The 144,179-nt window shown below is 43.3% G+C and overlaps 1 protein-coding gene and 1 pseudogene across 2 annotated transcripts; one reads left to right on the top strand and one right to left on the bottom strand.

Annotated features, from left to right (window-relative positions):
- The first annotated feature begins 26,942 nt into the window (after positions 1-26,942).
- On the top strand, positions 26,943-93,821 carry wnt5a (wingless-type MMTV integration site family, member 5a). Of its 2 annotated transcripts, none has more exons than XM_052108325.1 (5): positions 26,943-27,212; positions 52,212-52,342; positions 56,549-56,796; positions 77,715-78,007; positions 90,634-93,821. In XM_052108325.1, exons 2-5 carry the CDS (start codon positions 52,218-52,220, stop codon positions 91,090-91,092), a joined length of 1,125 nt encoding a protein of 374 aa, XP_051964285.1. In that variant the 5' UTR covers positions 26,943-27,212; positions 52,212-52,217; the 3' UTR covers positions 91,093-93,821. The 2 variants fall into 2 exon arrangements, with proteins under 2 accessions (XP_051964285.1, XP_051964286.1); XM_052108326.1 differs by having other exon boundaries at positions 26,993-27,036.
- LOC127631250 (zinc finger BED domain-containing protein 4-like) lies at positions 40,450-42,276 on the bottom strand (annotated as a pseudogene).
- Positions 93,822-144,179: the final 50,358 nt, after the last annotated feature.

The raw sequence follows: 144,179 nt of genomic DNA, 5'->3' as shown, positions 1-144,179 counted from the left end.
CAACCTATGCAAATGTACAGTAGGGCCATGAATAACAGAAGTTACTTTCAACGTTACATCATAGCCGGAATGGCGTTGGGCAGTCAGGTGTTGAGTCGAAATATAATCATAATGTCATAATGGCTCCTACCTGATGAGAAACATGTACAATGAGAGGATGTGACAAAACAACCTTTTCAGCATCCTGTATCATGATTGCTGTGGCAGCCACTGCACGCAAACATAGCCACTGAATAAAGGGTCTTGGATAAATAAGCTATTGGATGGAAAGTGCCCCCATGCTCTTGGGCCAGGATTGCTACGGCTGTGCCACCACTTTCGTACACGTATAGATGAAAGTCTTGTGTGTAACAGGGTAGGCCAAGGGCAGGCGGCCTTAAGAGTGATGATTACGAATGTTTGAATGCTTGATTCATCTCACTTGTCCATGTAATATCTTCTTTGTCACCCAGCGTAGCTTCTCGCAGGATTTTGTCATACATGGAGCAATTAGGCACCCACAGGCAGCAGTAATTGACCAGTCCCAGGAAGCTTTGCATTTGCTTCCATGTGGATGGATGCTTAAATGTAGCGATGGCTTTGATCCTGTCCGCAGACAGACGAACTTGGCCTTGTGACAGTTCATGTCCAAGGTAATTGACTTTTCTCTGCACCCATTGAAGTTTGTCTTTAGATGCCTTGAAACCAGCCTCAGCCAGAACATTGCAAACAATCTTTGAGGCAGCAGCACACATGTCCTCAGAGGCACCAGTGACCAGAATGTCATCAGCATATTGGAGCAGGCAGGTGTCTGGAGGGATTTTGACATTTTTCAGTGTATTGTGTACTACAGCGGAGAAAACAGCCGGAGAATCTCTGAACCCTTGTGGGAGACGCGTCCAACTGTACTGACAATTCTGAAAACAAAATGCAAACAGTGGCTGAGTTTCACGATCAACAGGAATACTGAAAAATGCGGAGCTTAAATCAATAACAGAATCAAATTTATGTTCTGAAGGAATAGAATTAATTATAGCCTGAACTTCTGGTACAATAGGAGCAAGTGGTTTGATCAAATCATTAATGTTTCTCAGGTCTTGCGTTAAATGCCAAGTACCATTAGCTTTCTTAATTGGATTGATTGGTGTATTATAAGGTGAATGAGTTCGAACCAGAATGCCTTTTTCCAAAAATCGAGCAATCAGAGGTTTGATTCCCTCCTCTTTTTCCTTTGAAAGCGGGTATTGTTTCTGAAACACAGACCTAGTAGTTATCAAATTTGCCCAGTAGGGCTGGATATCTATTAACCCTACGTCATCCTTGTGTTCCACCCACAATTGAGGGTTGACTCACGAAATTTCCGGTAGCGGCACATTTGCAGACGAATCTTCAACAAGAGCACTTCCTGTGTCGGTTGTAATGGAAAAAACTGAAGGAAACAGAAGTGTCAAAGAGTTAGAATCAAAATTCAATTTCATACCAAGTTTATGCATCAAGTCTCTACCTAACAGGCAGAATGGAGAATTCGGTATGATTGCAAAAGCATGCATTGTAAACAATGTCAGTACATCCTTAGAAGTAATTGGTAAGGCGGGCGTCAATTCGCATTTCACAGGAACATTATTAATCCCTACAGAACTAATTTTCTTTCCCGTGATGGAGCCTGAGTACACATCGGAAGATAACGAGGACACCGAAGCGCCGCTATCGATTAAAAACATGTATGGTTTATGGTCCACATTTAATTCAAGGAATGGCAAAACATTTGATTTATTTGGATATTGCATCGAAAGTAGTGAAAACTCAGACTCTTTGCTCTCGCACCATCAGGCGTGGTTCCATTCAGTTGGATATCTCCCTGAATCTGTTACTCTCTGTCTCTGGTTAGAAGAAAACGAAGGAGGGTTTTTGTTCTCATAGCCATTAAAGCGCTTACGCATCTGGTTTCTATTAGGCTGCTGCTCAGCTATTTGTCTGCAAAACTTTGCAACTTGTCCAGAGCGGCCACAACAGTAACATTTAACAGGCTTTGTTTTGTGAAGGAACGGACGTTTCTGAGCCGCAGCATCAACCTGTAACATTATCAGAGTTTTCCCTTTGGAGGAAGCAAAGGCTCCAGCAGAGGAAAGCTCACGTAAATGCTTGCCAAGGTCATCAATCGATATCGTTAAAAAATTATCCCAGTACTTTTTCATCATTTCCCAAGTTTTATAGGATTGTTTCATATAATCGAGGTCTCATTCTGGATCACCCCAATTTCCAAAAATCATGTCTTTCACTGCAGACATGTCTCTATCTTTAAAGGAACCTTCACGCGGAAACGGATCCAGCTGTGTTTTGTCATCTGACCAGCCAGCTAAATTTGATAGATAAGGTTCCGTAAAAAAGGCTTGATTATTTCTTTCCATAAAATCTTTCAGAGATTCATTAAATAAAGGTGGATTTATTTTATTTCCCATTTTTGAAGCCACACAAAAATGTTGTCCTCTAAATCAGAATAAACAAAATTCAAATAATCAAATAGAAAACAAAGAAGAAAAATTCTGCAGTGTCAATTGTTAGTAAAGCATTTTTAGTCAAGGAAGCAAAGAAGGAATAAGAATAGAGAAAGAGGGAAAAAAAAATCAAAATAAACTGTGCATTGATTCACTCACAAACCCCCCAAAAAAACGACGGAGATTTTTAATGAAATATATTGCAACAATCCTTCTTACAAAAGTAAGGATATCACACAACGAAGAAAATTGATCACGTTTTCTTACGTTCGTCCCGTAGTTTATCAAAAACTTACGAGGTCACTCACAACAACAAAAGAGGAAGCTCATGTCTCTTTTTGTGTTCTTCCCGCATCTCATTAGAAACACGAGGATAATCCTCCCGCATTTATCAAAAATACGAGGAGACCGTACACCCCCCAACGACAATAAACTTGATCATGTCCTTTATCGCTCTTCCCGCATTAATTAAAACACGAGGAGTCACCAATCCCTGGTGACCTATACGGCCCTACAATAACCCAATACGGCACTATCATAACATTATAATCATATACTTTAAAATTATTTCTCAGCAAACAGTAAGAATCAACCCCTCATTAAAAGGAAAAATGAGATTCTTACCGTTTGGAGAAATCCGGAACGAAGCCCCCAATTGTTAGAAATAAAAGTCTTCTACACCACAGAATTGCCTTTTCTCTCCGTCTTTTATTGAGTTGTGAATTAATCAATACAAAGCATTGAATCCAACATTGGGGAGCGAACAAAATATGCAGCTCAGCTCTTCTTATGTGTGGCATGCAAAGATATACTGCAATAGTGAAGGGGAGTTCACAGCTCTAACCAATAAGAGCATACATTACCTCATATAGATATCACAAATAACAATTCCATATGGCAAAAGTTCCTTGTGAGCCTTCGGACCTATATGGCAAAGACTCCTTGGTCCGTGAGAGCCTTTCGGACCTTTTGCCATTCACATAATACAATGTACACACAACACAATGTATACACAGAGAAAGAGAGGAGGGGGCTCTTACAACTCCATGCTAATATGAAACAGATGTTTGATAAAGCATACACAGAATATCTCTCATGGACAGAGCTGAGCTATAGACACAACATTTCTTACACTCTTTTAGAGAGAATTACTCTTTTAGCGAAAATCACTCTTTATAAAACACTCTTTTAGTATTTCGCTGTCGAAGCACCCAGGGGCAAACTGCACTGCTGTAGATCCAACAGCATTAATCGCTTAGAGGTAGAGGAACAGGTGTGTGACTCGCAGCTCAGTGCATATACGACCATCGGCTCCGAAGAAGATTTCTGAATGAACTAGACGTATTTCCCCGCCTTTATACCCATATGTCCGGGGGTGGGGTATGCAAATACTGTCTGCCAATTTCTCGTTGGCCTTTTTTCATAGATCAGAGGCATATTTGGCACTCAAGAGAGATCCCTAGTGTCGCTTCTTCGACACAACGTCGAAGTGAGCGACAGACGGGGAACTGCATTTTTGCAATTGGCTACCATAAATAATTAGCATTTTGTACAAACCTTTCACTCTGTAGGCATGCTAGTATAGCCTGGTTCAATTCCTCATCATCAGAATACATGACAGACAGTGCAGCCATTACTGAAAGGCAGTTATCATAGTTTGCTTATTGGTGTTAGAGGTAGAGGGTAATGCAGAACAATATATGTCCCTTTTCATGTAATTGTTACTTTGCACGGTGCTTGACGACAAGGCCGCTTGATGGTCTCGGAAGAAGGGTGACGTTTTTGTTGAAAGTATCGTGATAATTGTTTTGGACCTACAAGACAAAGCAGACATTATATTTTATATTTGTTCATCCTTAATTGCATTTTGAGCAATCCATAAAACATGGCAAAATGTTTCAAGAATCTTACCACAGCTCTTTTAAAAAAGTTGGCTCATTAATTTCATCATGCAAACATTGCAAATGACAGAGAGTACATCAAACCATTTGATACATTTAAATGAACAATCGAGAACAGAACTAGAAAACAGAAAAGGCTGTCCTATAACAAAGTACAACAGCACTTTTTTTTTTTACTTATAATTAGGTACTGTCAATATCTTAAGATGGTTGCTAATGCTACTGTCACGTAGGGCTGAACAATGTGACAATGGTCTATAGTTGTAGTCTACGTTGCATTAAACATATGTTCTGACAATATTTTGACCCCGCTACTGCTTTATGCTCTTCACTTTACCTGCTTGAGCTAGCGTTAACATTAGCTCATAGCCGACACGACACCGGTGTGGACACACACATTTTTGCCCCTTTTATCTGTTTCTATCTGCGGATATCTATGAACGTCTCATCCATATGTTTGTGTAGTATTAGCATGCTATACACTAACAGTGTGTTAGCTGTTACGTCTTTCAGAGCACACAAACCCTGTAAATACCTGTCACCTGCCAAGCCAGCATAGTGCTGATAAACAGAAACACCGCGGCTACATCTTATTTTTATACAGTCTGAAGACTATACATATTTTTTCCAAAGTAAGTTAAGTTCCAAACCGTCATTTAAGTTTCTATGTACATTGTTCTCACCTTTTCCTTGACCGGGAGCTCCTGTTGCCAAAGTGTTGCTGAGTCTGAAAACGCAAAGGATGCCGCAATCCTCCAGCTTGGCGTTGTAGAACCGCTTGTCCTGCTGAAGCGACTCGGGAGTTGCCAAGTCTGAAAAGTTCTCTCATCTCACTTTCCGCCGTGCTGTGAGTAACGTTAGGTACAGATTAGCCTGTCCCCCGCCGCTCAAGGGAAGAGGACAGGATGTGACAGTTTCAGGGGATGATAAAATATTATTTTGTAACACCCCGATGGCTTGCTACAGTTTTCGCGTCTCATCTCCATGCTGATCGTGACCTGAACATGACCCAGTACAAGCTTCTCAACCAGTCACAGCACGATAAATGTCCTGCCTTCCGTTTCCACTATACTCCTTCCGTTTCCACTATACTCTGTCTCACACATGCATACATTCTTCTCTTACATACATATATTTTCTTCTTACATCCATACATTATATATAAAATTAAATGTATATATTGACTGCATTTGCATGAGAGGAAAAGAATGAATGTGTGAGTGAAAATATATGTATGTGAAAGGAGAATATACAGTATGTATGTGAGAGTGAAAATATATGTATGTGAAAGGAGAATGTAGTGTATATATATATATATATATATATATATATATATATATATATATATATATATATGTGTGTGTGTGTGTGTGTGTCAGGTTTGGGAGGGTTTCTTTTGAAATGTATTCCATTACAGAATACATGATGTAAAATGTAATTTGTAACATATTTCGTTAGATTAATCAAGATCAGTAATGTATTCTAAATACTTTGGATTACATCTTCAGCACTTGTAGATTTTGTAACTTGTTTTGACTGTAAAAAATCTGCCAGTATTTTAAGACAAAAATACATTCACATGTTAAAAATACATTCTCAGAAATACCAAAATATCTTATGCAGTATTGTTTCTAAAACAAGATCAATCTAATTGATTGATAATTTTTGATAACAAAAATTATTATCAAGAATAAGATTTTTGCCCTAATATCAAAGTTCTTACTAGAAAAAAGTAATTATGATCTAACATGAATTTTTGTAATAAAAAAATACGATATTGCCTGGTAACTTATGCATGTAAAATAGCTAGAAAAAGCTGGCTCAAGACTTAACTCGAGTCCTGATTACCCAACCTCGGACTTTACATATATAGATCTTAAGTGAATCTAGAGAATAGATGGAGATGAGGTAGAGGTGGGATGTCAGGAAGCAGGAAAGCAGTGGTTTATAAAATTAACATGCTCCTCCCGAACCTCTATTAATGAACTCCATTTCAGTAGTTAATATGTTAATGTAATCTTGTGTTGAAGCAGTAAACATATTTGGCTTGCGGTCCATATACCGGAGGGCTCGGAGCTCGAGACTCGACTCGAGTCCTGATTACCCCCAAAAAAGCATTAAGATGAAAGAACAGTACTATGACTTTTGCAGTAAGTATTTAGGACAGCAAGCCAGCAACAATTCTATTTGGAAAATTGGCTTGGCAGATGGTTCTGAATTGCTCCCCCCCCACCCAAATCTGTATAGAGGGAGTGCTTTATGCGTTTGTTTGAAGATGCTTTCTTGTACGATGGCTGGTATAGAGGGCTACGCTACGATTCGAACGAGAGACCACCACTCATCGTAGAAGTGGATGGGCTCACGGTATGTGAACAGGGAAGGTGAAAATGAGAGTTGGCTCATGCTGTGTTCGAAAGGGAGTGCTCACACTGCGATTAAAATGGGAGATTGTTCTAAGAGAGAGAGGTTTAGCTCACAGCATTTGAATGGGTAAGCCCAGCATGCATTATATATAGAGAGAGAGAGCTCACAACATTCGAACTGGTGAGCCCAGCAAGCAATTGAACGGGGCTTGTTTGCAGATGTAGCCTCACTCAATAGACTACCGACTATCGAGTAGAGCACAAAAGACTTCATTACATTTATTAACACCTGTAAGGAAAGCAAAGTTTATTTTGCACTTCCCTCTAGGGGGAGAAAATGGTTAGTTAGGAAAATGTGAATTTAATACATTTATATACGTCTGTAATGGAAGTAAAAGGTTAGTTAAGGAAAATGTGTCAATTGCATGCATGTGCAGTTTGAGGGAAGCAAAAGTTTAGTTAAGAATACAACTTTTTTAAGTTTGTCATGGCAGGGCACTGCTGCGGCAGTATCAAAATGTGAAAGGGGGGATGCTGTGGCATAATTGAGAGGATGCGGGCAATGCTGCAGTGGTATCGAGCATAGGCGGGTGTTGCAACACATTATTTGGTGGGGCACTGTGGTTGCAGTATCGAATGGCACACCTTATTGTGTGCCAGGCTTATTTCGAGCATGAGCAAAGGAAATGCCAAGAAAATTTCACTTCCTTAAATAAAATGTGGCTCCTCGGTAGGTAATGGTGAAGTCTTGGAAAGACACCTAGATATAGAAAGTGAGAGGTAAACCTGCATAAAATCCAGTGACAGGAATTTAAATGGGCTCTTGCAGAGACCTGCTGGAAGTAATATTGGTGAAACACCTATGGAAGGAGGAATTTCAGGCGTTGCTGTAGAAAAGACAAAATAATCATATTTAGGTGAAACTTAAACTAGGAAGATATTTCACAACCCTGTGAAATAAGAAATAATCTGTGAAAAGTTGAGAAAATAAATATTAGTAACATTTAGAAAAAGAAATGTGCTGGGGAATACAGTACATCTTAATAAACAGCATAAAATGATCAGAGAAATAAGTGCTTTGGCTCTGTACTGCATACAGATATGCATGAACTTGCAATCATCATTGAAGGATTCATTTGAGGCCATTTGCTACTTAGGAGTATAAATGTCACCTGAGGTACAATATATATCTTGCATAGGAAATGCAACGCATAGCAATAGGTGTGAATTATCTAGGAATGTGTTGAGTACAGCATGCAAATATGCAGGAGAAATGGACTTGCAACCATTATTGAAGGATACACTTGTGGTAATTCGCTCCTTAGGAGTATGACTGGCCCCTGCTGTATAATATACGTCAATAATGCTGAGACACGTTGCAGGATGTCTATGAATGAGTTGGGAAGCGGTGCTTAATCTGCCTCTTGTGGAGCCGAATTTGGCTCGTGTTTGTTCGGACAGAGGCCGTGTATAACTGCGGCGTGCTGTGGAATAGTCGGATTGTGTGCTACGCAGCAGCAAGCTTGTGTTAAAATGTCTATGTTGATTTGAAAATAATTTGTCATTAGATTATCGGTCGATTGAAAGGAGGTCTGTGTTGCATGATGCCCATGTGTTCAGAATGAAATAAATTACTCTCTGAAGGGCACTTTGGAGGGAGAAACGATCGTGATATTCATGTTAAAAGATGATAAACAATTGCTGGATAGAGCATGCCCTAAACAAGCTCCGGCAAATTAATAAGGCTGACAGGCATCACCTGTGATGACACGTGGTAGTCATCAATACTTCTAAAAACAATGAGCTACTATGGCAGCTTCTGTTGAATAATGAGACTGTTTTGATGGAAGAGCTGTTCTGATGGAGCAGAATACTTATCAGGGAAGTTGCATTCTATGATCCGTCTGCCTAGGTCTGTTTGTGGGAAATGGGCGGGGCCAAATGCCGGAAAGACTCATGTCAGAAGAGTTGTCACAGGAAGCAGGTAAGCAGTGGCTTATATATTCCTGCTCATTGGCTGTGGTTTGTCAGATAAAAATTAACATGCTCCTCCCGAACCTCTGTTAATTAACTCCTTGCATTGGGAAAAGCACAAAATAAAAATATACAAATAAAAGATGCGGATTGCTCGGCTGTCTCCTTCAGATCCGTTATTGTTCGATTGAACACAGAGTAATCTCAACTCGTCCAGGCAAGATGGAGATTGTATGGACACAGTTTCAAGTAGTACATTACTTCCTTGTGCAACAAGGCTACACCTGAGAGCAGCGATGAGATTTCGGATGCTGGCATCTCAGGTTTTGTTGTGTTGCTCAATAAAGCCAAACTTTTGACATCTGGAACCCCTGTCTTCGAGAGTTTTCTTACTGAGAGGGAAAGAGCAAGGTGGAGGGTGGGGCCGGGTCATGATTCCACACACCCAGCCCCTAATCAGGCTAATCAAGTTTCAGAGAGGGATAAAGACCAACTGGGAGCTGCAGTGTGACAGAGAGAAATTTACGGACAGCTGTCCAACACCTTTGTGTATGTTTGTCTTTTTGTTTAAGTTTCTTATTAAAATATTATTTATATTGTCAAGCCAGTTCTCGCCTGCTCCTTTCCATTAACCCCTTTACACTGGTGCCGAAATCCGGGAAGGAGGAGGGATGTGCCGTAGTAGATTCCTAGCCACTACCATCCACCCCAACGGAACAGCCACGTCCATCTGCTGGAGGACGGAGAAGCCCGGCCGCCTGGAAGCGGAGGAATATCCGCTGTCCGCTTGGGGACAAGGGGCTCCCAACCAACTGCCCCTTATGTCCACCAAAAACGCCGCGAGGCATTCCGTCCACCAGGGGCTGGAGGTCAGCCTCAATCCGTCTGGGGAAGCGCAGCTGTCGTCCATTAGAGGGTGGAGGAGTGGCCAAGGACCAAGCTACAGCATATCGGAGAACCGGCGTGTAAGTGTTTTCCCTGGCCTGAGAGAACGAGGGAGGAATGTGTCAGGGCGGAGGGCAGGACTGGGTTGTGATTTCGGTTCTCACTTTTTCCCATTAACCACTTTACAGAGACTTAAATATAAATTGTTTATTTTAGCATACTTCAATGCAGTGGTAATTTAGTATTCAATTAACACTCTACATCATGAATCTGGTTTAATAGAAAAATAAAATATTCAGAAATTATATATTCTAAAAGCTTATTTTAATGTTGGTCGCAAAGTGGACCCGTTTACTTATTTTATTCTGAAAACATTGCATACAGGTGTGAGGGACATCAGCATTTTACAAACAACACAAAGAACAAACTTATGCCTCTCACTTTGTTTTGCTCGCATGTCCACTTTGTGTGCAAGTGATGCGAAGATCTGTTGGGATTTTACTAAAGTTCATCACTGAAATGGTTTGCTCACAGACTTGGCACTAAACAGAACACACAGCCTCACGAATGGACACGGAGTGGCTGCATCACACATTTCTTTTATCGTAATATTGCACTATTGAGCGCTAAGTATTTTATCATATTTTTTTCAAAGAGGAGAAAGCACACGCTCAAAGGCATGGTTGCCAGATTGCATAAATTAAGAATGGCATAAGATTCAATATTTCCTATTTGTGCTTGTATAAATCTCTTAATATGCTCAGGGTTGCCTGATAATAGACGCAACCCCCAAATCAAAGTTTGTGAATGCAGGATAGGTTCCAAAGCCAGATAAATGAAAGATCTATTAAAAAAGAAATTCTTAAAAAAAAAATAAATAAACACCTTTAAAAGCAAATATTTGATATTTGAGAGCACAGGTAAATTATTATAGACACCTATGAATTATTTTACTGCTTATGAAAAGTAAATGTTAAAGATGCAGTCATTTTTTTCCCTCAGTAACTGTTTAGGTTGCACTGACCAATATGATAGTGGTCTTGGACTTACTAACACCTATTTTTAAAAGGTATTACAAGAGGCTGTGTGTTACAGTGACATTACCATGGGTAAATACAAATTTTAGGCACAACGCTGAGCTTATTGCTTTTATAACACATCAGCAGTATGATAAGACACTAATGTCTAGTTAGATTTTTTAATAATGATCAGAAAAAAATATTCTTCTGCTCATTGTTTCCCTTCACTTTTCATATAGAGGACCCCCATCACTACACATTTTGTATGTCCCTTATTTGACATTATCCCATGAGGCCACAGGAGAGGATCTCACATTGTAGGTCACATGATAATACCAACATTGTGGCTGCAGAATGTCCATATTGCATTTATACTTCACACATTCATTCTATATAGAACACATTTGCCCAATAATAGAGGAATTACCAGGATAAAGCAAGTAAATCACTTCATTTAAAAAAAAATAGAAAAGATTATTAGAATATTGATATGACTTATATGTTCATCAAGTGAACAAGACATTAAACTATTTTTTATATTACATAAATTAATATTCACTACAATTTTAATGAAGGAAAACAATGTATTTAAAAATCTGTGAGGATTTGGTTTGCATTATGTATAATAATGTTCTTGCATAACTTTTTTTGTTAGTTTGCAGAGGATTACCTAACCACAGGAACAGCTCTCAATGTCCAGATGAATCAAAATGATGTGGAAATGTCCAGAAATTGTATAACATGCATATTAATTGAGCATGGCGGTAAGTTTATTTGCAATTAAATTCACTATCACCTTTTAAAGTCATTGCTGAAGACTGGTATGATGGTCTGTAGAAGTCGTTTTTATATTTGTCATCAGCACATACAGTACTTGGCATTGATAATGTTGCTTTATTATCAAGGTTCCATAACCAAGCACAATGTACTGATAACGTGAATCATATTGATAAAGTATTTTTGGTAAATACCCAACTCTTTATCCCACAAGGTGACGTTAATGCCCTCTGCACAGCCTGTAACAAAATAAACCCATAAAATGACATCTCTGACACTGTAAAAAAGAAATCATGTTGTTTTTTAAAAAAAAGAAAGAAAAAAAGGCAGCTGTGGTTGCCAGAATAACTATGTAAAAAAATACAGACAGAAATGTAAACAACTTTACAGCGCAACCTGTAAATTCAACCTGTAAAATGACAACACTGGCAATGTAAAAGAAAAACGTCATAAACTTGATAATAACCTTCTGAAACTGTAAAAATCTGCTTTTTACTTTATAAGGCAGGGGTCAGCAACCTTTTTGACACGGAGTGCCATTTTTGGTCAATAGAATTTTCACAGAGCATCTTGTAAAAGTGCCTTAATGAAAGAAAACCTGTCCTTTTGAACAAATGGCCAAGTGGGCCAAACTTTTGGAGGGCCAAACTAACTGTCCCGGCCATCAGAGAGGCAAAGCGTACACATGCCCAGAGAATCCATAGTCACTTCCAGGACAGAGGCGACACATGGCGCATGTGGCAGGGCATCCAGACCATCACCAACTACAGGAAAACATCAGTTGCCTGAGACAAAGATGCCTCCCTTCCAGATGCGCTGAATGACTTCTATGCTCGGTTTGAGGCACAGAACGACATGGTGGCGAGAAAGACCACCCCTCCTCCCAATGACCAGTTGCTGTGTTTTACCATGGCTGATGTGAGGAAAACTCTACCTAGAGTCAACCCATGGAAGGCAGCTGGACCAGACAACATTCCTGGCAGAGTGCTCAGAGGATGTGCAGACCAGCTGGCAGATGTTCTTACTAACATCTTTAACATCTCTCTGAGCAGCGCCGTAATTCCAATGTGCTTCAAGGCCACCACCATCGTCCCCATGTCGAAGAAGTGTTCAGTGTCCTGCCTCAATGACTACCGTTCCGTCACATTCACACCCATCATCATGAATGCTTCAATAGGCTCATCATGAGGCACATTAAGACCCAGCTGCCCCCCTCACTCGACCCATTGCGACATTCGCATATCGTCCCAACCGTTCTCCATCTGGCCCTCACCTACCTGCATAAAAAGGACTCCTATGTTCGAATGCTGTTCATAGACTTCAGCTCAGCATTCAACACAATTATTCCTTAGCACCTGGATCCTGGACTTCCTGACTGGGAGACCTCAGTCGGTCCGGATCGGGAACAGCATCTCCACCGCCATCACACTGAGCACTGGAGCCCCCCAGGGCTGTGTGCTTAGTCCACTGCTGTTCACTCTGCTGACTCACGACTGTGCAGCGATGCACAGCTCAAACCACATCATCAAGTTTGCCGATGACACGACCATGGTGGGTCTCATCAGCAAGCACGATGAGTCAGCATACAGAGAGGAGATGCAGTGGCTAACGGACTGGTGCAGAGCCAACAACCTGTCTCTGAATGTGGACAAAACAAAAGAGAATATCCTCTGAATATTGATGGCTCCTCTGTGGAGATTGTCAAAATCACCAAATTCTTGGTGTTCACCTGGCAGAGAAACTCACCTGGTCCCTTAACACCAGCTCCATTACCAAGAAAGCCCAGCAATATCTCAACTTTCTTCGAAGGCTGAGAAAAGCACATATCCCACCCCCCATCCTCACCACATTCTATAGAGGGACTATTGAGAGCATCCTGAGCAAGTGCATCACTGCCTGGTGTGGGACTTGCACCGTTTCGGACCGCGAAGCCCTGCAGAGGATAGTGAGAACAGCTGAGAAGATAATCGGGGTGTCTCTTCCCTCCATCTAAGACATTTACACCAAACGCTGACCCCTCACACAAACTCTTCAACTTCCTGCCATCTGCAAAGTATTCGGGCCCTCACCGCCAGACTGTGTAACAGCTTCTTCCCCAAGCCATCAGATTCCTCAATACTCAGAGACTGTAATGACACACACACACACCTGTACACTATCCAACTTTTGCACATGTCCAGAGTTGCACTTAATTCATTGTCACTTTATACCTGGCTGCTACCTCAGTAACTGCTATGTCCATAGAACATTATTTCATAGTATGTTATGTTTACATTCAGCATTTTTAGAAAGTGTCATCTTTTTGCACTACTGAGATTATAAATGTGTGCTGGTCTTTATGTAGGAATGTGTAGGTCTTATTTTGTCTGTGTAGACTCATGTGGTTCTGTGTTTGTCCTATTTTGTTTTATGTAGCACCATGGTCCTGGAAGAACGTTGTTTCATTTCTCTTTGTACTAACTGTATATGGTTGAACTACAATAAAAACCACTTGACTTGACTTGACTTTTGAAGGGCAGTACTACATAAAAAACAATCTCTTATAAGCAATTTGTATACATTCTGAAAGGGATGTGGAAACTCCATTGACTCCAATGGAACGTTTTTTTTTACAGCAATGGCAGCTCGTGGAGCCTCTCAATAGTTCCCGGAAGTAGCAGCAAACACATGCTGCGCCGTAGAGATGAAGCAGAACAAACTGTTTGCGACGCACTTTTAAAAGGCGAGACGTTTAAAGAATAATATTATCTTATTCTGTATATTATCAGTACATCTAAATAAAAATAACTTGTAAATTAAAACCTTATAGTTGAGTATTACTCATTAAATTAGGAGATAAGGGATGTTATCGGATAACTAACAGATTAGGCAAGGATTGGAGATGGATAAAGTTAGTAACGAACACCCTATTAATTGTAAAATCTTTGCAAATACCTGTAACGAGAATGAGGCAGCGAAGGCAGACGAGGAGGTGCGGATCCAAATGCAGTTAACTTTTATTGAATGATAAAATAAACAAAAATAAACACAAAGGAAAAACCCACGATGGGGAAACAGGAAACTTAAACACTGATGATCAAATAAACAAATAAACACAAAGGAAAAACCCACAATGGGGAAACAGGAAACTTAAACACAGAGAACTCGGGTAGGGAAAACACACCAGGCTAACAACACTCAACGATCGACAAGGACTGAACAAACAGACAGGGTTAAATACATGCACAAGGGGAAAAGGGACCAATAACCAAACAGAACTCAAACAAGGTAACCAGGTGATGAACAGAAACCAAAGGGCAAACTAATGAGACAGGTGAAAACAATGACCAGTGAACACGAGGGAAAACAAGACTGTGGAGCTACAAAAGGGACAAAAGTGAAAACTAAGGAGTACAAAAGTGACAAAAATGGTAAACAAAAGGCAACAGTGGAACAAGACAGGGTATACATAACAGAGCCCCCCCTCAAAGGATCGGCTTCCAGAGGATCCTAAAAAACAAAGACAAAAGACAAAAAACCCACAAAGAACAAAATGAAGGCACCGGGGCAGACAGGCAGACCAGGGGGGCACAAGAACAAGGAGGCAGTCCAAGGGGCACAGAGGGCAATTAGGCAGTCTCTGGGGGTGTGTGCTGGGAACCAGGTCGGGTGGCCTGGGGAGCTTCCACCGGGTAGGGGCAGGTTTAGGTGGACTGGGAGATGGCCGCAGAGCAGGGGCCGGTTCAGGGGGCCTGGGAGGTGGCCACAGGACAGAGGTCGGTCCAGATGGCCTGGGAGCTGGCCAATTGGCAAGGACAGGGACTGGGTCAGGGGGCCTGGGAGGAGGCCACCGGACAGGGACCGGGTCAGGAGGCCTGGGAGGAGGCCACTGGACAGGGACTGGGTCAGGGAGCCTGGGAAGAGGCCATAGTACTGGGACCGGGTCAGGAGGCCCGGAAGGCGGCCACAGGAGGGGAACAGGGTCAGGAGGCCTGGAAGGAGGCCACAGGACAGGGACTGGGTCAGGAGGCCCGGGAGGAGGCCACAGGACAGGGGCCGGGTCAGGAGGCCTGGGAGGAGGCCACAGGACAGGGACCGGGCCAGGGGGCCTGGGAGCTGGCCTCAGGGCAAGGACAGGTTCAGGAGGCTTGGGGCCTGGCTGCAGGGCAAGGACAGGTGCAGGAGGTCTGGGAGCTGACCTCAGGGCAAGGACGGGGTCAGGTGGCCTGGAAGCCGACCACAGGGCAAGGATAGGTTCAGGAGGCCTGGCTGGGAGAGGCGGAGCCGGGAAGGAACTAGGAGGCGTCGGAGGCGAGGCTGAGGGAGGCTTCAGAGGCGGAGCCGGGAGTGGCTCTTGCGGCGGGGCCATGGGAGGTGGAGCCATAGGAGGCTCGGGTGGCGGAGCCGTAGGAGGCTCGGGAGGCGGAGCCGTAGGAGGCTCAGGAGGCGGAGCCGCAGGAGGCTCGGGAGGCGGAGCCGAGGTAGGCGGCGCCATTGGAGGCTTTAGGAGCGGAGACCTGGAAGGCTCTGGAGTCTCTGGGGCAGAGCCGTAGGGGGCTCTGGAGGTGGAGCCATAGGAGGCTCGGGAGGCAGAGCCGTAGAAGGCTCGGGAGGCAGAGCCGTGGGCGGTTCTGGAGGCGGAGCCGTAGGGGGCTTAAGAGGCTCTGGAGGTGGAGCCATAGGAGGCTCTGGAGGCAGAGCCGAGGGAGGCTCGAGGAGAAGAGCCGCAGGAGGCTGAGCTGAAGGAGGCTCGGGAGGCGGGGCCGAGGGAGGTGGCGCCGTAAGAGGCTGAGGAGGCGGAGACCTGGAATTCTCTGGAGGCGGGGCCGAAGGGGGTGGTGCCGTAGGAGGTTTCAGAGGCGGAGCCCTAGAAGGCTCTGGGGTCTCTGGGAACAGAGCCGTGGGAGGCTCGGGGGGCGGAGCCCGGGAAGGCTCGAGAGGCGGAGCCCTGGGTGGCTCGAGAGACTGGAGGGGTGGAGCCCTAGAAGGCTCGAGAGGCTTGAGGGGCAGAGCCCTGGAAGGCTTGAGAGGCGGAGCCCTGTAAGGCTCGAGAGGGTTGAGGGGCGGAGCCCTGGAAGGCTCGAGAGGCTTGAGAGGCGGAGTCCTGGAAGGCTCTGGAGGCTTGAGAGGCAGAGCCCTAGAAGACTCAGGAGGAGGAGCCCTGGAAGACTCGAGAGACTTGAGAGACTTGGGAGGCGGAGCCCTGGAAGGCTCGAGAGGCTTGAGAGGCGGAGCCCTGGAAGGCTCGGGAGGAGGAGCCCTGGAAGGCTCGAGAGGAGGAGCCCTGGAAGGCTCGAGACTTGAGAGGAGGAGCCCTGGAAGGCTCGGAAGGCGGAGCTCTGGAAAGCTCGGGAAACTCGGAAGGCGGAGCTCTGGAAAGCTCGGGAAACTCGGAAGGTGGAGCTCTGGAAAGCTCGGGAAACTCGGGAGGCGGAGCTCTGGAAAGCTCGGGAAACTCGGGAGGCGGAGCTCTGGAAAGCTCGGAAGGCTCGGAAGGCAGAGTACCAGGAAGCTCGGAAGGCGGAGCTCTGGAAAGCTCGGAAGGCAGAGTACTAGGAAGCTCGGAAGGCGCTGACTCTTGGACGGGCGCGACCACTGGCGCTGGCCTTTGGACGGTCATGGCTACTGGCGCTGGCTCTTGGACGGTCATGGCTTCTGGCGCTGGCTCTCGGACGATCGTGGCTACTGGCGCTGGCTCTCGGACGGTCATGGCTACTGGCGCTGGCTCGGGGACGGTCGAGGCTACAGGCGCTGGCTCAGGGATGGTCGAGGCTACAGGCGCTGGCTCAGGGACGGTCGAGGCTACAGGCGCTGGCTCAGGGACGGTCGAGGCTACAGGCGCTGGCTCACTGACTTCTGAGGCGACAGGCACTGGCTCACTGACCTCTGAGGCAACAGGCACTGGCTCACTGACCTCTGAGGTGACAGGCTCTGGCTGGGTTACCGTGGTATGCGCCGGCTTGGGTTCGCTGGGCGCTGAGGGCAGAGCCAAGGGGGGTTTAGGGCACGGGGCTGCGGCTGGCGGAGGCTGGAGAGCAGAGACCTTTCCCCTTCTCCTCTTCCTTCGGGCTGATACGACTGGCGAAGCTGGGACGCTGTTCCTGGTCAGCGTGGCTTCAGGCTCGCTCACCGTGACAGTCGTGGGCGCTGGCTCACTCACCGTGACATGCGTGGGCGCTGGCTCGCTCACAGTGACAGGCGTGGGCGCTGGCTCGCAGACCGGGGCAGGAGTGACAGGGAGCGGTGAGCTGCACGCTAGTAGGGTCTTCTCCAGGTAGTCGCGGAGAGTGCAGCCGGGCCTTGCCTGTGGCACCTGCTCCCTCAGCGAGGGGTTTAAGCTGTTCTGAAAAAAAAACACCAATGCTGAGTCCGGGAAATCCGTAAAGCTCGCCAGGAGGAGAAAGTAGAGAGCGTGGTCTACTAAAGGACGGTTTTCTTGCTGCAAGTTGAGCAGCTGGCATTTGGCCCGTATAGCTGCTGGATCCATGTGTGGTCGATCGTTCTGTAACGAGAATGAGGCAGCGAAGGCAGACGAGGAGGTGCGGATCCAAATGCAGTTAACTTTTATTGAATGATAAAATAAACAAAAATAAACACAAAGGAAAAACCCACGATGGGGAAACAGGAAACTTAAACACTGATGATCAAATAAACAAATAAACACAAAGGAAAAACCCACAATGGGGAAACAGGAACTTAAACACAGAGAATTCGGGCAGGGAAAACATACCGGGCTAACAACACTCAACGATCGACAAGGACTGAACAAACAGACAGGGTTAAATACATGCACAAGGGGAAAAGGGACCAATAACCAAACAGAACTCAAACAAGGTAACCAGGTGATGAACAGAAACCAAAGGGCAAACTAATGAGACAGGTGAAAACAATGACCAGTGAACACGAGGGAAAACAAGACTGTGGAGCTACAAAAGGGACAAAAGTGAAAACTAAGGAGTACAAAAGTGACAAAAATGGTAAACAAAAGGGCAACAGTGGAACAAGACAGGGTATACATAACAATACCTCACACATTTTTTTGTTGTTGTAATTTTTATTTATATTTAGATTACTCCTGCTGACTTGAGCCAACCATTTTTTTCTCCTCTCCATGTCAGTGGGGAAGCCATACATTCGCACACCTTTCTCTGAGCGATTGGAGCATCCCCATGCAGCACAGCAAACCATGGTGAAGACTATGCAACGACAACATGAAAGAAAGGACACATACAAAATGCTTGGCATGCTATTTAATTTATTAGAAATGTATTCATGAATTGCTGTAAATAGTTATTGCATTTATTTGAATAAAAATACAAAAAAGTAATATCGTAATATATTATTAAAATTTAAAATAACTGTTTTCTATTTTAATGTATTTTAAAATGTAATTTACTCCTGTGATGCCAAGCTGAATTTTCAGCCTCATTACTTTTGAACGGCAGTTTATATACTGAGTATGCTTAAGTTGTTTTAAAGCTGAATATATTGTGTATATTAATAAGTATTGTAAGAATTATACATTAGATATATAATATTTATAATACATAAATAATTATATTACTATATATAGAATTGTAAGAATTGTAAACAATAAGCTTCATTTCACTAAATTTTACATTTACGTAACTGCTGCTAATAGTTAATAGTTCATTGACCCATTGTGCGGTGCGAGCTGGAAATCACCTGTCACCAGCCTGTCCCTGTACTATCTGAAAAGTCATAAATATGACATTAGTTACCATGAGATTAGTGAAAACAATGAACATGAGGTAACATAAAAAGGCAACAGAAACCCTAGCCTGAAATAAGTTGAGGCAAATAACGGTAAGCGAACACTAATCCTCAAATATTAGCTGATTTGATTTTTAGAAAACAACATCGCTGTAACAACATACTCATGCTACATACATATGTCGGTGTGTTACATAAATATATAAAATAAATGCATTTATTGACTACTAATTACCAGAAATCGCAGTTCTATCACTCTACTCTAACAGTTTGGAATGACCGTAAGGCACTTCCTGGAACTATCTGAAGTCTACATGAATCACGTGACGATCAAGCATTTAGAACTTCCGTTGTCGCAACTCTCTCTCTATATGGCTCTGGTCTATCCTATCCATATGATGTCATATTGCATGTGTAATTATTAAATGAATTCACAAAAATTCACAACATTGTAACCAAAAATTCAAAATACCCAGGCAAAATACCCAGAACCCCCACATCTGAACATATAAGTGCTTGTACTACATAAAAAGTGGAGTGTAGCTGTCTAAATGTGACATTGTCTGATTTACCTCCGTGCTCGAGGGGAAATTAACATTACAGAAAAATACTCGCTTATATATTCACATGCTGCATGAAGAAATGGATCAGCTTCTTTCAGCTCGTTGTTGAAAACACATTTTTTATTGGTGCATTTCTACTTGTGCTGACTGACAGGATGACAAAGAGTGCGTGCCAAGCGTATGACATCATTGCCATGGTATCCAGATACATTTCAGCAGATTTGCAGAAAGACTAGAATGAAAGTATCGTCAAAACAATGTGCAACACTTCAAAATTTCTTCTCTTCTCTGCAAACGATCCCAAAGACAATATTGAAAAGGAAAATGAGTACATCAAATGTATGTAGAAAAAAATCACTGAGACCAGCTGAAACCAGGACATAATTACAATGTTTAGAGAATTGTCGGGACACCGGGACACACCTCTTCAAAACGGGATGTCTGGTCACCCTACTTAAACGCAATGAGAAAACAAACACGCAATGAGAAAACAATCCCTCATACAACATTTAATGCCATGACCTTATGAATTAAAGACTTGTTGCTCCGATTTAAGAACTTTTTAAGGCTTTGGCATTTGGAATGGATTTGGCAGTAAAATATATATATTTTTTTAACAAAGCAAATACTGAACCATACCGAAATCGTGACACTTAAACCATAATACAAACCGAACCATGAGAAATTTGAACTGTTACATGCCTACTAAACACCATTAAGGTAACACATGTGAAATTTAAATAATGAAGTAAACATTAACTAAACTACATTAAATATAAAACCGAACACCCCAGTGTATGTAACTGATATTAAAAATCACAAACATAACTATTCCCATAAAATATAATAAAATATGATGGGTCATGCAGGGAATTTTGTTTTTACTGTAATTTTAACAACAATTTACAGTAAAAAGTACATGTACATAATGTACATTTTTACCATTAATAATACAGGAAAATCATACTTTTTAATCTAAAATTAAAATTTTTACAGCATTTTATTGTAAAAACTACTTTATTGTCTTTTAAAATATATTAACAAATTTTACTGTATATTTTACAGTTAATACTCGTTAATAAATTTTTCAACGTTTCAATGTTTTTTCTGTAGCATTTTTACAGTCTTTTACCATTAAAATTACAGACATTTTGTACAGTGCAGCTTCGCTATGGTAAATTGCTCATAGATTCACACCATATTCACAGGATAAACTTTAACATTTGATGTATTGTTGATTTAATTCACTTGACTATTTATAGGTGCAGTGTAATTTATGTTCAAGGTGGGAAAACTTAACCTGCATCCCTGATGTCACGGACTGCAGAGAAGCTGCCAGTAGAATATAATTGCATCCATTGCAAATTATAGCGCATTTATTTTTTGTGTGCGCTATATTCAGCTGATCTGAATCCACATACACTACTTGATTATTGGGTTGCTCTTTGTTATGTCCCTGGACGATTGTTTGTTTTTAGGTTTTTGTCCAGTTTATTGTTTTTAATACATCATGGATATATGGCTGTTTTAGACTGGTGTTGCTGCTGCATTGTGTTGTAGTGTTGATAACTGTTGTAATTGTTGTAATCTTATGTTGTTTATTTTGCATTGTCTTTTTATAGGCAAGTTAGTTTTGATTCACTAACGTTTGTTTGTTGTTTTGGCCTTTGCTCTGTCCTGAAGCTATTTTGAAATTGCCTTTTATATTAAACAAAAATCTTGTTTATTTTCAAGAGTTGACTGATCATTGAGTGAGTGCTGGGACAAGAGAAGGGAACTCCAAACCTCTTTGTCAGTCCTTCCCAACCCTAGACCTTTTACATCTTTTATTAAGGTGGTAGCTCATTTGGATAATTATCTCAAGCTGACAAGATGTGCTACCTCTGTTTTTACATAAATTATTAAGGTGGTAGTTTATTCTGATAGGAATCTCAAGCTGACAAGATGTGCTACCCCTGTTATTAATATAAATAGTAGCTCATTCTGAGAAAGAAGCACATTTTGTTAGACAAATATGACAGCTTGAACTTCCGGTAGCACATCCTGAGCAGGTAGAACAGATTGTCAGAACAGAATCTCTTTGGTTAGATTACGTCAACATTCAAACTGTGGAAGGAGATATTAGGTTTTTCACTAATATTTAGTCAGTTACCGTGATTTTGACAATCTTGAAAGCTGGTCTGGTATAAATTGTCAATATTACATTTCTTATTTTTTGCTTATATGGCTCTGCAGCCTTGCATTTTGTGCAGGTTTTAGCTTCAGCTCCAATCTTTTGCTTACAGCTAGAGTGTCTCTTAAATGTTGAAACTTTGGGCATTCTGGTAAAATATAAAGAATGAGAAAAAAAATTACTGTTCTCCTATAATCTATGTAGTTCATAGTTTTCGCCCCAGCACTCTCCATTGTCCTCTCACTCAGGAATGTGCTTGCGAGGGAAGAGACTCTTGACACAAAATTGATTTTAAAGTGTCTTCAAAGGTTTATTGACAATCAAACATATTTATAACAGTGTGTCAAAGATAACAGACATCTCTATTGTGTGCCAGTATAAACAGCGCTCTCAGAATACCAGTGCTATCAGAATACCAGTTTATACCACTTTGTACTAAAGGACGAGCTTAAGAAATCCTTGATCTTCAGATAGCAGAAGGAACCTACAAACAAGTGCTACGTGTCAGTAAAGACTAGTGACCATGGAGGCCCAAAATGAAAAAGTAGGCCTGAAACTGAGAGCAAATCTATATTTCTCACAATTATACTGTGTGAAAAAGAAATTCTTATAGGTCCTATAAAAGCATGCTGTTCCCTATATGTTACTCACTCGATGTGGTGTCTATGTAGTGACACTAGGGGTCACTCTTAGGAGCCCCAATCACCTCTGATCTTTGGGAAAAGGCCAATGGGAATTGGCGAGTGAAATATGCATGCCACTCCCCCGGACATACGGGTATAAAAGGAGCTGTTTTTTCTTCAGAGCTGAGTGGTGTTGAGCAGCGAGTTCCACTGCCATTTCGTTCACCTAGTAAACGAGAAGCATATGCTGTTGGATATACGCCGCTTTTCAGCAGCCTTCTCCCCCTCTGCGCGATTAATGCAGAGTACACCCTTGGGCTCTTCGACAGCTGAAAGAGTATATATTCTTGCAGAAAAGAGTATATTTTCTTCCAGAAGAGTGCGCACTGATGGAGAGCGTCTTTTTAAAGATGCCTTTCATCTGTGTGTAAATTCTGGATGTGGTCGCTCTCTCTCCGTCTCACTGCGAGAACATGGCAATAGCAACGTTGCGGTCGTGACTTTCCTTCTTCCGCTCCCCACCCTGGACCAGGTCGGTTAGTGCTGGGGGCGATTTGGGGACCCCAATAGGAGTGGTTCTGCCTGGTAATCCTCCACGGACCTCCCATTCCCCAGTACGCTCGTTTGCCCCGGTCAAGCCATCATGCACCGGCCGTGGCACACCACGGACAGGCAGTTGTGACCAGTAACTCAGCCTCCTCCCCATCACTGTTTGGTCCTAAGGTGGGTTTACGGAGGGAGGTAAGTGCTTTGATGTTTCCCTCAGCACAGCCAAGAGCTCGGGATGTGAGGCTCCTCAATGTGGCGATTCCTACCTGCCACGAGGCCCCACCCGAATGTACGTCAAATATGATCATCCCAATGGTGCCCTATGCTCGGAGATGGGAGGCGTGGCTAGCGCTCTCCACCCTGTCTTGCTGGCTGGCCAGGATGATCCGACTTGGTTCAGTGGATCGAATTCAGATTGGATCGATGGTTCAGATGTCCGTTTCACCTCAGTGAAGGGCAAAAATGCTGCTTCCCTCCCTGCGGAGATCGCAACCTTTCTGCAGAATGACGCAATAGAGCCGGTCCCTCCAGCCGAGATGAAGGGCTTCTACAGTCCCTACTTCATCGTACCAAAGAAAGGTGGTGGGTTGCAGCCAATCTTGGACATGCGAGTGCTGAACCGGGCCCTGTACAGACTCCCGTTCCAGATGCTTACTCAGAAGCGCATTCTGTGCATTCGGCATCAAGATTTCATTCGGCATCAAGATTGGTTCGCGGCAGTATACCTGAAGGACACATACTTCCATGTCAAGGTTTTACCTTGGCACAGACCCTTCCTGTGGTTCGCTTTTGAGGGCTGGGCATATCAGTACAAGTTCATCCCCTTCAGTCTGTCCCTGTCGCCTCTTTATGAAATTCGCAGAGGCTGCACTTGCCCCGCTAAGGGAAGTAGGCGTCCGCATCCTCAATTATCTCGATGACTGGCTGATTCTAGCTCACTCTCGAGGCCTGTTGTGTGCACACAGGGACCTGGTGCTCAGGCACCTCAGCCGGTTGGGGCTTTGGGTCAACTGGGAAAAGAGCAAGCTCTTCCCAGTTCAGAGCATCTCTGAAATCCATTATCGGGATGGAGTTACACTCTGATTCTATGATAGTGTGCTTCTCGGATGAGCGTGCGGAGTCGGTGCTGAGCTGCCTAAAGTCATACAGGCAGAGAACAGCGGTCCCACTGAAACAGTTTCAGAGACTGTTTGTTTGCAAATTGGTGTTTTTCCTGAGGTGAAGACCCCTAGAGATGAGCAGTCAGGTTGGTGCTTTCCTTCCGGCAGGAGAGGCTGGAGGGGCAGCTGTCCCCCTCCACCTTGAAGGTGTATGTGGGTAGGACCTACCACTATGCCTCTTCCAAGTGTGGCTGGTAAGCCCATGTGACGTATTTGTCACGTGTTAACCACCTGGGAAAGAACACCTTCCCTGGCGCAAATACATATACCCGTGTGACGTTCTTGGGGCATTGGGGGAGGCTATGTGCAGACCTGATGCACCTGCTATTAGGCACGCACCAGCTTACTAGCACCTGTACTGTCAGTCCATGTAACACAGTTCATCTGGTTGTGGTGTTTCACATAGGGACCCCTAGTGTCACTACATGGACACAACGTAGAGTGAGAGACAGATAGGGAAAGTCTTAGTTACTGTTGTAACCTCCATTCCCTGATGGAGGGAATGAGACATTGTGTCCCTCTTGTCACAACGCTCTACTACCCACTGAAATGGCCGGGACCCTGTCTCGGCTCCTCATTGTAAAACCTGAATGAGTGGTTGTGAGCCAGCTCCTTTTATATCTGTATGTCTGGGGGAGTGGCATGCAAATTCCACTCACCAATTCCCATTGGCCTTTTCTCAAAGATCAGAGGTGTTTGGGGCACCCAAGTGTGACCCCTAGTGTCAATACCTCAACACAATGTCTCATTCCCTCCATCAGGGAATGGAGGTTACAACAGTAACCATGACGTTTACAATAGCTTTATCTCATCTAATGTTTTACATTCACATTGCAAAAACGGCAATGAAAAAATAGAAAGAATTTCAAGATTTTTTTTTCTTTTCTCTATTATTTTTAAATTCATAAATGTAATTAAATGGCTTCTAAAATGGGCTTGAAGCAGCGCATAAGGCACTATACTGTATTTTTTTCTCAGCACTAAGAACACTGGTTTGTGATTAACCCTTTTGCGAACTATGGGACATTTTTGTCCTTTTTATTTTTGTTTTTCTATTATTTTGGTCGTTGGCATTGACATAAATTAGTAAAAGGTGTGTATTTTTGGGGGCAATTTTGATATTTCAACCTCAGTACCAATAATACATCTATAATACACTGTTTACACAAAATAGTTACACTCAGGACCTTCAGGACAAAAATGTCCCCATTGAAACCCATTAAAACTGCAATATTTGAGTGTGTCTGTGTGTGTGTGTGTGTGTGTGTGTGTGTCTCTCTCTCTCTCTCTGTGTGTGTGTGTGTGTGTGTGTGTGTGTGAGTGTGAAAAACAACATTGGCATTATATAAACAAACTGGCATTTAAAGGGTTAAAATCCTGGCAATGTATGAATATTTGATAGTTATGATCAGGAATGATGTTGGTTAAAAACATTAACTCATTGAAAGTGGAAAATAATATTAATATATAATGTTATCATGGCAGTTCTTTGACGTGGACATTTGTGTCCTCTTTTTATTGATGCACAAGGGTTAAAATCATTTTTCAAAAATTAAACAGAATGGATGGGCCAGATTTATATATTTTTATTTCAGGTTAAAAAGGATTAATAAATTGTTACTGTTACATTTTTGTTTACAAAACAGCTGTTTATTGTACGACAAAAACATCATGAAATTTGAAAGCGGCTCTATTATTATTCGGCATTCTATGCCACCAAGCGCCCCCTGCAGGACAAATACGTTTTTGCCTATAGTCTTCAATTTATCATAGTATTTTAAGTAGACATCTAAAGCCTCTCGAACATTATTAACAATCATGCTTTTGCAAGCGACAACATTAATAATAAATAGACCTAAACGTGACATTTGGAAATGTACTGTACAATTTAAATGCTTTCTCCCTCTATCAAGTACCTAACTTCCTAAAATAATTAGGGGGATTATTTTACGACATGGCATATTAGTAGACTGCAGTTAGTCACATTATTTTATAGTAGCCTATATTACTGTATGCCAAGCAAATCGTAGAAATAAGGTATTATTTAAGTACTATTAAATATGTTTAGCTTGAAGGGTTCCAGATACATATCAAAAATAACTCCAATATATCCAGTCTAAAATTAAATTAAGTAAATGTGTTGATTATTAATTAATTGCGATTATGTAACCAACCAATTTTTAATGTTTGGATGACCGCACCTCAGCAACCACTGACAAAACCATATTTGGACCCAGGAAAAATCCTGGTTGTGCCATACAGTGTATGTGTTTGTTGACATTGTGAATTGGTTATTGGCGTGCGCACACTGATCATTATTTGCATTATAGGATTTAATTAGGTCATGTTGTGGCGTTAAATTTAAGAGAGCCTTATTATCACAAACGCGTGTGCGATAGATTCACCCCATGCCATCAAAATCTCACTCCAACCAGGTAGACAAAGTTGGCAGCCCTGCCTTTTGCTTGATGGGAATAGAATAGAATAGAACAGAACAAGAAGTTGCCGTTTTGGGTTCAGCTCTGTTAAGAGTGTTTTGCGCATGCACTGAAGCAGATTGAGACGTTTTCTCGCACGCATTACAGGCGGGGTTTTTAGTTTGAAGTGTGAAGACGAGAAACTCCGCAGCTCCTTCAGCACTTTATTTCAGCTGTGCTGGGGGACACTTCATCAGACTCTGCACAAAACAGGATATAAACTCTACACAAAATTTAACAGTTTTTAAGAAAGGAACTGTAAGATTCTAGTGACGTGAGATTTGCCTGAGATGTGAGAATAGATATTATTTAGATTGTTCGAGGACACTGAGACGGGATCACGGAGAGTTTGTTTTTGTCCCCTGGAGTAGCTGTCCTGTGTGAGGTGAGATTTGTTTTTAGCAGGTTGAAACATAATTTGGAGTTCCACAACAATGTACATGGATTTACAACGGCTTTGGTTATAACACCATTTACATCGCTGCGTCTTTTTGGAGTTTATGTCGGACAGTCGTCAGTTTTAAAGTACTGCAGTGAGGGCTCGTAGGAACAGCTGCCATTGTAAGTTCTGTCATTATCTATCTATCTATCTATCTGTCTGTCTGTCTGTCTGTCTGTCTGTCTGTTTGTCTGTCTGTCTGTCTTTCGAAAACTGAGGTATATACTTTACATGAAGGCTATTACAACAGTTTATGCGCTTTAAGAAATTAGTTAGTCGATTATAATCTGTTCATCTAGTTGTAGTTTACGCCATCTACCAGCGAAAAATGTTTTTAGTTTGATTTTTGATATATCATTTATCGTTATTGTACGCACTGTGCACCATGAGCGCTCCGACTGCCCTGATAAATATTTACTCTTAGAATATTTCATCAATAATTTAATGTGTCCTGTATTTACGTTGGTTGTTTAAAAGAACTAGCAAACTGGCTTGCAAAACGGTCTGAATCGATTCGTGATTCAGTACAATTAGTTTGGTGCGCTCTCTCGCTGAATCATTCAGAGCGGGTTCTCACACAGTAAAACAGTTCTCTTACGAGAGGTTCTCTCGTATTGCGTAAGCTAGCTTACGCTATGGGAAAGATTCATCTTTTCTGAGATATTGAAGCCAAAAAAATTATCCTTAATTTTTGTATCCATTGTCAACGCAGTGCGGCAGCTGCAGACCTTGAGCGGGCTAGCTAGCGAGCTCATAGGTTGCTCTGCGGCAACTGCTGCAGCCTATAGACGAGCTTGGGCGAACTCGCATCCAATGAGAGGCGTCCGCGCGTTCACTGCATCAAAGCCCGCCAAAATGGGCGTGACTAGAGTGCATATAAGCATAGTTCGTAGGCTGGAACCCTGATTTTCATCTCTTCAGCGAAGCTCTCCGCATCGCTGACCTGGAAGCCGCGTCGCCGTTCGAGGGGCATCTAGCAAGCGTGGACAGCGCTAGAAGAAGCCGGCCGTCTCAGCCACCTTCAGCCATCCTGCGAGCTACGCCATCCGACGACGTATCCTTTTATTCAGCAAGCTAGTTCTCACGAACTATTCACAAAAGAGTATGAGCGTCTTTTCAAGATGCCTCGCTCCACTTGCGCCTCATGTCGCCCTTCTCAGCACAGGAGACCGCCACATCATCTGCGCTCTCTGCCTGGGACTGGGGCACGCAGAGCTCGCCCTCACTGAGGGCGGATGCGATTTCTGCGAGGAGCTACCGATGTCGACCCTGTGGGCTCGACTCAGGCCGATCAAAGCAGAAACCGCCGCGCCGCCTTACCCTCAGCACGCGCAGGAAGAAGCGCCGCTCACAAAGGCTGCCGGAAACTGTGGTTGAAGCGACTGCCTCGCCGGAGCCTCTCCCTCGAGCATCGCTTTCACCCTCCCCGCCCCGGACGCCAGCGCAGTTGCCGCCGGCGGCCGCGACTGCTGCCATCTCGGATGACGGCGGAGGATAAGGGCCGCTGTTCCATCATGGCTTCGGACAGCGAGGAGTGGACAGGCTCCCAAGCCTCCTCCTCAGCCCAGGAATCCAGCAGGACCCGCGCCCGAGTCGAAGGGAGTTAACATGCCTCCTCACACAGGCCGTCGACCGCCTCGGGCTCGAGTGGTCACCGCCCCTGAGCAGGCACCCAACAGACTCGACGGCTGCTTTCTTCAAAGCCATCGCCGCTCTACACCAGCGGCCGGGCCGCTCCTTCCTGCCGGAATTACATACGGAGCTTGCAAAGTCGTGGAACGCTCCTTTTTCAGCCAGGACCCGTTCACACGTCTCCACCTCTCTCGCGTCGGTGGACGGCGCCACTGAAGAGGCTACTCCTCCATCCCCGGTCGAGGACTCAGTAGCAGCACACCTTTGTCCGCCCTCCGCGAGATGGCGTTCCAAGCCTGTGCTCCCGTCTAAGGCCTGCAGAGCAACTTCCGCCTATATTGGCGCGCCTATTCCGCCGCCCGGCCAAGCCGCATCTGCTCTACACTCAATGGCCGTTTTACAGATCCTACAAGCAGACCTTCTTCGGAGTGGGATGAGAAAGGCAGGCACCCAGAGGCTGTTACTGATCTACTGGCGCGACAGACCTCGCCCTTCGGCTACCAAAGCTGCAGACCAAGCTCTAGGGAAGTGCATGGCCTCGCTGACTGTGACCGAGAGACACTTATGGCTAACACTAGCCGACATGGGAGAAGCAGAGCGCTCCACGTTCCTCAACGCACCGCTCTCTCCAACCGGTCTCTTCGGCTCCGCGGTGAGTGGCATTGTTGACCGCTTCTCAGAAGTCCAGAAAGCCACCCAAGCCATGAACCTCTTCCTGCCGGCGTCGCTAGCTCCTCTGCAGGCCGCTCACGTGATCAGCCTCCTGCACGAGCCTCTTCACAGCGCCCAGTTCAACAATCTCAGACTTCTCAGCGTCGACAGGGCGGCCGCCCTTGATCAGCGCTCAGACAGCCGCCGCAGACCGCCGCCCCGCGGGCCTCGATCTAAGGTAGCGCTGAAACCCGAGCAGCCGAAGTCTTCCTAACTGTGTTGAACAAGCGGCGGCTCAGTCCGCCGCGGCGGACCACCGTCAAAGCTTTGCCCCTGTCAGTCCCCTTCTCTCAGGCTACTACAGTGGTGAATTTAGCAGCCAACAAGCCGGTGACACTGCCCGCTTGCCTGCACTCAAACGCCGTTTTCACGGCGACCCAAATAAATCTTGTAAAGAGCAAACATGTCTTATGTGTACAAAAAGTGCCCACAACCCAGTGTTAGCCCCTACACACAAGCATAACACATCCCGTGCCCCTATCAGAGCATGCTCTCATAAAGCGATTACTGAACCGCTCGAGCGTCAGAGTCAATGAAGGCCCACAAATGCGTCTGTAGCGCCCATTCTCTGCCCGCTCTGTCACACGACCAGCCCTATGTGTAGAAAATGTGCCCACAACCCAGTGTTCACTTCTGCACACAAGCACTGCATGTCTCGTGTCCCCACCAGAGCACGCTCACATAAAGCGATTACTGAACCGCTCGGCGCTAGAGTCAATAAATGCGCCCACAAATGCGTCGTGCGCCCATTCTCTGCCCGCTCTGTTACACGGCCAGCAACCATTCCTCTGTGTGTAAGTCCCGTGCTTGCGCATCACGTAACAGATGTGACTCTTTCCCCATTCATTCCAATCGGAAGTCACTCACAAAACAGCCTGTTCATGCTGTCTCGCGAGCAATCATGCATGAACACGCTAAACAGCGCTCACACATTTTGTTCAGCTCTGTGTGCGGCAATCAGAGCGAATTGGCCATTCACCCTCTAGCGTTACGCTTCAAAGCGTGGGAAGCTATTCCAGGGATATCCAAGTGGGTGTTAAGCACAATACAACAGGGCTATTTGCTACAGTTCGATCGCCGCCCTCCTCGCTTCAGAGCGGCTCGAAACCACTGTGAACACGGAAGCAGCGTGCTTGCTTCGTTCAGAAATAACAAGCCTTCTGTGCAAAAGGGCCATAGAAAAAGTGCCACCCTCTCTGAGCGAGTCGGGGCTTTACAGCCATTATTTTCTTGTTCCCAAGAAAGACGGCGGCCTCAGACCCATATTAGATCTCAGGGTTTTGAACAAGGTGCTTGCAAAAGACCGTTCAAAATGCTTACAATCAGGAAACTCCTCGCGCATGTGCGCCAGGGGACTGGTTTATTTCTCTCGATCTGAAAGATGCATACTTTCAGATTCAGATAAATCCCGTCACAGGCCATTCTTAAGATTCGCCGACGGCCAGGTTTATCAATACACCGTCCTTCCGTTCGGCCTGTCCTTAGCACCCGTACTTTCACAAAGTGCATGGATGCGGCTTCGCACCCCTCGCGAGTCAGGGTTTGCGAATTCTGAACTATTTGGACGACTGGCTGATTATGGCTCAGTCACATATGGAGCTTCTGTCTCACAGAGCAGTTCTCCTCAGCCATCTGAACAGTGTGGGTCTTGCAGTCAATTGGACCAAGAGCTCACTACAGCCCAGTCAGACCATTTCCTTCCTGGGAATAGAACTAGACTCCGTGGCAATGACGGCTCGCTTATCTACACAGCGCGCGACGCCGTGTTCAGCGACTAGCCGCATCTTTTCAGATGAACAGCCTCACGCCTCTGAAGAAATTCCAGAGAGTGCTAGGTTACATGGCCTCAGCCGCAGCAGTACTTCAGCTGGGTTTACTGCACATCGCCCGCTTCAGCATTGGCTAAACACCAGCGTCTCGCCGGGCTTGGGCCACAGGCCGCCAGCCCATCAAGGTGACTCAGACCTGCATATCAGCTCTGCAGCCCTGGACAGTGGCCGAATGGTATCAGCGGGGAGTGACAATGGGAGCTGTATCTCGCCGAAAAGTCATCTCGACAGGCGCGTCCAACACGGGTTGGGGCGCGGTCTCGCGAGGGCTCTCCGGTTTTCGGCCTATGGTCAGTTCAGGAAAAGCTCCTTCACATAAATTGTCTGGAAATGATAGCGGTCGATGCACGCTGCGTCGCTTTCTCCCGGTCATTCAGGGTCACCACGTCCTGGTCCGTTCGGACAACAGATCTGTGGTATCCTACCTAAACCGTCAGGGCGGTGTCAGATCCAGGAACCTCTTCCATCTGACAAAACGCATACTGAGTTGGTCCCAGTGCCACCTGCGCTCGCTGAGGGCGGCGCGCGTGCCAGGCCACCTGAGCGGCGGCCGGACAGACTGTCCAGAGACAATATTCCCCAGGGGAATGGTCCCTGCACGCTCAAACAGTCCAGGCGTTATGGCACCTATTCGGCAGAGCAGAGATAGACCTCTTTGCGTCCAAAGAGAACTCTCACTGCCCAATATTTTTCTCGAGCGAGGACGCAGCTGGCCCAGGACTGGCCCAGACGCCCGCTTACGCCTTCCCTCCCGTCTCGCTATTGCCACAGGTAATGCAGAGGATCAGGGAAGCAGCGTCACTCGGTGCTCCTCATAGCCCGCGTTGGGAGAATCAGACATGGTTCCTGGAGCTTACGCAGCTGTCACTGACAGCGCCGTGGCCCATCCCAGTGAGAGCAGATCTCCTCTCTCAAGCTCGCGGCACAATCTGGCATCCCCACCCAGAGCTGGGCACTGCATGCGTGGGTGATCAACGACTACCGTCGCTCTGCCAGAAGGAGTAATAAACACCATCATACACGCTAGAGCCCCTTCCACGAGAAGACTCTATGCGTCAAAATGGTCTGTGTTCTCAAAATGGTGCACCGACAGAGACCTGGACCCGTGGACATGTGGGGTGTCGTCGCTGCTCGTATTTCTACAAGAGCTGCTGGATAAGGGCAGATCCCCATCCACGCTCAAAGTGTATGTGGCGGCCGTTGCGGCGTTCGCTGAACCCCTGCACGGCCAGTCATGGGGTAAAAACGAGCTGGTCATCCGCTTCCTCAGGGGAGCTAGAAGGATGAACCCCCCGCGCCCCCCATCGGTTCCTATCTGGGATCTTTCTATAGTTCTCGAAATTATGAAAGCCCCCCCTTTCGAACCACTTGAATCCGTGGATTTGAAATACCTTTCACTCAAAACCGTTTTTCTGACTGCCCTGTCATCAGTTAAATGTGTGGGAGACCTTCACGCGCTGTCTGTCAGCGCTGCGTGTCTTGAGTTTGGACCAAGTGACTCCAAGGTCATTTTAAAGCCTAGACACGGCTATGTTCCCAAGGTGATCGGTACTCCTTTCAGAGCACAGGTCATTTCCCTATCGGCGCTGCCAGCACCGGATAGCGAACGCGACGCCAATCTCCTTTGCCCGGTCAGAGCACTGAGATTGTATACTGCGCGCTCCGCTGCTTTCAGACGCTCCGAGCAGCTTTTCGTTTCGTTCAGAGGGCGCACCAAAGGTCTCGCCGCCTCGAAACAGACACTATCTAGATGGATAGTGGACGCTATTGCTGCTGCATACGCGTCAAAAGACCTGCCATGCCCGTTGGGCATTAGGGCTCACTCCACTAGAGGCATGGCATCCTCGTGGGCATGGTCCAGCGGAATTTCCATTCACGACATATGTGTGGCAGAGGGATGGACTTCCCCTCCACCTTTGTCAGATTTTACAATATGGAAGTGCCCGCTCTGCAGGCAAAACTACTAGCGGTTTAATACGCTACAGCTCCCCTGGTGAGCTGCACTGATGGGACACATTCCACACAGACCGGCACCGCCGCTCTGTCGTTCCCGTCCTACTATGTGCTTATGTATTACACAATCAATGACCCGCATTCTTGCCGGCCAAATATTATTTCCCCACTCATAAGGGCTCCCCGGGTCCCCCTTAATTCCCTGGGGCTCATACAGTGGATGCTTGGCGCGACGGCGTTGACAATGGGTTCCGTAGCGTAAGCTAGCTTACGCATATACTGAGAGAACCTCTCGTAAGAGAACGTATCGGTTACCTAACGTAACCTCGGTTCTCTCTAGATGAGGAACGAGTATTGCGTAGCCGGCCGTGCTTCGCGCCACGGCGACTTTTCAGCTTTAGTCAATGAAAACCAGGGTTCCAGCCTACGAACTACGCTTATATGCACTCTAGTCACGCCCATTTTGGCGGGCTTTGATGCAGTGAGCGCGGACGCCTCTCATTGGATGCGAGTTCGCCCAAGCTCGTCTATAGGCTGCAGCAGTTGCCGCAGAGCAACCTATGAGCTCGCTAGCTAGCCCGCTCAAGGTCTGCAGCTGCCGCATTGCGTTGACAATGGATACAAAAATTAAGGATAATTTTTGGCTTCAATATCTCAGAAAAGATGAATCTTTCCCGTAGCGTAAGCTAGCTTACGCAATACTCGTTCCCTCATCTAGAGAGAACCGAGGTTACGTTAGGTAACCGATACGTTTCTGGGTGTTTACGAATACAGAGAACAAACAGCGCTGGATACAGTGGAAATTAACAAGCAACTGAAACAAAAGTCTGTCTTTTTGAGAAGGTATCTTTGATAAAATTCATGCGAACAAGGGGATGTTCAAACTGAACGAGTTTTTGTGTCCGCTCGCGCTGTTTTTCAATCGTTTTCCATATTAACATTCGCTAGATAGATATATTTTGAAAAGTGCGTCACATTTCAGTTTGTTTTTAGCATCTCTCAAAAAACAATGTTGCATTTATTGCACTTAAACAAATCAACAGTGAAAACACCTTGAACTATGAAATTTCCCTTAATACTTTTCCCGTTGAACATTTAAATGTATAATATATAAATAATCTTTCTACGATAACAACAAATACATATTTAGTATGACTATGATCATAACAACCTTCATCAAAACATCATTTCCATATAGTGTGTGTGTGTGTGTGTGTGTGTGTGTGTGTGTGTGTGTGTGTGTGTGAAAGACAGAGAGAGAGAGAGAGTTCACACAGTGATATTATTTAGTAGCAGTAGGCTAGTGTAACAGAGACAATCACACAGTAACACATATTAATTGCGCATTACACTTAATATTGTTGTTACTTTTGTAAAAATAAACTATTTACATACAATTAAATCACCACCTGTTACATATGACCATAATCAAGGATTCATGCTCACCTATGGCCAAGTTGAGCCTGTGCCCGAAGCCTTACCCATCCATTTACCTCAGCTGCCAGCTTTATGTTTGAGGCATTGTCAGTGGTGATGCAGATTAGCTTTTCCTCCTTTAAACCCCATGCAGCCATAGCTTCCTTTAGAACATGAACCGTGTGGTCTTCGGGAATAAATGTCGTTTGTAGACATTTCGTGTTCAAATTGAAATCCGCATCGATGAAATGTATTGTGAGGCAAATATATGGCTCCATGGTTCGGCTAGACCATAGGTCAGTAGTGGTGATGAAGTACTCTGCCTTCGCCACCTCATTAGCCACTTCTGCACGGCATTTCTCATATAAAGCGGGCAGAGCAACTCTGGTGAAATAGTGGCTAGATGGCAAAACATAACGCTTGTCCAAAGTATTGACTGACTTTCTGATGCCGTCGTTGTCGACTGTACTAATGGGGATGTTGTTGGGGCTGTCTTCTCTTTCTGTTTCTTCCTTACAAGTTGGTCATCTGTGACTGTGTTTATGTTTAAGGTGGTTAAACAGATTCGCGGTGTTACCATCGGGTGCAGACACCACCATGTAGCAAATCTTGCTCATGATTCATTTCTGGTCCATGTCGGATTCCATGAATCCAAACTGCTCCCATTCATTGGAATTTGCTCTTCCCTTTTTGCTCACCAAATGCTGCTTCTCTTCCTCCGAAATCTTCTTCACTCACGCTGATTTTTCAATGCCACCAGATACCACAAACAAGACATAGCTGACTACTAGTTCCCTAGCTTTAGGGAGGGGCGAAAGTGCGAATGTCATTCAGAACACAAGATAATATAAGTGTTTACTTGCAAAACTTAATGTGCAAAATTATATATTAATTATATATTGTTTTTGTGATCGTTAGGAGCCGAAATCGAAATCACGATCAAAATGTTACTAATTGCACAGCCCTAACATAAGTACTGCGGAGCTAGACCATTCAAAGCTTTGTACGTAGTTAACAGAATTTAAAAGTTTATAAAAAATGTAACAGGTAGCCAATAGGGCTGTAACAATATGCGAAACGCAACCGAAATCGCGATACAAACATCCATGATCCTGTGTCACGGTTCCTGAAGACCGAACTGCGACACACGCCCCTCTCCAACCCCAGAAGCCTGCCAACAGTTACAGATGCAGTCCCTTGAGCTCTTTACACACAGTACAATACAATTCTACTACAACAAAATTCATTTTCTCGTTTCACTGTAAACATAAGAATGCTGTTCTACAAACATTGATAATTTGATTTTCAAAGGACAGATTGGTATCAAATATAACACCTATGTTCTTCGCTGTTGAAGATGATGTAACAGTACATCCATCGAGAGTCAAATTATATTTTAGTGGCTTATTTTGGGATGGAGTCCGTCTCTCTCTTTAGCATGTCAGGTCTACCCCAAAAACTCTTCCAATTGTCTATAAATCCTATTCTATTCTCCACACCACTCAGACATCCACTGACACTAATCTACTATAAACCTCGTCACCATGACGAGCAGGGAGGGGGCCAGAGCATATTACAGTGTCTGACATAGTTTTTGCAAATTCACACACCTCTTTAACATTATTTTTAGTGATCTCCAACTGGCCAAGCCAGACATCGTTAGTGTCTGGCTTGTTAGTTTCAGCAGCCGACATGGATAACAATTTTAGAAAATCTATGTTTAGCATTAGCCAGCACATGTAAATTTGATTTGATGTGAGACGCTCTGGCACCCGAAATGCAATTACCAATAGTGGCTGGAGTCTCTATTTACACATTCCTTACAATAGAATCACCAATAACAAGGGCTCTTTCAACATGATTCCCAGTGGGAATCCCATTCCCAAAGAAATTATTGTAAACACTAACAGGAACGGGAGAGTGGTGTCTTTTTGCTGAGCAAGTATGCCGCCGAGACGTCACCCAAATGCCCTGTTGCAGGGGCTCTACAGCCGGAACCAAAGTGTGTGTGTTGCTCTCTGTACTGCCCGCATCCGAAACAGTATCTATCGGCTTCTATTTCTCACTGACCTCCACTAGCGTTTGGATGCGTGTCTCTAACTCATTAACCTTCTCTGTCAGCCTGACTAATTCCTTACATTTATCACATGTGAATCCCTCACTGCTGACGGAGGAGAGTACCGTAATTTCCGGACTATTGAGCGCACCTGAATATAAGCCGCACCCACTGATTTTTAAATAAAATATTATTTTGAACATAAATAAGCCGCACCTGTCTATAAGCCGCAGGTGCCTACCGGTACATTGAAACAAATTAACTTTACTCAGGCTTTAACGAAACACGGCTTGTAACAAAAATAAATAGGCTTTATCGAAACACGGTGTGGCAGCAGGGGCGTAGTCAAGCGCCCGTCCGGGAGAGAAAAGCGGTAAGGGCGCTTACACCTGAGCTAAATTATGTCTAACACCGGTGTCTAATTTCAATAAGCATGGGGAGAGCGGCATAAAAAGGCAGCAGCCACAGAGCTGAGAAAGTGACACACGTCAGTCTAGTGTTGGCGCATAGAAGAATTGAGAAACTTTATAAAATTGATTGTAAACATTGCTGTGGCCATTAAAGGCCTTACCTGGAACGTCAAGTGCCCTGCTGAAAACTGTCACACTGGTGCCCGTGTGACAGTTTTCCCAAGAAGGACACGTGAAGCAGGGCACTTGAAATTAGACACCGGTGTTAGACATAATTTAGTGCAGGTGTAAGCGCCCTTACAGCTTTTCTCTCCCGGACAGGCGCTTGACCACGCCCCCGCTGCCACACACGGCTTGTAATAAAACATTTGCAGTAAACAGTAGCCTACCAAGAAAGTCATTGGTCACTATCTTCCTCCTCTTGTGCACATGAAACCACTGAAGTCATCTCCTTCGGTGTCGGAGTTGAATAGCCTCAGATATAGTTGTCTTTTTGCACTGAGTCAATTCCTCACGCTGCTGTTTCCAGCGTCTTATCATCGACTCATTAAGACCAAGCTCCCGTGCAGCAGCCAGATCAATCGCCTTCAACTTGAAAGCAGCATCATATGCATTTCTCCATGTCTTTGCCATGGTGAGGGTGACAAAATTACTACCGTAATCAGAATGATGGGAAGTTTGAGCGTGCTCGATTTAATCTAAACAGTAAACAAAAAAAGTTTTTTTTTAATAATTTTTATTATTTCTTTCACACATTCAACATAACACAAATAAGAACAGTAATTGACAGGACAATAATAAAAAATAAAAAAATAGCGCCCTTTTTTTTTTTTTTGGGTAGATTACCAAGAGGGTAGAGAAGGACGGCTGTGTGTGTGTGTGTGTGTGTGTGTGTGTGTGTGTGTGTGTGTGTGTGTGTGCTAGAATGGACATTACCATGCGTGTAAGTTTGTGTATGATTGAGTATTTTGTATTGAAATGTTGGAATCAGCAGGATTGATATAATATGAATTGTTGTAATTAAAGTACTGTGTCCTAGTTATAAGAGGGAATGGGTTGGGTTGGGTCAGGCTCAACGGATCTTTCCTCTGACTGCTCCAGCCCTCACCGGGGCCAAGGAGCATATTAATCCTAGGAGAAAAAAAGTTGTTTTGACCTTAACCCGTTCGGCAATTTCATTTGTCTAATGAAAGCTTCATGCCGCCAAAAAACTGAGCACGTCACAGAATGTTTTTTTTTTTATTTATTTTTTTATAAAATTTGAAAGCAGGAAAAATCCATATATTAGCCGCGTCATTGTATAAGCCGCGAGGTTCAAAGCATGGGAAAAAAGTTGCGGCTTATAGTCCGGAAATTACGGTATTGTAAACATGTGACATGCAATGCAGGATGAAATAACAAATTGTTTGTTGTTGTTTGTTGTTCCTGAGCAGTGAGGGTTTGAGATTGATGTGAATCCCTCACGCAATTGTTTGTTGTTTTTGTTGGTTGTTCTTGATAAGCGGTGCTTTGAGATCGATACAATAATCTGTGTAACACAGAGGAAAAAAACGGGTGCACGCTGAAAAATGCACGTGGTTTAAAATAGAAAGATTGCGATAAAAATAGAAATATGCATGCATTTGAATCGCGATAAGAGAATAATGCGAGGAAAAACCTGATGCACGCTTCAAAATTTCAGATGTTAAGGATTAAAGCTGAAAACAGATATATAAGCAATGCTAAAAAAAACTAGCAGGTGAAACACAGACTCTAGCTAGGCGCAGCAGCAACAGGTAAAATACACGCAGATGAAACAGTAGAAAAGCGGAAAACCTGAAATGCGGTAAAATGACAAAGGATATAACGATGAACATATGAGAATAAGAATAAGCAATGCTAAGCAGCCTAAGCAGGCTACAAACACTTGTGCAGCGTGCTGAGGTCAGGTCAGCCAGAACACCAAAACATATTTATTATGATTAGGGCTGGTGAATTGCCATAGACATCTGATTTGATATTCAGTGGCAGTTCTAGACCATTTTAACTGGGGTGGCAACTCATAACTTAAATGTCCTCTGTTAAAGTATAACACAACATTTTCTTTTTTAATATTTTCTAACATTATTATTTCTGAAGAAAACCAAATATTTACCAACCAAAATTGCATCAATTTTATGATGAAAACTACAAGCTGCAAATACTGGAGTCAATACATCATAGCATTTGGTGTTTGCCCACATATTTTAAAGGGATAGTTCACCCAAAAATGAAAATTCCATCCCAGATGTGTATGACTTTCTTTCTTCAGCAGAACACAAACAAAGATTTTTAGAAAACTCTCAGTTCTGTAGGTTCATACAATGCAAGTGAATGATGACATTTCTAGCTCCAAAAATCACATAAAGGAAACATTTAAGTAATCCATATGACTCCAGTGTTTAAATCCATATGAACCATCAAAGTAATATTTTAATGAAAACTTAACACAAACATAAACACAGCCACAGCTGCTCATTTGGACTCCATGACAGCACATCCCTCCTACTTGCCAGGTTTCAGCACCAATTTTTATTCATTTTTTTTATTCAATTTTTTATAATTTTTTTATCATTATATTTGTCTTGTTGCTGTTTTGTATTGTTGTGCACTGGAAAATTCCTTGTGTGTGTAAGCATACTTGGCAATAAATCTTATTCTGATTCTGATTCAATGTAACAGTTAAAGGTCGGGCAAGGAGGAGGAGGGAACCAGAGGAACCATCAAAGTAATATTTTAATGAAATCTTAAACAAAACACAAACATAAACAAACACACTCTCTCTCTCTCTCTCTCTCGCATCCAGCTTGTCTTTATCCCTCTCCTCTGCTGATAAGCCTGATTGAGGGCAGGGTGTGCACTAGAGCCCGACCGATAAAGGATTTTGAAGGCCGATACCGATACAAATATTTGTTGGGTTTAAAATCCGATAAACCGATATATCGGCCGATATTTTATTATTTTCTTTTTTTTCCAGAAACGCGCAACAAAACATTAACAGATTTCCCTAACATTAGTTATTTGTAGTTATTTATGAGTTTTAACTAAAATAATATGATAATGCATTTTAAAAAGAAACTTGTTTCTTTTATTGTCACAACAGAACAGAGGAACATCAAAATATATTAAAGTTCTGATAAATAAAATGTATAAAAATACAAACTTAAGATATGAAACGTAAAGTCCTTTGAACAAAAACACAAAAACAACAACAACCAAATCAAAGTTACCAGTATTAAAAGACTTGGTATAGCTTCATAAATATAACTTTAAACTATACTACTTATAAATTGCTAACAGTATATATGAGGTAGTGTACTGAATCAGTCAATCCTCAATAGCTCCAGTCCAGCAGAGGCAGGTTGTAGTACAAGAAGCAAAGTTTCTCTGCATTATCTCCTTTCAAAGAGCTTAGCCTATCCTCATAAATATTCCCTATGGTGCTGAACACTCTTTCAGCTCGCCACAGAGGAGGGTGGACAGGAGAGGTACTGCCTTGCCAAAACTGACAGTCTGGTGAAACGGTTGGTGTTGTGTTTCCACCAATCGTATGGATTCCCACTCTTTCTGTCAATGACAGGCTCTCTGAAGTACCGTTCTAGCTCTTCGATGATCCCCTCTGGTTCCACTGCCTCACTGGTGGATGGAAGGAGCACAGTGTCATACAGCGAGTCTAAGAGACTGGGTACTTGGTCCTCTGTTCTCGCCCTTTTGGGATCGGTCTCCTCAGATGGAGTTTGCGTGGCATAATCTGGTGGACTGGTCTCCATAGCCTCTTTTAGCCAGGTTTTCACTTTTACCAGAATTTCTGGTACCAAAGGCCGCTCTTTGTAGCGTGGGTCCAGGGCACAGGCAAGCACCACCTCTTTAGCGTCTTTAACTTTTGCAAATCTTTTTTGCAAACTGTCCAGCATGAATTTTCTTGTGGTTTGAATACCCCTGGTGGTTGGTCCCTCTGACTCCAGTAAACGTTGTAACACTGCTAAACATGGTATGATGCAGGATGTGGATGAGTCCTCTCTGCTGAATTCCAGTGTCACCTCCTCCAGTGGTCCAAGGGTCTCTGCCAGGTTTGGCCTAATGGACCATTCCTCTGCTGACAGACATGAGAAATGTCCATGGTCGCTAGCATACGCAGTGATGGCTCTTTTCTGTTCAATCATCCTCACCAACATGTGCAGTGTCGAGTTCCACCTTGTCTGTACTGCCTGTATGATCGAATGCTGTGCGACACCTAGCTCCTCCTGAATTTTAGATAGGCGTTGCTGTGCCGTAACAGAGTGGTTGAAGTGAGTTGAAATTTTCTTCAGCTTTGCCAGAATGTCCACCACCACTCTCTGGGAACTGAGGCCATCATTGATAGCTAGGTGCAGTATGTGAGCACTGCAGCTCAGGTCTGGCATCTCAACAAGAGCATGCCTTTCACCATATTTGCCCCACTGTCCCTGAGTACAAGCATGACCCGCTCCTCATCAATTTCCCATTCTTCAAGCATGGACAGAAATGTCTCTCCAATGTACTGTCCTGTGTGGGACTGTGACAAGGATTTCACATTCAAGACAAGTTGGACCTTTTTCCAATTCTTGTCAATGAAATGAGCAGTCAGGCTCATGAGTGCCTCATTTGACCCTGACCAACAGTCGGTGGTAAAAGAAATGCTGTTTCCTGCATTTTCAACTGACAGCAATTTCTTTATTTTGTTTACAACTCCTGTGTAAATCTCATCCATCTTCTTTGTACTGGAAAAATGTATCTGTCTTTAATGGGTATCTGGGCTCTGCTTTGGCCATAACCCTTTTAAACCCTGCACCCTCAACAACTGTAAAAGGCAGGATGTCAGTGGCTATCATCTCCATCAGGAGTTTGTCCATTTCTTGAGTTCTTGGATCATTTAGAGTCCATTTTGTGGTTTTCTCTAGCACTTGTTTTAGGTTTGGCTGTGTCATACTCATCAATGATGTGGTTGGCTGTGCATCTTTTGCCTCTTCTCGTACATCTCTGTGTGTTTTGATTTAAGGTGTGCCCACAAGTTGGATGTATTTTTAAATTTGAGGCTGCCAGATCCCTGGCTCACAGAGGCTGTACAGATGTTGCATGTGACTGTACCTGATGGGCCTTTTGTGAAATGCTCCCATACTTGACTTCGTCCACCACTTGCCATCTGTCAAAATATAAAGTAAACAAGCCAGATGAGATATACAAAAAACAACATAACATAAAACGTAACATAAACATACAAATAAAATGATTGCTGCTACAGCCACAACTATTACTACCAGCGTTATTATTATTATTATTGACAGTAATAATTACAAAAAATAATGATGACATTATTACTAGATATATCATCATAATTTATATTATCATTAAACAAGATAAAGGTCATTCCTAAATGTTTGTGTGCGTGTGTATTGTAATAATTAGTCCCACTCCCTACATTGCCTTATAAGCTTACCTTATAATTACAATGTCAGCTTGCTTATCCCTTTACCTGCACTTTTTAAATTCTTTCCATCAAGCTACATCAAACCATTTTCAATCATCAGTTGCTGCCTGCCTTCTAAAACCTATTATTTAGCGATTCTAAATCCATTATGTGACTCGTTAATGCTGCGGCTGAACGACAGTCTGCAACGCACACTTGGCGTCGTTGGATTCACACACATCATGTAAAAGAAAAGCTAACTTTGTCTTTTATGCACAAGATACGTTTGATACTTTTTCCTCTGTCTAAATGTTCACTCCTCGCAAGTCTAACTTACATTTTACAATGCAGGGACTGTAACTAGAGATATGCTAGTTATAAATACAGTAATAATCATTACTTTATTTAGGCAGAAAAAGTTCGTTGTGGTTTCCAAGCTCATTACTGTTAACGTTAGCGGTCTTCCACTGATGATAGTGGCATTAGCTAGCTTTGTGGTTAGCTAGTCTATGCTGAGCCATAATTTAGCAATGGATAACGTCATACTGCAAATTGTAAAACATACATTTTCAATATAACAGGCCAAGGAGAGATGATACGTCTCATTGCTATAACTGTCACAGCTATTAAAGAAATACTTCAGTCACATCGTCAAAAGTTAAAAGGACAGTCAGTCAACTACACTGTAACAACGTAGCGTAATTATTACTAGCTAATTCCGCTTCACTCTCGGCTTATTTAACAGCAGCAAAACTGGACATGATAGTCACAAATTTTGTCATGCTTATTTGAGTTAAGAGAACTGATGGGGATGTTCTTTTAATTGTTATTCAAGCAATGTATGTGACCAACTCACCATGGCATGAACACACTTCACCGATGATCTCACTCACGGATAACTGATTCTCTCTGCCCGACTCTGGCTGGATCAGCAGATTGCAGGATGTGTGGCGCGTTATACACGAGTGTTGCCAACAGGGACGGTGTAGAGTGCCCTCTGGTGGACAAACTATACAACTCCAACACTCATGACATGGTTGAAGGGTGTTTCGTCCGTTTTTTTTTTTTTTTTTTTTTTAAATATTCATTTATCGGCCATTATAAATGCCGATACCGATAGTTTGGAAAATGCCTAATATCGGCCGATAATATCGGCCTGCCGATAAATCGGTCGAGCTCTAGTGTGCACATTCACGGCCCGGCCCCAACTTCCACCTCGTCACACTCACCTATTATATCGCTTCTGAAGACATGGATTTAACCACTTGAGTCTTATGGATAAAGTATGTGATTTTTGAAACTACAAAAGCCTGATTACCATTTACTTGGATTATATAGATCTACAGAGCTGATATACTCTTCTAAAAATATTTGTTTGTGTTCTGCTGAATGAAAAAAATGAATACACATCTGGGATGGCATGAGTAAATGATGAGAGAATTTTCCTTTTTGAGTATATTCCTTTAAGCCATGTTGTTCTTTAGAATGACAATTGCTGTAAAATGATTGAGTAAAATGAATGTCACAGGCATGTTCCTTATAGTGCATTGTTAGAATGAATGCATTATAAGGAACATGTAGCTTCTTATCTTGTAAATGTTAACCTTTTCATTCTAGATTGTTGGCATTTTTAAGCATTTTTAAATTAGTTTATTTCAAATGGTCCTGCAGTGTAGCAAATACTGTAGTATGTAGTATTTTAATTACTGATGAGGTCATAAATGTTGTATGCACAATAATTATACAAAAAAATAGAAAATGCTATTAAAAGTGTTAGATGGAGTATGGCACATTACATCACAGGACATGCCAACTTCGCAAAAGTATTTAGTGTCAGCTACCCCCATAAACTAAAAAGTGTAGGCCTATCATATCAGCAGCATTGCACAGTGAAAAACATCAAATCAATGATAATAAATTTTTTTATTTATACAAAATTAATATCATTATTATGTATATGTTTTTATAAATGAAAACCTGGCAAACATACAAATCTAAAATATTACCTTTAAAACAAGTATTGCTTGCCAATCAGTCTTAAACAAGTTGGGCTAAGAAGCAATCAATATACATTCAGAATTTGAGGAAAATAATTTGTTTATAATTTAGCATTTAAAGTAATCTTTCTGTACTTTTCTTCTTGTTTTGGTTTGTTTCTAAACCAGAACATAGAATGTACACTAATTAGAACTGAAGTAGGAGCTGTCTACCACTGAAATTGCTGCCAATGCTTCCAGAATGCAATAAAGGTCATTGAACACCTTTAAAGAAGAAACACTTTCTTCCACTCACGCTCTCTGGAGGCAACAATCATACAAAGATATCATTAGCACAATTGGGTTCAAGAGTACAGTTGAAGTTAGAAGTTTACACATAGTTAAACTGAAGTCATTAAAACAAATTTTTTAACCACTCCACAGATTTAATATTAGCTAACTATAGTTTTGGCAAGTCATTTAGGACATATATGTTGTGCATGATACAAGTAATTTTTCCAACAATTGTTTACAGACAGATTATTTCACTTTGAATTGACTATATCAAAATTACAGTGGGTCAGAAGTTGAAATGATGACAAAAGTGATGTCAAGCCTTTAGACAATTAGCCAATTAACTTCTGATATTAGATGTACTGAAACCCCAGTGGGCAGAACGCCCCTCCGCTTTTCTGGCAGCAAATAGGAACACTCCTCCGCCCCTGGCAGCGGCCCTACCGCTCCGGGCAGTCGGGGCGTTTCTTCCCTCCTCCCCTCGCGGACGGAAGTCTCCCTCGACCCCTCCGCGTCTCCCTCGCTCCAGGCGGTCGGGGTATCCAGTCCCCACTTGCCCCGCGGACGACGGATGTTCTCCGCATCCGGGCGGTCAGGCTACTCCGTCACCCGGCAGATGGCAGCGGCGCTCCCCAGGGTGGACGGCAGTGTCGAGGACTCTCAAAAAACACTTACTCAATCTTTATTTGATTTTGACCAATGGAATTATGTTGTGACTAAAAAAAATCCAAAATAAATCAGAACGCGTGCAGGGATTTGGCATGTTCATCATGTACTGCGGTAAAGCGGATGGGGGGGTGGTAAACTGAATTGCGTAACCGAGTCGGATGGTCCTGGCAGCCAGTGGGATGGGTTGGGAAGTGAAAGCCACGCATCCAAGCTCCGTGCTAGGGGCACTAACGGGAGGATTATTTTTTACATACCAGGGGCTGGAGTAGGTAGTATGGCGTCGGGAGGCAAAGGTGCGTCCCGAGGCTCTGGTGCTGAGAAAAGACTTGAAGCACTTACCTTGCTCCGCATTCCCAGCAGGGGGTGTGTTAGTGACTGAGGAGGAGGTTAGGTGGAGGCGTCCTCTAGACTCGTCAGAACCGGCCTACCGGGGAACAGTCATGGGGCTGAAGGTGGGGGGTCCACGTCTAGCATGCCGGGACTGTTGAGGTGTGGCGGCAGAGTGTCGTGAGAACGGCATTTGCGGGCCAGGTGACCCAGAGACATAAAAAAGGAAATCGCTCTTTTATTGAGAATGTGGGCAAATGAAATAAATTAAAACAAGGATTCTCCTCCCGGTCCACCACCGGGGGACAGAGTGGTCTGCTTACCAGCTCCGGAGTGAACGTCTCTGGGTCGATCGTCTCAGGAACGGCTGGGAGCCTTCAGGGTCCTCGAGGGAGTCTGTGAGACGGGGGACGTGCGCTTCCTGCGGGGCGCTCAATGCGGGGGCTGAGAGCTGGGCCCGGGTTGAGGCGGAGTTGCAAGTTTTTTAGCCACAGGAGGACGCCCTCGCCGAGCAGACGGGGCTTGGCCCGTTGCGGCAGGTTTGCGGCAGGGCAGGATGTGTGAAATGGCCTCCGTCTGCTTTTTCACCACGGAGAACTGCTGGCCGAAGTCCGCGACGGTGTCGCCAAAGAGGCCAAACTGGGAGACAGGGGCGTCGAGGAAGCGTGTCTTGTCCGTCTCGCGCATCTCGACCACGTTCAGCCACAGATGACGTTCCTGAACCACAAGTGGGGCCATCGCCTGCCTGAGTGACTGCGCTGTGGCCTTCGTGGCCCTGAGGGCGAGGTCGGTTGCTGAGCACAGTTCCTGCAGCACATCGGGATCAGGACTACCCTCGTGCAGAGTGCCTTGGCCTGGTGGACTTGCAGGAGGGCCATGGCGTGCAGGGTGTAAGCGGCATGTCCAGCGGCACTGTAGGCCTTCGTGGTGAGCGAGGATGTCGTCCTACAGGCCTTGGAGGGGAGTACAGGGTGACCCCGCCAGGTGGTAGGGTTTCCGGGGCACAGGTGGATCGCAAAAGCCCTATCCACCGGGGGAATCGCTGTGTATCTGTGGGCCGCTCCTCCATCGAGGGTAGCAAGAGCGGATGAGAGAGTGGCTTTGTGACGAGTGGAGAGGGGTGCTCTCCATGATGACGTCAGCTCATCATGCACCTCCGGGTAAAAATGGACCGGGGGGTGAGCGAGGCTGTGAGTGGCGCCCAGACCCCAGGAACCAGTCATCCAACCGCGATGGCTGTGGGGAGGAAGGAAGGTTCCAGTCCAAGCCCACGCTGGTGGCAGCCCGGGAAAGCATGTCTGTCATCTAAGCGTCAGCCTCAGCCTGGGCGTGCTGGCCCGAAAGCGGCAGCCCAGGGGAGTCATCCGCGTCAGATCCCATGCTCTCCGATGCAGCGGCTCACCACCTCAAGCTCCATAGGATAAGCAGGCTGGCTGTGAGGCAAGCCGCTGTTGCCTCGAGCACGGACGGGAGTCAACGAGCGTGTCTCAAACGCAGCCTTGGTGTGATCGCTACCCAGACACACGAGACAAACGTGTTCCATCAATGGAGCACCGGTGGAGAGAGTCAGCAGCTTCAAGTTCCTCGGTGTCCACATTACTGAGGAACTCACATGGTCCGTCCACACTGAGGCCATTGTGAAGAAGGCTCACCAGCGCCTCTTCTTCCTGAGACGGCTGAGGAAGTTTGGAATGAACCACCACATCCTCACACGGTTCTACACCAGCACTGTAGAGAGCATCCTGACTGGCTGCATCACCGCCTGGTACGGCAATAGCACCGCGCACAACTGCAATGCCTTGCAAAGGGTGGTGCGAACTGCCAGGAACATCATCGGAGGTGACCTTCCCTCCCTCCAGGACATATATACCAGGCGGTGTGTGAAAAAAGCTCGGAGGATCATCAGAGACTCCAGCCACCCGAGTCATGGTCTGTTCTCACTGCCACCATCAGGCAGGCGGTATCGCAGCATCAGGACCCGCACCAGCCGACTACATGATAGCTTTTTCCCCCAAGCAATCAGACTGCTGAACACTTGATCTATCAGGATCAATAATTAGCACTGCACTTTATTAATCTATAATCTCACACTGGATTGTTAACATATTCTCCTCAATATACTACTTCATATACATATATATATATATTTCATATACTCCTTACTTATTGCATTGTATAATGTGTATTCTATATTGTGTGTATTGTATATAATTATCGTGTTGTGTAAGTATGTGTACATTTGATATGTAAATTGTGTTGTGTAAGTATGTTGTTTATTGTAATTGGTATATGTCTCGTCACTGTCATGACTGCTATGTTGCTCGGAACTGCACACAAGAATTTCACCTACTGTTGCACTTGTGTACATGGTAGTGTGACAATAAAGTGATTTGATTTGATTTGAAACGCCTGTGGCAGTCTGAAGCGGAGAGCACTCTACCGCATACAGGAACTACACAGGGTCGGCAAGGCATCTTTAGAAAGACGCGTCCTGAAAAGGACTTTCAACGTTGCTGTGTATTGCTCTTTTAGTGAAATATACTCTTTTAAAGAAAATCACTCTTAATAACTCTAAAAGAGTTTTTTCTCTGCGCTGTCGAATCGCCCAGGGGCAAATTGCACTGCGTGCAAGGAAGGAGAAAGCCGCTGTAATGCACCATCAATCCAACAGCATGCAGAGCATCAGAGGAATACAGGAACAGGTGCACAACCATTGGCTCCGAAGAAAATTTCTACAGACAGCGACAGACGGGGAACTACAGTTTCAAAGTAACTTCCCCAACACTGCAAACTGGCTTTACTTGGTCTCCCACCAAATAAAAGCTAAATTAAATATATCACTGCTGTAGGGTTATGTAATTATTCAATGTAATGCTACTACTACTAATAATAATAAAATAATTAAAAAAAGGATTGTAAAAAAAAAACATTTCACATGTTAACACGCAGAGATGCTTCTGTTCATGAAAAAGAATCTTCTTCATAAATTAGCACAAAAAAAAAAAAAACCCTTATTGATCGACAGCCTATATACTAGAGATGCACCGATTGCAGTTTTCATGGCCGATTCCGATTTATGATTTTTTGCAAGTGTGACCTGCTGATGCCGATTTTTTTGATTCCGATTTTCTTTCTAAGAACCATTATTGACCGCATATACAAAAACAATCTACCTTTCTTCAATGCAACATTTTATTTTCATAATAAAATAAATTATTAAACATTACAATTTCCCCCAAACTGCACTAAGTTACAGGATCTTCTCTCACTTAAACAACTCTCAAAATAAAGTGCTCTGTGACTGGAAAGAGGTAGAAATAACAATTAACTGCAAATTAGTTGCTATATATAACAGATGTCATTTCCCACAATTTTTATAAATGGACCTTTTTCTCTTTATTACTCGTCTTTCAAAACAATTCCAAAGATCTGAAAAACTGAAGTGTCCAATATGCTCAATTTACGTTAGATAAATATCAGTTGTAAAACTGAGCACTGCTTCGGGATCGGCTTGTACCTATCAACACTCCCGTTTTTCCCGGGAGTCTCCCGTTTTGTTATTTCTCCCAAAAAAACCTCCCGTAATTTGTATGGCCCAAACCACGTTATATGACTAATCACATCAATATATATTATTCCAAGGTGGTCCAGTTGCCAGATCTTGAATGAAACGCATCCTACTCACACAATCGACACATCATACCAATTACAAATCATTTATGATCTCAACCTGGCAACCAAAACCCATTGGCACTGTTGATATCTGCGCAGGTAGTAGACGCGGGATGTTAAATCAAGCATCACTGGTAGAGGGGAGGAGAAGAATCAGCTGGTGCTCCGGTGAAAAAAAACTAAATATACATATACTTTTAACAACTGCTGGATGGAAGAATATAATTTCACATCCCGAAGCCATATCGACAATGCCCACGCCTTTTTTCAATGTGTTTCGCACTGATTTTAATATCGGACACGGTGGGAAAAATTACGTTACTCAGCACATTAAATCACAACGGCACAATTTGTATGTATTTAGCCTGCCTCTGCCATCCAGCACCCCACTTCCCCTCTCCCGGATTTGTGTACCCAAATGTTGACAGATAACAGGCTGCGTGTGTGACATGACACGAGATTAAACAACTCGGGCAACGCGACGTCGGAAAACAACCACTTACTCTGTATCGAGGAAATTTAGCCGATTTCTGATCCCTCTGTCCTCAACTATGGAGAACAACTGGTCCAGGGCCATGAATTCTATAATTTTCCTTGTAATTGCTTTGGTCTTTTCGCTGCTCATTCCAAGGGATGACAGGAGAGGCTGCTGACTTGTGACTGACTCTGAGCTCTGGCTAGATTTAGCCGCTTTCACTTTTTAGCTTCTTTTTTAAAATGGGCATTTTCAGCTGGATGATGGTGTTTTAAATGTCTAATTAGGTTTGTTGTTCCGAAAGTTATTGTGGTGGTTCCCCCACGGTTTACTTTGGCCTTACAATTATTACACATTTCGAACTTTATGTATTCTTCACAGTGATGATCTTCCACGCCAATGACATGTTTACGTGCGGCTGTGACGTTATTGCCTGCGCCGCTGGCAACAAAACGGACCGGCTTGGAATCGGAAAGACGTGAGGCTGACCGGCCGAGCATGTGAAAAATCTGATAATTCCGGTCCCTGGCCGGTCGATCGGTGCATCTCTACTATATACATCTTGGTTTTAAATGTGCACTCAGTAATGTTTTGTTTGTGTCATCTTGGACTTACACTGACACCTAATGGTGTAGATGTAGCATCTTTCAAATTCAATAGTTTTCAGTTACTGATGCCATTGTAAAAATTTTATTTTCACAAACAGTCATGATTTTATCAGTACTTGTACTCATCAAAACATTGCTTTAGGACATCCTTAATTAATAGGAAAAATATTGCCCACCAAAATTTTTGGTTGAAAATGGCATAAAATGCACTTTTCTAAGAGAAGCAATATACATTAATTCATACACACAAATTCAGTGGGCATGGCCATGAAGTTTTGGTATTTTCATGCAAGCATGTGCTAAGTATAGGCGCAAATAAGTTTGTTGAAATTGCTGGGCCAAGTGCAATTTAATCCAGCTGAGGTTCTTCTATGGTTATTTCACCATCTGAATTCTATTAAACTGTATAGTCCATTCCCTCAAGCATCAGCGATATAAACAAAGACAGCACATTGATAAGAACTTGCTAAGTTAAATGGATTTTATGCAATGAATTAGAAGAATGAGTTACATTCTTTAGCGAATTAACTGGATCCTTGTTGAATGTCAGGTGACAAGTTCCTTTTATACACATGGAAAATGTGATCTCATCAATGTATTAACAGTGATTGTTATCGGAACCAAAAATATTTCTAAATTCAAATTACATCCAAACAAATCAAAATATTATCAAAATAATGAAGTGGTCATAAAAATCCTACCAAATCCAAACATTTTACTCTTCAACTTCCACCGGCCCCTTTTGCAGTGACGTAAAAATCCCTATATGACAATAGGTGGAAAAATACCAATAAAAATACATGAATACAATTGTGAATATTGCCTTAAAATTATAATAATAATAATTGAAGTACAAAAAAAAAACATGACCTTTAGTAAGTTTAACACATCTCATACATTTTTGTTTCATAAAATGTCTACAACTGCGATTGTCAGGGACATTTTTTGATATTATATCTGATGTTTTTTTCAGAGTTTGGACATTAACTTTATGACCACCTGCTTGTGGACTCTCCAAACTTCAAATGCAGAAAGTGAATTTAGACTTTAGCACTGAAAGCTAGACTTTAGCTAGGGCTGGGAAAAAATTATAATAATCTTAGCGCAATTACATATTTCTCAGGAAAATAGTCAATTGCGCTTTGCTCCACTTCATTAACAAACAATACACCCATAGTTTGCCCGCACACACCCACAGAAAGTTTAAACACTCTAAATTATGGCCACTTGCACTTTGCGCTGGCACAAAAATGTTGCTTAGATTTAGCGAACTCACGATATTAAATACGATGTTGAGCACGGTCCCTGTGCTGCACCTAGCTCACTCACGAAAATAGAGACCTAAATCCGTAGAATTGAAATGATAACTCTTTCAGTCATTTGTGCATCAATAAAGAGCATTTTCCAGTACTCCTGTTTCTTCAGTGTGTTATTGTGTGTCATGGTCGTTACTGTGAAGCTCCAATATGACATTAATGCACCACTAATTTAGTCCATATGACTTGTGCATTATATTCAAAGTCACTTGAATCCATACAATAGTTTTGTGAATGGCAAAGGATGCGTTTAATAAGTAAATTCAGTGTCTGCATGTGCAGCGTTCTTCATATGAATGTGTGTGAGGTAACACTCTTCATCTTCTTTCTTCAGCTCAGAATGTTGTTGAAGCTGATATTGATGGGCTCAGGGTGGGTTGGATTCACGGACACTCGACACGGTATGGTCGCCATAACATTCTTTGCCTTCTTTATGCAAGTGCTCGTGGATGCCAGCTCATGGTGGTATGTGTTCATCTACAGTATGCAAATTTTAAACACATTTTTATTTGCTAGTAGTCATGTAAGATGACAGTATATCATTGATTGCCATGTTATCAACACAAGCATATAAATTGTGGGTCATAATATAATATAACAATTATATCTGCAGACTTTCTCAATCTGTGTATTTGACTACTACAATGTGCTGCATTCTGTGAATATCCATTTCTTGTGCTAAAAAGGTGCAGCTGACTGTCTTGCTTGAACATTTTTAAAGGAGTAGTTCACCCAAAAATGTCAAATTAAAATAATAAATATAGCCACAAGCGGCAATTATTGGGGGCCAGGCACATATGGAAAAATTACAAAAATAATCAGATTTCACAGAAAATATCCTGAGAAACCCTATACCTAACACTAACCTAACCATAACCCTAAATCAAACCCTAACCCAAATGAATTTAATAGGATTATTATTCTTATTAGGGGCCAAGCACCGAAAGTGCTGGAAGCCTATTGTATTTGTACTGATTTTCTACATCATCTACAGACCCTCCTGATAATATTTGTTATGTAGTTCCAAAGATAAACAAATATGTTTTTGGGTGTGGCCTGTAATTTTAAATGGCCTGCATCTTGTGTGATTATACAAATGAAAACTTAACAAAACTTAAAACACATTGAAAAGAGAACATTCTGATGTCAAATGCAAAGAAAACTGTGATTAAGGCAGTTAGGGTTTGATTTAGGCTTCCAGCACATTCAGTGCTTGGTCCCCTAAAAAAGGACTTAAATATTGATCTGTTTCTCCCTCACACCTATCATGTCACTTCTGAAGATATGTTTTTGTCATTGCGGTGCAGTAAGCGCTGCTCCAGCAGTACAGGTATTGCAGGTAATAAACTAAACAATGTAGGGATTTCACTTTATTTCACTTTATTTATTTATTGTCTAATCAATGCTTTACTCATCTTTTATATATATATATATATATATATATATATGTACTTACAAAAAATTATTTTCCTAATTATCTGAAATTATGATTTTATTATTATTAAAATAAGTATTGATATACTATGTGATTATTGTATATAAAATTTCATTGATATTAATATTGATATATGTGATTAATTTGATTAATTCATTGACATATCAGGTAATTAATTTGTTTCGAATTTTTAATCGATTGACTGCCCAAAAATAAAGGTTTGTCAGTGTATTTTGTGCTCTTGTGTGCTCTTTATCAAGTTGCCGTTTCGCAGATGTTTATTTGTCTGTCTGACTGGGTGCTGTTTTGTCTCCCTAATAATCTGCAGAACTTAAAATGGGAACTATAGCCTACAGAACAGTTTCCTGTAAACATTTTTGTGTTCTCTAAACTATTTTTTTGCTCTCCCCGCCGTTATATGCCAGGATAGAGTTCACAATTCCAGTCTTGAGTGTTTGTATTGCCGTTGGCAATGTGCCAGAAGGCTGCTACATCCCTACACATATAACAGACCTTGTTGTGGCTGCACGAGGCCTGCCAGCATTATCTGACTTCTTAACACTTGCCGACTGCCCCCTGAGGCCGGTCAATGTACTGATGTTAACACCCTCTGGTCGGTAAGTTCTTAAGGGGTGCTATAAGGCTCAGCCCTCTCTCCCCGCTACCATCCCTATATGGGACTTATCGCTGGTGCTAAATTTCTTACGGGTTCCCTGTACAAGCCGTTATATATGATAAGCTTATGCATGCTCTCTCTGAAGAGTGTGCTGCTACTCGCTTTGGCTTTAGTCAAACATGTTGGGGATCTTCAAGGCTTGTCGGTCTAAGACTCTTGCTTATAGTTTGAACTAGGAACAGGTGAGAACAATGAGGAATAGAAGGCAGTGATGAGGGCAGTGCATACTGGGTAACGTAGTCTGGGGGAAACACTTCAAAATAAGAGTCCTAGGAAACTCTAGGGTGACAGACTGTGACATAACCCCTCCATTAAAGGGTGACTTCCAGTGCCCCAAAGATGGCTGAGGAGGGCAGGAAGATACTGGTGAGGAAGGGGACCCGGAACAGGACTAAGTAGCCAGGGAGGAGACCCCAGGGTAAGGATTGGGTCTGGAGGTCTGGGAGGTGGCCACAGGGCTGGGACTGGGTCAGGAGGCCTGGGTGGTGGCCACATAGTGGGGACTAGATCAGGAGGCCTGGAAGGCAGCCACAGAGCGGGGACAGGGTCAGGAGAACTGAGAGGCTGCCACAGGGCTGAGACTAGGTGAAGAGAGCTGGGAGGTAGCCACAGGGCCGGGACTGGGTCAGGAGGCCTGGAAGGCGGCCACAAGGCAGGGAATGGGTCAGGCAGCGGAGCCGCTAAAGGAGGGGCAGGCAGAGCCGCTGTTGAGAGTCACTGTGAGGGCGGCCGATACCGCTGGAGAAGTCAATGGAGGAGCGGACGGAACCGCTGGAGGAGGAGTCTCTGGAGGAGCGGGCAGATCTGCTGGAAGAGGAGTCTCTGGGTGAGCAGGCGGAAGAGCTGGAAGAGGAGTCTCTGAGGGAGTGGGCGGAAACGCTGGTAGAGGAGTCTCTGGGGGAGCAGGCGGTACCTTGGAACACTCTGAGGGCGGAGCCGTGGAAGGCTCAAGTGGCGGAGCCATGGGAGGCTCGAAGGGCAGGGCCATGGAAGGGAGAGCTATGGGAGGCTCGAGGTCCGGAGCCATGGAATGCGGAGCCGTGGGAGGCTTGACGAGAGCTGGCAGTGACTGGGGAACGACCTTCGTGGTCGAGAGAATGGTCAAAGTCTAGGGAACAACCTTCGTGGTTGTGAGCAATAGCAGCAAATGGGGAACGAACTCCATAGTCCTGAGCACTGGCAGCGACTGGGGAATGACCTCTGTGGACATGAGCACAGGCAGAGACTGGGGAACGACCTCCATGGTCGTGAGCACAGGCAGAGAGCGCTGGCTTGTTGGCCGTGGCAGGCGTGGGCGCTGGTTCGTTGGCCGTGGCAGGCGTGGGCGCTGGCTCGTTGGCCGTGGCAGGTGTGGGTGTTGGCCAGGGCAGGCGTGGCCACTGGCTCGATGGCCGTGGCAGGTTGTGGACAAAGGAGCTGTGGAAGGCTTGGAGCAAGGAGCCGTGTATGCAGGTTTTGGCCCAGGGTTCCTGCCATAATCCACTGTAAAAGTGGAACTGCAAAGTTTCAGAGCCATCTCAACATATTCACAGAGCATCCAGTGAGGATCAGCCAGAGGCATCAGTTCCTTCAGTGCACTATTCAGAACGGTCCGGAAGAAAACCACCAGAGAGCGGTCTGGATAGTACACTAATTTGCTAGTTCTAAGAACTCACAAGTGTGATCCTCAACTGGATGGTCCCCTTGCTTAAGAAGCAGGATACAGACAGCCGCTAGGTCCATGTTTGGTCAGATCTTCTGTAAAGAATGGTTGCTGAGATGAGACAGGAGACGTTGGATCTATGTGCAGGCTTTAATAAAAATTATGGCAGTCAAACAACAAACGGGAATTCAAAACAACAACAAACAAGAACTGACAAAGGAATGCAAAAACTAAATGTTTATACAAACAAGAGCTAATGAGGGAATGGAAAACAGGTGAGAATAATGAGGAAAAGATGGCAGTGATGAGGGCAGTGGGGGAAACACTTCAAAATAAGAGTCCTTGGAAACATTGAGGGAGAAAGACTGTGACAAATTCTCTCATCATTTACTCAACCTCATACATCCCAGATTTGTAGGATTTTCTTTCTATAGCAGAACACAAACGAAGATTTTTAGATAAATATTTCAGCTCTGTAGATCCATAAAATGCAAGTGAATGGGTGCCAACATTTTTAAGCTCAAAATGCACATATAGTCATCATAAAAGTAATCCATAAGACTCCAGTGGATAAATTAATGTCTTCTGAAGTGAAACGCTAAGTGTGTGTAAGAAATAGGTCAATGTTAAAAAAAGAATTCTAAAAATGTTCGCTTCCGGCCGGCTGTGGTATGCACATTCACGAAGCTGGAGTTCAAGTTGCCTCTTGCGTGATGAAAGCGCTGCACTATCTCTTGCCATTTTTGTGTGAAATATGCATACAAACTAAGCTTGAGACTAATAGGTCTATAGGTACAATGATACTTCCCCATTCATTTGTAGCACCACTGTCCATGTTTGGTCAGAACTTCAACATGGCAATTACATCCAATAACTAAAATTTGGATTCTGATCCTACAATGATTTGTTTCATTTCAGGTCTCTAGCGTTGAATCCACTCCTGATACCAGAAGTGTATATCATCGGGGCTCAGCCGCTCTGCAGTCAGTTGGATGGACTATCTAAAGGCCAGAAGAAGCTTTGCCAACTGTACCAGGATCACATGCAGTACATTGGAGAGGGCGCTAAGACGGGCATCAGGGAGTGTCAGTACCAGTTCCGCCATCGCCGCTGGAACTGCAGCACTGTTGATAACTCCTCTGTGTTTGGGCATGTCATGCAGATAGGTATGGCTTATAGTAATAGCAGCATGAGACATGGGTCTCAATTTAGGCTATAATTTATTTTTAATGAATGTGTAAAACATATTATTTTCCTGAAATTACTTCTAATTAATTTGAAATGACTTGGTGCTCTTTTTCATCAGCTGGTGACTGACTCAAGGTACCACATGGGACTGACTGACTTTAAAGGGACTTTCATCTCTTTTCTAAGGACGATTTTACTCCACAATGCGATTTTAGAGGCGCACACACCACACCAGTGAAATCTCTCTGCAATATTGGCTGTTTACATTAATTCTGAAGTGGTAATTATGAGTACGTTGTGTTCAAGTGCTTTGTTGTCGGAAAGAACAGACGCCAGAAATAACGACGCCAGGTTCATTCATACATATTCCTTGAGGAACATTTATGTTGACACCATAATACATCTTACTCATTTAGCTTGCTGACAATAATGGAATTTTGGACAAATATGCATAGAACGGTTGCTGATATACATACATGAATATGACCAAAATGGCAAGCACTAACAATTAGATTAGACTGTCATTCACTACAGAAACTGTACTCTCATCCACCATGTTGAAAGTTTAGGACTCCTCCCATCTTGGAAACTCAGGAATCAAAATTAGCTCTGATTTTCCCAGTAGTAATTACAACTTGAAGGGTCACTCTTGTGCAACTTCCGCATGGGAAACTCATATTTACGAAAATTCCAATAGCTTTTGAAGGCAGCATAATTCTCGTCAACATCAATACTTGCAAATATGTCTACATCTTTATTGGCAAAATCCTTCATCTTTGATAACAATGACGAGATGAATAAGATGCATCATGATGATAAATGAACCATTTTAATTAAAACATAATTACATGACATGACAAAAAATATATAATACTGCAAGATATCTACAACCCCCCAAAATTTTAAACAGTATTTAAACAAATTAATTAAAGCACTACAATATCTACAGTAAGTAGTGTTTGACTTGATTGCATCATTCACAGTGTATAAGGGAATGGACGGTTGCTGCAAAGCTTGCTTGGCATACTTTGTTGGCCACGATTCTGAATCTTGCTCTGCAGCAAGATAGGTAGTGTAGTATTAAACATTTTATGAAGTAGAAAAGCATGGACTGATGGCTTAAACAGAAGCAAATACCTTCGATTTACAACCTCATATGTCTGTCTGAGTAAACTCTGAGTAATCATATGGGGCCTTAATTGCCAAAATTTGTGCTTAATAGTGTGCCACACATTCTCAATTATAGACAGGTCAGGACTGCAGGCAGGCCAATCTATTACCCACGCTCTCTGCTAATACAGCCATGCACTTTTAATCCAGGCAGAATGTGGTTTGACATTGTCCTGCTAGAAAATGTTGGGATGTCCCTGGCAAAGACGGTGTATGACAGTATATGTTGGTCTAAAATTTTTACATAGCTTTCTGCATTTATAGTGCCCTCACATAAGTGCATGTTACCCATGCCATGAGCACTGACACACCTGACGCTGATAAAAGCTTGGATGCCCTATTTCCTGTTTTTTTCTTCTTCTTCTGAAAACTATAAAAAATGTTGCATGTCAGACCACAAAACATGATTCCACTGCTCTACTTTCCATCTCAGATGAGACCGGACCCAGAGAAGTCGTCGACGCTCCTGGACAGTGTAGATCTATGTCTTCTGCTTTGCATAGTTTAGCCCTAACTTGCATCTGTGGATGCAGTTGCAAATGGTGTGGACTGACAAAGGTTGACAATGGTTTACCTAAGTATTCCTGAGCCCATGTTATGATATCCATTACAGATGAATTATGTTTTTTAAGACTGTGACATCTAAGAGATGGGGTTCATGCACATTCAGAAGTGGTTTTCCAGCAGGAAAACGGAAAACAACATACTGCCCGGATTACAAGTGCATGGCTGCGTAAACAGAGAGTGCAGATGTTAGACTGTCTTGCCCGCAGACAAGACCTGTCTTCAATTGAGAATGTGTGGTGCATTATGAAGTGCAAAATATGTCAATTGTGCAGCTGAAGTCCTGCATAATGGATGAATGGGGGAATATTCTGCTTGCTAAAATTAACAAACTTGTGTTTTTAGTCCCCAAACGCTTAATAGGTGTTATAAAATGCACAAAGAATAACATCTGCTTTTAATTGAAGAAACATTAAGAAATAATCGATTAATATAATCCAGTATGTTGGGGATTTCCCAGATGAAGCTGCATGAGCAGAAAGAGCTGAACACTGGAAAAATGAACCTGGTTAAATACCTTACTCAAACGCATCATATGGATACTGTACATAAGGTTAAACAGCTATGTACACAACATATATTGTATATAATATTACAACTTACATCTGCACTGACATTGAAGCCAATGAACATGTGAACTTGAAGTTGACATCAGTCCCCATTGGCTCTGACTGCTGCAAGCTCAAGTTCAGATGTATCTTTTGAATGAGATGTGACCATTAGAATCAAGATGTCACTGCATTCTCAGAGGTGGAAGATTTTTAGAGATTAAAACTTCCGTTTCACACTCTTCCTCACACAATGCTGTCGTATGGAATGGAATACTATGAAAGTGCTTTTGTATAATTTTTGTTTTTAAAATAAATGTTTGTGATTACATTTATCTGCTTTTTATGTTTTTTTTTTACATAGTTAAGGTTTGGCTAGGTTTACTGTATATAATAGTGTAATAAAAAAATATGTGATAAGATGAGCAGATTGACTGTCTCAGAAGCGGAGACAACTGAGACTTGTACGCCACCCGGATTGAGGTAAGTAACCACGCCAACCAGTTTCATTAAGAAAGAGTGGGCATTCTTCTGGAGATGAACGACTCCCCAGAAGTTTCACCATCACTATTATGGGAAACAGGCAAAGCAGTAATTACAGGAAAGATAATGGTCTGCACTTATATAGCGTTTTTTTAACCTTAGAGGTTACCAAAGCACTTTACACTGTTTCCCAATCACCCATTCACACACACTCATACACCAATGGTGGCAGAGCTGCCATGCAAGGTGCTAGCCTGCCATTGGGAGCAACTTGGGGTTCAGTGTCTTACCCAAGGACACTTCAGCATGTGGGCCGGGAATCGAACCACCAACCCATTGCGATTGGCAGCTGACCCACTCTACCAACTGAGCCACAGCCGCCCCAGAGATAATATCATACTCATCATACAGGAAAAAGCAGAAACAAAAACAGGAAAATAACTTAAAACAAAGAAATAAACACCTCACAAATATTAATTCCACTAACCCCAGCGAACAAATACTGTAGCGTGGCCACATAAGGGGATGTTATATATAAGGTTTATGACCTCAAACTAATTATGTTTAGTCATTTTTGCCTATTAGTTGTATTATTATCCCCTGTATTCTGTATTTTCCTCAGCTGTGGTTTATTTGTCCCCTATCTCTGTTCACGCGAGAACTTCGCGTGGTTTCGTGTCACGTGATGTCCTGCCACGTTAACAGGAAGAGACTGTCATTTTTCTATTTAAGGAACCGGTATGCCGGTTTTCAGACGCTCATTTGCGAGTACGCTTACACAAAACTTCATTTATACATTGGATTACACTGGTGACTGACCTGGAAGCGCTGAGATGCCGTTCCTCTCATGGAGTATATTCGTTTGGCTCGCAGCCTGGATTACTTTTATCAGAGGACATTGGCCAGTCATCATTACTTCGTCACTTGATCGTGCTCACGGACTATCAAAAAACCCGGTGAGGCTGATCTGAACACTGTAAATAACTCTGGGCACTCTGGATTTCACTTTTACATGTATATACACCTTGTTTGTTACTGTTGTAAATATTATTGGTTTGTAAATACACTTGAGTTTATTGGTTGTTTCATCAGTGTTGAGTAATATTTTTTTTACTCTACTCCATTACCTTACAATAGAAACGGTACTGTTGTTCCCAAAATAGTGTAAACTCCACTTAAAGATTTTGGGGAGTGTTACATAGTGGTGGCCCGTACGGGGACTACGTGCTGTTTCTTTTTGGTTATAGTGTTTTTTTTTTGTGTGTCCATAAATATGGAGGAAGAGACACAGGTAAATGGAGCAGTAATTAAGGTACATACTGAGACTGATGTGCATGAGTTAAGGTGTAGCTCTGATGAAACTGAGGATGCTGATTTCACTGCGGGCCCGTTTGTTACCAGATGTAACCCGACAGATGAAATAGCATCTATACTAAGTTCTTTATATAATTCTGATGAAGATGCTGATGATGATGATGAAAGAGAAGTAGTGAATATAAATGTTGTACAGACAATGCAAATGGAGATTGATAAACTTAAGGTGGATTTATTGGCTCTTAATGCAAAAATACAACATAATGAACAGGAATTAAAACAGTCTGTAGATAGTTCCCTTAATAGGGAAACTAGTTTCCGGGAGGCAGTGGACACTGGCTTAGCAGACTTAGAAGATCATTTCCAGAGGTCTGTAGAGAAGTTGGAGAGAGCGGTGGTTGATTGTTTCCTGTGGAGAGATGCTAGATGGGAAAATCAAATGAAAAAAATAAGATTCACCAGTACCCCATCTCGATCTCAAATACAGACATTTTACCCTGCCTCTTCCCTATCTACAGTCACTAACTTGAAAACTCCTGTACCAGCAACACGACTTAAAGTCCCCCCTGTAAACAGAGACAACGCTACCTATGATGTCACTGCTGGAGCACGAATATCTAACCTGGCTCACCCTTCATGTGTGCCCAATATGTCATCTTTCTGTGGGAAACCCCCTATCCGTCTGGAATTTCCTTCCTTCGGTGAGTCTAGCGAGACATCCGACGTACTCCATTTCATCGAACAGGTCGAAAATTATCTGGCCATTAGACCCCTGCCTAGTGTGGAGCTCGTTGGCACCCTGAGTACCGTGCTCAAAGGACCCACTTTAAGCTGGTGGAAGGCAGAAAAGAACAAGGTAACAGATTGGCAATCCTTCAAAGATGCTTTCATGTCTGCTTTTCTTCCAGAGGATTACCTCACTGAAGTGGAAGACAAGTTGAGGTCACTGGTGCAGCAACCCAATCAGCATTTGAGAGATTTCGCCTATGATTACCGGGCCCTCTGCCTTAAATGGAAGCCGGCCATCACAGAAGAGGAGATGGTGAGCCGCATTCTTAATAACATCAACCCAAGGGTTGCGGGCTGTCTGAGAGGGACGGTGAAATCAGTGGAACAGCTGGTGAAGGTGGGCTCTATGGTGGAGAAGGACTGGATGGGAGCAAAAGATTACTGGCAGAAAGTGGGAAAATTGAACTGCAAAGAGACAACAAATAAAAGACCACCTGAACGCCATACCTCTAAAAATCTAGCAGGAGTATCCATTGCTCAACTCCACCCAATGACATCCCTTCTAGTAGTGCCAATAACAATAAAAGGACAAGAGGTGAAGGTGGTGCTGGATACAGGGAGCACATACACCCTTATTCAGGAAAGCCTGTGGAGACAGTTAGGAGGGGAAACGAAACCTGACCCTCCAGGCCCTCTTCAACGGTTCATTATGGCTGATGGAAAAATGCACCAGGCGATCAACAGGAAGACAGTCTGTTATGAGTGGCATGACAAGATATGCAGGTTGGACACCTATGTTCTGAAGGATGCTCACCTGGCCTTTCCCCTTATAGCTGGTCTGGACTTCCTGAGAGCCACTGAAGCCATAGTGGACGTGGGACACTGGAGATATGGTCTGAAAATGGGCAAAGGATATATTTATTATCCATTTCTAACTTCCCATCTTAATCCTGTATTGTCTTCACATCTGATGGGAGAAAACCTAGGCATGACCGCTGCGGTGAGTTTATATTATGCCTTACCTCCAACTTCATCCATTCCTTACTTACACACACAAGTTGTTCCCAGATGGGACTCCGACAATCAGGAAGAATTGAAAAAGCTGATGGATAATTGGCCTCGTACCACCTCTCAAATCCTGGGAAAAACATCTGTGGAACAGCACAAAATTACACTGTCTGACGAAATGCCCATGAGATCCAGAGCTTATAGAGTCTCACCTTTTAAGAAGAAGATGATCGATGAGCAAGTGGAACAAATGCTACGAGACCATATCATCGAGCCTTCTTTCTCTCCCTGGTCATCACCTGTAGTCCTGGTCCCCAAACCCGATGGTTCCTACAGGTTCTGTGTGGACTATAGGAAGCTTAATAGTAAGACCATACCTGATGCTTATCCAATGCCTATAATCCACGACATCTTAGAATCCATGGAAGGCGCCTCCTGGTTCAGCACATTGGATTTGCAGTCAGGGTACTGGCAGGTTGAAATGGAGGAAGGTAGCAAAGCCAAAACAGCCTTCATCACCTCCCAAGGTCTATTTCAATTCCGCTCCATGCCATATGGATTACGGAATGCCGCTGCCACCTTCCAGAGGCTGATGGAGAAGGTCCTAGCAGAGTTGAGAGGGAAGTTTTGTTTCGTTTATATTGATGACATCATAGTCTATTCAAGGTCTTTACCACAACATGTACAACACCTGAACACCATTCTGCAAAGACTAAACCAAGCTTCGCTTTCTCTGAACATGAAGAAGTGTCACTTCTCTAAGAAGCAGCTGAAGTTTCTTGGACATATAGTCTCAGAGAAAGGAGTGGAGGTTGACCCTGAAAAGACCAGAGCGGTAGCTGAATATCCTCCTCCCAAAGACATTAAAGCCCTCCAACGCTTCTTGGGATTAGCCGGGTGGTACCACAAGTTCATTCCCCATTTTGCCGACATCACAGCTCCATTAAACAATCTAAAAAAGAAAGGAGTGAAGTGGGATTGGACTCCTGAGTGTCAAACCAGCCTGGAGAATATTAAACAAATATTACAGAACCCCCCAGTATTGATGCAACCTGACCTCAACCAACCTTTCCAGGTTCATACAGATGCCAGTGATGTGGGCTTAGGAGCCATTATTACCCAGCAAACTCCTGAGGGGGAACGGGTAATAGCTTACGCATCACGAACATTGCGTGGACCAGAAGTGAATTATTCAACGGCTGAAAAGAGTGTCTAGCTGTAGTCTGGGCGGTGGAAAAGTGGAAACATTACCTGGAAGGAAGACAGTTCGACATTTATAGTGACCATGCTGCCTTAACTTGGGCCTTCAATAGCCCTAAAACCTCCTCTCGGCTGACCCGGTGGACTCTTAGGTTACAGCAATTCATCTTCCAAGTACATCACAGAAGAGGATGTCTGAACCTGGGTCCAGATGCCTTGTCACGAGTCTGTGAATCCTCTGAAATTGAAAGTGTGCCCTGTCTGGCCATAGTAAAATCAAAATGTGCCTCTGACATACCTCACACGTTAGAGGAAATCTCACAAGCACAAAGACATGACAATACGGTGTCTCTCCTCCAGCTGGCCAAAAAAACCAGAAAGGTTCAAGAAAACCAAATTACCTTTGAGGTCCACCAGGGGGTGTTATATCGCCGGGTTCCTGTCAAGAACAATGGAAATAAATTCCAACTGGTCGTTCCTCAGGCATTAATTCCTGGTTTCTTGCATTACGTACACGGCTGAAAACCTTACTGAGGCTCTTGGAGGTGGCGTGGTGGCCAACTGTCCGTAAGGATGTCTGGCAGTACGTCAAAGGATGTGAAACATGTCAAAAATATAAACATGAAAATACAAAACCCAGCGGTTTCTTACAACAGACGCAAGTGACAGAACCAGGTCACACCTTGGGGATGGATTTTATGGGACCTTTCCCGACCAGTAAGAAACAAAACACTTACTTATTGGTGGTTGTTGATTATTACACCAAATGGGTAGAGTTGTTCCCCCTTCGAGATGGTAAGACCCCTAAGATTGTCAAAATTCTCAGGGAAGAGATCTTTACCCAATGGGGGGTCCCAAAATACATCATTTCTGACCAGGGAGCACAATTCACTTCTAACGTACTGTCCGAGCTATGCAGAACCTGGGGAAGCATACAGAAACTCACTACCAGCTATCACCCTCAAACAAACCTCACAGAAAAAATAAACAGGACAGTAAAAACTATGATTGCGTCATATGTGGGACAATACCATCAAACATGGGACCAGTGGTTACCTGAGCTAAGGTTTGCTATCAACACGGCACACCAAGAAACAACAGGGAGAACTCCGGCTGAATTAATGCTGGGCAGACAGCTTCACGGTCCACTAGAGAGGTTGATCCTCAAAAACCCCACTCCTGACCAAACAGCCTATAATATAATTGAAAGACAGAACATCATGGCAGAGGAGGTAAAGCACAGAGTAGGGGTGCAACAATCTAGACAAGCTAGATACTATAATGCCCGACGGAAAGATGCGCAGTTCCAGCCGGGTGATCTAGTCTGGGTTAATACTCACCCTCTCTCGTCTTCCTCGAATAAATACTCTGCTAAGCTAGCGCCCAAGTGGGAGGGTCCAGCTGAAGTAATAAAAAAAATGGGGCCAATAAATTACACCGTTCGTTGGGGAGACCCATGTAGAACAGAAATTTTAAATGTGGTGAACCTAAAACGCTGGTACGGACGATCTCCTCCTATGCCGATGGCTGGGGGGGGGGAATCTATGTAGCGTGGCCACATAAGGGGATGTTTTATATATAAGGTTTATGGCATTAAACTAATTATTGTTGTCATTATTGCCTATTAGTTATATTGCTTTCCCCTGTTATCTGTCATTCCCTCAGCTGTTGTGTGTTCATCCCCATCTCTGTTCATGCGAGATCTTCGCGTGGTTTTGTGTTGCGTGTTTTCCTGCCACGTAAACAGGAAGTAGCTTTCACTTTCTATTTAAGGAACCGCTATGCCGGTTTTCAGACGCTCATTTGCGAGTACGCTTACACAAAACTTCATTCATACATCGGATTACACTGGTGACTGACCTGGAAGCGCTGAGACGCCGTTCCTCTCGTGGAGTATATTCGTTTGGCTCGCTGCCTGGATTACTTTTATCAGAGGACATTGGCCAGTCATCATTACTTCATCACTTGATCGTGCTCACGGACTATCAAAAAACCCGGTGAGGCTGATCTGAACACTGTAAATAACTCTGGGCACTCTGGATTTCACTTTTACATGTATATACACCTTGTTTGTTACTGTTGTAAATATTATTGGTTTGTAAATACACTTGAGTTTATTGGTTGTTTCATCAGTGTTGAGTAATATTTTTTTTACTCTACTCCATTACCTTACAATAGAAACGGTACTGTTGTTCCCAAAATAGTGTAAACTCCACTTAAAGATTTTGGTTTAGATTTTAGAAAGATTTAAAGGGAACTGAACCATCTCAAAATAGAACTTGACAGCATCATACACCAAAAAACACAATTCATTATCCAACAATTTAAATACCAACAATATCAATATAGCAACAAAGCAAATAAATTAAAGTGTAAAAAAGAAAAAGCAATCATTCCATCCATAAATAGTTATATTTATGGATGGAAATAGTTCAGAATCCACAAGAAATTAATAATGTATTCCAAACATTTTATCAAAAATTATACACCTCAGATCACAAACCTAATCACACAGAAATAGAAACTTTTTTTAAAAGAAGTAAAATTACCAACTATAGCAAAAGAACAGGCAAATGCATTAGATGCACCCCTCACCCCTGAAGAACTCTACAAAGCACTTGATAAAATCCCTAATAACAAATCACCTGGACCTTGATAAACTACCAGCCGATGGATGACCAGCCGAATTTTACAAACACTTTTGGCAAATTTTATCCCCATTATTTCAGAAAGCAATTATAGAAATAAAAACTACATCCACAATACCAACACATATGAATACAGCTGCAATGACACTCTTACTAAAACCAAACAAAGACCCAATTCATCCTTCTAGTTACCGCCCTCTGTCATTGATAAACACATATTTAAAAATCATTACCAAAGCTCTAGCTACTAGAATAGAAACAGTAATTCCCCTTCTGTCGCTCTCTCCACGTTGTGTCGGAGAAGAGACACTAGGGGTCTCTCTTGAGCGCCGATATTCGCCTCTGATCTTATTGAAAAGGGCCAATGGGAGTTGGCAGTCGGTATTTGCATACCCCGCCCCCGGACATACGGGTATTTAAGCGGGGCAAATACGGGAGTTCATTCAGAAAATTTCTTCGGAGCCGATGGTCTGTCTGCAGTTTGCTGCGAGTTACACGCCACTTAAACGTTCCTGTTTTCCTCTGACGATCTGCATGCTGTTGGATCTTGATGGCGCACAACAGTGGCTTTCTCCTTCTCAGTGCACGGTGTGTATTGTTGCCCCTGAGCACTTCGACAGCGCAGACACGTACACACACACACTGTGTATTAAAAGAGTTTTTACTAAAAGAGTAATTTTCTCTAAAAGATCAAACACAGCAGCGTTGAACGTCCTTTTAAGGACGCGTCTTTTTCAAGATGCCTTTCCGCCCCTGTGTCGTTCCTGGATGCGGTAGAGTGCTCTCTGCTTCAGACGGCCACAGGCACTGTCTCGCGTGTTTGGGCCGCAATCACACCGAGGCGGCGTTTGTGGATGGTTCATGTTCTCACTGCGAGAACATGACCATGACCATGTTGCGGTCGCGGCTCGCTTTCAACAGAAAGCAAGCCACCCCAGCTGCACCCCGCATTGCTCCTTCTTCCCACGGGATTAAGGACGGTGCGGTTGGCACTGGGGGCGATTTGGGGGCGGCAGCGGGTGCAGTTTCGCCGGGTAGCCCCCCGCGAACCTCCCGTTCCCCGACACGCTCGTTGGTCTCCGTCCACGCTCGTGGCGATAGCGGCTCGCCTCACAGCCCGGCTGTCTATCCTCCCGAGTCCGAAGCAGATGAGCTCGCCGCTGCATCGGAGAGTGCGGTGTCTGATGCCGAGGACTCCCCTGGACTGCCGCCTTCGGACCAGCAGGCCCAGGCTGAGGCCGACGCTCAGATGTCCGACATGCTTGCACCCTCCATCCTCCCCACAGCCTTCTCGGTTGGATGATTGGTTCCTGGGGGCAGCGCGCCGTTCGCGGTTCTCGCATCCCCCCGGTCCCTTTCTTCCCGGAGGTGCATGATGAGCTGACGTCTACGTGGAGAGCCCCGCTCTCTGCTCGTCTAGGTGCCACCCGCTCCACTCTCTCCACCCTTGACGGCGGAGAGCGCCACGGGTACGACGCGATTCCCCAGGTTGATAGGGCAGTTGCGCACCATCTATGCCCCGGTAGCCCTACCTCCTGGCGGGGTCGCACCGTACTCCCATCCAAGCCCTGTAGGACAACATCCTCACTTAACGCGAAGGCCTACACTACGGCTGGACGCGCTGCCTCCGCCCTGCATGCGATGGCCCTCTTGCAAGTCCACCAGGCCAAAGCTCTCAGAAACATGCACGGGGGTGGACCTGATCCTGATGTGCTGCAGGAACTGCGCTCAGCGACCGACCTCGCCCTGAGAGCGACGAAGGCCACAGCGCAGGCACTTGGACAGACGATGGCCACCATAGTGGTCCAGGAACGCCATCTTTGGCTCAACCTGGTTGAGATGCGTGATGCTGACAAAAACTGCTTCCTGGACGCACCTGTCTCCCAGATTGGCCTTTTCGGTGACACCGTCGAGGACTTCGCCCAACAGTTCTCCACGGTGAAGAAGCAGACGGAGGCCATTTCGCACATCATGCCCCGCCGCAGACCTGCCGCTACGGGCCCTGCCCCGTCTGCCCGCCGAGGGCTTCCCCCTGCGAGGAAACCAGCTCCTGCTCCGCCTCAACCCGGGCCCAGCTCTCAGCCCCAGCGTCGAGCACTCCGCAGGCGGCGCACGCCCCCTGTCTCACGAACCCCCTCCAGGACCCGGAAGGCTCCCAAGCGTTCCTGAGACAGCCGACCCAGAGCCGAAGACGTTAGCTCCGGAGGTGGTAAGACCGCTCCGTCCCCCGGTGGAGGGCCGGGAGGAGAATCCTTCATTTTTTCATTTGCCACACCCCCTGACGGGGGCTGTGGTACCCACATTCTCAATAAAAGAGCTATTTCCCTTGCCTCTGGGTCACCTGGCCCGCAAATGGCGTTTTCACGGCAATGTGCTTTCAGATCACAACAGTCCCGGTACACCGGACGCAGCGATCCCGCCTTCCGCCTGCCCACGACTGTCCCCCGGCCGGCCGGTTCAGACGAGTCCAGAGGACGCCAGCATCAGGCCTCCTCCTCAGTCAAGAACCCGCCCCCTGCCGGGCGCGCGGAGCAAGGTAAGTGCTTTGAGTCTATTTTCAGCACCTCAGCCTCAGGCCGCAACGAAGCCGCCCGACACTGCATTACCTGTTCCGCCCCGCTGCGAGGCCCCGCCGGGTACGTCCAAAATACTCGTCCCTTTGGTGCCCCTAGCGCAGAGCTGGGAAGCGTGGCTTTCGCTTCCCAACACATCACGCTGGCTGCACTGGACCATTCGACTCGGTTACACAATTCAGTTTGCCCGGCTCCCGCCCCCCTTCAGGGGCGTCCGCTTTTCCGCAGTACACGGCGAGCACGCCAGTTCCCTGCGCACGGAAATCGCGACCCTCTTAGCCAAGGGCGCGGTAGAGCCCGTCCCTCCAACCAAAATGAGGAAGGGTTTCTACAGCCCTTCATTGTACCCAAGAAAGGCGGCGGCTTACGACCAATCCTGGACTTGCGAGTTTTCAATCGGGCCTTGTTAAAACTCCCGTTCAAAATGCTTACGCAGAGAAATATTCTGGCTGGCGTTCATGATCTAGATTGGTTCGCAGCGGTGGACCTGAAGGACGTGTACTTCCACGTCTCAATTCTGCCACGACACCGACCCTTCCTACGGTTCGCGTTCGACGGCCGGGCGTTTCAGTACAAAGTCCTCCCCTTCGGCCTGTCTCTGTCCCCTCGCGTCTTCACGAAAGTCGCAGAGGCGGCCCTTGCCCCGCTACGAGTAGCCGGCATCCGCATTCTCAACTACCTCGACGACTGGCTCATCCTAGCACACTCTTGAGAGTTACTATGCATACACAGAGACCAGGTGCTCCGGCACCTCAGCCGCTTGGGGCTTCAGGTCAACTGGGAAAAGAGCAAGCTCACTCCGGTTCAGAGCATCTCTTTTCTCGGGTTGGAGTTAGACTCAGTCTCAATGACAGCACGTCTCACGAGCGAGCGTGCTCAGTCGGTGCTGGACTGCCTCGCTTCCTTCAAGCCAGGCACAGTGGTCCCTCTAAAATTTTTCCAGAGGCTCCTGGGGCATATGGCGTCCTCCGCGGCGGTCGCGCGCTGAGGTTGATGCATATGAGACCACTCCAGCACTGGCTCCAGACTCGAATCCCGAGACAAGCATGGCACCGCGGCACGCATCGGGTAAGGATCACCCCCGCCTGCCTCAAAACACTCCGACCCTGGACAGACCTCTGCTTTTTACGGGCAGGAGTGCCCCTGCAGCAGGTGTCCCGATGCGTCCTGGTCACAACCGATGCCTCCCCGTCCGGGTGGGGTGCCGTGTGCAGCGGGCACGCAGCAGCGGGCCATTGGAAAGGGGCCCCGCTGCGTTGGCACATCAATTGCCTGGAGTTGCTGACCGTCCTTCTTGCTCTCAGGAAGTTCCTCCCGTTAGTTCGGGACAAACATGCCCTCGTGAGATCGGACAGCACCAAGGTGGTGGCGTACATAAATCGCCAAGGCGGCGTACGCTCCCGCCACATGTCACAACTCGCCCGCCGTCTCCTCCTATGGAGCCAGCAGCGACTCAAGTCACTGCGTGCCACTCACATCCCCGGCAAGCTCAACGTCGTAGCGGACGCGCTATCACGACAACGCCTGCCCGGCGGGGAGTGGAGGCTTCACCCCCAGTCGGTCCAGCTGATTTGGGAACGGTTTGGCAAGGCCCAGGTAGTCCTGTTCGCCGCCCAGGAAACCTCCCACTGCCCACTCTGGTACGCCATAACAGAGGCTCCCCTCGGGACAGACGCGCTGGCACACAGCTGGCCCTCGGGGCTGCGCAAGTACGCATTTCCCCCAGTGAGCCTTCTTGCACCGGTGTTGTGCAAGGTCAGGGAGGACGAGGAGCAAGTCACGTTGGTGGCCCCCTACCGGCCCACTCGGACTTGGTTCTCGGAACTTAGGCTCCTCGCGACAGCTCCTCCCTGGCGAATTCCCCTGAGAAAGGACCTCCTCTCTCAGGGACGGGGCACGCTCTGGCACCCACGCCCAGACCTCTGGAACCTCCACGTCTGGAAGAGCTAGCCGGCTTACCGGCGACCGTTGTGAATACCATCAACCAAGCCAGAGCCCCCTCTACCAGGCACCTTTACGCCCTAAAGTGGCGCTTGTTCGCAGATTGGTGTTCTTCCCGAGCCGAAGACCCGCAGAGATGCGCGATTAGGTCAGTGCTTCTGTTCCTACAGGAGAGGCTGGACAGGAGGCTGTCCCCGTCCACCCTCAAGGTGTATGTTGGCGCTATCGCCGCCCACCACGATCCTGTAGACGGCAAGTCTTTGGGTAAGCACGACCTGATCCTCAGGTTCCTGAGAGGCACCCGGAGGTTGAATCCCTCCCGGCCAGGCCTAGTTCCCTCCTGGGATCTCTCGGTAGTCTTGGCAGGACTCCAGAGACCTCCCTTCGAGCCGCTCGAATCAGTTGGACTCAGGGCCCTCTCTCTTAAGACGGCCCTGCTGATCGCCTCCATTAAGAGGGTTGGGGACCTGAAAGCGTTCTCTGTCAGCGACACTTGCCTGGAGTTCGGTCCGGCAGATACGTCTGTGATCCTAAGACCGCGACCGGGCTATGTGCCCAAGGTTCCTACCACACCATTCCGAGATCAGGTAGTGAACCTGCAAGCGCTGCCCCGGGAGGAGGCAGACCCAGCCCTTTCGTTGCTGTGTCCAGTGCACGCCCTGCGCATTTACCTGGACCGCACACAGAGTACCAGACGCTCTGAGCAGCTCTTTGTCTGCTTTGGGGGACGGCAGAAAGGGCATGCCGTCTCCAAGCAGAGGCTCGCCCACTGGGTTATCGATGCCATCACACTGGCTTATCACACCCAGGCCGTGCCCCTACCCTTACGGGTCCGAGCTCACTCAACAAGGGGTGTTGCGTCCTCGTGGGCACTGGCCAAGGGCACCTCCCTAGCAGACATCTGTAGAGCCGCGGGTTGGGCAACACCCAACACCTTCGCGAGGTTTTACAACCTCCGCGTTGAGTCGGTTGCGTCTCGTGTTTTCTCAGGTCTGAGCCCGTAGAACTCGGTAACACGTAGACCGACCGGCCAGGTGGATCGCTTGCGCCAGCCCCTTTTCCTGACGTCAAGGTAAAGTAGTGCGCCTTCTTCCCAGGGCGCCCCACTCCGAGTTGGGACCCTGGTCGATTCCTCCCCAGCCCTCCGGGTCCGCGGTTCAGCGGAGGAACTCGCCGACCCAAGCCACTGCGGGTACCCTGATGGCCACCCCGTACTGGTATAGGGGCTCCACAGGTAAAATAAGAAGGCCTCCGGTTCGGACTCCCCCTGTGTGTAATTCCACGGTTCTGTCCCCTTACGAGCGGACCCCCATGTCTCCCTTAGGCAGTTACAGCTGCCCCGGTCACCGTGCTGTAGCAACTCCCCCTTTCGAGTCTGGATCTACCACCGCACCATACTTTCCACACGAGCCCTAAGACGGCCGTGTGACGTGTCTACCACTTTTCCTCCCCAAGAAAAAGGGCAGGTGTGGTCTCCGCAGGGTCTAGGTAAGACCCCTTTCCCTATATGCGTGTAAGGGCCCCGGCTGTGATTGCTCTATGCGAGAAACATAGAGAGAAAAGAGGCCCAGCCAGGCTGGCCCGTTCCCATGTTGGCAAACATCGCCTTGTTCCCCTCCCAGGGTAACTAGAAGGATTCCGATGTTCTTATGGGGCATTGGGGAAGGGTACGTGCAGCCAGGTACAGACGATGCGCGGCACTGGATGAAATCCCTGCCCGCCTCTGTATCGGCGGTTCACGTACACGGTTCAGCGCATGGCAAGATTGGAATGGGTCCCCTAGTGTCGCTTCTCCGACACAACTTGGAGAGAGCGACAGAAGGGGAACGTTTGGTTACATATGTAACCTCCGTTCCCCGAGGGAGGGAACGACACGTTGTGTCTTTCCTCCGCCATGTCGCTGAACCGAGCCACTGTTGTGGCCGGACCATTTCCGGCTCTTCAGAAAAATCCTGAATGAACTCCCGTATTTGCCCCGCTTAAATACCCGTATGTCCGGGGGCGGGGTATGCAAATACCGACTACCAACTCCCATTGGCCCTTTTCAATAAGATCAGAGGCGAATATCGGCGCTCAAGAGAGACCCCTAGTGTCGCTTCTCCGACACAACGTGTCGTTCCCTCCCTCGGGGAACAGAGGTTACATACGTAACCAAACGTTCCAATGTTAATCCACCATGATCAAACAGGTTTTATTAAAAACAGGAATGCTTCAGACAATGTCTGTAGATTATTCAACTTAATTAGTCTTGCCCAACAAAAACAAACCAGAACTATAATTGCTTCATTAGACACTGAAAAAGCATTTGATAAAGTAAATTGGACGTTTCTATTCAGCACCCTACATAGATTTGGTTTTGGAGAGTCATTCATCCACTGGATAAAAATATTATATGAATCACCCAGGGCCACAAATACCACAAATGGGGTCACATCACAAAATGTCACACTACACTGGGGGACCAGAAAAGGATGCCCACTCTCTCCTATTTTGTTTGCAATTTTTATAGAACCACTTGCTGCAGCAATACGACTAAATAATAAAATCAAAGGAATACAAGATTGCAATACACAACATAAAATGTGTCTTTATGCAGACAACTTATAACTATGTTTACAGGACCCCCCTAAGTTCACTACAGGAAACCTTCAAAATTATTAATATGTTCTCCAAAATTTCAGATTATACAATAAACTGACCATATTACCACTTTCTGAAGATGCCTGGGACTCTACAGCTCATAGCTCTGTTCTCCCACTCCGCACCGGCAACATTACATATTTAGGTATCAACATTTCCCCCAGGCTGTCAGAGCTGTTTAACCTCAATTATACCCATCTTCTAAAAAAGATAGAAGATAGATTTAAATGATGGACTAATCGTCCACTCTCACTCATTGGGCGCATAGCTACAGTTAAAATGAAAACTTTACCACAAATTAACTATCTGTTCTCAATGCTTCCAACAACACCTACAGATAAATGGTTTAAATCACTGGACTCATTAACCTCTCACTTTTACTGGAAAAACAAGACACCTAAAATATCTCTGGCAAAACTACAAAAGACAAAATCACAAGGTGGCCTAGATGCTCCAAACTTTCAATATTTAAAAAATATTGTCATTGCTGTGTCCGGCACGCACTTTGCTTGTTTCCTTGGACCACACAGAGAACTTTAGATGCCCTGAGCAGCTCTTTGTCTGTTTTGGGGGACAGCAGAAGCAGAATGCTGTCTCCAACAGAAGATTTCCCACTGGATTGTGGATGCCATCACTTTGGCATACCAGGCCCAGGGCATGCCGTCCCCCCTGGAAGTACGAGCACACTCCACTTGGAGTGTGGCATCCTCCTGGGTCCTGGTGAATGGCGCCTTTCTAACAGACATCTGTAGAGCAGCGGGCTGGGCGACACCCAATACCGTTGTGAGATATTACAATCTCCGGGTTGAGCCAGTTTCGTCCCGTATGTTAGCAGGTACGAACAGGTAAGTATGCATGCAGCTGGCCGGGTGTACCACTTGCACACAGCGCCTCACTTATTCCCCTCCCTGAGGAGATAACGTGCACTTTTCCATCCACGTGAGTTCCCGGGATCGGTGAACACTGGATGTCTTTCCACCCCAGCACCCTGTGGCAGTCAAATTCAGTGTAGGAATTCAATGTCTGGCCCAGTACTCGTGTAAGTATGCCCTGTCAGGTCAGCCCCTGTACTGGGATAAGTGCTCCATATGTGGTGGTTCCCTTTCAGTGACCCCATAGGAAGTATTTTTCCATGGAACGGTTTCCTGGATGGTATACCCATGTCATCCCTTGGGCAGAGTCCTGCTCTGCCACCAGTCGCTGCGCTTGTAGAGCTCCTCCCTGCCAGGTAGGACCTACCGTGGGGGCTTCTTTCCATTTGTGGTACTTCCCGGTTGGTAAGTCCATGTGACATATTCTCCACATGTTAACCTCCCCTTCGGGCAGGATGTGGTCTCCGCAGTGTTTTGTCCCTGTGTGAATATATATATCTGGCCCCAGCAAAGTGAATTTTCATTTTTTGGGAGAAAAAGAAGAGAAAAGGTTGAAGCAGCTGGAGTGGCCTGTTCCCATTTTAAGTATGTCTTGTCCCCCCCCTTGGGGTACGAGTGACTATGCAACTTTTGTGGGGCATTGGGAAGGTTACGATGGGGGCGGGTGCACTTGTTACTAGACACGCGGTGGCCTGCCTGAAACTGCACCGCTGATCCACGTAACACAGTTCAGCTGGTTGTGGCGTTTGGTAAAGGGACCCCTAGTGTCACTACATCGACTCAACGTCGAGTGAGTGACAGATACGGAATGTCTTGGTTACTGTTGTAACCTCTGTTCTCTGATGGAGGGAACGAGATGTTGTGTTCCTCCTGCCACAACACTGAACTACCTGCTGAAATAGCCGGGACTCTGTCTCTGCTCCTCAGCACAAACCTGAATGAGTGGTTGCAATCCGGCTCCAGGGGAGTAGCATGCACTACTTGCCACTTGCCAATTCTCATTGGCCTTTTCTCAAATATCAGAGGTGTTTGGGGCTCCCAAGTATGACCCCTAGTGTCACTACATTGAAACAACATCTCGTTCCCTCCACCAGGGAACAGAGGTTACAACAGTAACCATGTTTTTTGAAAAAATGACATATTTACTGCAATTATTGTTATCGTTACTATAAACTATAAAAACATTACATTCATATTGTATTACCTTCAATCTGTGTAAGAAGCATTCAGAATCTTTCAGAATTTTATTCAGAAATTTATTGTAGTACAATAAATGCACTGACATTTTGTAAAAAATAAGCTTTATCTTTATCTTATCTTTGAAAATGTATAAACTGTAGGCTCTTTACTGAATTAACTTTACCTTTAATATGTATTGGATAATGTACAGTCAGGCCATCGTCATTATTGCAAATTAAACTGCAAGAGTGTGATTGTGATGTGATTAGAGAAGCAGAATGGACATGTTTCATCCTAGAGGGGATTATTTTGTGATAATGAAAGCCTGACTGTAGATGATAACACTTAATACATGGAATCTTGCAAAATAAATTAACATATGGACATGAACTATGGATTTGAGTTCAAATAATTTATGTGAGAAGAAATCAAGCACAGATGGAAGAGTCCACCAGGTGACATATTGACTACTGAAAATAACTGTATACATCAGTGTTACTGCAGGACATGTAACAGTCAAAATATAATTGAGATGCATCTAACCAAGTGGCATAGTGGTTTAACTACATCTACTGAACTGATTACTTCAACTATGCTTAATCCATAAGTGGGAATGCTACACAATTTACAAAACAGATTCTCAAAGTTCATCCAAAAATGAACATTTTGTCATAATTTACTCGTTCCAAATTCATTTGATTATTTCTTTCTTGGAATACAATCCTTTTGAATTTTGAAAGCCACAGAATCTATTCATTGTAATTGCATGGAAAAGAGCAACCAGAACAAATGTTCAAAATGTAATCTTTTGTGTTCCACAGAAGAAAGATATTCACACAGTTTTGGAATGACGTGAGGGTGATTACATTTTGACAGTGAAATTAAATACATTTTACATTCATAAAAAATCTGGGGTGAACTATTCCTTTAAGATAACGATAAAGCATTTACACTAGAAAGAGAAAATAAATGTCTACATTAGACTATAGAGTGAATCAGTCTGGTTCTATCGGGAAGACACGCAGGCTTGAGTGACGTTTGAGATGCCATTTATTTGATAGATGTAAAACGGGAGGTGATGTCTCTCTCTTTGGCGTAGGCCCCGTCCGGCAGTCCGAAGGAATTGTACCCGGAACCGTCATGTCCTGCCGGAGATAGGAGGCAGGGGCGAGGAGCCTACCCCCCTGCGGGACAAGGCTCAACTGGTGGTGGTGGGGAGGTGGAGGTTGCAGTGTTAGCACAACGAAACAGCAATGTGATAGATTGTGAGCGGACTTATAAAGCATTGGCTTACGTGCGATTGGCTAGGAGTTACCCAGCTAATGATGTGATGATGTACACCTGCTGGTCTTCCCACTAGAACTACGCTCCACTTCCATTTCTGGAAGTTTCTCCGAAAGGGGATTCAGTATTAACAATACCTTTTAAACTTTTAAAGACAGACTTATGTGGTTGTTAATCAAAAGTTTTTGCTTCTGTTTAAGCCATCTGTCCATGTTTTTTCAACTTCATATAAAAATTCTTCTTTAATACCACACTACCTATGATGCTGCAGAGAAAGATCCACCAATCAGAGAATTGTGGCCAACAAAGCATGCCAAGCAAGCTCTGCAGCAACCGTCCACTTCCTTGATGCACTGTGAATGATGCAATCGAGTCGGCCTCTCTATAATCTCAAACTACTTACTGTATATATTTGTATATATATAAATAATTGGAAATAACTTTAAAACATATTTTATATGTTTAATAACTTTAAATCAATAGATTTTTTTTTTTCAATTATTTTATTTTGATTGCATCATTCTAAATGCTTCATGGGATTGAAGTTATTTCCCTCATTAAAATTGTTTAATACCCAGTCTTGTCCGATTTTCAAATACTTTTTTCTTCAAATCAAAGTTTGTAATGTTTTAATTCACCTCGGAGCTTCTTAGTTTGGTTCATAGCTTAGAACTTGTTTATAATTTTTTTGGGAAAAAAAATTAGATTTTTGATTATTTATTCTCATGCTGTGTTTGCTACAGGCAGCAGAGAGACAGCATTTACATACGCCATCAGCGCGGCTGCTGTAATGAATGTAGTGAGTCGCGCCTGCAGAGAGGGGGAGCTGTCGAGCTGTGGCTGCAGCAGAGCTGCAAGACCTAAAGATCTGCCACGAGATTGGATGTGGGGTGGCTGTGGAGATGATGTCAATTACGGATACCGCTTTAGCAAGGAGTTTGTGGATGCCCGTGAACGTGAGAAAAGCTTTGCCAAAGGCTCTATGGAGAGCGCCAGACTTATGATGAACCTTCATAACAATGAGGCGGGACGGAGGGTAAGAAGGCATAACTGAGTTTATGAACTATGAATATTGATCACTGGACATGCTAAAACCTGGATTAAACATCCATCTTGTGTGATCCGATCATGTTGCCAGCTCTAATGCTGCGTTCCATTCAAATCGGATGTTGGATATTCCTACCTATACCACGGGACAGTTGAATGCTTGATTCTGATAGGTTGATGGACATTTTAGTGTGTGTAATTATTTTTCAAGTAAATGCATGGCTATGAAGTAGTTCCACATCATACGGTTCCATATCACTTCAACAAAATATTTCAGTTATTTCTAAGAGCCCTTCAGGCTACCACAACAAAATAACCAATTAAAACAAAGGCATTGGTTAAGTACATCGAATAAGAATGCAACTTGATCAATACACAGTTTCTATTATCTGAAATAACCTTTAATATGTGAAACTTTTTATGTTTCAATTTATTTTGCCCTTATCAGCCTCACATAGATATATTGGAAAGCACTGCGCTAACCCACCCCCTCTCTATCACACACACACACACACACACATAGACCCCGAAGCCGCCGCCAGGCGCCGCCATTTGCACCATTTAGAATTTCAGCCGCCGCCAGCCAATAATTTCGTAAGCCAAATTGAGCCGCCATCTGATAAAGTTTGGCTGAGCCGGCTAGAATTATTTGCATCAAATAATAATTCTATCACACATACACACACTAAATATCTAAACAATACACGAGATCTATTTTCCCACTGGATTCATAACCGCACAGTCGTGTGCTCGTTGCTACGATACACAGACTCACAGTCAATTGACGACCAATTAAAATTGCTGGTTTTCCGTACAGAAGAAGCGATGCATTTTTTTCTCGCACTGAGGTGAAATGGCGGAAAGACGCAAGCAAGGTAATTTTGATCTCACTTCTCACATACTTTCCTAATTACTTTTTTTTTTAACTTAGGCCTACCCAGACTTTTGTTAAATCTTCAGGGCACGGTTGCACAAACACCTGAATCAAAGATTGATGTTATGAACCAAATATTCTGGAACGGAGAGATTTATAGCACTGAACGTGATATTACTGCAGTAACAAACCACATTGCTAATTCACGACGCATGCTTCAGTGTACATTGAAGTGAAATGTGCAAAACTTTGTCCAAAATAATACTTTGATAGCCGTTGCTAGTTCTAAAGTGACGTTTTCTAACTAGAAACGAAGGCTTGAGCTGTATCAAAGCTAGATACACTTGATCAATATAACAGTTTCTATATTATCTGAAATGTCTGTGGGAAACAACTTCACTCTCCCTATCCCCCTCTCTTTACACACTCCCACACACGTGGACACACATACATATACGCATTATGCACACATTTGCGAGCAAATCAGAGTCGTCATGTCAGCGGACACCTGAATCTCAATGGGGTTGAAAACAGTTGTTAAGGTTTACATCAGAGAAACTATATACAAAAATGGTAACAAATGCTGCTGTTGAGAAGTGCATAATCTTACATCTTGGCGATTTTGAAGTGATGTTACTTCTGACGAGAGCTAAATTGTGATCCCAGAAGCGATCTCTCTCAGTTTATGAGTTTCACTCTTTCGATCCCTCAAAAATAGACTCTCACACACACACACAGACACACACACAAATGCACCATTACGCCAGTAAGTGCTCCAGTAAAGCAGCGCAAGCCTCGCAATTCTCAGTTGCTAGTTCTAAATTGACATGTCCTAACTAGCAACGAAGGTTCGGACTGTATCAAAGCAAGATACCTTATCCATGGCAGAAGAAATTAATTCCACTCACAAGAGCGTATTAGGGACGAAAACCAGAAAATTATGAATGATGCTCGTTGCTCGTTGAATTACTGAAAAATAATGTACACTCCGCTGCACGTCGGAGTGTACATCCCCCAATACCTTTTAAGATTTTACAATCTCAGGGTTGAGTTGGTCTCGTCCCGTGCTCTCTCAGGTCCAAGCACGTAGAACTCGGAAATGTGGAACATCTGACTGGGTGTTCCTCTTGCACATAGTGCCTTTCCCCTCCTCGCCACTTTTCACCCAGGAGAGTCCTCTAGATTCGCGCTCCCTGGATGTTCTTCCTCCCTAGCCCTCTGGTCCACGAATTCAGTGGACGAATTCCCTGTCCAGACCCACTACGTGTACTAAAATTACAATTTTATTAATTAATTTAAATTATTATAAATTTAATTGCTCCACAGGATGGGTCTTTTGTGGATTAATTCCCCTGTGTGTATTTTCACCTCTACTGGTGGACCCGCGTCTCCCTTGGGCAGTCCCCTGCTGTCTGCCTGTCACCGTGTTTGTAGCAACTCCTCACTCACAGCAGGTAGGATTTTCCACTGCGGCATTTCCGTGTCGCCTGAAAACCTATGTGACGTATTTCGCCACTCTGTACCTCACCCAGCCTGGGCAGGCGGTGGTCTCCGCTGGGTCTTTTCCCCCTGAAAAAATAGGAGTTGGAAAAGAACGCCTTCCCCGATGCATGTAATGCGAGAAACATAGAGAGAAAAAGGGTGCGGCTGGCGCGGCCTGCTCCCATGCTTGGCACGTCACTTTGTTCCCTCTCTCCGGGATGCCGGGATCCTAAAAGGTTTACGACGATTTTTTATGGGGCGTTGGGGAAGGGTACATGCAGTCTGACGCAGCCTGTGGCTTTGGAACACAACTACCTGCCCGCATCTGCGTCAGCAGTGCACCTACACGGTTCAGCGCATGGCGTGATTGAATAGGGACCAATATTTTCACTTCATTCGACACAACGTTGCAGTGAGTGACAGAAGGGGAACGTCTAGGTTACTTTTGTAACCTCCATTCCCTGATTGAGGGATCAAGACGTTGTGTCCCCCTGGCCACAACACTTAACCGAGCCACTGTAACGGCCAAACCTTATTCTCGGCTCCTCAGTTCAAAACCTGAATAAACAGATGCACCCTTTATACTCGTATGTCTGGGGGAGGGACATGCAAATTCTGTCTGCCAAATTCTCGTTGGCCTTTTCTCAAGTTCAGAGGTAACCAAGGGCTTCAAGAAAGTCCCCTAGTGTCGCTTCACTGGACACAACGTCTTGTTCCCTCCATCAGCGAACAGAGGTTACAACAGTAACCTAGACGTTTTGAACACCTGCTACTCTGCTAACATTTGTTAAACACGATTTTTGTGATTACATTTTTTTTATTGATTTAATATATTAAACATAGAAAAGAAAAACATATATATACACAGAATCAATATTTAACCCCCACTACAACCCCCAACCCCACCCTGATCCTCAATATCATCCCAATGGTCACACATGATTATAGACACACACACACACTCACAAAAATAATAATAATCACACACATTATCAACTCTCCCTAAGAGCCCTCCAAAACGGCAGATATTTGCCCCATTTCCCCACAAACGAATCCAAATTCGGGTCTAGATGACCCTTCTTCAAAAGCTGCCACCTTCCCCATCTCCGAGCACCACTCCTGAAATGGGGGTGCTCCAGCCGACTTCCATCCCCTTAAACTATTTGTCTGGCGATATGATGCTGGTTGGGACCCAATTTTTTATGTGTTTATTCTCTATATTGATGAAAGTCTGTGGCAAAATGAAATTTGAGTGCCCAATACGTCACAAATAAAACTCTGAACCTTCAAACAAAATTCTTGGTATTAACACACCTCCAAAAAACATGGGTTGTGTTTTGGGGGGTCCAATAGAATAGATGTAAAATCTTGAATTGCATAAGGCGCACCCTTGCATCTCTAGATGCCAGTGGTGGGTTGTGCATTAAAAGCCTAGGCCTTCAGTGTGATTCATGCATTAATAAAACCAGTTTCACAATGAATAAGGCACCCTATGTCTGTGGGCATCATACATTATGTTGCAGCTAAGTAGACATTTTAAAAACACATCCACACATGAAAGCCAGAACTTGAAACGACACTTAATGCTCAAACAATCCTTCATTTTTCATATGAACCTACCAAGGTAATACCTGGAAAAATCTAACTAATAATATTTGAGATTTAAATGTTGCTTGCAATAAATTTCATTTCGTCAGGGTACATGGTTATGCTGCATTCCATTCAAGTTGTATGTGGAATATTCCTACTTGATATCTCCAACCATAAATGCATTCCATTCCCCAATATTCAGAACTTCAATGCTCCCGTTAGCTTAGCTGTGGTTTGACTCACATTAGGTATGTCTCTTAGCAACCCAACTAATAAATAATGCTGAAGCGCTAGCATTCATAATGCTTTTAAATAATTATATCTTGATCTCTATAGTTCCATGTCTTCGTCTACTAATGAAGATATTAGAAACTTTGTGGAACCATTAGAACTCCCTAAACTAACAAATGAGCAAAAAAGTTAGCTTAATTCTGATATTTATCATTATTATTTAATACAAATGAATGTTTATCACTTATTTTGTATATCTTCCTGTGTGCCAACATGATTGTGTGAAGTCACCACTTGCATCTCTGCAAAAACATTTTTAAATTACCGCACGACTTTCCAAATTGGAATTACAATTTCAAGTGGCATTCCATTGCACTTTTCCCAGTAGGAAGTTGGAAAATCAGACTTTCTGAATTGACTGGAATGCAGCATTAATACTGTATAGGTGTAAACCTGATCTAAAGCATTTTGTGATCCAGTCCCTCTAACAACTTTCAGAGGTGATCTGAAATGCATGTGTGACCACATTGCATTTGTAGTGTAAATGCTTATCTGTCCCAGACAAAAGCACTACCTATTCTCCAAACAAAATGTAAAAAAGCTAAACAAATTGCAAACAAATGGCCAATTCTCATTGAAAGCAATGCAAAAACTCTCCTTTGGCTTATTCACACCATAACAATAATTGGCTCTGATCTATAGTCAATTTTACTATGGTACAGGAAGTTAGCCTATCCTCCAGCTATCACAGATAAGAAAAACTAGACCTACTTGACAAGTTTGCAAAACAAGTATGTGATTCCATACAAAAGTCAAGCAAGTGTGCCGATCGAAAAATTAACCATATTTTACTTTTTTACTTTGGGGGTTATTGAGGGAAATTTAGACCCTACATATCTTAAAATTTCCTTGAGTTAATTCATTGTTTAGTATCGGTGGGTAAAAAAGCTTTCTGTACTTAAGTACCTCCAATTGCTCTAGTTTTTGTCAATGCAGCGACACCTGATGTAATCCAAAGCTCAAATTTTATTGTTTGGGGCATTTCGTCACCACAAATCAATCAACATACCAGTTTTGTCAGTGTGCAAATGTTCATGTGAAAGGCTATTTAGGAATCCATTGTTCCTTTTCAAAATCTTTATCACAAGGGCCTTAAAGGAATAGTTCACCCAAAAATTTTAATTCTCTAATTTATTCATGCTCATGCCTTCCCAGATGTGTATGAATTTCTTTCTTCTACTGAACTCAAAAGATTTTTAGAAGAATATTTAAGTATTTCAATACAATATCTTCAGAAGCGATATGATAAGAGTGGGTGAAAAATAGTTCAATTTTTAGATCCTTTTTTACTATAAATCTCCACTTTCACTTCCACATTCTATTTCTTGTGTTTCTGGCAATTCGTATTCTTTGTGCATATTACCAGCTACTGGTCAGGGAGGAGAATTTATAGTAAAAAAGGACTTATAGGAATTAAAGTGGACTTAAAAGGAAATATTTTGATCTGATTCTGCACGAACTCCCTTGTGTTTGTCCCATCACCGTGCCTTTATGTTTGGACTGTTAAACTACACTTCCCATGATGAACCTTGTTGATCACATACACCAGTTCCAATCCTCTCTGATCTTTGTTCCCAGCTGTTCCCTGTTATGCCTTTAGTTTCCATTTGCATACAGTATATAGCCCTCATGTTTCCCTTTTCTGTCGGTTGCTTGTTTGTTAGCCTGTTATTGTATTTATGTTATTTTAGCCAGCAAACTGCTGTTATGTTTGTTTTAATCTTAGTTCCCTGTCTGTCGCTCACTTCGACGTTGTGTCGAAGAAGCGACACTAGGGGTCTCTCTTGAGAGCATTTTGCATCTCTGATCTATGAGATAAGGCCAAAGAGAAATTGGCAGACAGAATTTGCATGTCCTGCCACCGGACATACGGGTATAAAGGGAGGGAAATTCATCTGTTTCATTCAGAAATTTTCTTCAGAGCCTACCGGATGTGTATGCTGCGAGCTGCGAGTCACACACTGTTCCTCCCATCTCTGAGCAATCGCTGTTGGATCTACGGGGCATATCAGCGGCTTTCTCTTTCTCTGCATGGCAGTGCAGCTTTGCCCCTGGGCGCTTCGACAGTGCAGTTAAAAGAGTTATTTCTCTAAAAGAGCATATACACAGCTGGCGTTGAACGTCCTTTTCAGGACGCATCTTTATAAATATGCCCTTCTGCCCCTGTGTAGTTCCTGGATACGGTAGAGTGCGCTCCGCTCCTGAAGGCCACAGGCGCTGTCTCATGTGTCTGGGCAGCGATCACACCGAGGCAGCGTTTGAGGATGGCTCATGTTCTCATTGCGAGAACATGACCATGGCAACATTGCGGTCGCGGCTTTCCTCCCACTCCAGCCGCCCCCTGTGTCGCCTCGCCTGGCCAGCCTGCCTATCCTCTTGAGCTCGCCACTGCATCGGAGAGTGGTCCGGCATCTGACTCGGATGACTCCACCTTCGGGCCAGCACACCCAGTCTGAGGCTGACGCCCAGATGTCCGACATGCTTGCCCCATTAGTATGGGATTGGACTAGAACCCTCCGTCCTCCCCACAGCCTTCGTAGGACTCTAGTCTGGCTCCAGACTAGAGTCCCGAGACGAGCATGGTGCTGCGGCTCACACCGTGTGTTCATCACCCCCGCCTGCCGCCAAACTTTCAAACCCTAGACAGACCTCTGCTTTCTACGGACAGCAGTCCTCTTGCAGCAGGTGTCCTGAAGCATCCTGGTCACCACAGACGCCTCCAAATTGGGTTGGGGTGCCGTGTGCAACGGGTACGAAGCCGCGGGCTATTGGAAAGGGGCCCCACTGCGCTGGCACATCACCTGCCTAGAGTTGTTGGCTGTACTTTTTGTCGTGGGAGGTTTCTCACACTAATTCAGGGCAAACACGTCTTGATTCGATTAGATAGCACCACCACGGTAGCATACATAAATCGCCATGGCGGCGAACGCTCCCGTCACATGTCACAGCTCGCCCGTCGTCAAGTCTCTGCATGCCACTCACATCCCGGGCAACCTCAACGTGGTAACGGACACGCTATCATGACAACGCTTGCCCAGTGGAGAGTGGAGGCTTCACCCCCATTTGGTCCAGCTGATTTGGGAACGGTTCGGCAAGGCCCAATAGATCTGTTCGCCTCTTGAGAAACCTCCCACTCCGAATGAAGGCTCCCCTCGGGAAATACGCACTGGCACACAGCTGGCCCGCGGGGTTGCGCATGTACGCATTTCCCCCAGTGAGCCTACTTGCACAGGTGCTGTGCAAGGTCAGGGAGGTCGGGGAACAAGTCATTCTAGTTCTCCTTATTGGCCCACTTGAACTTGGTTCTCGGACCTCGTACTCCTCGCGACAGCCCCTCCCTGGCAAATCCCCCTGAGGAAGGACCTTCTTTCTCAGGGATGGGGCACGCTCTGTCATCCGCACCCAGACCTCTGGAACCTCCATGTCTGGCCCCTGGATGGGATGCGGAAGATCTAGCTGATCTACCACCTGCTGTCGTTGACATGATCAACCAAGCCAGAACACCTTCTACCAGGCAACTTTACGCCCTGAAGTGGCGCTTGTTCGCAAATTGGTGTTCTTCCTGGGCTGAAGACCCAGTTCTGCAGGTGCGCAGTTAGGTCAGTGCTTTCATTCCTGCAGGAGAGGTTGGAAGGGAGGCTGTCCCCTCCACCTTGAAGGTGTATGTAGCTGCTATCACAGCCCACCACGACAAAGTAGACGGCAAGTCTTTGGGTAAGCACAACTTAGTTATCAGGTTCCTAAGAGGTGCCCGGAGGTTAAAACCCTCCCATCCGAGCCTGTTCCCCTCCTGGGATCTCTCAGTGGTCCTCTCGGGCCTTCAGAGACCCCCCTTCGAGCCACTAGAATCAGTCGGACTCAGTGCCCTCTCCTTGAAGACGACCCTCCTGATCGCGCTCGCTTCCATCAAAAGGGTCGGGGACCTGCAAGCGTTCTCTGTCAGCGACACCTGCCTGGATTTCGGTCTGGCAGACAGTCACGTGATCCTAAGACCGTGACCGGGCTATGTGACCAAGGTTCCCACCACTCCCTTCAGGGACCAGGTAGTCAACCTGCAAGTGCTGCCCAGGAGGCAGACCCAGCCCCTTTGTTGCTGTGTCCGGTATGTGCTTTGCGTATCTACTTGGACCATATGCAGAGCTTTAGATGTTTTGAGCAGCTCTTTGTCTGCTTTGGTGGACAGCGGAAAGGGAACACTATTCCAAACAGAGGCTTTCCCACTGGGTAGTGGACACCATTACGTTGGCCTTTCACATCCAAGCCGTGCCCCCCGGCCGCCCCCACTTGTGGGTCCGAGTACACTCAACAAGAAGTGTCGTGTCCTCATGGGCACTGGCCAGGGGCACCTCCCTAGCAGACATATGTAGAGCAGCGGGTTTGGCAGCACCCAATACCTTTGCGAGATTTTACAATCTCTGGGTTGAGTCGGTTTCGTCCCGTGTTTTCTCAGGGCCGAGCTGGTAGAACTCAGTACACGCTGACAAACTGGTGGACTGCTTGCACATAGCGCCCTTTTCCTCTGCTGAGGTAATACAGTGCGCCTTTACCCCAGGAGATCCCACGAACTTGGCTCCCTGGATGAATCCTCCCTTGCCCTCTGGTCTGCGAATTCAGCGGAGGAATTCGCCGACCAAGACCAATGCGGGTACTCAATTTACCCTGTACTGGAATAGGTGCTCCCATGTGGACTTTTCCCCCTGTGCGTATTTTCCGTGGTACGGTGGTACTGGTAAAGATCGCCTTCCCCGAGTGCGTATGATAGCGTTAAGATGGCCCTGCTCCCATGCTTGGCACGTTGCCTTGTTCCCCCCTGTCGGGGGTAAAGAACCAGAAGGCTTTGATGATTTTATTGGGCATTGGGGAAGGGTACGTGCAGCCTGGCACAGCTGGTTGCTTTGGCCCGTAAAATACCTGCCCGCTCCTGTGTCAGCAGTACCCCTACACTTCTCAGCACATGGCGTGATTTAAATTGGACCCCTAGTGTCGCTTCTTCGACACAACATCGAAGTGAGCGACAGATGGGGAATGTCTAGTTTACGGATGTAACCTCTGTTCCCTGATGGAGGGAAAGAGACGTTGTGTCAAAGAACCGACACTAGGGGTTCTTCTACACAACGTTTCGTTCCCTCCATCAGGGAACGGAAGTTACATCCGTAACCTAGATGTTCCTTAACAAATAGTTTCTGCAATTGGATCCACACTCTCATCTCGTCCTTCCCAGTTTCATAACAGATTCTCATGAGGAATGTACGAGACTAGTCGACTAAACTGTTCTGATGCTGCTAGTCGACACTGGAAGTACTAGTCGGTTAATATTTTTCCCCCTTAAAGTGTTCAAAATTTATACACATTTACATTTGGCTTAATATTTTTACAGAGGCTTCACTTAAATTACTGTCCTATGAATGTTACACATTTTAAATATAATTAATAATACAAATATTATTTAAAAAAAAGAGTATATCTGGAGCTGATACAAAGTTTCATTTCACTGCAGTCCTGTGTGTGCTTCTTCCCTCTCTCACTTGCGGCGAGTGCAAAAAATTTCCTCTTGCTAGACCAGCAAAGTAGCTATGAAATCACTTCGGTGGTGGTGCAGGAAGTGGATTTTCGAAATGTTGGCTTGAAAGTCAGATGTTTTCACATTTAAGTCTTCTTTAAATCTGTGCATGTTTGTAAATCATTTTAGTTGTAGTTTATTTTTTTACATTGTAACTATTATTGGTTAACAGTCATATTAGATCAATGGCTTATGCACGACTGCACGTTGTGAAATATGCGCAACTTTTCAGAAATGTTTTTCTCTCTAGATTTCGCTTACCTGTTAAGTATTTTCAACAATGTCCTGATTGTTATAAAATGTTAAGTAACTTTTACTTTGTGAATGCCATTTAGAACAGGCTGTTAAGGTTGCAGTATTGGTCCTGCACTATTCATTCTATTGTTTTCAGTAAATAAACCTGTAGTCGTTAAGGTAAATGTGTGTCATGTTCTATATTTAATGTAAAATGATGATAATGCAAGGCGAGCACGTCGCAGATAAACGCACCTTTTCAGCCGAATGTATCATTGGATTTAAAGTATTTTAAACAGGTCGCATAAACACAAATTTTAGACTGTTTTCTGATGGTTGCTTTATTTTAGGCTAGTCGACTCCAACGTCAGTGAAATTAGTCATTCCGCACTTCCCTATTTCTCAACAACTCCTATCATATTGCTTCTGAAGACATGGATTTAACCACTGGAGTTGTATGGATTAAATATCTGCCTTTATGAGCAGCTCTTTTGAGCAGCTCTTTGTCTGCTTTGGTGGATCAGCGATCATTTGGACAAAAATTTGCTTTTTGGAGCTTTTGTGATGGGATGGCATGAGGGTGAATAAATGATGAAAGAATTTTCTTTTTTGGGTGAACTATCCGTTAAAAGCTGTTCCTCTAATCTGCCTCATTAAAAAATATCCTTATAGTCCCTCTACTTATCATTTGAAAGCCAAACATCAAAATAGCCACAGAATCTGTATAATGTAGGCTTTTAACCCTCTGGCGCCGGCGCATCCTGCTGGATATTTTCATCATTACAGCAGAAACAACTTAAAATACAAAAACAAAATAAATGTAAGACATCATTAGAGACTATAAAGGGTCTACTTTTATTGTACACTCACAATAACAACAAAATCTTGTGCTTTTGTAAAATAAAGAAAATAAAAAGGGTGAGCTTTCAGCAGTCTCTGTGTTCACGAGCATATTTCAGAAACACGTCACTAAAATGAACTGAAACTCCACGAATACTTATCACACAAACATGAAACATATGTCTAAAGAAAGCTTAAAATGTCTACTTTTAAATAAAACAATTCAAATTTAAAACAAATATTCTTCTGCAATGCAATCTGTTTGAAACAAAGCGATATACAGTTTTTACCGGTCCACCTCATTATCTGTAATGTGATCCCACCCACCAGCAGAGCGCGCCATTCATACACTAATATGCTGAGACATGCAACGCAAATGTACACGCCCCCTGACTGTGAGGTTGTAAACACATTTCATTCATTTTTCTGCGTGTTTGCAGCAATACACAGACGAGAAAGCATTTTCCTCAGAAGAAGAGTGGGACTACGATGAACGTTTGTATTTTGAAGAGAGATTTGATCCAGCCAAGGATACAATTTCAGACGAGCAAATCAATTAGTTTTCATTAGTTGACATGCTATTTTATATAAACATGTTCATATTTTACTAGTGGTACTGTTTCCAGACTTGCCAGCCAGGATTCAGAGTATTGACATTTTAAATATGTCCTAATAAGCAAGTTTTAGTTACATGTAAATGTTGTTTCGGCCAAAGCAGGCATTTAAATTGTATGATATATGATATAAATATGATATGCAATATGATATAAAAATAATATGAATGTTTAGATTATATTTTATCCAGTTTTTAAAATGCCTCATTATCATCAACAAAGCTTCTGCTTGCAAATATGTGTTCAGGTTAAATTAGTAAAATACACTTTAAATATGCCCATATTAAAAAATCAGCATATTATAATGATTTCTGAAGGATCATGTGACACTGAAGACTGCAGTAATGATGCTGAAAATTCAGCTTTGATCACAAATTACATTTTACAATATATTCAAATAGAAAACTGTTCTTTTAAATTGTAGAAAGAGTTCAGAATATCAGTGTTGTTTCTGTATTTTGGATCAAATAAATCCAGTCTTGGTGAGCAGAAGAGACTTCTTTTAAATGGTAGTGTTGGTCTAAAATTAAGTAAAGTCTTTATATAAAGAAAATATATAGTCAGATTACTTCTTTTAACTTAAAACTTGATTTTGATCATTAAGTCTCCTCACATTTATTCTCTATCCCTCATTCATAGGCCCAGGGGAGGGGTCTTTGTATCCTCAGGTGTGAAATACATCCATATTCAAGATAGTTCACGCCTCAAAAATACAAACCTGTACATACATGTTGCTCACATATTATTGTAGCCCAGTTTGTGCTGAATACAGTGTTATCAGATTTTAGCCATTAATGTGTTTTTAAGGAACTGAAAAAAGCACAAATGTCAAGGCATGTCAAAACATCTCCAGGGCCCAAAATACCCTCAGACCCCAGAGGGTTAATGTCATGTGATCATGGAAAGGAATGTTGTGATTTTTATAAAATTGCATGCATGGGTGGAGAACCCTCTAGAAGCGCTTTTGTTCTTCCCTCTTTTTAAACTGTTCTTCAAAGTTTACCACCTGCAAATAAATCTAGAGTGTCCAGATACCTCAACAGGTGAATTTAAAACTACTCATATAAATACATGATAAATCTTTCAGTTCACTTTTATCGGGATTCTCTTTATCTCCCTCTTTTTCACAGACCATATCAGATCTGGCTCATGTGTCATGTAAGTGTCATGGTGTGTCCGGCTCCTGCAGTCTGAAAACATGCTGGATCCAGCTTGCAGATTTCCGTAAGGTGGGCGACGCTCTGAAGGAGAAATACAACAGTGCCGCTACCATGAAGCTCAACAGTCGTGGAAAACTCGTCCAACTTCACTCTAAATTTAACCCTCCCACCAGCCATGACCTGGTGTACATCGACCCCAGTCCAGACTACTGTGTAGAGAACAAGACCACTGGCTCACTTGGAACTCAAGGTCGCCTCTGTAACAAGACATCCGAGGGCATGGACGGGTGTGCGCTCATGTGCTGTGGTCGCGGTTACGATCAGTACAAGGCGCAGCTGGTGGAGCGCTGTCACTGCAAGTTCCACTGGTGCTGCTACGTCAAATGCAAGCGGTGCGCGCACATCGTCGACCAGTTTGTGTGCAAGTAGTGTCCAGCGATTGACAAGAGGAGAAAAGTGAAATACATTATTTATAGAGTTGAAAACATTATGGAAAAGACTTTGTTATCCTTCTACCAATTCGTCAAAGGAAACTATATCATTATATATTTATTTTCTGAGATTGTTCATTTTGCAGATAAGAGAGGATTTGAATGAAAAATTACTCAAATACAGAGTTGTGCAGTCTTGGTATTATCCATATAGAGTTTATACATTAAGTTTGGCCTGATTCTTTAAGTTTCACATGCGGTACCATGCTGAGATTCAACCAATTTTTGATATTTGAAAACAGTGATAAATAGTTTCTATGCTATTAGCAAATGTTTCTTCAAGTGGAATTTCATTGCTCTCATTTTATTTTACTTTACACTGATTTATTAAAATTTTTTACAAATTGATCTTAAAGAGATGTTTCACCCCAAAATGAAAATTCTGTCATTATTTAAACCTGGTCTCATAGTGAAAGCGTGACTCTATATACAAAATGTGTTATATGTGTCTTCAGGTGCAATTCCCTGCAGTTTCCATTAGAAAGGAACACTAGAGGCACTACAACAACTGTTTGTTTTATTCACTTTCACTCAAATCATGACTTTAATGGCTGATTAATACTTTATAAACTTATTTTTCTCTCTATTACTCAGACCCACTTTTACTCTAATGCATCTTTTGAAAACAATACATTGTAATGCTTGTATTACAGACCCACCTACATATATACACTTATTCCAAGTTGATTAGCAAGCATGGTAGCAGAGCATTGGCCTTTGAGTCAGAGGACTGCTGGTTCAATTCCAGCCATAAACTCAAGCTGACACGTGACGTGATAGAGTCATAGAAGCGACTCGAAATGGTTGCTTCAGAAAATTTGCTTTTCATTTTAAAACACTAATGTTTAGGTTTAGGCATTGGGTAGGTAAGGATGTATTTTTAATGTCTCGTTTAAATTTTAAAACACTATTGGTTAGGTTCAGGCAAAAGTTTTAGGTTAGGGAGGTATGTTTTAATCATTAAAACATCCATCTAAATTCACCTTAAATCCTTGTCCGTATACAACACCATATTAATACAACACCATATTACTTGCTTTTAATGTCCCCAGATGAACATTTAATTGGAAAACTGTAGGTAAAAGTGTTATACAGCACGTACATTTTGAATTGCAAAAATGTTGTCATGGTTACGTAAATTTCATGAGATCAGGCTTATTTATTCAGCTTCATGTTGCTTAAGACCTGTAATGCTGTATTGCATTCAACTTGAAAAGACAGAATTTCCAACTTCCAACTAGAAGAAATGTGCAACAGAACGCCACTTAAAGTCAGACATCCAACTTGGAAACTTGTGCGGAAATCGTCAACTCCAGATTCGCATTTGTCTTTGCTGACAGTCGAAAAACCGAAGAGGTGCTGTTTTGTTTGCTTGTATGTCATCTTCCAAGCCTCTCACAATTGAATACCTTTTTATTTGGAGATCGAAGACATCAAGTTGAAATATCCCACATGGACATTGAATAGAACACTGCATTATTTGTTTACATGGAACAAAAGTCATAAGTCACGCAAGAACCATTTTTGGCATCAGTTACCAATGACACACCGTTATTAACTGTGGGCTAGAAATGAGCATCTTATGGTCTGTCTTCAGGAGACTTGGAATATAGTGCAAAAATGTTATGGACTACTTTGTGATGCTTTTTATAATGCTCATGATTTTAAAAAAAATGTTGTCCTTTTTGGAGCTTGGCAGATGTAGTCACTATGAATCGTTGTTGTATGGAAAACAGCTGTGCAAAGATTCTTTAAATGTTCTCAACCTAACATCGTATAGATTTGGAATGACACAGAAGAGTTACGCATTTATGTTGTTCTAAATCTATATGCTGTTTTGTTGATAATTAAAAATTTTTAATGACAATTTTAATTTCTCTGTGAACTACTGTACTCTTTTTTTATTATTATTTTTAGGTTTTGATTAAATTTACAGTATGAGCTCTGATAGAACATGTACATCACCTAGAGGTCTATTGATGTCTATGTTTACATCTGGATGACATATTTTTACATTGTTTGCTCATCTTCAATACGTCTATAAGACCTTTCCTCTCGGATGTCAATAAGACATACAGCAGATGTCATTTGTGATTTAGAACGTTGTTAATCCTGATCTTTTTAAGATGTTTAGCTGATATAAATTAGATTGTGATGGTTTCCAGATGAAAATATCTAAAACAGACATCTCAGAGATGTATGTGGGCTATCTTGGACTACACCATGTCATCATTTCTTCATGTTTATCCACTAATTTGCTTGATAATAATGTTCAGATACCACTAAAAATCCTTAGAATTAATTTAAGTTAAATTGTAGCAATGAAATAAGATTCAGAAAATATGTGTTATCACTTCCTCAGTAGCACTGCATTTGCTCAGACTGTCGTACTGTAGGTTAAACAACAGTGTCATAATATTTGGACAGCTGAAGTTGCCATGTGTTCTTCGATTGTACAGAAATGAGCTTGTTTAAAATAATTTAGCCTATATGAAGTGCCTGTGTTTGACAAACTCTGAGAAACTGATTATTAATTACAGCCCAAGCAAGTCGTAAATAAATACATAAAAAATCGGTATTGTTTTTACATCAATAACTGAGTTCACACATAATTTTATTCACAAACATTGTTATTTGCTTGTATTCTTCTTTCTTAAAAACCTTTACTTAAATGACAGAAAAAGGATGACCTGTATTTAATTTCATATTCAGATGTGTTTGCACAGCTAAAAATACTCTGTTTATGCTGCATTTTATGTTCTTCTGTGTAGCACTGTATTGGAAAAATTCAGAAACAATATTTTTTTAATATAATATAAATAAAACTTAAGATAAAAACAGCCGAGAGATATTGGCATGTCATGGCATATTCACGACTACCAAAGCTCACTGACAACACCACTTGTACACAAAAGACTATAGAGGGCATTTTGTTTCAGTAAATTTAAATTGCAAACACTTCCAATATCAAGGAGCCCTTATTCTTGCAGCCAACAGTCTTTATAAAGTCTGTCAGTAAAGATACTTGCCGCCATTACATCAGATGTGTATGTTCTAGATTTAATAGTGTTGTTCTCTCTGTGTCTTTGTGCCATGTTTATAAAGCAAATCCATATCATCCATCCAGATCATAAATTTTACGATCTATTAAACCATACATTATTAGGTCATTTTTGGTTTCATTTCAGCTTTTATTTCACTTAAGCATCTTATCTTCATGTCAGGATTTTATGTAAACACTCTTGAGTCTAGATTAAGCACTAATATCTGTAAACCCAAATTTCTTGCACATGATAAGAAATTCAAAGCATAAATCTTGGTGAGATTTGTATGTAAGATAGCTATCAGCTGAAAGGAACAGAGAACTAAAGTGAACAGAAAAGAATACACTCTGAATATCTGATGTCTCATCACCACAAAAAAAGGTAATTTCTCAATCAAAGATTCTTTAGGACATTCAATTCAACTGGGGTCAGTAAAGAGGCCAAGCACAGTCCTGAAATATTCACCACTTGGATGGTGAATGAGAAGGATTTATAAAGGATTAAGAAGCCTGAAGGCTGGTCATATTTATGCCATTATTCATACTGTGTATATACAACCCCAAATTTGAAGAATTTGGGACAGTATGGAAAATTTGTAAATTCTATTCACCCTGTGATATAGTGTAAGCACCACAACAACATATAATTTGATGTTTTACATCGTAAATCAAAATAAAATAAAAATATATTTTTTAAACATACACTAATTTCCAATCATATGACTGCAACATGCACCTATTACACCTATTAAGCATTTAGGCAATAAAGACACACATTTGTTAAGTTAGCAACAGAATTTTCCATTCATCTCTTTATCGCTGTGCAGGGCCTTTGTTGCTGTATTGCGTGCTTCATAATGTGCCATGCATTCTCAATTGGAGACAGTTCTGGTCTACAGGCAGACCAATCAAGCATTAGCATTAATCTGTAATGGATAACATGGTATGGGCTTGTGAATACTTCTGTAAACCTTTGTCAGTCAACACCATTGACAGCTGCATCCACAAATACAAATTAAGGCTTTACTATTTAAAGCAGAAGCCATACATCAACACTGTCCAGAAGTGCTGCCGACTTCTTTGTTCTACTTTCCATCTCAGATGAGATCTGACAAGTCTACATAATTTTTTTTTTTTTAAATTATGTTTTGTGCCATTGTGTTCTCCGGGCCAAAGAGGAAAAGAACCATACAAGCTGTTATCAGTGTCAGGTCCAAAAGCAGTGTCTGTCATGGAACAGGCATGTGTCAGTGCTGATGGCATGGGTAACTTGCACATCTGTGAATGCACCATTAATGCAGAAAGACATTTAGAAATTTTGGAGAACCATAGGCTGCCATCCAGATGCCATCATTTCCAGGGAGGCCCCTGCATTTTCCAGCAGGACAACGTCAAACCACATACTACTCGGATTACAAGTGCATGGCTGCTTAAGCAGAGAGAGTGGATGCTAGATTGGTCTGCCTGCTATACTGACCTGTTTCCAATTGAGAATGTGTGATGCATTATAAAGTGCACAATACGGCAACAAAGGCCATGTACAATCACGCAGCTGAAGACCTGCATAATGGATGAATTCGTGAAAATTCCACTTGCTAAACTTAACAAACTTGTGTTCTCAGTGCTTAAATGGTTAGTACGTATTATTAGAATAAATGGTGATGTTACACATTGGTATACTCTCAATTATATTATGTTTTTTGGAGCGTGTTGCAATCATTTGATTTAAAACAAGTGTTTATTTAAAAAAAAATTATAAAATAAATTAAATTAGGACTTCCGGTCGACGTTCAACTTGTGAGGCTGCGAGGTCCTGAGCTCTGCAGGCAACTTTCATTTAAACAGTCATTTCAGCGTGCAGTATACGTAACAAAAGTATTACGAGGCCACCCTTTAGCGTGGTAACAATAGTGGTGAAATAATTTGTGCTACGGAATATCGTATACACTTATTCTTATCTCTTAATAATGGCTAGTCGCAACAAGGCCAAAAAGAGTGGCCAAGCTAGCGCCTTAGCTACTGCTAGCAAAGAGGCAGCAAGCGCCGTTGATGCATTCTCCCCGGATTCCGTCAACAAGATTATGATGATGATTGAATCTTTGAGCACGAAAATGGATACTCAAATGGCTGCCCTCCATCAAGAAATAGCATCCATCCATCAAGAGCTGCATACGACTGTCAGTTCTCTGCAGTCTTCTATCGTACAAAATACCAAGCACATTGACGATCTAGAACGTTCTGCCAGAGAATGGAGTTCAACCGTCATGGCTCTGGAAACTACAGTGAAACTCATGCAGTCAGAAGTGTGTAGTTTGACTGATAAATGTTTGGACTTGGAAGGCCGTAGCTGTCGACAGAACATCCGTCTAGTTGGAATTTAGGAAGGGAAAGAAGGGAGCAATCCTCGGCAGTTCTGTGCGACTGTGCTGAATGAAATATTTGACCTCAAGGACATTCCTCGTCTAGACCGCGGACATCGCACACTGGCACCAAAACCTAAAGAAGGGGAGAGACCCAGACCGTTCGTAATTCGAGTGCATCACTGAGACGTTAAGGATCGCTAGTCAGAAACAGCAGCTATTCTACAATGATAAACAGGTATACATCTTACCAGATTTTGCTCCGGAGGTTGCTAAGAAGCGAGCTGCTTTTACAGATGTTAAACGACTTCTTAAGAATGTCCCTGGCATCAAATTCGGCCTCCGTTACCCAGCTAAACTATGGATAATGTTTAGGGGAGAGGACAACACCATTGATGACCCTGAACTGGCCATGTCTTACGTAAAGGAGAACGTTCTATCACCTGGGTGACCATGGTCAGGTAACGGTTGATCAGGTCTAAAAGCAATAAACTAACGTTACCTTTATCTGTTCATAACATGGGGCAAGGCCTTAACAGTGTGTGATATGTCGTGGTTTACTCAGTTCAATCTTTTTGATAAGTTGTTTTTGTCTGGATTTGATTTACAAAAATGTCAGAAATTACACTTAAAAAATTTATGTATGTAAAAATGATTGTTGCTTGCCATCTCATAATTGTTGAGTCAGTGTTTGTTAGCCTTACGTTCATAAGTGTGCATAGCGCCAGCCAATAAGTGGAGCCGCATAGTTGTATGTTGTAGGTCACTCATTAACAACATGCCCTTATGTTTTAATGTTGGTTAGTCTCCTGTGTTGTGTAGTAACATTAAGTGCGTATGTATACACGTATGCATGTCTGTATTTATGTATGTGTGTGTATGTATGTATATATGCATAGGTGTATGTATATGTGTAGATGTGGGTATATATGTGTGTATGTATGTATGTATGTGTGTGTATGTGTGTACGCATGTATGTACCGTAATTTCCGGACTATTGAGCGCACCTGAATATAAGCCGCACCCACTGATTTTTAAATAAAATATTATTTTGAACATAAATAAGCCGCACCTGTCTATAATGCCGCAGGTGCCTACCGGTACATTGAAACAAATTAACTTTACTCAGGCTTTAACGAAACACGGCTTGTAACAAAAATAAATAGGCTTTAACGAAACACGGTGTGGCAGCGGGCGTAGTCAAGCGCCCGTCCGGGAGAAAAGCGGTAAGGGCGCTTACACCTGAGCTAAATTATGTCTAACACCGGTGTCTAATTTCAGTAAGCATGGGGACAGCGGCATAAAAGGCAGCAGCCACAGAGCTGAGAAAGTGACACACGTCAGTCTAGTGTTGGCGCATAGAAGAATTGAGAAACTTTATAAAATTGATTGTAAACATTGCTGTGGCCATTAAAAGCCTTACCTGGAACGTCAAGTGCCCTGATGAAAACTGTCACACTGGTGCCCGTGTGACAGTTTTCCCAAGAAGGACACGTGAAGCAGGGCACTTGAAATTAGACACCGGTGTTAGACATAATTTAGCGCAGGTGTAAGCGCCCTTACAGCTTTTCTCTCCCGGACAGGCGCTTGACCACGCCCCCGCTGCCACACACGGCTTGTAATAAAACATTTGCTGTAAACAGTAGCCTACCAAGAAAGTCATTGGTCACTATCTTCCTCCTCTTGTGCACATGAAACCACTGAAGTCATCTCCTTCAGTGTCGGAGTTGAATAGCCTCAGATTTAGTTGTCTTTTTGCACTGAGTCAATTCCTGACGCTGCTGTTTCCAGCGTCTTATCATCGACTCATTAAGACCAAGCTCCCGTGCAGCAGCCAGATCAATCGCCTTCAACTTGAAAGCAGCATCATATGCGTTTCTCCATGTCTTTGCCATGGTGAGGGTGACAAAATTACTACCGTAATCAGAATGATGGGAAGTTTGAGCGCGCTCGATTTAATCTAAACAGTAAACAAAAATAGTTGTTTTGACCTTAACCCATTCGGCAATTTCATTGGTCTAATGAAAGCTTCACGCCGACAAAAAACTGAGCACGTCACAGAATGTTTTTTTTAATAAAATTTGAAAACGGGAAAAATCCATATATTAGCCGCGTCATTGTATAAGCCGCGAGGTTCAAAGCGTGGGAAAAAACATTGCGGCTTATAGTCCGGAAATTACGGTATATGTATGTATATATGTATATATATATTTTTTTTTTAATTAAACTTTTCTCCCTCTTCAAAACACTATTACAGTGCCAATTTCGCAATACTATGCTACTTATTCAGTACATGGTATTTTGCACTGCTTAATTATATTTCTACTTGTGTTGCCTGCTGGGCTTTGGGTTGGCAGAGTTTTAGCTAGAGACCCAAGCCAGTGAATTTTGGGCATTTCGCCCTGGGGTTTATGCACTTTGTTTGGGATAGTGCTGGGGGGTGGGGGGGGGGTGAGTGTTTTTTTCATGTTGAATTTTATATTTTATTTTTTTGTTTTTGCTTTTTTTGAATGTACTAGTTTCGCTTTTTTTCAGTGTCACAGAGTCCACCTAATATTACACTTGATAGACACAGTGTCATGCCCAGATAATATCTTGTTTTTGAGCGACCATGGCTAATTTGGGCACAACCTCTAGGGGGAGTGGGCTGTCAACAAACTTTACTAATTGGAACGTGAAGGGACTCAATCATCCTATTAAACATACCAGGATACTTACTCATCTTAGGCATTTAAAAACCAATATAGCCTTCCTTACTGAGACACGTATGCGTAGTTCGGACTACATTAGCCTGAGGAGGGGTTGGGTTGGACAAGTATACCATTCCCGCTTTCAGAGTAAGGCCAGGGATGCTGGGATATTGATTTGCAAATCCATACCATTTGTTGCATCTGAAACCATTTCGGATTCTAATGGACGCTTTGTTATTGTAGTGGGTAAACTTCATAACATACCTGTGACGCTTGCGTTTATGCCCCAAATTGGGATGACTTTAAATTCATGAACACATTCCTTTCAACTATACCACATTTAGACACCCACCAGCTGATCTTATCAGGTGATTTCAATTGTGTAATCAATCCATTATTGGATAGATCTTCTAATACAATAATTGTTAAATCAAAAACAGCTGAGTGCATAAATAGTTTTTTAGACTCCTGTGCAATATCTGACCCATGGCGATTTCTGTGCCCTACTAAGAGGGAATACTCTTTCTTTTCACCTGTCCACCATAAGTTTTCGTGCATTGATAAAAATTTTTTTGCACAAGTCCCTACTCCCTTTGGTACAGTCATGTGATTATAATAGTATATTGATATCTGACCACGATCCTTTAACCTTGGAATTGATCTTCCCTAGACACAGACACAATAGATTTCGATGGAGACTTAATTCACTCCTTTTTTCTGATGAATCTTTTATTACTTTTATTAATACAAATTTAGACATATTTCTGGAAGCCAACTCAAATAATGAGACCTCCCCATCGCTGCTGTGGGAGACCCTTAAGGCCTACCTGAGGGGGCAGATTATCTCCTATAATGCCTCTCTCCACAAATCCCGAATGGCTAGACAAATAGAATTATCGAATCTCATCTCAGAAGTAGATAAAATCTATGCTAACGCCCCAACTCCAGAGCTGTATAAAACGGATGATGCATCAGGCTGAATTCAACATGCTCTCGACTGGGCAAGCAGAACGAGCTCTTTTAAAGGCAAAGCACATGTCCTATGAACATGGATAGAGGCCAAGTAGAGCTCTTGCACACACTCTGAGACATACACTCACCTAAAGGATTATTAGGAACACCATACTAATACTGTGTTTGACCCCCTTTCGCCTTTAGAACTGCCTTAATTCTACGTGGCATTGATTCAACAAGGTGCTGAAAGCATTCTTTAGAAATGTTGGCCCATATTGATAGGATAGCATCTTGCACTTGATGGAGATTTGTGGGATGCACATCCAGGGCACGAAGCTCCCATTCCACCACATCCCAAAGATGCTCTATTGGGTTGAGATCTGGTGACTGTGGGGGACATTTTAGTACAGTGAACTCATTGTCATGTTCAAGAAACCAATTTGAAATGATTCGAGCTTTGTGACATGGTGCATTATCCTGCTGGAAGTAGCCATCAGAGGATGGGTACATGGTGGCCATAAAGGGATGGACATGGTCAGAAACAATGCTCAGGTAGGCCGTGGCATTTAAACGATGCCCAATTGGCACTAAGGGGCCTAAAGTGTGCCAAGAAAACATCCCCCACACCATTACACCACCACCACCAGCCTGCACAGTGGTAACAAGGCATGATGGATCCATGTTCTCGTTCTGTTTATGCCAAATTCTGACTCTACCATCTGAATGTCTCAATAGAAATCGAGACTCATCAGACCAGGCAACATTTTTCCAGTCTTCAACTGTCCAATTTTGGTGAGCTCTTGCAAATTGTAGCCTCTTTTTCCTATTTGTAGTGGAGATGAGTGGCCATGTGATTGGTTGATTAGATAATTGCATTAATGAGAAATTGAACAGGTGTTCCTAATAATCCTTTACGTGAGTGTATATATATATATATATATATATATATATATTCCACAGTTGCAATCTCCAGGAACCTCAAAAGGTACATTTTTTTTAACCTTTTCTTCTTAGAGTGTAGACCCCAATTCGCACAGCCGTGTGCATCCCATTTTTTGTAATGGATAACAATGCCCTTTGGCACTGCATTCAGAAATAAATTATTTAGAGGCAATATTGGCTGAACAGGTACATCTGTACATTCACCTTCATGATCCATCCATGAGGGATCATAGAGACAGTCAGATGCTAACAATTAATGACCTTGGGCAAGGAAGAATGTTTTTGCAAAAAAGTATGTTAGAACTTAAATAAATTTGTAAAGACCAAAAAGAGTTTATTGCAGAAGCAAATCAGCTGGATTCAAGCATGAACTACCAATCCAGTCTGAGCTTGGATGGTTATCCCAATTTGTTAAACACCAGGAAATGGACTCCGATATGAAAGCTGAGGTAAGCATTTTTGCACACAAAATTTACTGTTTGCTATCAACTGATTTATCCTTTTTCTGACTGTTGCATGGCTACTAGGAGGACGTCCAGCAATATCAATAAATAAACTTCAATTGGTTCAAAATGCAGCATCCAGAGTGCTATCAAGACATATGATCATATTAGCCCCATATTATCATCGTTCTATATCATCACTATATAGTCAGAATTTTGGGCTCTAATGAAAGGTGACACTTAGAGCTATCATATCCCATATTCAGATCTACTTTTAGTATTGCTGACACAGAGTAACTGAAGCATAAACCCATTAGAGTGCTTTTTCCCTTCTTAAAACTAAACTTTGTGCATATAAAAGAGTCAAAACAAGTGCTATGGTGGAAAATTAGTTTATATGAAAAATACACTACAAACTATTTACATAAATTTTTACACTAAATATTTACAAACTATTATAACTTTTACGGGTTTCTAGCAACATGCCAGTCGTTGTAGTAGTCATGTTTGGGGACAAAGCACAAAGGCACATCACATGAGTAGCACTTCACTGGTGTCTTTGCATGACACTGCCTGCACTTCAGCCAACCAGTGGTGCTAGATTCAGTGATATGCACTAGCCTGTGATGTGCTCTGCGGAGCAGGAGATGCGGGTCTGGCTGTGGAGTGAGACCCCAACTCTGCCAGCTCCTCAGCAAGGGTCTCTCTGAATGCCTTCTGGTTCATAGGGACGTCCTATGACCTTTTGTGATGTCTTTGTGGAATAGGAAGGCTTTCACAATCGCAATGTCCACTTGGGGGGAGAAAAATCTGGCTCCCAATCACTATCTGATTCTACATAAAGAAAAAAACATTAATTTACAAAGCTAGATAAAACTTTTCCATCTTTTCTGTATTCTATCTTTTTACACCTTGATACCTCACATCTAAGCAATTCACACAATAAAACAAAAGAGACACACACACCTCCCCCAAAGGTCAGCATTAACACCTCAAGACACAAACACACACAACTTATATTCTTAAAATCAACATATATATATATATATATATATATATATATATATATATATATATATATATATATATGTATATGTTTTTCTTTTTGTGTGTGTAAATTTGTATTCATGTATGCATATTTACTGTAAATACAGTATGCTTTGGCAATGTAAAAATCTTTATACCATGCCAATAGAGCTATATCTGAAACAATGAAATTAAATTTCACACACGCACAAATACAAACACCTCCCGCAAACAGTTCAACAGACTCACTGGGGAAACACATGACAAAAGTTAATCTAAATAATGTGTATTAATTATTAAAATAAATAGATAAATAATAATATACAGTAATATATGTAATATAATACAAGAAAACACTTACTTGTCGAGAGTAATGTCTCCTCTCTCCATAACCATTTCCTCATAAACACTTCATCCCCAGACTCGTCACTTTCACAGCAAGTGCAATCTTCTACCACACCCAGTAGCGAATATCTTGTTTTCATCTTCCGTTTCGCCATAATTCAAGCTCCAAAAGTGTCAACAGTTCCAAAACTATACTCTTCGTCTTTTACGCACTGATGCACAAAACACTTGGTAATGGCAAGCCAGCTTTAGGTACGGACTTCTTAGATGCATCTTTAAAACTTCCCACTAAAGCCGCATATCATTGTGTACAGAATTCCATTGGCTTTACGATGCACCAGTCATCCACACACTTGGCTGCAATTGGCTCGATCTTTACACAAAGGAAAGGGGGGAGGCACTTCCATTCGACACAGACTCTGGTTGGCTATTGAAGGCTATTGACAGGAAATGGAAGATCCTATTGGGTCAAATGAGGTGTCAATCGAAAGGTCAGAGTGCTGCATCATTTTGATACAGGAAATGTTTACAGCATACAACAGTTATGACCGAGAATATATGAAAGATTAGGCAGAGATGCCGGGTAATTTGAAATTATGTAACGAGATTCTGTGGATATTTATTGATTTAATGCGTTTTGGACTAATTATTTTACTTAACTGGATCGTTTGACCTTTGCCAATGTATGGATCAGTGGACTAATATGAGGCTTCATAGGTGAGTTGCCTCAATTTTGTTATTGCTTGTATAGATGTGGGTGGTCTGACAAAGATGTTGATTGTACCTGCTGTTGTGATTGTATCTTGAAATGGTTTGCATCAATAGCATCACAATAATCTAAAATTTTCAAAAGATATATGGCATGTGTACCAAAGTAAACACAGCATTTGTGTACATTGCATAGTATGTCTATTTAACATTCAAATATCCGTCATATTTTTAACAAGTTAAATTTCATATTAATTTTTTTATTATGGTAACTACATACAAAGCTTTGAATGGTCTAGCTCCGCAGTACTTAAGTGACCTTCTATCACACTATATTCCATCACGTTCATTACGATTGCAAAATTCTGGCCTGTTAATAGTTCCTAGAATATCAAAGTCCACAAAAGGAGATAGATTCTTTTCATATTTGGCTCCTAAACTATGGAATAGTCTCCCTAACACTGTTCGAGATCCAGACACACTCCCTCAGTTTAAGTCTAGACTAAAGACTCATCTATTTATCCAGGCATACACCTAATTTATCCTTCAACCCACAATTAGGCTGCTTTAGTTTGGTCTGCCGGAACCAGAAACATTGATCTATAACTGCAATAAATTGAATGGCATCTATGCTTCTATTATTTTATTTGTTTCCCTGTCTCAACCTCGGGATTCCTATCCTGAGGTCACCAGAACTGACTGGATCAGCTCCATTCCTGCTTGGTGTTGGACTCCACTGCTATGTGTCACTGTGTGATGATGACTAAATGCAGCCGGTGCCAGCCAAACATCACTTCAGTCTATTATGATGGACTTCGGAGGATGAACTGATGCCAACTCTAACCATAAGACATGGGATACTTCATATGCCATTGTCTGAACCTTGGATTTAGGATGGACCACCCCGAACATCACCGAAATTATTGGCCAGGTTGAACTGCGATGCACCTCACTGATAACCTCAGTAAATTGATGGACTACACTCTTGAAATGAAATACATAGACTATCAATTGCCAACAAAAGCCTTCATCAGCCAATTAACATGGATAATTGCATCAATGTGAACTTCTGCAATTAATACAGGATGGACTTCAAAGTAATTGGTCATTAATCTTACAGTTCATACAAAATCTGTGTTTAAATTTTGTAAATTGTCGATGTCGCGGCAGAGTCGAGATGTGAAAGTACGCATCCTTCAGGTCTACCGCTGCGAAACAATCTAGATGCTGGACGCAAGTCAGAATATGTTTTTGCGTGAGCATTTTGAACGGGAGTTTGAGCAGAGCCTGGTAGAAAACTTGCAAGTCCAAGATCGGTCGTAAGCTGCCGCCCTTCTTGGGTACAATGAAGTAAGAGCTGTAGAAACCCTTCTTCATTTCGGTTGGAGGGACAGGCTCTATCACGTCTTTGAGTAAAGGGAATTGGCATGTTCGGCGTGTACTGCGGAAAAACGGACGCCTGCGAAGGGGGGCGGGGGCCTGGCAAACTGAATTGCTGAACCAAATCGAATGGTCCGGTACAGCCAGTGTGACGGGTTGGGCAGTGAAAGCCACGCCTCCAAACTCCGTGCTAGGGACACCAAGGGGATGAGTATTTTGGATGTACCCGGCGGGGCTTCACAGAGGGGCGGAGCAGGTAGTGTGGCATCGGGAGGCAAGGGTGCGTCCCGAAGCTTTGGTGGAGGAGGTCCAATGTTGGCGTCTTCTGGACTCGTCTGAACCGGCCGGCCGGGGCACAGTCGTGGGGCTGCGTTCAGGAAGCCGGGACTGTTGAGATCTGGAAGCAAAGTGCCGGTTCTGTTGAGATCTGGAAGCAAAGTAAGCCAGGTGACACAGAGACAAAGGAAATAGCTCTATTTTTGAGAATGTGGGTACGGCAAATGAAAAAACACAGGATTCTCCTCCCGGCCCTCCACTGGGGGACGGAGCGGTCTAACCACCTCCGGAGCTAATGTCTTGGACTCTGGGTCGGATGTCTCAGGAGCGACTGGGAGCCTTCCGGGTCCTCGAGGGTGCCGTGAGACAGGGGGCGTGTGCCTCCTGCGGAGTGCTCGACACTGGGGCTGAGAGATGGGCCCGTGGCGGCAGGTTTGAGGCGGGGCATGATGTGAGAGATGGCCTCCGTCTGCTTCTTCACCGCGGAGAACTGCTGGGCAAAGTCCTTGACGGTGTCGCTGAAAAGGCCGAACTGGGAGACAGGGTCGTTCAGGAAGCGAGTCTTGTCGGTTTCATGCATCTCGACCAAGTTCAACCACAGATGACATTCCTCGGTGTGATCGCTGCCCAGACACACGAGACAACGCCTGTGGCCGTCTGAAGCCAAGAGCACTCTACCACATCCAAGAACAACACAGGGGCGGAAAAGCATCTTTATAAAGACGTGTCCTGAAAAGGACGTTCAATGCCGCTGTTTTTCTCTTTTAGAGGAAATTACTCTTTTAAATAAAATCACTCTTTTATAGAATAACTCTTTCGAGTTGTCTGCACTGTCGAAGCACCCAGGGGCAACAATTCACAGCTGTGCAAGAAGGAGAAAGCCGTTGTTATGCACCGTCAATCCGTGGTGGTGGCATAGTGGTTAAAGCACAGGGCTGTTAATCAGAAGGTCACAGGTTCTAACCCCACGGCCACCACCATTGTGTCCTTGAGCAAGGCACTTAACTCCGGGTTGCTCCGGGGGGATTGTCCCTGTAATAATTGCATGTGTCATCATTTGCACTTTAAGTCGCGTTGGATAAAAGCGTCTGCCAAATGCATAAATGTAAATGTAAAATGGAACTGGTGTGTGACTTGCAGCAGACTGCATGCACTACCATCGGCTCCGAAGAAATTTTCTGAATGAACTCACCGTATTTGCACTCCTAAACACCTGTATGTCCGTGGGCGGGGTATGCAAATACTGTCTGCCAACTTCTCATTGGCCTTTTTTCATAAGTCAGAGGCATATTTCGGCGCTCAAGAGAGACCCCTAGTGTCGCTTCTCTGACACAACGTCGAGAGAGCGACAGAAGGGGAACTTTAATTCATTGACATTAAAGTCATAAAAACCTAACACTGGTCAATGCAATGAAGTAAAATAAATTGGCCTTATTTATGGAACACAAGCAGAACACATTTGTTTTTAAAGTAATACTATTCCTGCGTAAATTGCCCTGTTCAATTCAATGGGACAATTTACACCATAATGCATTCACACACAAATTTGTTTAGGTCATGTTTATTTGCTAAAAGTAGTCGATAGTTAGTAAAACCATTCTTGCATATATTGCCCCCTTCAATTCAATGGGACAATTTACATCAGAATGCATTCACACACAAATTAGTTTTGCTCACATTTAAGGAATATGGCCAACAGAGCATATTTAGTTAGCATTTCTAAAATAATATCCATATACATAGCCTCCAATACCTAGAATCTTGCTGAGACTGTAGCATTACTAAGAGATGCAAACTACTCATCTGTTGGCTAAATGTAACTTTTTTGAAGCTAATTTGCCCAAATTGTCTGGTAAAATTGTATAAATAGTATTCATTAAAATTGCTTCAAATTTATACTTAAAGCTTAAACACACAAAAAACTAGGGCTGAAATGATTAGTCGCCATTATCGACAATAACAAATTGTTGACAAAAATGTTGTAGAATAGTCATTTGATCTCATTTAACATAACATGGGATCACATTAAACTGCAATGATGATGTAATCTAAACTTTCCAAAAAGCTTCAGCTGATGTAGATCACAAAATATGAGGAAATTATACACAAAACCAAGTAAGTAAATTAAGAAGCACTCTCGTTGTGGAATAAGCAGAACCGGATCTCTTTAAAGGAAACACCCTGGCATTACATCTTAAATGCAATCATATTTAATGTGTTATAGCTTTATTAAAGTTCAAATAATACAGCAGCAGATCATGTAAATAACTTCAAACTCGGAAACTTGTATTTCTCTATGCGGTCAACGGCTCTTCTATGAGTTGAGCAAATAGTATGGTCTGCACTTATATAGTGCTTTTTTAACCATAGCGATATTCGAAACTCATTCCCCCACCAATGACGGCAGAGCTGCCATACAAGGCGCTGGGAGCAACTTGGGGTTCAGTTTCTTTCACAAGGACATTTTGGCATGTGGAGTCGTGTGGGCCGGAATCGAACAACCAATTGAACCCTGCGATTAGTGGACAACCCGCTCTACCTACTGAGCCACAGCCGCCCTTGTCCTGATCTAAGGGGGAGAGATTGAAACTGCACCCGGCTGAGTCACACTCTGTCACGGTGATGCTTGTCCCTCTAGCACGGAAGCTTAATGCAGCTAGATTATAACGTGATGGCTCGCGATTTATTGAATCATAATTTATGTCACTGTGCATTTCTTATCATGAAGAAAATGGGCAATAGGCAGCTTTATTAATAAGAGGGAGTTTGTTTTTAGTGAGTTAAAGATGGATTAGTGAGTTAAGGATGGATTGAAGTGACAAAAAGGGGAGAGAGAGTAGTCTTCACCATATTATACACTGCAAAATAGATTTTTTAGTTTATGATTTGATATGGTTTAGGCTTTTTTTCCCCAATATAAATATCTAAAACTCCTTTATAACAACCTATATTTTCTTTAGCAGCTATACTGCAGAAGAAAAAAAATTCTGAGAATGTTGAATATAATATACAAATATTTTAAAATATCTAAGAATCCTTTAAAAAAGATGCATTCACCTGAGAAGCATGTCTAAGATATTTAGACTTGCTTTTAGAGAATAGATCTTGAATATAAGTAAACTTTGTATATACCAAGATTATTTATATACTGAAGTATAACCAGTATAACCAAGTGAAAAAATACACATCTATACAAAATACACTTATATTTAAGATACATTCTCTTAAAGCCTAAATATCTTATATGTCGCTTCTCAAGTAAATGTATTTAGGTTTTTAGACAATTTTAAATGGAAAACTTTATAAGAAAAAAACTTGATAACAATAGGATTTTTCTTGCAGTGAATTTTTTTCCCCGGTAAATTCAGTGAACGTCTTTTAGAGGTATATTTAAAAGATTATTTTGTCCTCTTTATTGATAGCAAGCACATTTAATCCTACCTTTTAAGTCGGGCCAGAAGCTGAATAATTGGTTAAAAGCTAATGATTAATCTTTTCAATAATCGGTGAATAGTTGAATAATCGTTCTAATAATCATTAGATTGGTAAATGGTCTGCACTTATATAGCGCTTTTTTTAACCTTAGAGGTTATCAAAGCGCTTTACACTGTGTTCCAATCACCCATCCACACTCACATTCACACACCAATGGTGACAGAGCTGCCATGCAAGGCACTAGCCTGCCATTGGAAGCAACTTGGGGCTCAGTGTCTTACCCAAGGACACTTCGGCACGTGGAGTCGTGTGGGCCAGGAATCGAACCACCAACCCTGCGATTGGTAGCCGATCCGCTCTACCACCTGAGCCACAGCCGACCCCCGGCCTATTAAAAACAAACTTTAATGCATAATTAAAACCATGAAAATCCTACCCCTACTCTTTGTAATCCTGTCATTCAGCACAAGTAGAAATGCACCAATAAAAAATTTGTTTTCAACAATGAGCTAAAAGAAGCCGATCTAGGTAATTCAGACAATGTCACATTTAGACAGCTAGACTGCACTTTTTGCTTAGGACAAGCACTTATATGTTCAGATGTGGGGGTTGTATTTAGAATTTTTGGTTACAATATTGTTAATTGTTGTGAAGTAATTTCATAATTACACATGCAAATATGATATCATATATAGGCTACATGGAATTTGTACTTAAAGCTAAAATGTGGTTAAATTGTGAAAAAACGTAATCTAAAATAAAATATACATTTTCACAAACTATATAGCCTATACAGTTAAGTGCACAATTTTGCATAACCCTTTTGTTTTTAAAAGTTTCCACACCCCATTCAGAATGTATACAAATAGCCTATAAAAGACTATACATTTTTTTATGGAGTACTGACCTTCAAAAGCTACATAACACAAAATTTATTCTTATTTACACAAATCATACTGTTCAAAAGTTTGCACCCCTTGATTCTTCTTATGTTGCCTTCTTGAGCATCAATAATTGTTTGCACCTTTTGTAATGGTTGTGTATTAGTCCATCAGTTGTCAAAATCTGGACCTCATATATAGCCACTGTTGGGAAGAACTCAAATGTTTAGAAGATTCAGAGAAACCAAATAATTTTACTGTAATTGTTTTTTGTTTTTTTTCTTAAGAAAGGTGGACATCAGACAAAGCAGGTATTCATGAACAATTATTACACAAAACAGTCACTGATCATCGAGAAAGCAACACAGCATATTAGAAACAGAGGAAATGTAAACTTCTTAACAGGATCATGTGTGTTTATTCGGTTACTGTTTTCTCTTGTGGAATATATTTGAGGATGTGTCATGTCAAATAGCTTCTTCGGGGCAGTACTAAATAAAAATCAAAATGCAATTTTTATGATATGGTGGTAATTTCATGACCACATGTTTGCCATCCACGCACCCCAAACAATTGGGAAAATTCCACAATCTCCAGAAATCCTGCCTGATCTCGAGCCATTCATTGCCTTTTGGCAGGGAGACAAACTCGTCTTTCAGAGCCCTCCAGATGGCCTGGCAGACCTCACTCACCATCATTGACACCGTGGTCAATTCCAACTTGTAATTGAAGTGATACATTTCTGGCTGCTACCTGAACCGGTGGGCAGACATACGGAAATAGCTAAAATAGCTAAAGTGCATTTCCTTGTCCATTGCACACATCTGCTTCACAAGAGCGGTGTATTCACCATCTCTTGTATGTAATGGGTGGACATTCTATATCCTTCTACATCGTCATTTACACAATGTTATATTATACACGCAGAAGAATTTAAATGACATGATTTGAATCGAGGATTTATACAATCGTAGCTCTAGAATTCCACAACGCCATAAATTGAAAGATGTTAGTGAGTCTAAAATCTGGCAATAAAACTAACAAAGAGACTTGTCTAGATACCATTGTAAAGGTTCCCCACAGACGACACCAGTCAACAGGCTCCTTCAACTTAAGTGAGAACGTTTATTTACAGAAAACAAAACACTCGCTTTACAACTCACACTTAATGAACACCACAGTCTCAGGGTGTTCCTGGTAGCTCTCTCTCCTGGTCTGCTGGCTATGTGGCTCTTTTATGCCGGTCTCCCCGTGTTTACTGTAATCAGAAACAGGTGTTAGGCATAATTTAGCTCAGATGCAAGCACCCTTACCGCTCTCCCTCTCTCCGGACGGACACTTGACCACCGCCCGTCTCAGGCCGCGAAGACATCCGTACTGTCTACCAGTCCCCCCCCCATTTCTTGAAAGGAAATCGTCGGCCGCCAACTGCGCTCCCGTTCTGTGGACCACCTTGAACTTAAATGGCTGAAGAGCCAGATACCAATGTGTATTCCGTGCATTGGTGTCTTTCATGCGGTGGGAGCCACTGGAGTGGGGCGTGATCCGAACAGAGGTTGAAGGCCCACCCCAACAGGTAGTATCGGAGAGTGAGGACTGCCTACTTGATGGCCAGACATTCATTTTCTACGGTGCTGTACTTAGTCTCCCTCAATGAGAGCTTGCGGCTAATGTACAGCACCGGGTGCTCCTCCCCTGAAAGAGCACGGCCCCCAGCCCTCTGTCTGAAGCGTCTGTCTGTAACACAAAAGGGAGAGAGAAATCGGGTGAATGTAAAAGCGTTCCCCCAGAAAGTGCGGCTTTAACTTGCATGAACGCCTGCTGACACTGCTCCGTCCTCTGGACTGTGTCTGGAGCTCCCTTTTTAGTGAGATCAGTCAGCGGGCTGGTGACGTCCGAATAATTGGATATGAATCTTCTATAATTGCCAGCCAGCCCCAGGAACTGTCTCACCCCCTTTTTGGTCTTGGGCCTTGGAGAGGTCACAACCGCCGGCGTCTTATCAATTTGGGGACGCACCTGACCGCGACCCCAATTGGAACCCTAGATACCGTACCTCCATCTGCCCAATAGCGCACTTCTTTGGGTTTGCTGTGAGTCCCGCCCATTGCAGCAATCTCAGAACTGCCCTCAGATGCTGCATATGTCGCTGCCAATCATTACTATAAATGATATCATCTAAATAGGCAGGGGTGTAGGCTGTATGCGGTCTGAGGATCCGGTCCATGAGACGCTGAAACGTAGCCGGGGCCCCAAACAAACCGAGCAAAAGTGTTACAAATTGGTTTAATCCAAACGGTGTGGAGGAGGCGTTTTTTTTTCACGGGTAATTGGTGACAAGGGGACCATTGGTCAAATCCAATGTCGAATAAAATGGAGCAGTGCCCAACCAATCGATCAACTCATCAACACGAGGCATTGGGTACGTGTCAAACTTAGACACCGCATTGACTTTCCTATAATCCACACAGAACCGTAGGACACTGTGTGGATTATAGGAACTGTAAGCACTAGAACAACCGGGCTTGACCAATCGCTGTGGGATTCCTCTATTACCCCAATATCGAGCTTGGTCTCAATGTGGTGTTGAATGAGGTTTGTACGACCCGGTAGAGGGGAGAACACATCCAAAAACTCACGTTGTAACCTGGAGACCTCTGGAGTTGGTACGGTGAAAGGTGTTCTCCACAAGTGACTGGGATGAACTGATTACGTTTTGAAACTACCTCAGGTCCAAGTTCCGCCCTCTCCGGAACTACAGAAGCCAACGTCACAGGGGCCGCCTCCTGCCACAATTTCAGGAGGTTTAGGTGATATATTTGACGTGCGCCCCCTCTATCGGTTCGTTTGACCTCATAATCGAGATCCCCACTCGTCGTGTGACCAAAGGGTCCTTGCCACTTGGCGAGTAATTTGGAGGTCGATGTGGGGAGTAATACGAGTACTTTATCTCCTGGTGCAAATTCCCTTAGCTGAGTACCCCTGTCATACAGTCGGCGCTTACGCTCTTGGGCTCGGAGCAAATTCTCCTGTGTTAGTTTCCCCAAAGTCAGTTTTGCTCTGAGATCAAGGACGTATTGAATGTCATTCTTACTATTTGAAGGCCCCTCCTCCCAGGCTTCATGCAAGACATCAAGTAAACTGCGTGGGTGCCGCCCATACAGCAGCTCAAATGGGGAGAAGCCAGTGGAGGCTTGCGGGACCTCTCGTACTGCGAACAACAGGGGGGTCGAGCCATTTATCCCAATTTCTATCACCCTCGTGCACAAAATTACGAATCATATTTTTGAGGGTTTTATTAAATCACTCCACTAGGCCATCTGTCTGCAGATGGTACACACTAGTGCGAATCGACTTAATGCCCAATAGTTCATAAAGCTTGCATAGTGTACGTGACAATAGTTGTGCCCTGATCGTTATCGTGTTGCATAATCCACTAGGATTAATACAAAGCGATGTCCACGTGCTGTCTGCTCTAATGGCCCGATGAGGTCCATCCCAAATCTCTCGAAGGGGACCTCGATCAGTGGAAGGGGGCGCAATGGCGCTTTTGGGGTAGCTGGTGGATTTACCAGCTGACATTCGTGGCATGCCGCACTGACCTCGGGAATCCACCTCGCCTGCACGGGGCAGGAACAGGCCCTGGAGACAGAGTAGAGTGAGAGGGTGGAGGGGATGGGGATGAAAAGGGGGAAAATACAGGGGGAGAAGAGAGAGAGTAGGAGGGCTCCTCCGCCCTCGGGATCACCACCATATGGTCCTCCGCATGCCGGACGGCTTCCACCAGCGACACCGGGCCGTGACACTGGACCCACTCCGCAGTTTTTTTTGACAGACGTTGTATGAACTGCTCCAGTACCACCTGGTTGACCACTCTCTCGACGTTGCGGTTCCCCTCTAGCAGCCATCTCCGTCAGGCATCTCGGAGCCATTGGGCGAAGGCGAACGAGCAGTCAGATTGAAACTTTCACGCACTGTTCAAGTGCTCTGCCTGAGGTTTGTGGGCAAGACCGGTAAAGTGTCAAACATTGATGGTATTCAGCTATTACTGCCGTGATGGAGACAATCTTCCATGTTGCTATATAAATACGAATTTTAACCCAGGGTCCACAAATGTATAGTGTGAAACCTCAGAACACGAATACCCAGGATTAATAATGAACTCATATTATTTGTATAGCGCCAATCACACATTGTTTCAAAGCAGCTTTACAGAAGATCAGGTATTAACAGACAACAAAACTGTAATGTCTATAATGTCGATGAATCATCATTGTGTAATTAGATAAAATACGATTGTTTATAGTGTTTAAAAATGAAAAAAGAACAATTAAATAATAAATTGTATTAATAACCCCAGTGAGCAAGCTGAAAACGACTGTAGCAAGGAACACAAAACTAAATAAGATGTTGATTAATGGAGAAAATAACCTTGGGAGAAACCAGACTCACTGTGGGGGCCAGTTCCTCTCTGGCTAAAATCATGAATATAATGTAAATATTACTTATGTATAGTTAAAGTCATGGTTTAAAATTATTAAACTAAGTAAGTGTTAAGGGTCAGTGTTTAAACATCAATTTTGTTTGAACTGTAAGATTAATGACCAATGTCTTTTAAGTCCATCCTGGATTAACTGCAGAAGTTCACATAGCTGCAATTGTCCTTGTTAATTGGCTGATGAAGGCTTTTGTTGGCAATTGTTAGTCTATGCATTCCATTTAAAGATCATAGTCAATCAATAGGTGAGGTTCGGTGTAGTCGATCCTAAATCCAAGGTTCAGACAATGGCTTATGAAGTATCCCATGTCTTATGGTTGGAATCAGTTCATCCTCTGAAGTCCATCATAATAGACTGAAGTGATGTTTGGCTGGCACCGGCTGCATTTAGTCATCATCATTCAGCGACACGTAGTAGTGGAGTCCAACACCAATCAGGAATGGTTCTGGTGACCTCAGGATAGGAGTCCCGAGGTTGAGACAGGGAAACAAATAAAATAATATAAGCATAGATGCCATTCAATTTATTGCAGTTATAGATCAATGTTTCTGGTTCCGGCAGACCAAACTAAAGCAGCCTAATTGTGGGTTGAAGGATAAATTAGGTGTATGCCTGGCTAAATAGATGAGTCTTTAGTCTAGACTTAAATTGAGGGAGTGTGTCTGCATCTCAAACAGTGTTAGGGAGACTATTCCATAGTTTAGGAGCCAAATATGAAAAGGATCTACCTCCTTTTGTGGAATTTGATATTCTAGGAACTATTAACAGGCCAGAATTTTGTGATCGTAATGAACGTGATGGAATATAGCGTGGTAGAAGGTCACTTAAGTACTGCAGAGCTAGACCATTCAAAGCTTTGTACGTAGTTAACAGAATTTTTAAATTAATATGGAATTTAACAGGTAGCCAATGTAACAATGATAAAAATGGGGCTAATATGATCATATTTCTTGGTTCTCATTAACTCTTTCCCCGCCAGCGTTTTTAAAAAAAAGTTGCCAGCCACCGCCAGGGTTTTTGACGATTTTCGCTAAACTTTAATGGCCCGCAGAATATTTTCTTCCATGAATATATGAAGATGCTATATATCACAATAAAGAGCCTCTGCTTTTAGGCAAAAAAAACGATTTTATTTTATCTTCATTTGTTCTTTTTTTATTGCGACTTGAACAGAGATAGGTTTTGTCAAAAAACAACATTTCAGACAAAAAGCTGAGAAAAAGGCATGTTTATGTCTGATATTTTGAGCTTCTCAATACTCCACTTCTTCATGTTTGAGACGATCGCAGTCTGTTTCTTTGATCAAAGAGTTGCGTACTCTTTCAAAACATGTGCAGGGGTCTTCCTTACCGTATAACACCTAAAACACGGAAACCCGGAAAATTCCGTGTTTGGCGGGGAAGCGTTTTTTCATAAAACACGGAAAATTCCGTGTTTGGCGGGGAAAGAGTTAACACTCTGGCTGCTGCATTTTGAACCAATTGAGGTTTATTTATTGAGCTTGCTGGACATCCTCCCAGTAATGAATTACAATAATCTAGTCTTGAGGTCATGAACGCATTAATTAGTTTTTCGGCATCAGCAACAGAGAGCATGTGCCTTAATTTAGCAATATTTTTTTAGGTGAAAGAATGCTGTTCTACAAACATTGGTAATTTGATTTTCAAAAGGACAGACTGGCATCAAATATAACACCTTAGTTCTTCGCTGTTGAAGATGATATAACCTTAAATCCATCGAGAGTCAAATTATATTGTAGTGGCTTATTTTTTTTAGTTTTTTGGTCCAATAATTAGTACCTCTGTTTTGTCAGAATTGAGAAGGAAATTTCTTGCCATCCAATCTTTTATTTCATTGATACACTGTGCTAATTTAGAGAATTGTGAAATTTCATCAGGTTTTGAAGAAATATAAAGTTGTGTATCGTCGGCATAGCAGTGAAAACGTATTCCACGATTCCTGATAATATCTCTATGGGGAAGAATATACACGGAGAAAAGCAGAGGCCCTAAAACTGATCCCTGTGGCACTCCATATTTAACTTTTGTTTGGTTTGACAATTCCTCATTTACATAGACAAAGTGGTAGCGGTCTGCTAAATATGACTTAAACCATGCTAATGCAACTCCACAAATGCCAACATAATTCTCTAGCCTATTCAAGAGAATGTTGTGATCTATCGTGTCGAATGCAGCACTAAGATCTAAAAGCACTAGAAGAGAAATGCAGCCGCGATCAATTGATAAGAGCATGTAATTTGTAACTCTGATAAGTGTAGTCTCAGGCAGGGGCGGGTCTACGTGGTCTATGTGGTGAAATTCGATTGGCCACCCCAGGTGCCCCCCCATAAGATGTCTTGTGATTGGTTCATTTTACGGCCAATCAATTTATAGACTCTACTGAAGTTCGTGATTCAAAGAAGTGCAGCGCCAGAGAAACAACGGTCGTCGCGGACTTGGACTTTTACTGTATCAAGTGTGGGAAGTAAAGACACCAAACAAAGAGCTGGTAGGTAACCTTTATGTATGGTTTAATATGTTTGTATGATTTTCTCAGATCAATGTTTTTACCCCGTCAGGCTCTGCTCGCGTTGGTCATGGTTGATTTCAATCCAATGTTCAGTCAAAGTTTAATAAAACACAATAAAAGTAAAATACGCTGGGCGCTATCAAACAATAAACAATGTCATGGTGATTTGCATATTTTGTATCAGTTTATTTTGTGACAGTGACCACATAGCAAGATTGCACCAAATGACAATATGCACAGAATGTTCCAAAAAAATAAATAATAATAATAATAATTGTCCGGTGACACGTACGTTACTTGTTAATGCATGATGAGAGTAAGTCAGTTAGATAGTCAGTTAAATTGTCAGGCCTAAATTAGTCATTTACACGTGAAAATACATGGATGCATTCTGTGCATTTCATTCACAATTTGAAATTTTTTTGTTGAGATTGAGAATAACAGACACACATAATTGTTTCTTTTTTGAAGGCAGGGAAGAGAGCAGTGGTGCCAAGACATGAAAAGAAGTAAAGATATAGGGCGTTTCTTTCAAAGAATAAAAAACAAAATAAGTGTAGAGGCAGAAGCAACTGAAGAAAATGTTACTCGCCAAGAAGAAAATGTCAGGCAGCAAGAAAAAATTGTCACTGGAACAGAATCAGCCAGCAAGGAATCAACAGGCCAGACAGACAGTGATGCCAGTGGACCCAGCCGACAGCAGTGGCCTTCATTTTCCTCTGTGCTTCCTGCAACTTCAAGTATGTGAAGTGTTGAGGGAATTGTTGGGATATTTGAGAAATATTACATTTCATTTGTATGAAGCAAACTAAAACGGTAGTAATCATTGCATGTACATGAATTGAGTACAGGTCAAATCTAGTGGGGCAAGGTTACGATGGGGCCTCAGTCATGTCAGGGAGACACTCTGGAGTTGCAGCAAGGATTAAAGCTAAAACAAATCACGCATTTTATGTGCACTGCAACGCACATTGTCTTAACCTTGTTCTCGTTGACTCAACAAAATCTGTGCCTTAGTCTGAAACCTTCTTTTCTTTGATACAGAAATTGTATGTGTATATGTCAGGCTCCAATGTGCACCAGAAATGGCTCTCTGTGCAAAAGGAAATGTATCAAGGTGCCCCAAGAGAGCTACAAAGGCTCAGTGACACCAGGTGGGCATGTCGGTACCAGGCTTGCAAAAACATTAAGGACAGACTGCCTGCTGTATTGCGTGTGCTACATGATATTGATGTGGAGAACAGAGGAGAACGCTCTGTGGAGGCACGGGGTTTACTTGCCCAACTGGATCTTACCTTTATCGGAACACTTGTCATCTTTTCAAAAGTCCTTGGAGAGGCAAAATTCCTTGCAGACATGCTTCAGTCAATGTCTCTTGATTTAGCGAAGGCCGTGGACTTAGTTGAAGCATTTCAAGACACCCTCCAAGACGTAATAAGTGATTCGTCTTTTGATGAAATTTGGAAAGACACTGTAGACACTGGAAAGCAGTGCAACTTTGCAGTAGAAACTGTGGTGAAAAGACCACAAAAAATTAGTTCTAGATTGAGCGGGTCAATTGTTGAATCCACTGTTGGACAGCAGAGGTGTAAGGAAGGAGACATGGAACTGTTCAGAAGTAGTATATTCTTCCCCATTCTGGACTGTCTGAGTGGGGAGATGCAGAGGCGTTTCAGTAAGTCAAACTGCTGTATAATGCAAGGTATACAAACCCTGAACCCTAAAAGCAGAAACTTTTTGAATGAAGAGACCATTTTTAGCTTTGCTAGGATTTATGAATGTGATACTGATGACATAAAACATGAACTGCATCAAGTGAGGAGGGTGTCAGAAAGGAAATTCCAGACTGGAATTGAATTGTCTAGGCTCAAGGAAGATGGTAAACTCTAGGAGACATTCAAAGAAGTGTTTTATCAGCTTTTTCGTTTGTGCTGCATAGCTGTGGCCTTACCAGTCAGCAGTGCAAGTTGTGAGCGCAGCTTCTCTGCACTTAAGCTCATAAAAACACATTTACGCACTACCATGACTGATGACAGACTCAGTAATCTTGGAGTCTTAAGCATTGAGGTGAGGAGAGCCAAATGTCTTGACTTAGATGATTTTCACCGAAACAGAAGAATCCAGCTGTTTTAGTTGAGGTCTGCCTTCTTTCTTTTTCGACTGTTTTCCTCTCTTTCTGCTACTGTTTTTATTGTTTCTAAACTAAAGACTGTTCTTTAATATATTAGCAGAGCACAATGTAATGGTTCCATATTTTACATTTACATTTATTCATTTGGCAGACGCTTTTATCCAAAGCGACTTACAAAAGAGGAAGAACATCAGCGAATCATCTTAGGGAGACAGTGGTACAAAAAGTGCCATATTACAAAGTTTCACTATCATCATAATAGCATACAAAACAGATTTAAGTGCAACAAGAAATGTAATTTTTTTATTTTTTTTTTATTATTTTTTTTAGTGCTTTAGTGCTAGGTTAAGTGCTTTTGGAAAAGATGCGTTTTATTTTTAAACTGTGGTGTTTTCATTTGAACTGTTACAGTGCTAAAACTTTAACTCTGTGTTACTCAGCTTTTTTGTAAATTAATCTGAAAGAAATGTTGAATGAAACACTATGATGTTTTTTTATTATTATTATTTGAAAGAGATTGTGAATAAAACTACTGTATATTGTAATGGCCAAACTAATTAAAAGAAAATAGTTGACATCGTTTCTGCTTCTGGGTTTTTAAAATTGCTCATTATTAAAATTGTTTTTATTTTATAAACTTGTTAGTTTTATGAAAACACTAAATATAATAAACACTGGCTCTCAAATTTAACTTAATGGATATATACAGGGATGACAAAAAACTAAATTAATCAAAAATGTGCTTTATTACTACATTTGTTTACAAGTAACTTTATTCAAGTTAAAAAAAATAATAAAATCAATAGGATTTACTTAATATACTGTAGAATTCAGCTTTTTTTTTTGGTCACTGGCGGCCACCCCGTTTGGAGGCAGTGCCCCAGCATGGCCCCCTCACTGAATGCTCTAGACACACCCCTGGTCTCAGGTGCAGGCCTAAATCCTGACTGAAATTCTTCATATATACTATTTCTCTGTAGAAATGAACATATTTGGGAGGATACTGCCTTTTATAGTATTTTTGACATAAACAGGATTTGAAATCGGTCTATAATTAGCCAGTTCTCCAGGATCAAGTGGTGGCTTCTTAATAAGCGGTTTGATAACTGCCATTTTAAAGTTTCTTGGGACAGTAATGCATTACAAGACTAGATTACAAGGGGACAGTAATGCATTACAAGACTAGATTATTGTAATGCATTACTTGGAGGATGTCCAGCAAGATCAATAAATAAACTTCAATTGGTTCAAAATGCAGCAGCCAGAGTGCTGACGAGAACCAAGGAATATGATTATATTAGCCCCATTTTATCATCTTTACATTGGCTACCTGTTAAATTCCGTATTGATTTTAAAATTCTGTTAACTACGTACAAAGCTTTGAATGGTCTAGCTCCGCAGTACTTAAGTGATCTTCTACCACGCTATATTCCAACATGTTCATTAAGATCGCAAAATTCTGGCCTATTAATAGTTCCTAGAATATCAAAATCCACTGAAGGAGGAAGATCCTTTTCATATTTGGCTCCTAAACTATGGAATAGTATCCCAAACACTGTTCGAGATGCAGACACACTCTCTCAGTTTAAGTCTAGACTAAAGACTCATCTATTTAGCCAGGCATACACCTAATTTATCCTCCAACCCACAATTAGGCTGCTTTAGTTGGGTCTGCCGGAACCAGAAACCAGAAACATTGAGCATGATCTCTAACTCTGCAATAAATTAAATGGCATCTACGCTTACATCTTTTTATTTGTTTCCCTGTCTCAACCTCGGGACTCCTATCCTGAGGTCACCAGAACCGGCTGGATCCAGCACCATTCCTGCTTCATGTTGGACTTCTCTGCTACATGTCGCAGAATGATGATGACTAAATGCAGCCGGTGCCAGCCAAACATCACTTCAGTCTATTATGACGGACTTCAGAGGATGAAATGATGCCAACTCCAACCTGCATCACCTCCGTCTATTTATGGACTACGATCTTGAAATGAAATGCTTAGACTAACTATTGCCAACAAAAGCCTTCATCAGCCAATTAACAAGGACAATTGCATCTATGTGAACTTCTGCAATTAATCAAGATGGACTTCAAAGACTTTGGTCATTAATCTTACAGTTCAAACACAATCTATGTTTAATCACTGACCCTTAACACTTAGTTTAATAATTTTAAACCATGATTTTACCTATGCATAATTAATATTTACATTACATTCATAATGTTAGCCAGAGGGGAACTGGCCCCCACAGTGAGTCTGGTTTCTCCCAAGGTTATTTTTCTCCATTAATCTACATCTAATGGAGTTTTGTGTTCCTTGCCACAGTCGCCTACAGCTTGCTCACTGGGGTCATTAATCCAATTATCATTTAATTATTTTTAAACACTATTAAAAATCGTATTTTATCAAAATTACACAATGATGATTAATAGACTTTATAGACATTACAGTTTTATCGTCTGTTAATGCCGATATTCTGTAAAGCTGCTTTGAAACGATGTGTGTTGTGAAAGGCGCTATACAAATAAAATTGACTTGACATGTCCTAAGCATAGCGAGGAGTATTAAGAGGTTCTGAGATTACAGGGGATATCTCTTTTAAGAGCTTAGTTGGTATAGGATCTAACAATCATGTTGTGGCTTTTGATGTTTTGATACTTTTTGTTAGCTCTTCATGACCGATGACAGAGAAGGATTGAAGTTGAATGTGAGGAAAATTATTAGACACTGTTTTCTGAGGTGCTATGACAGATGATTGCATAATTCCAAATTTTATTTCTGATTATTTCAATTTTATCTGTAAAGAAATTCATGAAGTCATTACTCTTGTGCTGTGATGGAATATCTGGCTCTGTTGAGGCTTTATTCCTAACCAATTTAACCACAGTACTGAATAAACATCTAGGATTGTTGTGGTTATTGTCTAGTTTACTAAAATATGCTGACCATGCACCACGAAACACTTCTAATTTTGTATTTTTCCAAATGTGCTCCATTTTCTGAGCTGCTCTCTTGAGAGCATGAGTGTGATCATTGTACCATGGTGCAGGGCTTATTTCTTTAATCAAAGTGGGGCGACAATATCATCAAGTTCTTCTAGGCTTTGGGGTTTATTGTGTGTATTAGATAAATCTGGAAGATTATTAGTGAAGCTATCTTTAGTGGTCGAAAGAATAGTTCTACCTGAACGATAGCGTGGTGTAGATTGAGTAACATTAGCTGATTGCAGCATACAAGAGACGAGGTAATGATCTGAGATGTCATCGCTCTGCTGCAGAATTTCTATATTATCAACATCAACTCAATGACAGAATTAAATCTAACGTATGATTATGGCGATGAGTTGGTCCTGTTACATTTTGTCTGACGCAAAGAGAGTTGAGAATATCGATAAATGCTAATCCCAATGTATCATTTTCATTATCTGTGTGAATGTTGAAGTCAACAACAATTAAAGATTGATCTACAGTAAATACAAGATCTGATACAAAAAAAATTAGCAAATTCACCAAGGAAATCAGAATAAGGCCCAGGTGATCTATACATTGTAGCAAGGACAAAAGATGACATAGATTATTATCTGACGGTGTCATATTAAGCAATATTAGTTCAAAAGACTTACATTTATATCCGGTCCGAGTAACACCAAAAAATTGTAGCGACACCTCAAACCCTTCAGATGTGGCTCATGTTTATAACAATAACCTGGGGGAGTAGATTCGTTTAAAGTAATACATTCATCCGGTTTAAGCCAGGTTTCAGTCAAACAGAGCGCATCCAATCTATGATCTGTAATCATTTCATTAAGCATTTTAGCTTAGCGTAAAGCTGACAATTTACACAAGGTTTATTTCCATTTATTTTGCTCCATACCTACTTCAAACTTACTTCTGTCTGCTCGTATGAATGTAACACATTGTAATGGTGGCAGCCCCTGTACTAAATTTTAAATAACCAAAATTCGGGTGCCAGACAGGTTTAGGCCTGTCAAAATAGATATCTCACCCCAGATAGCTCTAAAAGCCACCAATTACATGAAATAAAACAATAACCAAATAGTGTAACAAATCATAAGTTTATTTAAATAAAGAAAACAGTAAACAAAAAAGGCAAGGAAACAAAATGCCAACAATAGTCAAATACATAAAACCCAACAGAGCACATAATATAAATACAACCCCACAATAATTATCAGAGTGTGCGTTTGTGTGTGTAAATGATGATTAGAGAGTTCAGGCAGTAAGTGTTTGTGAATGGTGCACGCTGGTTCACGGAGAGTTTGTAATGTACCTGAAATTATGACTGTGCAATACTGCAGGACGCAGAGTGAGAGTCCAACAAACGGGATTAAAAGGTAGGTCAGAAGAAATCAAGGTATTTCCTGGTGCTTCCTCTTTAGACCTTGAATTTTACCGTCACAACATGAACGTGGAGCTCTTCGGCAGTTGCAGATCCTACGAACCCATGCCACTCCACTTTCACACAAAGTGCAATCAACAGTGATGAAAGACCAAGCCCCACTCTCTGGTGATAAACACTTGTAAATTAGGCCCCTCGTTGTTCCGGCCTTTCTTCTCCGATCACGTCCCTATTCCACATCACTATACACACAAACAAACCTTTTCTCTCCACTCAGCTTGCACACCTTAACTTCACCTCACCTCTTTTGTTGTGACCTCAACAACCAACTTCCTGGTTACATTTATGGTTGCCTTTATTGGTGACACCTGGTACACTAACAAGCAGCCATCTTAGTTTGTGGTGGTGGATCCTTAAAGGGGCAGTGCGCAGTTCTGCTCTGCCACAAGATCATAAGAAAGTGTTTCACTGCTGTTCAAATGCACTTTGGATTGCATCATTTATATGTATAATGTTTTCCATCTGAAAGGACTAAATATTAAATGAAACAAATGACAATAAAATGCGAAGTAATCTCTTCAGTAATCAAAATACTATTTCTAGCCATTTTATGTGCACGTGTTACCAGGCACGATCATATTTTTTTAACCAAGAAAATTCACATTTATTTTTTCTAGTAAGACATTTGATATCAGGGCAAAAATCATATTCTTGATCATTTTTGTATTGTTTCCTGTAAAAATATCTAATTTGATCTTGTTTTAGAAACAACACTGCATAATTTAGGTTCTCTTACGAGAGGTTCTCTCGTATTGCGTAAGCTAGCTTACGCTACGGAAAGATTCATCTTTTCTGAGATATTGAAGCCAAAAAATTATCCTTAATTTTGTATCATTTGTCAACGCAGTGCAGCAACTGCAGACCTTGAGCGGGCTAGCTAGCGAGCTCATTGGTTGCTCTGCGGCAACTGCTGCAGCCTATAGACGAACTTGCGTGAACTCGCGCCCAATGAGATGCGCCCGCGCGCTCACTGTCCCAAAGCCCGCCAGAATGGGCATGGCTAGGGTGCATATAAGCGCAGTTCGTAGGCTGGAACCCTGATTTTCATCTCTTCAGCGAAGCTCTTCGCATCTCTGAAACTGCAAGAAGCCGCGTCACCGTTCGAGGGGCATCAAGCAAGCTTGGACAGTGCTCGAAGAAGCCGGCAGCTGCCACCTTCAGCCATCCGGCGACGTATCCTTTTAAAGCAAACTAGTTCCTCAGTGAACTTCACAAAAGAGCACGAGCGTCTTTTTAAAGATGCCTCGCACCTGCGGTTCATGCCGCACCCCTCTCAGCGCCGCAGACCACCACATCATCTGCGCTCTCTGCCTGGGACTGGGGCATGCAGAGCTCGCCTTCGCTGACGGCGGATGCGACCTCTGCGAGGAGCTTCCAATGTCGACCCTGCAGGCTCGACTCAAAGCGCTCAGGACCGAAGCCGCCGCGCCGCCTTCTGTTTCGCCGCGCCGGAAGAAGCGCTGCTCCCAAAGGCTGCCGGAACCGGGTTTAGAAGCGACTGTCTCGCCGGAGCCTCTCCCTCGAGCATCGCGTTCACCCTCCCCGCCCCCCCGGGACGCGCAGTTGCCGCCGAGCGGCCGCACTGCTGCCACCTCGGAGAGTGAGGCGGAGGACAAGGGCTGCTGTTCTATCATGGCTTCGGACAGTGAGGAGTGGTCACAAGCCTCCTCATCGGCCCAGGAATCCAGCAGGACCCGCGCCGGAGTCGAAGGGGAACTGATACGCCTCCTCACACAGGCCGTCGACCGCCTCAGGCTCGAGTGGTAACCGCCCCCTGAGCAGGCTCCCAACAGACTGACGGCTGCTTTCTTCAAAGCCGTCACCGCGCGGCGCCCGCGGCCCGGGCCGCTTCCTTCCTGCCGGAACTCCACGCCGAGCTCTCTAAATCGTGGAACGCGCCTCTCTCGGCCAGGATTCGATCCCACGTCTCCACCTCTCTTGCTTCAGTGGACGGCGCCACCGAGAAGGGCTACTCTTCCATCCCCCCGGTCGAGGATTCGGTAGCAGCACACCTTTGCCCGCCCTCCGCGAGATGGCGGTCTTAGCCAGTGCTCCCGTCTAAGGCCTGCAGAACTACTTCCGCCTGTGTTGGCCGCGCCTATTCCGCCGCCGGCCAAGCCGCATCTGCTCTGCATACCATGGCCGTCTTGCAGATCCTCCAAGCGGACCTTCTTCGGGAATGGGATGAGAAAGGCAGGCACCCAGAGGCTGTTACTGATCTAAGGAGCGCGACGGACCTCGCCCTTCGCGCCACCAAAGCTTCAGCTCAAGCCCTAGGGAAGTGCATGGCCTCGCTAACTGTAACCGAGAGACACCTGTAGCTAACGCTAGCCAACATGGGAGAAGCTGAGCGCTCCACGTTCCTCAACGCGCCATTCTCTCCATCCGGTCTCTTCGGTTCCGTGGTAAGTGGCATTGTTGACCATTTTTCGGAAGTCCAGAAAGCCACCCAAGCCATGAATCTCTTCCTGCCTCGCTGCGCTAGCTCCTCTGCAGGCCGCCCACGTAACCAGCCTCCTGCACGAGCATCTTCACAGCGCCCAGCTCAACAAAGCCAGACTTCCCAGCGTCGACAGGGCGGCCGCCCCAGATCGCGCTCAGACAGCCGGCGCAGACCGCCACCCCCCGCGGGCCTCGGCCTAAGATTGCGCTGAAACCTGAACAACCGAAGTCCTCCTAGCTTTGTTGAAAAAACGACGGCTCAGTCCCGCCGTGGCCAGACCACCGTCAAAGCTTCGCCCCCTGTCAGTCCCCTTCTCTCAGGTTACTACAGTGGTGAATTCAGCAGCCAACAAGCCAGTGTTACTACCCGCTTGCCTGCACTCAAACGCCGTTTTCACGGTGACACAAAAAGATCTTGTAAAGAGCAAACATGTCTTATGTGTAGAAAATGTGCCCACAATCCAGTGTTCACCCCTACACACAAGCATTACACTTCCCGTGTCCCTATCAGAGAGCAAACATGTCTTATGTGTAGAAAATGTGCCCACAATCCAGTGTTCACCCCTACACACAAGCATTACACTTCCCGTGTTCCTATCAGAGCACAGCCCGCTCGAGTGTTAGAGTCAATAAATGCGCCCACGAGCCCGTGACCGCGTCCCCTCTCTGCCCGCTCTGTCACACGGCCAGCAAACACCTCTCTATGTGTAAGTCCCGTGCCCGTGACTATGCTCGCGCATCACTTAACAGATGTGACTCTTTCCCCATTCATCTCAATCGGGAAGTCACTCACAGAACAGCATGTCCCTGCTGTCTGCGAGCAGTCATGCATAAGCACAATAAGCGCGCTCACACATTCTGTTCAGCCCGCTGTGTACGGCAATCAGGGCGACTCGGCCATTCACCCTCTAGCGTTACGCTTCAAAGCGTGGGAAGCTATCCCAGGGATATGCAAATGGGTGTTAAGCACAATAAAACAGGGCTATTTGCTACAGTTCGATCGCCGCCCTCCCCGCTTCAGGGCGCGGCTCGAAACTACTGTGAACACGGAAGCAGCCTGCATGCTTCGTTCAGAAATAGCACCTTCTGTGCAAAAGGGCCATAGAGAGAGTGCCACCTTCACTGAGCGAGTCTGGGTTTTACAGCCGTTATTTTCTTGTCCCCAAGAAAGACGGCGGCCTCAGACCAATATTAGATCTCAGGGTTTTGAACAAGGTGCTTGCAAAAAGACCGTTCAAAATGCTTACAATCAGGAAACTCCTCGCACATCTGCGCCAGGGGGACTGGTTTATTTCTCTCGATCTGAAAGATGCCTATTTTCAGATTCAGATAAATCCCCATCACAGGCCATTCTTGAGATTCGCCTTCGACGGTCAGGTTTATCACGCGCTCGTGCGCTTCCTCCCGGTCATTCAGGGTCACCACGTCCTGGTCCGTTCGGACAACAGATCTGTGGTATCCTATCTAAACCGTCAGGGCAGTGTCAGATCCAGGAACCTCTTCCATCTGACAAAACACATACTAAGTTGGTCCCAGGGCCACCTGCGCTCGCTGAGGGCGACGCACGTGCCAGGCCACCTGAACGACGGCCCAGACAGACTGTTCAGAGACAATGTTCCCCCAGGGGAATGGTCCCTGTACGCTCAAACAGTCCAGAAATTATGGCAAATATTCGGCAGAGCAGAGATAGACCTCTTCGCGTCAGAAGAGAACTCTCACTGCCCAGTATTTTTCTCGAAAAGCGAGGACGCGCTGGCCCAGGACTGGCCCAACCGCCCGCTTTACGCCTTACCTCCCGTCTCGCTATTGCCACAGGTAATGCAGAGGATCAGGGAAACGCGTCACTCGGTGCTCCTCATAGCCCCGCGCTGGGAGAATCAGACATGGTTCCCGGAGCTTACGCAGCTGTCACTGACAGCCCCGTGGCCCATCCCAGAGAGAGCAGATCTCCTTTCTCAAGCTTGCGGCACGATCTGGCATCCCCACCCAGAGCGCTGGGCGCTGCACGCGTGGGTGATCAACGACTACCCATCGCTTTGCCAGAAGGAGTAATGAACACTATCATACACAATAGAGCCCCTTCCACGAGAAGACTCTATGCGTCCAAATGGTCGGTGTTTTCAAAATGTGCACCGACAGAGACCTGGACCCACGGACATGTGGGGTGTCGTCACTGCTCGTGTTTTTACAAGAGCTGTTGGATAAGGGCAGATCCCCATCCACGCTCAAAGTGTACGTAGCGGCCGTCGCGGCGTTCGCCGAACCCCTGCACGGCCAGTCACGGGGAAAAAACGAGCTGGTCATCCGCTTCCTCAGGGGAGCTAGAAGGATGAACCCCCCGCGCCCCCCATCGGTTCCTATCTGGGATCTTTCTGTAGTTCTCGAAGCTATGAAAGCCCCCCCTTTCGAACCGCTTGAATCCGTGGATTTGAAATACCTTTCACTCAAAACCGTTTTTCTGACTGCCCTGTCATCAGTTAAACGTGTGGGAGACCTTCACGTGCTGTCTGTCAGCGCTGCATGTATGGAGTTTGGACCAAGTGACTCCAAGGTCATTTTAAAGCCTAGACACGGCTATGTCCCCAAGGTGAACGGTACTCCTTTCAGAGCACAGATTATTTCCCTATCGGCTCTGCCAGCATCCGATAGCGAACGCGACACAAATCTCCTTTGCCCAGTCAGAGCACTGAGATTGTATACTGCGCGCTCCGCCTCTTTCAGACGCGCTGAGCAGCTTTTCGTTTCGTTCGGAGGGCGCACCAAGGGTCTCGCCACCTCGAAACAGACACTGTCTAGATGGATAGTGGACGCTATTGCTGCCGCGTACGCGTCGAAAGACCTGCCATGCCCGTTAGGCATTAGGGCTCACTCCACCAGAGGCATGGCCTCCTCGTGGGCATGGTCCAGTGGGATTTCCATTCAGGACATATGTGTGGCAGCGGGCTGGGCTTCCCCCTCCACCTTTGTCAGATTTTACAATCTGGAAGTGCCCACTCTGCAGGCAAAACTACTAGCGGTTTAATACGCTACAGCTCCCCTGGTGAGCTGCACTAATGGGACACATTCCACACAGACTTGCACCGCCGCTCTGTTTTTCCCTTCCCACTATGTACTTATGTATCACACACACACTGACCCGCACTCTTGCCGGCCAAATATTATTTCCCCACTCACAAGGGCTCCCCCGGGTCCCCCCACCCCCCTGGGGCTCATGCAGTGGATGCTTGGCGCGCACGGCGTTGACAATGGGTTCCCGTAGCGTAAGCTAGCTTACGCAATACGAGAGAACCTCTCGTAAGAGAACGTCTCGGTTACCTACGTAACCTCGGGTCTCTCTAGATGAGGGAACGAGTATTGCGTAGCTGGCCGTGCTCGCGCCACGAGCGATTTTCGCTTCATTCAGTGAAAACCAGGGTTCCAGCCTACGAACTGCGCTTATATGCACCCTAGCCACGCCCATTCTGGCGGGCTTTGGGACAGTGAGCGCGCGGGCGCCTCTCATTGGGCGCGAGTTCACGCAAGTTCGTCTATAGGCTGCAGCAGTTGCCGCAGAGCAAACAATGAGCTCGGGGTCTGCAGTTGCTGCACTGCGTTGACAAATGATACAAAATTAAGGATAATTTTTTGGCTTCAATATCTCAGAAAAGATGAATCTTTCCGTAGCGTAAGCTAGCTTACGCAATACTCGTTCCCTCATCTAGAGAGAACCGAGATTACGTAGGTAACCGAGACGTTTTTCAGAGAAGGTATTTTTAACACGTGTATAATGTACTGGCAGAGTTTTTATATTCAAAACAAGTGAAAAATCTACCAGTGCTGAAGAAGTAATCTAATGTATTTAGAATACGTTACTGACCACTACTGAGTAATCTAATGGAATGTGTTACTGTTAGTAAAATATGATTCGGATGCTTTATTCTGTTTTCTTCACAGTCACTCTTTGATCAGGAGATGAATTCCCTAATGGGAAGAAATACACAGAATGTCACAAGCAGTTCTTCGATTTACTAAAAGCAAGCAAGGGGTTTATATGGTTCTTGTCAGACAAGGCTGGTTACACCCCACACCTCAAACTTTCTCAATCCTCCATATATGGGGTTGTTTCCTCTCGCTTAAAGTACATTCTTATCAAGTACATTTTTTTTGCTCAAGACTGTCCCAAAAACATACAAAGCAGATAAGCAAGCATCAGCATAAAAGGTCACATTGTTCTATCTGAGGCTTATTTCTCACAGTTACAAATGACATTTTACAGCATGTAAACTATTTCTGTAGTGAAATAGAATTCAAAAGTAACCCTCCCAACCCTGTTTATAACTTAATAAATGTTTATTTTAGAAAATGACAATAACATACATAACAAAAGGGGTATTCACAGAATCAATACATTTAAAAAGAAAATTCTTAGATCAAGTAAACAATGCTGAAAAAAAATGTGAAAGATTTTCATGATTATTATTATTTTCTTGGCTTCAGAAAGTATTGCAAGTATGAGAGTTCAAGTTGGCATACACAAAATGTTTATGTGGTTCAGTCCCATTTACCCTCTTCCCAGCGTGCACTGAGACATGAATCATATGGTTGCATTGTTTGGCCATTTGCATGGTGTGATTGAATCTGGCTAATTAGACGGGAGGGGATAAAGATGAGCCAGAGACACCAGTTTGAGAGAGAGCCACATGCTGTGTGTGTGTGTGTCAATGTAAGGTGGGCAAGGAGGAGGCAGGAACCAGGTGAACAGTCAACGTAAATTTAATGACAAAAATGAACTCAAGTCAACACACAACTCTAACTCACTCTCACTCACTCACTCACTCACTCACTCACTCACTCACTCACTCACTCACTCACTCTCGCTCACACTCACTCTCTCGCTCTCTCTCACACTCTCTCAAACTGGCTCCTTCTGCTTGTCTTTATCCCCCCTCCAGGCTGATTAGCGCGATTCAGGGCCGGGTGTGTCCAAACGGACATTGTTGTTGTTGACTTTGTGATGTCAGGATTGGTTTGTTTCTCTAATAAATGTTCAATTTATTGATTGTTAACCTGCCGTGTTTTATCTGCCAAATGTCAAGGTTGGTACATGCCCTTTTTTAAAATACATATACATCAATGAAGGCCTCAAGTCTCTCCATGAAATATGTTTACAGAAATGTGTATGAGATGCTCAATATTGAACAGTTTAAAACCATGTAAATAGTGGAAGAAATTGTCATATGAATCTTAAAGTTACTTTAAATATTTCATTGTTAAATATGTAAAATTAATATGCAATATGAATGGCTAATACTGTATGTAAAAGTCATTACAGGTTGACATTTTAAGTTCAGTGATTTGTTTTCTTTCTTTCATTTATTTCACTCCATTTAATGCATTTTCATTTTATGGACTATGAATGCACTAATTTGCTCAATATACTCAAATACAAATTTTTAATGTATTTTTATGAAATCTGAAACAATGTGATGGAACATTTTTGGTGCAGTACAGCAAAAACAAAATCTTTTGATGGCTAACAATTTTTTTTTTCTTTCTTTTTTTTAAGAGGGAAAAATTTATGTCAAATTGGCAATAAATAGTTATACTAAAAAAAACTGAATTATTTGTCAAAATATGTGTTTAATGCAGTTGTGTAGTGTTACTGTTGATTTTTTATTTTTTTTTTTGCAATTCATTAAATTCTACTTCCTATCATTCCAATTCAAGTGAAATCATTTATATTTGTATAGCGCTTTTCACCACACACATCGTTTCAAAGCAGCTTTACAGAAAATCATGCTTTAACAGAAAATGAAACATCACTGTTTCACCACATTCATCATTGTTTAATTGTAAATTGTGTATGAAAATAAATAATTAAATAAATGATAACTGTATTTAGAACCCCAGAGAGCAAGCTGAAGGTGACTGTGGCAGGGAACACAAAACTCCATAAGGTGTTGGTTAAGGGGGGGGGCTGGTCACTTCTGGATAACAGCATGATTATAATGCCAATATTAGTTATTTGCGTGCAGTGCAAGTCATGGTTTAAAATAAGTTAACTAAGTAAGTTTTAATGGTCAGTGTTTAAACAAAGATTTAGTATGAACTGTAAGATTAATAGACTAAGTCTATTCTGGATTAACTGCAGAATTTTACATAGATACATTGTCATTTGTTAGTTGGCTGATGAAGGCTTTTGTTGACAATTAATTGATAGACTGAGTATTCCATTTCATGAGCGTAATCCATCATTAGACCAAGGAGATGCAAGCAGAGATCAGTGAGGTGTACCACAGTTCAACCAGTCGGTCATTTCGGTGAGGTCTATCCTAGGTCCAAGGTTCAGGCAGTGGCATATGAAGTAACCCATGTCTTATGGTTGGAGTTGGCATCAGTTCATCCTCTGAAGTCCATCGTAATAGACTGAAGTGATGTCTGGATGGCATCGGCTGCATTTAGCCATCATCACTCAGAGACACGTAGCAGTGGAGTCCGACACCAAGCAGGAACGGAGCTGGATCTGGCCGGTTCTGGTGACCTTGGGATAGGAATCCAATGTTGAGACAGGGATACAAATAGAATAATATTAGCATAGATGCCTTTAAAGTTTTTGCAGAGTTATAGATCATGATAAATGTTTCTCGTTCTGGCAGACCTAATTAAAGCAGCCTAATTGTTAGTTGATGGATAAATTAGGTGTGTGCCTTGCTAAATAAATTAGTCTTTATTCTAGATTTAAACTCTGTGATTGTGTCTGCATCTCGAACAGTGCTAGGGAGACTATTGCATAGTTTAGGAGCCAAATAGGAAAAGGATACACTGTACCTCCTTTTGTGGATTTTGATATTCTAGGAGCTATTAACAGGCCAGAATTTTGTGATCATAATGAACGTGACGGAATATAGCGTGGTAGGTCACTTAAGTATTGTGGTGCTAGACCATTCAAAGCTGTGTTAAATTCCAATTCAATGTCATGAGGGGCGTGGCCAATTCAAGTCAAATTCCAACTCAAGAATTGAAAGGAAGTTGCAGTAATTCTGAATTTTGCACAACCCTGTAACTTACGTGTCATCTTCTGAACATTGGGTTGAACACTTGAGATATCAAGTATGAATATCCCACATCAGAACGCAGCATACATCTGGCCAAAGTGAATAAGCTGTGTCATCATCAGAGCTTGTGCAGCCGCTCAGGAGCAACTGCAGCGAGCCAGCTGGTCCAGAATCACTCTTCATGTAAATTGATGGCATATATCACGGTGACACTGCAGTAAATTGATGGCATATATCACGGTGACACGGTGACTGTGTCAGTTGAACACACCTTTATTCTTTAGGTGTAATATGTACAGATGCATGTACATGTAATTGTGTCATTCCTGTTCCGGTTGCAGCTGGCACATTGTTTAAGTCAGTGTTTCTAACTTGCTAGCCTGCTTAGTATTACTTATTCATCTACATTCATCTAATCCTTAATATTAGCAATTTTACTGCGCCCTTTTTAATTTTTTTGACCACATGTTTTTTACGCGTTTTTATCTGTTTTTTCTTTTTTGGATTTGTCTACATCTCACGATTCGACTGTGTGCATGAATTTTCTCCTTTGTGTTTACACAGATTATTGCATCAATCTCAAGCCTCCGATGATCAGGAAACACCACAACAATGGCAAACAATTGTGTGAGGGATTCACATAGATTTCAAACCCTCGCTGCTCTGGAACCACCACCACAACAACAACAAACAATTGTTTTCATGGCATCAGCACACGTTATCGCTACTTGAACTGCATGCCACATGTTTATGATTGCTTCGTTCCTAAGCAGTGAGGGATTTACATGTGATAAATGTAAAGAATTATCCAGGATGACGGAGAAGGTTAATGAGTTAGAGACCGAACACTAGTGGAGGTCAGTGAGAAAGAGAAGTGGGTAGATACTCTTATGGATGCAGGTAGTACAGTGAGCAACACACACACACTTTGTCCGGCTGTAGAGCACACACATCAGGGCAATTGGGTGATGTTTAGTGGCATATCGCTCAGCAGAGCAACATCACTCTCCCCTTCCTGTTAGGATTTCCAATAGGTTCTCCACACTGAACCCACTGAAAAGCCTGTTGAAGGAGCAGTGGTTATAGGTGATTCTATTGTAAGATTATATATGCAGAAGAATTGAAACAACATATATATGGATCTAGGAAAAAAACAGCCTTTCAGTTTGGAATCTTTCAAACATATAAATATAAGCAAACAAATAAACTATACTGTACTATAAACAAAGTACAGCTAAGCTATTAGCAAAACACAGCTAAAGCTAATAGCATAACACCACACTGCTAAACTAACAAGTTAGCAATCTTCATTGAAAGTCTATAACAACCCTAGCACCAAAAGCTAGCGATTAGCATCCAGCAGCCTAAAACAGTTGAATACAGATTGTTTGTGAACAAACTTTAAGCAATTTAACCCCTTTTCTCAAACTTTAAACATCTCTCCCTCATGCATTTTATTCGATTTTTCTCCCTCTCCATTACCTCATAACACAAATGACAGTCTCTCAATAAGCAGTTGAGTGAAATGAATTTAAGCTGAGTATGGAGAGCTGATTAAAATTGAAAACTTTCCTTCACATTTCTTTTATTTTCACTTATCAATTTCTTATAAGCTGAACCACCTGATAATAATAAGTCTGAAACAGTGTATGTTTATTGAACTTACAGCTGCCTCTCATTCGTGTTATTATCTGCCACCCATTAATTTCCAGTTTATTTTCATTCTTATTGGCTGTTTTCATGGTATTTCACATGTGTGTTGGTTACTGAGTGATTCTGTTCTATGTGGACAGGCCCTCCACTTTAGACATAATCGACTCAGTCTCATAACAATACAGAAATAGAACCCAGCTAGCCAAATTATGTGACCATTACGTAACGGCAACGTAATCACATTATGAATCTTTTGTCGTCGCAATGTTGTGACAACGTCGTGGCAATGTCGTGAATCAATAGTTTTGTGTTGGTAACCAGTTGGTAATTTTAATCTGAATTAATTCCGAATTCTATGGGCAGAATTGTAGTACCAATCTAATTTCTGTCCACATTTGCTCAAAACTATTGTAGAGGCTTTTTTAAAATATACAAAAAATGGCCAAAAAATATATTTGCTAAAATATATGTCAAAATAAATTTACATAAATACATTTTCTACAAATACATTTTTTGGGCATTTTTGAAAATATATTTTAAATATATTTTAAAAGCATTTAAATATATATTTAGCCCTCCATAAATTTCAATACAAGAAAATACACACATGTAACATTTGAAGAAAATCTTTATATGATGTCTAAAACGTGAACATGTATGTAACACATTTGAATAAAAATCAAGCAAGGAACATACTTTTTTTTTTTATCTCAGTTCCCCCAGCTTAGAATTCACTGCAATCCATAACGCTCCTCTGGACACATTGGGAAACATCTTCACTGCCACTGTAAGAGACAAAAATCACAGCTATATTTTAAAGGGATGGTTCACCCAAAAAATGAAAATTCTGTCATTAATTACTCGTCCTCATTTTGTTCCAAACCCATAAAACTTTGTTCATCTTAGAAACAAAAACTAAGATATTTTAATGAAATTTGAGAGATTTCTGTCCCTCCATTGACAGCCAATGGCAATTTAACTACCTGAATACGCTTCAAAAAGTTAATTCATAAAATTATTATTTTATTTTATGATCTTGTTTTCATTTTTGGTTGAACTAACCCTTTAACTGAATTTTTCTAGCAAATTTTCCTTTAACCAACTCTGCATCTAAAATCAAATACTTCTCTACTATACAGTATTCGAAAAACAGCATGCCAACATGGTAGTGTGTCAGAATTCATAGTATTTGGGAAAAAAAACAAGTCAGAATTTCATTGGAGTCCCGCTCTTCTTCTGAGGAAAATGTGAACTCTTCGTCACTATCCAGGAGTTTTCTCACTTGTGTATCATGCTGTCTTTCAAATGCGCAGAAAAATGAACAAACTTGTTGTTTTTAAGTCACAGTCGGGGGCATTTACCATTTGCATTGGTCGCTTCAGCACATTAGCGTATGAAAAGCGCACTCTGCTGGTGGGTGTGATCACATTAGAGATAATTAGATGAACCAGTAAAAAATGTACATTGCTTCGTTTCGTACAGATTGCATTGCAGGAGAATATTTGTTTTAAATTGGAATTGTTTTATTTAAAAGTAGACATTTTACGCTTTCTTTAGACATATGTTTCATGTTTGTGTGATAAGTATTCGCAGAGTTTTAGTTTAATAGTTTAAGTAATTTTTGTGACGTGTTTCAGATATATGCTCGTGAACACAGAGACAGCTGAAAGCTCACCCTTTTATTTTCTTTATTTTACAAAAGCACAAGGTTTTGTTGTTATTGTGAGTGTACACAAATAAAAGTAGACCCTTTATAGTCTCTAACTGTCATGATTCCCCGTTGTCTGCTCAGTGTTTCACTTGTCAACTGTCTTAAAACTACAATTCCCATGATTCCCGGCCCTCAGCACTCTGTCATTGTTCTCACCTGATTGTCGTTTTGTTATCATCATGTCTGTGTATTTAAACCCTGTCTGTTCCCTAGTCATTGTCGATTGTTGAATGTTATGGTGTCTTTGACTGTGTTCCTGCTGTGCCCTCCGTGGTTGTTTCTAGTGTTTACATTTTTGTTATCCCCTCGTGAATGTTTTGTTTGTTCGTTCCCTGTGTTTTGTTTTATTCTGTGTTTTCTTGTTAATTTAATAAAAGAGCTGCATTTAGATCCTCACTCCCCGTCTGCCCTCGTCTGAATCCTAACACTATCCAGCAGGACGTGCCGGCGCGTCCGTAGACCCCAAAGGGTTAAGAATAATGACAGAATATTTATTGATGGATCTTGCTCATTTAATCTTCATTTTCAAATCTCTGTCTCTCTCTAGCTTTTCTATCCCTACTCTTTACAGTCTAGAGACAAAGCCTGTCGAATCACAAATAACCCTGGTTAAAATATTTGTCATCAATAAGAGTCATCTTGAAATGTCAAATTCTTAACCAAATTTAGTGTGTTCTCCCTAGTCTGAACCTCACGCAACTACTTTCTTTGTGTTTATCAACGCAATCCAAATTCCAGTATCCAAACGCAGCCACGTCCGGAAATTAATTGCAGAAAGAAGCACCAGGTAACCGTCACCAACCCCCCTTAGCGTGCCTATGAGGCAACTGTGGTAAGCAGTTCAACTGTACCACATAAGGTGTATGGTGTCAATCCTGCCAGATTGAAAAGAAAGAAACATTTAATTACACTTCACTATTTGTTCACATTCACTGAAAACAACACTTATCTGTTACTACCCTTCATTTATGTCCCCACATATTGAAGCCAACATCTAGCTGCAACACCACACTTAGGCCCTTAACCCTGTGCATATCTGTGTCAGCTCTATCTCCCTAGTCTTCCACTACAGTGTGTCAACATGTGGCTGAAAACTGACCCCACAGCCCACTGGAAAGACTTGAAGGCGATAATGTGTGACATACTGGGAAAAGTCACCAATTACCTGGCACACAACCTCATTGGCCAGATGAATCAGATCGACACCACCCATCTGACACAGGAAGTAAACAAACTAATGCTGCAGTCCACAAAGACCCAAAAGGTGCTAACACATGCCATGTTCCACATAGACCAGCTAGAAGCTGAACCCTAGAAAAATGTTAGGTGTCCAAACAACTTGAACAAGTGTCAACGAGAAAAATCAAATGGCCCCAAGAAGCCCTGACAGCTGCCAAGCACAGAAAGCAGCAGCCTAAAGCTCCCAAGAGGACCTGGAAAAGAAACTCCAGCACACTGAGGCGCAACTGGAAAAGGCCATGTTTTATTTGAAACAGATTAACTCTCGAAACAAGGCCTTGGAATGCCATCTGGACACGTTAGGAACAGAAATTAAAACCAGCAACTTGACCTCACCAAACATGAGCTCACCATGGTCAGAGATGAACTGAAACACTCTTACAAGTTAAGGCGACAGTTTAAGATGGATGGGCCCACAGCAGCACCCCTGGTCAACAATGCAGCATCCTACAACTGCAGTGAAAGCGAACCCTGAAGCAGTACGTGGAATGGATCTTAAGGAGCTCGACAAGCTGGCAAGGAACACTGACAAGTTCACACCAGATCCTGCTGAGGGTCACAAGGTCCATGCTTACCTGCGTGACATAGATTCCAACCTGAATATGAGGCCTCAGATGGCTAACAGAGACACTTTATACCTACTATGGATAACATCCTGTTAACATACGTTTTATTGACAGACAATCAAACCACACAAAGTCTGACTACCAACGTCTGAGAGAGGCCCTGGTTAAAGAATTTTCAGACCAAGAGTCTGGACAAGAACTGCTTACCGCCCTGAACAACAAACAGGGATGAAAATAAACCATTCAAGTCTACTACCGTAGACTACGTCAAGACTACTTCCAGTCTTGAAACAAACCAGAGATGGAAGAAGAACTTGACTTCAAAACCATCTTCCTCCGAAACCTGCATCCCACGGTGCGATATCATCTAGGAGTCACAGCCTGTCCTCGCACGATGACAGCTCAACAACTGCGTTGTAACTTAGCTAATTACATTTAGCTAGCAAGAAAGTCAAGGGCATTATATCAGGATTGACTCCTTTTCATTCATGAGCCACCATGAATTCATAGAGCATTCAGAAAGCCTTGTGCGAATAAGACATTTATCTGTGATATGCCATAATCTTGTGGACAAAAGAAACTGACCCAATTAAATTGAAGGAACTTAATGTGTTAGACTACACAATTGAAACATGCGGATCAATTTCCAAAGGAACTCAAGCCTTCGTGTTGTGACTTAGCCTTCGGTACTTCCCGAGTGAAGAGTGTCAAACGAAACTCAATCCTCCTGGTTTTAAATGGGTTACCTTTGGTTCTGAATCACGACAGAAACAAGGCAGAAGGAACTGACTCAATGGAACTGACTCTAATCTGTTTAATTTTTGAAACGATCGCTCATTTTCACAATGAGGGACATGCATTCATTATACTGTAAGTTGTATCTGAAGACCCAGGAAGGAGTATTCGATGGCTGAATTTGCTGGCATTTGATTCAAGGGGTTTTTCACTGAATCATACAGGAAGTGCCCATTTCCAATTTGTTTGAATGGCGCCAAATGCATGGTTCGTGGGAAGTCATTTTTAAGCTAATTATGCATATTTATGAGTTGTAAGTTGCATAAACCTGTTATATTGTGTATTCTGAGTGCTGCCAATTGGATTTTGTAAATCAAATTAAATGTAAATGTTACTCTAAGTGTTTAAAATGAATTGTCTATGAACTTAGTGCTGAGCTGTGTACTATTTAATAAATGCTACTTAAAGTGTTTAAAATGAGTCTTCATTTTTTAAGCTTCTTATGCATGTTTATGAGTTGTAAGTTGCATGAACATGTTGTATTGTGTATTCTGTACAGGAGAACAGGTTTCAGCTTCCTAAGTTTCGTGAACAGTGGAATTTGAGGGTTTTGAAGGGCTTATGTTGTTCAGGGGAGTCAGAGATTCACCTAAGTATGATATTTAGTGATTTCCTGTTTCCTTCACATTATAAAGAGATTTCCACCAAGTCAGCATTTCAGACCATTCAAATAAATTGGCTGTGGTACCGTCCCATTTCCAATGTATATAAAGGGCTGAAATAGGTGGATGGTAGACATTAGTTTAGTTACAGGATCAGTTTATGTACTAAATATCATATTTAGTTGATTGTTGGACTCCCCCTGAATAAAGTGCACCCTTCAAAACATAAAAATGTCACTGTCCACAAAACCGCTTTTTTGGCAAATGGGACAAATTGTTCATGGGATGTCCAGATCTCAGCTCTAGATAGACTTAGGAAGCTTAAACCTTTATTTATATTCTAATATTAGCCTCCTCTTTCTATGGTGTGAGTTTCAAGAAGATCTGATGTCAAAAATTTGGAGTAAAAAACTCAAAGGGCTTTTAGTTTTTTTGGATGAAATTTTCGACTTCGGGTACCCAAAAGAATTGGAACAGGCTTGTCCTAGTCGTGCCTCTTTTCCCTCTTTTTTTTTTTTCTCCCCAGAAAAAGAGAGAATTCACTAACCAACTGGGACGCCTGTGTCCGCGTCGGGGGTGTCACTCCCAAGGGGAAGACACCGCAGAGACCACACCCCACCCACAGTGGGGGGGGGGGGGGTATTAAGTGGAAATACGTCACAAGGTCTTGCAGAGTCTTGTCAGAAGTATTTCATGTGGAGAAGTCCCATGATAGGTACTACCCAATAGGGAGGAAGCTCTACGAGCATGGAGACTGGGGTAGAGGGGTCTCTGCCCAAGGAAGACACAGTTTGCCATTCGGGAAATGTTTTTCAGTGGAAAATACATCACAAGGGGTTGCCTATGGGGAACTAGTGCATGTGAAGCACCTCTTCCTGCACGGGGCATAGTTAGCACAAGAACTGGGCTGGCAGTGAGTTTCTCCGCAATCTCATCTACCACAGGGCTAAGAGGAAATCAACCAGGGAACACATTTGTGAACACTGCTGGGAATCAGCAACGCACATCTTCAGCTCAAGGGAGATGAAAGGTGCTAGGCGCAAGTGGTATACCTGGCTGGTCGGTCTGGACTTACCAGTTTTTCCTACTAAGACATGGGACGAGACCAGCTCAACCCGGAGATTGTAGAATCTCGCAAAGTTGCTGGGTGTAGCCTAGCCTGCTGCTCTGCAAATGTCAGCTAGAGATGCGCCACTGGTCAGAGCCCAGAAGGCCGCCACACTCCTGGTGGAATGGGCTTGTAGCCCAGTACGTGTTGGGCTTGGTAGGCAACAGCTATGGCATTGATGATCCAGTGGGCTATCATCTGTTTGGAGACAAAAGCAGACAAAGAGCTGCTCAGAGATCCTAAAGCTCTGCATGCGATCCAAATAGATGTGTAAAGTGCGCACCGGACACAGCAACGCTAAGGCTGGGTCTGCCTCCTGGGGCAGTGCTTGCAGGTTCACCACCTGGTCCCTTAAAGGGGTTGTGGGAACCTTGGGCACATAGCCCAGTCGAGGAATCTGGATTACGTGAGAGTAGCCCGGAACAAACTCCAGGCACGTTTCGGTGACAGAGAACGGTTGCAGGTTGCCAACCTTCTTGATGGAGGTGAGCGCCATCAGGAGGGCAGTCTTCAAGGAGAGTGCCTTAAGCTCTACTGACTCTAAGGGCTCGAAGGGAGCCCCATGCAGGCCTTGCAGGACTACGGAGAGGTCCTATGAGGGAACCAGGCGAGATCTGGAGGGATTCAACCTCCTAGCGTCTCTTAGGAACCTGATAATCAGGTCGTGCTTTCCTAAGATCTTGCCGTCCACTGTGTTATGGTGCGCAGCTATGGCCGCTACGTACACCTCCAAGGTGGAGGGGGACAGCCATCCCTGAAACCTCTCCTGCAGAAAGGAAAGCACTGAGCTGACTGCGTATCTCTGGGGGTCTTTGTGTCACGAAGAACACCATTTAGCGAACTGATGCCACTTTAATGGTGCCTTGTAGAGGGGGCCCTAGCCTGAGTGATGGTGTCTATAATGGCAGGTGGTAGGCCACCGAGGTCCAAGGGCAAGACACTGAGGTTCCAGAGGTCTGGTTGCGGGTGCCAGACAGTGCCCCATCCCTGAGAAAGAAGGTCCTTCCTCAGGGGAATTTGCCAGGGACTCTGTGTGGGCCAGTAGGGAGCTCCTCATCCTCCCTGATCTTGCACAGAGTCTGTGCAACTAGGCTCACTGGGGGGAACGCATACTTGCATAGTCCAGGTGACCAGCTGTGTGCCAGCACATCTATGCCGAGGGGGGCCTGGGTCAGGGCGTACCAGAGCGGGCAATGGGAGGATTACGGGGAGGCAAACAGGTCTAAATGTGCCTGCCCGTATTGACTCCAAATTAGCTGAACCACCTGAGGGTGGAGTCTCCACTCTCCCTTGCGGGTGACCTGTTGACAGCATGTCCGGCGTGGTGTTGAGGTTGCCTGGGATGTGAGTTGTTTGCAACGATTTAAGGTGCTGCTGACTCCAGAGGAGGAGAAGGTGGGCGAATTGTGACATGCGAGGGGAGTGTAATCCACCTTGGTGATTGATATATGCCACCGTTGCTGTGTTGCCAGTTCGAACTAACAAGTGCTTGCCCTAGATCAACGGCCAGAACTTCTGCAGGGCGAGCAGTATTGCCAGCAACTCGAGGTTGATGTGCCAACACTGCCGCGGGCCCATCCAGGGACTGGTGACCACGTGCCCCAGCCTGTCTTGGATGCATCGGTTGTAACCACAACGCACCTGGACACCTGCTCTAGGGGAACCCCTGCCCGTAGAAATGCAAGGTCATTCCAAGGGCTGAATAGGTGGCGAAGGATTGGCGTGATGGCCACACGATGTATGCTGTGGCACCTTGCCAATCTCAGGACTCAAGTCTGGAACCAGTGCTTAATCAGTCTCATATGCATCAACCCGAGTGGTGTGACCACCGCTGAGGATGCCATATGCCCCAGGAGCCTCTGAAATAGTTTCAGTGGAAACGCAGTCTTCTGTCTGATCGCCTTCAGGCCAGCATTGACTGGGCACACTCATTAGTGAGGCACTTCGTCATTGAGACTGAGTCCAGCACCAAACTGAGAAAAGAGATGCTCTGAACCGGGAGGAGCTTGCTCTTTTCCCAGTTGACCCGAAGCCCTAGCCGGCTGAGGTGCGTGAGCACCAGGTCCCTGTGTGCACACAACACGTCCCACGAGTGATATAGGATTAGCCAGTCGTCGAGGTAGTTGAGAATGCAGACTGAGATCTTCGTGAAGAAGCGAGGGGACATGGACAGCCCGAAAGGGAGGACTATGTACTGTTACGCCTGACCCTCGAATGCAAACTACAGGAAGGGTCTGTGTCGAGGTAGAATCGAGACGTGGAAGTACGCGTCCTTCAGGTCTACCACCGTGAACCAATCTTGATGCCGGACGCTCGTTAGAATGCATCTTAATGTTAGCATCTTGAACGGGAGCCGGTTCAGAACTCGCAAGTCCAAGATTGGCCGCAACCCACCGCTTTTTTTGGTGCAATGAATTAGGGGCTGTAGAACCCGCTCTTCATTTTGGCTGGATGGACAGGCTCTATCTCTTGCTTCCATAGAAGTGTGGTGATTTCCGGTGCAAGGTGGCAGCGTTCTCTGCGTTAGATCTGCTGAAGCACCCAGGGGCGATCTCTGCAGTGCACTCGTGAAGAGAGGGGAGAAAGCCGCTGTAATGCGGCGTAAGGATCCAGCAGAGGTGAGGGATGAAAATCGCTAGACTCAGCTTGAACATCGACAGTTCGGCTCTGAAGAGAAAATCCTAATGTGTGGTATGCACGTCCTCTCCTTTAAAACCTGTATGTCTGAAGGGAGGTGCATGCAAATACCACTTGCCAATTCCCATTGGCCTTTTATCAAAGATCAATGGTGTCTTGGGCTCTCAAGTGTGACCCCTAGTTTCACTACATCGACACAACATCGAGTGAATGACAGATAGGGAACCACATTATAGCGACTATGAGGAGGTTACCCCATGTAACTCTAACCTCCCTAGCAACCGGGCCAATAAGGTTGCTTAGGTGACCTGGCTGGAGTAACTCAGCACACTCTAGATTCAAACTCATGACAGCATCAGGTAATCAGCATCAATACTCACTGAGGTACCAAGACCACTTTTTTTCTTTTTAATACATTTGCAAGGTATCACAAATCTTGTCTTTATGGGTGTGGAGGCTGGTCATTCCCACAGAATTATCAAGGATTCTTTATTGCATTCTGGGTAAAAACCTTTAACATGGACTCTTTTAATCCTCTGGGGTCGACAGACGCGCCGGCGCGTCCTGCTGGATATTTTCGTTATTACAGCAGAAACAACTTAAAATACTCCATTTTTGGGTATACAGATAAGTGTAAGGCATCATTAGAGACAATAAAGTGTCTACTTTTATTTGTGTACACTCACAATAACAACAAAATCTTGTGCTTTTGTAAAATAAAGAAAATAAAAAGGGTGAGCTTTCAGCAGTCTCTGTGTTCACATGCATATTTCACGTCACTAAAATTAACTTAAACTCCAAACATGAAACATATGTCTAAAGAAAGCTTAAAATGTCTACTTTTAAATAAAACAATTCAAATTTAAAACAAATATTCTCCTGCAATGCAATCTGTTTGAAACAAAGCGATGTACAATTTTTACCGGTCCATCTCATTATCTGTAATGTGATCCCACCCACCAGCAGAGCATGCCATTTATAGCTAATGTGCTGAAATATCAACGCAAATGTACACGCCCCTGACTGTGAGGTTTAATGTAAACACAACACAACGATACACAGGCGACTGTGAGGTTTGATTTAAACACATTTCATTCATTTTTCTGCGCATTTGCAACAATACACAGACGAGAAAGCTCCAGGATATTATGGAAGATTTAACATTTTCCTCA

Source organism: Xyrauchen texanus, chromosome 37 (assembly GCF_025860055.1).
Source record: "Xyrauchen texanus isolate HMW12.3.18 chromosome 37, RBS_HiC_50CHRs, whole genome shotgun sequence".
Classification (NCBI taxonomy): Eukaryota; Metazoa; Chordata; class Actinopteri; order Cypriniformes; family Catostomidae; genus Xyrauchen; species Xyrauchen texanus.
Note: the sequence above shows the minus strand (reverse complement) of the source record. Positions and strands in the feature narration are given on the sequence as shown.

What these genes read in the sequence shown, in the direction of transcription:
- wnt5a (XM_052108325.1), top strand. Translation starts at nt 52,218, where the DNA reads ATGTTGTTGAAGCTGATATTGATGGGCTCAGGGTGGGTTGGATTCACG. An exon ending in GTGGATGCCAGCTCATGGTG is followed by an intron (nt 52,343 to 56,548) that starts GTATGTGTTCAT and finishes GTTTCATTTCAG; the next exon opens with GTCTCTAGCGTTGAATCCAC. An exon ending in TGGGCATGTCATGCAGATAG is followed by an intron (nt 56,797 to 77,714) that starts GTATGGCTTATA and finishes TGTTTGCTACAG; the next exon opens with GCAGCAGAGAGACAGCATTT.